Below are 109,063 nucleotides of genomic sequence, written 5' to 3'. Positions count from 1 at the left end.
CTGCTACAAATAATTCATCCTGAAAAAATATAGACGTATATGACAAAGAGTAGATATGTTGTGAGACAATCTCGCGAATTTTTATCTGTGAGATGGTTTCACGAATTTTTATCTGTGAGACGGGTCAATCCTACCGATATTTACAATAAAAATTAATACTTTTAGCATAAATATTTTTTCATGGATGACCCAAATAAGAAATCCATCTCTCAAAATACGATCCGTGAGATCGTCTCACACAAGTTTTTTCTTATGAAAAATCAAACCTTGCTATATATCGGATATATTAGGCGAAAAACTACAACAATAAAAGTCATAAATAACAAATTAAAGTTTGAATTTACTACAACTTAAATCGTCAATCTTCAGAAATTTTTTACAAAAAAAAAAAAAAAAAAAAGATTTCAAACTATATTTGTTATTCATTTCAATAGCTTTAAATGCCTTTTACTAGTTAGAGAAGAAAATGTTGTAAATGGTTTCGAAATTTCATGTCAAACTATGAATTTTGATATCAAATGAACTATGATCTATCGGTAATATATGTGAATATTGTTTTAGTATCTCGTATATGTATAGCTTAATGATGTTATTCAGCTTTCTAATCACAGTAACTATAAAAATTAAATTAAAATAATTGGTTTATATTGTATTGATCAACTCTTGTGCTTATGATTCTCTTGATGCCATGAGATGTATGTTAAAAGAGGGAGACTTGCATCTAACTTAATGTCAAATTCTAGCTAAAGAAGATATAATCAAAGTCCATACGTACAACTTCTAAGGCCTTAATCCAACCGACGTCTAGAAATGAATAATTGAACGTTACTTTTACAAAAAAAAAAAAAAAAATATCGGGTAACTATTGCGCATCCCAACATAACAATGAGTCTGAGCTAGAATTGGAAAATATCACATTAAGATTGTGATTTCACATAACTCAACTTAAAAAATTAGTTCAAAATTGTTAAGATTATTTTGTTCCTCAATATTGTTAAAGTTTTAGTTCGATATAATTTTTATTTTTATTTTTGTAATTTTAGTTTTTCTGGACGTAAATGATATTATACAACACTAGTGTGATTTATATGTGTAGTGATACATCAATATTTTGGATGAATAATGATTAAAATTATCAAAACTCGAAATATACAGGTGTAAGACCGAAATTTGTTTAACATAATGACCAAAATCATAAAACAAAACGCGTAAAAATGTAATCTTTCCTAATTGCTTTATTCGGCAACTATTCTAAATTTTCGAGTTCAAAGCTTTTTAGTTTTGCCATTCTCGATCCATTTTGAAATTCGCCACTCCACCACACCTCTTCGATATATCCGATCAAATTTTATCAAGAAATGCCAATATATGTAACGATGCACTGAGAATTGTCACAAGAAAGACGAGGCCAAACCATTTACAGCCACAGATACCTTTTTGGAACTCCAACACTCCACACACTGGGGTGAACATATGATTTCACACGGGAGGAGATGAAATTAGGCAATTTGATCGGCAAAACTCAACATGTGTAAATAATTAATACCCATTGAGCTTTTCATGAGAAGAGGAGAGCGAACTGTAGCCAAGAACAACTTGCCGATCCGAGGCAATGTGCATTGCCCAGAAACCAACCGGCCGGCAAGTCATCCTTGGCTGCAAATCACTCTCGAGCTCTTCATGCTAAACATCAAGAGATCAAGACCACAACACCAACGTATGAGCTTGTTATATATATATATATATATATATATATATATATATATATATATATCTAGCCAGTTCATGAATACTGCACATTGAACTGAAGCATGGTTTCTTGTGTTTATATAGGGGAAAAGATGATGTAGAAGATTAAGTAAAATGACTGTGTGGCCTTAAATTATTCAGTCAGGTCAACAACTATCCAAAAGATGGCGCAACGAGTGGCCATGCATGATTGCAACAAAATTATTCAGATTCTCCTTCCATATTGAGAACAGTCGATATTTACCAAGTATGGACACACTGGCAAGCTTTAATAATTTTTTGCTGCCGAAATTGGATTTCGAATATTTTTTTTAAAACTCTAACACCCTTAAACGTAAATAAGTGGTGTGTTTTTTGAATTGATTTGAATGTATCATTCTTTAATAAGTACAACTATCAAGAATTGTATTATAATAAGCTATTGTATTTTGAGCAGGACAGATCACGTGCATGAACAGGCTAATAATAGTTTTGCAAATAAAATATTTCCAGTTTCTGTTTATTTGCTAGAATTCTAGAGCAGTGGGAATAGAATATATTATCAACTATTCAATTAGAAAATATATATAAAGATCATGTGGAATGGGATGGTCAAAAAATGAATATAATTAGAGAAAGAATCGAGGCTCTTGAGGACTTGGGGAGCCATTTCCTTCAAACGGCGTGTTCGGCCCCTTCACTCTTGAATTATTTTATATATATATATTTATATTAGTGTATCGTAACATGCATTACATGTAGGAGGATGCATATGTTTAATATTTTTATGTTAAAAATCTTTTGTTATTTTCGATGTTATGGTATTTTTATTTATTTTAGGAGTGATATATATAATCAATAAAAAAATTCAAAGGTTGAGATAAAGAAATATTTTGGTATTTTTTTAAAAAAAAAAATTGGAAAGTGATATGGTTAGTCGAGAGGTTAATACTAAAATTGATTTTTATTATATTTTCTATTCAATAAAAATGCCCTCTATGTTTTAAGATTTCAGATTTTATCTTACCAACTGGTTGTTTTTATAAACTGCTGTCACAATGTTCTTATCATCCATATGTACCCAAAAACTGCATCATTTTGTAATAAAATCTTTGATAAATATATCTTCTTTTTCATGTTTATTACATAACTATTATTTTTACTTAAATAATTAACCACTTTGTAAACATAATTATCATATTAAACTGAATTTTAATAATTTATACATCAGAAAATCATGTCTATTTTGCGATACTGTTAACTCAAAATATTCGACACATAGCTAATGACTTAAAGTGTATCTTGTAATCAAAATTTCAAGTTTGAGATAAAATATCGGATTTGAGACCTAATTATGACAAATTCTTATCTTATTAAAAAAACATACTTGGTATATCTTTAAACAAACATATGTAATATTCCAAATGATTTTTAAATACAAAATTTTAGATACAACAATAATTATTATCATTATTAATACAAAATCATAGAACATTTGCTGATCTTAGTATGAGGGACCTGGTCCATTCTCATGCATTTAAGTCATGGAATTATTACTTTAGACTAATAGTTTCCAGCTTTGACAAATGAAAATCATGGAACATTGCTAATCTTAGATTTGTCTTCCCACATATGGCCTATGGGGTCAATGATGATGACCAAGTAAATCGGGTGAGTTAAATGGGAAATTTCACCAGCCGGGTGAATTCTTCTCGGGAACGTGGGAGACTGGGCTGGTAGTTCCCGGATTGAAGAATCTGTACATTTTTAGAACAAAGAATGTTAGCGTGGAGCCGGAAAATTTTTCGGCTTAGCCACTCCAATGCTCAAGTCAGTTAAATGTCTTTCGCAAAGGAAACATGCAATATAAAAAATGCATATTGAGTACTTGTGTAAAAATATTATTAATATCCTTCTGGATTAAGTAAACCTAGGTACTTATAAGAGAGAAAATAATGATGACCTTATTTTTAGTGCCCGGTTACTACTCATGGCAAAATGTACGTGCATGCCCTGCCTATTGACATTGACACATTTGACAGCTCATACTGTTTTTAGTCTAGTCAATCATTCCTACGTGCACTGAAGATCATGTCAATAATTTAAAGCATGTTATCCCATATACGTGGACCTGGAATTGACACATGTACTGAGATGCTCGGGCAGATGATCGTGGTGTGATAAGAGGACATGACGCCTAATCTCATAAGTCCTATTGCACTACCTGGGCGAACCTAAGAACCCGGGTTCATCTGGGCACGTGCCGGTCTGATCTGCTTCCCAAGTGTTGCAAACCCAAGGATGGATTACCAAAGAGTGCTTCCCTTACCCAAGTTGGTTCTTGCCCTGACTAACTTTTACTCTTGGATATGTCCTCTTGCCCGAGGCCTAGGATGACCCAAGTTCTTCCCTCTTTCCGGTGTATCAGTACCACATAAAACATGGTTGCTGGTTGTGAATTGAAAGAGGAAACTCTTGGATTTACAGCTTATGTTGACAGGAGGTCAAGTATGGCAGAAGATTAAAGATCTTGAAGATCAATTCATGGCTTTGTGTAATGCAGCTAAGCAGGTGCCTTCCATTTTGGAAACCAGCAGAGCCAAGTACTCATCATCTGCAAATGATCTCACAGGTTTGACTACAATAACGGATTGCTAAAGTATATTAAGGTTATGAAACGATGAAGCAGCGTGTTGTGATTGAGTAATGGTGATTGAAGTCCATTCTGTTTTATATCTCAAAACAATGCCCTTTGATGACGTTTGATACCAAGTCCATATGATTTAACTGCTCTTAATCGCTTGCTAATGGATAAGTTTCTGTTGCAGCTTTGAAAATGTTGAATCCGGTTGCTTTATTTAGGTCCACTTCTTCTCGGCCATCACTGCCTAGTTTTTTAGACAATACTTCAACAAAATACGACGAAAGGTATGAAACTAGTAGCGACTTCTGTGAGGAGTCCTGTATGTTTTCTGAGAGTCATCAATCTACACTAAAACGGGTTATATGCCTGGGAAAAGAAACTTTATCAAGAAGTCAGAGTTCGTGCCCAAAACACAAAGAACTACTTCCTCTATTACTAAAAATAGTAGAAATCCGAAAGCAACTAATGTATGTCAATGTGTTGTGCTCCTTTTGAACCAAAACAAGATGGTGCAAGTGTCCGGTGATGGCTTATGAAAAGAAGTGTACGCAGCTCAGGAATCAAGAAATGCAAGGAGAAGACCGTTGTGTTGTAGATAAAAAAAAGAGATGCCATAAAATATTTGCAAACTCAAATGAAAATTCAGTACATTCAGTTGAGGCAGTCTCAAAAAGAATTGAAACTTTGCGGGATGAGGAGCTGGAGCCTCAGATATCGGAATTAGCTCGTGGGTAAATCTATAAACACACTTTTTTTTCTCTGTTTCTTGCAAAATGTAACAACTCTCGTAGTAGTAAGGCCCTTTTAGCTTTTAATGAGGGTATTTTTTGACTAAATATTGACAGGCGAGCAACGATGTGGGAGGTCATGGCAGAGTGCCATCGACTACAAAAACGAACAATAGAAGAAACCAAGATATTACTTGCTAGAACGCCTTCAAAACCTGCAAGAAAAGAGAAATACACAATAATGCCACCTCCCGGAGTGGCATAATCTACACCAATCAGCTGCGCTAACCTTGAGACAGAGCTCAGAAACTGGCGATCCTGCTTTGACATGTGGGTTGTTTCTCAACGATCATATGTTCATGCATTAGCAGGATGGCTCACGTGTTGCATTCGTGCAGATAAAGATTCGGAAAAACAATCATTCTCATCTCAAATGTCCTTAGGGGCTCCACACCAATGTTTAGAACATGCATTCAATGGTCCGAAGTTTTGGATACCATACATGAAGCACCGTGGCTCAATGGACTCAAGAATTTTGGAGGGGCAATTGTAGGGAACTGTTGGATTTTTTATACAGACTCTCGAAAAATTCTGGCTATACAAATTTATTTTCGATCAAATCGAAGCACAGCGGAAACGATTACATAATTTCATAAATTATAATCGAGCATATGAATATAAATTAATGATGAATTTAAACAAATTGTTTACTAGAAAACTAACATCTTGTATCCCTTTTTTCGTGAATCTGAGATGTGTAAAAACCACAGCCTCCCAATACAATTCTTTCTATCGACGGCAGTGGGTGGGCACTCAAAAATGCAAATACTAGAAATCAAAGTTTTTATTTTTATTCTCGACTATATTTTCAACATATGAAAAAGTAAAGAAAAAATTGTCTATTCAAAAGACCATCTATGATCCTATTTATAATTATTCAAACTAATAGTACAAATAATAATCTAATTGAGATTCCAAAAAAAAAACGGCAACTATATCTAGGATAAGGCCAAAAGATTTGATTTGATTAGAATTGTATTATCTTAAATCTTTTAAAAATCATAAGATCTTCTATGATCTTATCAAAATCTTATCAAAATAAATTAAAATCTCATTCTAACTTATTTTTAAATATTAAATAATATCTAAATTTTATTCACGATAAATTAAAGATATTATAAACAACTTTTGAATATTACCATACTAATTCAAATCTATAATTATCTCAATATCTCATAATTAATTATATTTATCTCCAAGCATTTGAAGTTATGGAAACAATTTTTCCATATTCACATATGATTTCTAAATTGCATTTCTAGATCGTCATTAATTTGGAAAGACATATCGGAGACCATGGACCCATAATTAGAAGCTACAATAAATTAGATAAATAATTAAACTCTTTAATTAATTTATCTAATTTATTAATTCTATAATTACTCCACTAAAATTATGAAATTGCACTCTTCTTCATTATGGAATGTCTTACTCTACAAATTGAACAGACCATTGATATAATAATTACATATGGATTAATATTTCATATACAATTCGTAACTGAAGTTGGGAATTTTCCGTTTATCTCTTCAATTAATTCTTTTCCTCATCTACCATTAATTCACTACTGAATGGTTCAATTTATAACTTAATTATAAATTAGTTAGGCCCAACACTCAGTTCCAAAATTAACAAAGAGGGAATCATCTTTCTACTTCTCGCAAGAAAGAATGGATTCCATACCTATGAATTCATATTCACAGCCATTCATTTCAAATATAAATCTAAAATGCAAGTATAAAAATGCACAATCGCAAACTTTAAACAAGCAAATTAAGAATCATATTAAAATGAACAAGAGTTTATAATCAATCCAGGATTGAGATTTGGCCATATATGATCATCTTTATGATTTAATTTGAACTTCATAGTAACAATGGAATTTATTATGAAATAACTATTTAAATCGGTCCAAGTCGTACATAATCATATTATATATAAATGCCCCCATCTAGATGTCCTAACATCGACGATCCGAATAAGACGGTCACATTCATAATGTTCATGGGCCGCATTAGTGATACTTTAATTAAATATCTCTACTTTAATTAATTCATCACGAACTTAATTTAAGTTTATTATTCATAATTTTAATCCTCTTGTATATATAACTCTTTATATACTAAAATTATGTTTACATCCAATAAACTATAGATTTTGTTAAGATATTCATGACAATAACATCTTCATACAAACATGTTCAATAATAAATGTTGCCTTTATTAAAAAAAACATAGCTTATTACAATGTTTTAAGGGCACTATCCTCAATAGGAACAAAATGGATGTGGTGGAGACAGATCATATCGAAGATGAAGAAGTGAAAGCAGAATAAAGAGCTGAATTTTCTTAGAGAGTTCTATATGCTGGAATGTCAGTTTCTGTAACCTCACTGACTGAACTTGCTGTTAGTTCAGATGAAAAATATGCAGATCTGGTCAAGCTGTGAGAATAAAATCCAGCAGCATGTGCAGTCAGGATTTTAGTCTATGGACTATTTCAAAACAGAAAAACCTACTTCATATATTCTATAAAAAAAAAATACATTTCTAAACAAATATTATACACGATTTTTAACTCTAGAGAGGGGTGCTTGCTTCAAAAGAAAATGAAAATAGTGGATTTGCTAAGAGATCAACATTTTATTCTAAATTTTCTTCTCAATACATACAGAAGTAGCTGCTGCTTTTTGATGCAGTATTAGGGACATCCAGTTTGACTTTTGTAGGCCAGTTTTTAAGGAAAATTATTCTTGTATCTTGAAATATTACCATACATGTTTGTTGTATGTAATGAGATATATGCTAAACATCAAGAGAATACCTTAAATCACAATCTTTCTAAATTTATCTCTCCATCTTTTGTTTCACGGTCTAATTTTTAGAATACAACAATATCCATCAAATTTCTAGAATATTGGGGTGAATCTTTCCCCAAAGCTTGCTTAAACAAAATAAACTTGCTTCAAAATAATAAAATGAAACAAACGATGGACCTTTTTGCACCGTAAAGAAGTCCAGTTCCATCAAATAAATTTTTTTGACCTGTGCAATATATATATATAATTTTTTTATTACATGGAACGAGGTTCTTTCGCTTGCTTCTTGTGTATATTTTAAACGGGTCTGACGTGTTGCTTGGTTTCGTTTCTGTCTCCGCATTGCGAACACACCTCGCTTAAATTGCCTCTCGTGCTCGTCAATGGCAGCCGCACTCGGTGCACAACTCTATATTTTCTTGGATGTTTCCATTCACGTCGTCCGAGTAAATTACCCAGAATCAGCCACCTCTGGAGATGGGAAATTTCTCACTCTTTTGGTCGACACCTCACAATTTGTGTTTATCAATCCGTATCTCTGTTTATCAAACAAATACAATCTTAAAATCAAAGATTCTCTCTCTTACCCATCTCTCTCTCGCGGTGAAAGAATCATGGGTTTTGGACTGTAAACATTGATATGTAGAAGTTATTTATTTTGGTAAGATTTTTTTTTATAGTTTCGTGACTTCTGAAGAAAGATTTCATTATCTTTTTTGTTGTTATTTTGATTAATGCTTTTCAGACAGTCGTTAAATTTGCATCTCTGTTGCTGAAAACTCTAAAGATAGATTTTTTTAAAGAAAATTTACCATGTTCATGGCTTCCTGGCTTGTTTTACACACAGTTACCTTGTTTGTGTGTTTGGTTTATTATGCCTGTCCATCATAATTAATTTGCTTAATTTTAGTGATTTCCTTGGTTTTTACATCTGGATGATTTAGTTTTTCTGGCTTTGCCCCATAAAGGATTGGAGATTTGTTTTCATGTAGGTGCCATGAAAACTTTTGCGTTTGAAGATTTAAATACACATATTATAAACTGAGTGGTGGTGTTAAATTTGGCTGAGCTACGATTCATGAGGAACTGGTAAAAATTTTGATTTTGTTAGCTAATTGACTAAAGTTTTGAGCCATGGTCATAAAAAGATCCCTGGAGTATCTTTCTGTTGCCCCGAATAAAAAGGGATTGGTATGAGGGAAATTTCTGATGCGATATTTGGTTCCTCTTTTAAAAATATGATTTGCATTTAAATCTTATTTTTTTCTGAAGAATGAATGCATTAGCCCATGTCGTGTCAGTAAAATTACCAAGGGCTGTTCCAACTTGTAAAAGGTTCTCCTCGTACCAGCTCAATTATCATCTTGAAAACAACAGGGCCTGGAATGATCTGTTTCCTGGTTCTGGGAACAATTACACTCGTGTTGTTTTTCTGATAGATGTGAATTTGTTAAACAATGCATGTATCTTGCATTTTTTCTTTAATGTGAATTGGCTAATAGTTTTAACCAACATTTAAGACACCTTTCTTTTTCTGATTGTGGATTGTTTTCTTAGTCAACTTGCCTATTCTATCAGATTATAACATATGCGACATTTCGACGACATTGTATGATTCCTTCACATGTGCTCTGAGTAAATATCTTTGTTATATCTCGCATTTTATGCTTTTTTAGTCATAAAGCTAAATGATTGAGTAATTTAGTAAGGAAATCCGCTACGAGCTTGCATCTTAGTGCGCAAAGTTTTCAGCAATAAAAAGAAAAGGGGAATCCCGAGAGAACTCAGTGAATTTCCTAGTCTGGCCAATGAGCTAACGATGACTATTGAAGGCCAGGCCAAATGATTGCTTTATTATGGCTTTTAGGAGATTGTGGATTCTTATCAAAGATAATATTTGTGCACTGATAATAAGATTATAAAGAGCACAGCCATCTCAGCCATCTTTAATATCATGGCAATTGAAAGCCCCATAAGGTTATTGGAAAAGAATGACAAATGGCCACCAAGACGATCTATCAGTCATGGATCATCAACATGTGCTAAGCTGGTCATCGAAGATTTTGGTCTGCCCCTAAACAGTCAAAAGTTTCAAAGCCTTGAGAAGGATGTGATATCATTACCTAGCCGGAGTGGAAGTGCACCTCCAAGCATGGAAGTTTCAATAGAGGAAATTGGTTTGGTTTATCCAAACTCCTTTATTGGTGATTCTGAGATTGTCCCACAGCCATCTTCTTTTCCACATCGTGGTTCTGTTGTCAACTTGGATGAGCAAGTCAATATTTGGAAGATAACTCCTCATACCGAGAGTGCTGATGGCTCTGTGCAAGTGAATGGTAATATCATTCCTTCTCATGAGGAAGTGCCTGAGGATGATAGGTCATCTGAAAGGAGTGCATTTGCGTCTGTTGATAAAGCTGCTATGTTTGGTGGCCATAGTGGCTCATTAGACTCTACGCAGGTAAAATTTTGTTCCTGTGAGGTGGAAGGAATATATGTTATAGGATGAGCTAATTACTGATTAAGAAAAGCCCCGTTATTTTCTACAGAAATCTCTTGCTGCAGATGGATATAGCCACAGCTTTTCTAAGAGAAAAATTAGAATAATAACTTACCACAGTTTCTATATTTCTGCCGCTAATTTTAAGGATATAAGTAGTATTGTTGCTATAATTTTCAATTAATGCTGTACGATAACATGAGATTTGCTGCTGTTAAATTTTCTTTCATGATCATTTTGCATACTTGTCAACGAATACTGGATTGATATTGATGAGAAATATCACAACGCAGGAAGATTTCCTCCCCACATTATCACCTTCACATTCATGGAGCCATAAATTCGTGGAAGAAAAAGTTGTTTCTGAATCTGATTCACGTGTGCCTGTTAATATTTCCGTTAGCACATCATCGGTTTGTACAAATAATCCAACTCCCAGATTGGATGATTTGTCACAGGTTTTACTACCATATGATCCTTGTACTGCTTCTGTTCAAAGCTTATCACTTGATGATGATGTTACAGCACCTACTGCTCTGAATTCAGACCATCGCAAATTTCATAAGAAAGAGCAACTCAATCCCCAGAAAAACACTCTGAAACAGCCAGCATCTCTCCCAGAAGGCAATGTTTCTCCAGTTCAGGGCTCTTACACTAAGGCAGTTTATCCAGGAAAAGGTCAGGCATATGGCAGCTTGAACCAGCTTCAGCATGGTACCTCGAGTGTTTCAAAGGCAGAGGTACAACCAGTACTCCAGACATCTGGATTCACATCTCCATTTTATGCCCCATCAACGTCCTTCACGCTTCCACAAAATTCATGTTATCCCAATCTACCTCCAGTTGGCCTTGTCACTCAACACTACAGCATGGGTGGATATCCATTCAACTCTGCAGTTCTACCATCATATCTGGCTGGATATCCCCCTCAATTTGCTGTTCCACTGGCTTTTGACAGTGCTTCATTTCCCCCTTTTGGAGATTCAATGGGAAGGAGCTTACATGCATATTATATCCCAAATCTGGAGCAGTTTTATGGGCAAGTCGGAGTTTCCATGCAACCTCCTCTTGCTGATCCTTATCAATTGCAGTATTTCCAGCCAACTGTGCAAAATTCTCATGGTGCTTATTTTGAATTTGATCGTCTAGAAGAAAGGGTGCAATTTCCTTCCGCGTCTTTTGTTAGTCCAGTTGTTCTAGCTGGACCTGTGGCAGGGACCAATTTTCTTGCAGAGAGAAATAACACGAGTCTTTCTAACTCTTTTTATGGTAACAATGGCAAAACATATGGACTGAAAAATCAGAGATGTAGCCACATTGATTCATATTCTTTTCTTGAAGAACTGAAATCGGGAAAGGGGCTAAGATTTGAGCTCTCTGATATAGTAGGACATATATGTGAATTTAGGCAAGTTTTTACCGACCTAATATTTCTTTAACACCTGTACTTATTGAGAACTAATGATTATTTGTAATATTTCACTTCAGTATCGATCAGCATGGAAGTCGATTCATTCAGCTAAAGCTTGAAAATTGTAGCGTTGCAGAGAAAGCATCTGTTTTTAATGAAGTTGTTGTTCATGCTTCCGAACTAATGACAGATGTTTTTGGCAACTATGTCATACAGAAGGTAAGTTATTTAATTACTTGCATTTTTTGGTAATTATATCGAAATTCACTGCTTTTCATATTTATTCTCGTGTTGTGATTTTGGTACAGCTTTTTGAATATGGTAGCCAACACCAAAAGAAGGACCTTGCGAATCAGATGGAAAATAAAATTTTGCAATTAAGTTTGCAGATGTATGGGTGTCGAGTAATCCAAAAGGTAACTGCTATCCCACCTGGAGTTTATCAATGTTCTTGATTACTTCTGTATGTTTGAGTGTTCTTCTGTGACACCATCATGCTTTGTCTGTTGATATTCTTTTGTTTGTATCACCGTTTACTTGCATCGTTTTCATTTACTTATTTCGTTGCTGTATATGTTATGGTATGCATTATAATCGCACACACTTATATTTTGACCAGACAGAACAAAGCCATATCATGCCTTCATGAAGAAACAGTTTTAAATGAGAGGGTGGGAATTCAAAAAAATGGCTTCGATTTTTCCTTTAACTTGGTCATCTCAAAGTTTGATTTACAAAGGCACTTACATATCAATCACTCACTCTTTCATGCATGGATATAGCATTTCTTGTGCATTTGTGTACATAATTTCACTGGTCAAGTAAAAGTTCTTAATGCAATGTGACATTTGCTTTGCAACAAGAAGCCTTATCCTATTAGGTTATACTTCTGTTCCTGTCGGAAAAATGCTTGATCAGGCAGACGATCTTTTGCTATAAGCATGTATTAGTTTCTAAATGTATTTGCTATGTCTTTTGGGCAGAAGCCCTGCTATTTGAAGTGAATTTTCCTCAATGTTATACTCTTTCTTCTAACAGTTTTTAATGCGCTCTTGGTAACAAGTAAAACTATTTCTGCTCTTTTGGTCGAATTCTTCTTTAGGCATTTGAAGTTATTGAACTAGAACAAAAGGTGCAGCTGTCTAGAGAGCTGGAAGGACATGTTTTGAAATGTGTTAATGATCAGAATGGGAATCACGTTATACAAAAGTGCATTGAATGTATTCCTGCAGATAATATTGAATTCATAATTTCTTCTTTCCGTGGTCAAGTTGCCAATCTTTCAATGCATCCTTATGGTTGCCGGGTCATTCAGGTAATTTTGCATATGCAACAGGATTGATGTGCTCTTGCTAACATTTTGTTTCACTGTGCTTCTGTTACTTGACTATAATTGAAACGCTTGCTTTTATTTGTTTGCTTAAAGAGGGTTCTGGAGATTTGTGACGATGGGTTGCAGACTCAGTTCATAGTTAACGAGATTTTGGACTCTGTTCATTCTCTTGCTCAGGACCAGTACGGTAACTATGTCACACAGGTTGGTTACTTTTTAAGTCAATTGTGAAGCATTATTTCTTCATCTCCCCCTGTTTTAATCATATCCCTTCTTTGCTTGTCCATTATTGGTTTTATCATTGGTTATTGATTTTGTTAAGATCTAAATGTTAGATGAGCGATCCCGAGGGGAGGATGGGTGAATAATCCATTCGAGTATTGCTCAAAGTCATTCAAGTATTGCTCAAAGTCAATTTGCGGCAGAGTTGCAATGATTTTATGTTCTCAGTTAATTCTATTGAGTACGAAAGAAGTGATGAATAATGTCAAATTAATAGTACTGGGAGCAAATAAAACAATTTTGACAGAGATTCAAAGATAACTTTTTTTACTCCTTTCGTTGAAATTCTTAAGAAATAATTCACTGAATAGCATTACAACGGCATAGTACAAAAGTTTTTGTCAGTGGAGCATTGAAAAGCTTTACAACGTCAGTTATAGCACTGAATAGGTTCTCTTCTCTCATGAGTTGTAACTGTTCTCTCGTAAATAAATTTCTAGTGATGAACACTTTATAGTTTCACATTGTTGAATACTTGAATGTTTGATTGATTCATTCATTCAGTTGATTTGACTCGGTATTCTTTAATATTATAAATGGTCCTTATTTTGTGTCCTTCAAAGACAACAGCCAGTTTTATGACCTCAACAAACATATCTAACTCATTCCTAGGCTAGATATGGAGTTTGCAATTTCTAACTTTTGCCAGTGAACTTCATCTTAACAATTGACAGCACGTACTGAAGTGGGGGACCCCTTGTGAAAAGGCTGAAATCATCAAAAAGTTATCTGGGTCTATAGTACAACTGAGCCAGCATAAATTTGCATCAAATGTTGTCGAAAAATGTTTGGAGTTTGCTGATGTTACGGAAAGGGACATGCTGATAAGGGATATTATTGGCAACAGTGAGAAGAACGATAATGTATTGGTATGTTGGTTAAGCTCTTCAATTTGGTTGTTAGATAAACTCGTGATATCTGACATTTTGAGGTGAAGTGCTTTTACATTCTTGATTACTGAATTACTAGTTTCGTGGGTCAATGCCATCATCATCATTTTTATATGTTTGCTTCCGTCATTTGTTTCCCTTCTAAAAAGAATTGATGATGCTTCAAATTTTGATAGTATTTCTCTTATTTTTTGAAATTATATTTGTAACTTTTATTCTTGTGCTATTTTTTGTTTGTATACCGTAGTTAATGATTAAAGACCAATATGCAAATTACGTCGTCCAGAAGATTCTACTAAAATGTACGCGTGAGCAGAGGGAGATACTACTCGGCTTGATAAGGAATCATCATGCAGCTTTAAAGGAATATACTTATGGGAAACACGTAGTATCTCGACTTGAGCAGCTAAATGGAGAAGGTTTTGGTTTTTTTTTTTTTAATGGCATTTCCTGCAAATTAACTTGGATGTTGTTCAGGCTTTTCAAAAAATCAACTTTTAGAATCTTGCTCTGGGAAAGTTTTTCACTAGCGGAGAATTAGAACTTTTCTTTGTTGAGCTGACTTTTAGGTTAGTTGGTCACTTGCCTGTGCTGGTCAGTCGCAGCTAATAGATTCATAAAACATGGTGTTTCTTTTTCTAGATGGTGATATCATTTTCAGCTGGCCTCAGACAAGTGCATCAGTTTAAATTGCAACTGATATGCACGCCAAAGACACATATTGTGTTACCATGTCCGCGCAAAAAGACTCCTAAGTTTGTTTTGTATGCCAAGCATTAACATGGGAGTGTCGAATTTTGATAGGCGTTATGTTTGATGTTAAATTCCTTCTTTGATTTTTGTTTTTCCCATCCTTTTCATCGTTGTCAGAAAGCCAATCGTGATACAAATGAATGTAGCTACTTCGCTGCTGTGACCTTCCAATGGCATCAACTTCATATCAAGTGACAACCGGCCTCCAATTGTTGTCCCAGCATACTTCCAAAGCTTCTGACTTGTGTATATTTCTTGCATGTAAAGTTCGGAAAATGTACATAAAAATAGGTTGTGCTGTACCACTGAAATGTTCATGTATTGTGTGTAAGATGTATGCGATATTTATTTTGCCACATCTGTCTTTTCAAATGGATTTATTGTTATTAGCAAAAGTAGCCAAAATCACATTTTACTCACAAATAGTGTTAATAATTTTGGCACATTTTTGTCCCTCTACATCCCATCCATCCAAAATAGCACTTGTTGTATGAATCAACTCTTGATCCAGCAGAAGCATCACCTGAAATCTTTAATTTGGATAAACTAACGCTCGTTTTGGCGTTTTCTCCGTTCCAATTTGAACGTGTGATTAATTGAATTCCATAATGAGTGCGTAGAATTGAACATGACCACCTACTCCGAATAGCTGTAAACTTTGAAGGCCATTCACAATTTGGGAAGTGATAACTCTAATTCCAATCAACAAAAATAGCAGGAAAATGCATAAAACAATAAGAGTTAAGCCAACAGAAACGAACGAGATGTATATTAAACATCCGACTTGCAATTCTTAATTCAAAACCCATAATTCCAAAAACAAAACTCTACTGTAAACTACCTAAAAACCTTTGTTTCGAAATAAATATGCACACAAATCAAACGTTCCAACGCGATAAAGAATACATAAACTCCCTCCCTTCCTTGATGCGTGAAATTCATCCAACAATCAATACAGCAGAACTTTACGAGTGATCGATCGATCAAAATTAAATGTGATCCAAAACGAATAGCGTAATTTGATCAAAAAAAGTAGGAAACCTGGAAAACCGTTGAGGAAGGAGTTACGTAGGGAGAATGATGACCGGACACCGCCGGAGAAGCCAACTGCGAGGGCGGGCGCCGTGAACAAGCTTACGTTGGAGAGTGAAAGTGCAATCGGCAAAATCTCGCCGTTGAGCTACTTAGCCGACCACTCGGAGCCGGATTCTCTACACACTCCCATTTCTCTTCCCCAAAGGTGATCGGCGACTGTACTTCGCTGTGCTCTGATTCTAAAGTAATTTTAGGGGATTTGTGAGGGGGGATGATGATTAGACATTTATATCCACAGATTATTGTTGTAATTACGAAATTACTAGCTTAGATTGGGCCACTCTAAAACAAATACGAATTGGATTTTCGTATCACAATCCAAATGCTTCGGATCCGAATTTGGATTCCATTTCAATGGAGCTGGGTTTTCCATTGAACTTGTATGTTCATACTGCGAATTGTTGTGGGCTATCCCAAGTTGAACATCCCTCGAAAGCAACAAATCAGAAGCAATCGCAAGTTGAATAGCACTTGGTTTTCAAAAAAGGAAGGAACATAAAGAAAGGTGTTATAATGCATGGTGAGTCAAAACATACGTTCCGAAGTCAGACCACAGCTCCATACCTTCTCTTGGCAAATTTTCATATTTTATACCTCAACAAAAAAGTGAACAACCAATCACAAGCCTCTTTTTGGATTGGATGCCAAAAAGTCATATTTTTGCATCACATTTTTTTTATTATTAAATTAAATTGAGGCGGAAGAAGATCATATAGATTGTGATACAACGGAAAACATGTGTTTCTAAAATTCCAATGTAGATCCCAAGTAAAATCATGAAAAATTCCATTTCTCACCATCTAAATGTGATAGATAGTGGCAGAGAACGCCAAGACACATGCTTGAGAAATACCACGATAAGCATAAAATAAAACCATACTTCAGTCAAAAACAACAATTCCAGACACCCCATTTTGTAAGAGTCAACATTCCGTGCCAACCAAGAAGATGAGAAAACTTGTAATTCAAGGTGCGATGGTTGGACTTTAGAAAAGAATATCTTCTCCACTGTCACTCATTTCAACTCCCCCAACATCCGTATTTGCACTATTTCAAATCTGTGTGCTTTTTTGATCGGGTATCTCTATATATATATATGACCTTTCCATCAGGACTTGTCTCATCAAAGGTCGAGAGTACTTGCATGAAGATACAGAGTGTGGAATGTAGCCAGGGATGATTTGCCGGCACAGAAACTTGTGCTTCTAATTGGTTTCGGCTAATTATCCTTGGTTACACTGGACTCTCTTTTTCTCATGTAAGACTAAAGGCCCAGTCCTATCTCGTTTGAATCTTTCATCATTGCCAAATCTTGGTCTCAAACCAGTCGGTTTGAGTAATACGAAGAACTCTCTTCTCCACAAGTAATCTTCGTTCCTGTATCAGTTGAAATAACACTGATACAACACTCAATAAAATAAAATCACATTTAAGTTCCACTGCAAAATCTCAATGTACATTTCTTCGCATTGATCAGCAACTAAGCTGGGCTGTTTGACCATCGGGGACAGAAAGGTAAGTGATTTTGTGCAGGAACAGGCTAAAGGATTAGAGGCCATGATTCTCCACAGCTTCAATAAAATAAAAAACCAGTAAACACGGTCCAAATTCTGAGCAACGTACCTGTAATGAAGGGAAAAGCTTAATATAGAATCAGACGCTCCTAACAAACCGATACGTGAATATATAGAAATAAATCCCTATAGTATTACCACCTTACTATCGTCCTGCCTCAGAAAATTGTGCGCCCCGATGTCTGGTAACATAATGTCGGGTGACTAGATGACATTACCCATACTTGTGTTGCATGCTGAACCTCTAAATCCGTATGCACAATTTTGGATGATCTAAGAAAAACTATTTTGCTGTGTTCTAATAATATATCAGGCTTTGGACAAGCCATTATGGTTATTTGTTTTGTACTTTTAATGTGTCATGAAACGTTCATATAATATATACTAGTGAGTTGCGATGAGCCGTAATAAAATAAATAAGATGGTAAAAGATATAGAAGATTGCTTCTGTGAAGGTAGGAGAAATGGACACCAATATGAACAAGTTCAATACAGCTCAAAAACGAGAAACTGATCAAAGCTGCTCTAGTGTCGAAGCCTTTTTGGATAACACGCCACGGCCAACAATCATCCGTTCGGCTACCCGACTGGAGCACGATATGCAACTTAAAACAAACAGCTCCAACATCGAAAGGTTAACTACACCACAGTAGAGCCCAGTTACCGGTACCCAACAATTGGAGTCGACGGGTTGTGGGGCAGCTGGGGAATCATGCAGTGCTGCTGCTGCCATTGGTGCAAGTGATTTGCTGAACCAAGTACATAAACATTCTCATGATCCACGCCTACATCATCTTCGACATCCATTGTTGCTTCCTCGGTTGCTTCAGCTTCCATCATATCAGTTTGCTGACCGACTTTTGCTTCGTGAATGGAAGGGAGTGGCGACGGAATCCACTGTATAACAGCTAAGCACCCGCTATTTGACTGTAAGTTTCCATCCTCGGACTCAGCTTTTTCGTTAGCTATTCTCCAAGGGCTTGATTCGGTTGACTGCCTAACTTGATCTACAAGATATACAAAGTAGGTTACAAGCTCCGCTATGTAGTCGCAGACAAACACTACTGCTATAACCACCAGTCACCCAAACATTACGGAAAATGAAAAAACAAATCAAACCGCAAGATTTCAAAACTCTAATTAATACAAAGAATCCCGTGTGTTTGTTTATACTTACTTTTGATCCCAGAAATAATGTGAGGATCAACCGCAACCGAGAAAATGGATGGAAACTGCTGCAGCGGAGAGTCCACGGGCTTAAATAGGACAATAGCTCTCTCTTCATTCTCGACCGGCAATTCTTCAATTTTCAAAACTCCTAAATTGCTATAATAGCTCTGTTTCTCAGGCACGGATTCCTCGAACCGCATCGGAATCTCACAATCCTCCATAATCGGAGGCAATTCAGCATCCTAAGAGAACGTTGACAAAAACACCCCAAAATTAAACGAATTTCAACTGCAGCCGTAAATATTGGTCAAATACTTCGATAATAACAGACATAAGAGTTAAGATGGTGAAACAAGAGCGAAAGAAACTGGATCAATCAAATGATAAACGAAAACACTTGAAGAGTCATAAAGAGCCTAAAATTTACCAGCCTGCGGATTTTTCTGGCCGGAGAACAGAGAGAAAAATCAGAAAAATAATCGGTCACGTCTTCTAGGTCCTTCCTCTTCATCTTCAACGGAAAATATCCCTCCATCCTTGGTTCCCGCAATTTATTCAAAACCCTAATCAGTTACTAAATAGCGGAGACAGAAATCAACAGCAATTGAGATTGATCGTCGATAGATGGATCGGAGGGAAGGGATGTGGCTAATATAGAAAGAGACTGATACACACTTGCGTGACTCTCTTCCAGAGACATCCAGAACCCAGGAGAAAATGGACTCGTAAGCCCGAAAGTTAATATTATAGAATTTTAAGTAGTTTATAAAATTACCAAATAAAAGTGTTAATTTTGTTATATATTATAAGAGAAAAAAGATGAATATATATAATCTATAAAGTAGTTTATAAAATTACCAAATAAAAGTGTTAATTTTGTTATAAATTATAAGAGAAAAAAGATGAATATATATATATATATATATATATAGTATATTCTATTAAGTGTGAGGGCCTTAGAATAACTACTTTTGAAACACCAAAATATTTAATTTCATAATTACCCTTCTTACCCTACTAAAAATCTTTTCAAGTCACTCCATATTTTAAATAGAAAAAAATCAAAACAAAACTTTCCTTTTAAATCGAACAACTTTTCTTCTAAATCGAAAATAATTTCGTGTTAATATTTAGTATTATTTGGTCAAATTAAAAATAATAATAGCACATGCAATGCATGTGGTGTTAGTCCCACGTGCGGAATTTGAGATAATAAAATATGAAAATAAAGAATAAACTGGACACCGAGATTTACGTGAAAAACCCCTAAAAATTATTAGGGTAAAAACCACGGGCAAGATGAAAAGAATTCCACTATAATATTTTGTGGTGTACAACTCACTCACTGTGTTTCCAAAGAGAACACACACTCTCTTAATACAGGATAACAAAACACCTCACAAATATTATAGAACTAAGCACTCAAATGCTTATAAAATGAGAAAAAACTCGAAGAACGGATGATTTCCAAACGAAGGGGGCTCTATTTATAGAACCTCCCTGTCAGTGTGAACACGCGTTATTCAATCTGAAATTTCCTTCGTCAACTATGCGTACCAACCATCACGTTTTTTTTTTCTTTTCTTTGGTTGGTCCCTTCATTTATTACATGTCTGCCACATGCATTTGCCAACATTTCTCCCACTTGGAGATTTGATTGAGAATCAAACACATCTCCACACATTCTTTCAATCTTGTCATTCCCTGCTGCTTACGTCTCTGCTAGGCCACTTGAAGATCTACACCACTCAAACTTATCAGTGTTCACTGGCTTGGTCAGAAAATCAGCTATGTTATCCTTCGTATGGATCTTCTGCATATCCACGCTTCCTTCTTCTACTACTTCCCGCACAAAGTGAAATTGTAATCCAATGTGTTTAGTCCAGAAATGAAAAGCTGGATTCCATGCAATGTACAAGGCACTCTGACTGTCACAAAACAAAGAAACATTTTCTTGTTCGTGCCTTATCTCCTCCAATAACCTTTTAATCCACATTGCCTCCTTGCAAGCTTGAGTAGCTGCCATGTATTCTGCCTCTGTTGTAGATAACGCCACAACTGTCTGCAGTTTTGAAACCCAGCTTACTGCTCCCCCTGCAAGCGTAAACACATAACCAGTAGTAGATTTTCTTTTATCAGGATCACCTGCATAATCTGAATCGACATAGCCCCTGAGTGTAAAATCTGATCCTCCATAACATAATGTAGCATTCGAGGTACCCTTAATGTATCTAAGGATCCTCTTAACAGTGCTCCAATGCTCTCTTCCAGGATTCGCCATATACCGACTAACTGCTCCCACTGCTTGATCAATGTCCGGTCTTGTACAGATCATGGCGAACATCAAACTTCCCACTGCTGATGCATACGGTACTCGAGATATCTCCATCCTCTCTGCTTCACTGCTAGGACACATCTCGGAGGATAACTTGAAGTTAACAGGAAGATGGGTCGAGATTGGCTTACTATCTTGCATGTTGAAGCGGTGCAAGATTTTCTTCAAATAATTTTTCTGGGAAAGCCAAATCTTTCTGTTACTTCTATCTCGGTGAACTTGCATCTCTAGAATCTTGTTTGCTGGTCCCAAGTCCTTCATATCAAATTCCCTGGCCAACTGTGCCTTCAATCCTTGGACCTAATCTTTGTTGGGGCCTGCTACCAACATGTCATCCACATACAACAGCAAAATGATATAATCATCACCGGACCTCTTGAAATATGTACAAGGGTCTGCACTCAGTCTGTTGTATCCAAGGCTAATGATATAGGAATCAAATCTCTTGTACCAACACCTCGGCGCCTGTTTGAGACCGTACAGAGATTTGTTCAACCTGCAAACCAAGTTCTCTTTGCCTATTTCCGCAAAACCTTCTGGCTGGAGCATATAGATTTCTTCTTCAAGATCTCCATGAAGAAATGCCGTTTTCACATCTAGCTGTTCTAGATGTAGGTCAAACATCGCACACAATGCCAACACCACTCTGACTGTTGTAAGTCGAACCACAGGAGAAAATATCTCATTGAAGTCAATGCCTTCTTTCTGAGCATACCATTTTACCACCAATCTAGCACGATACCGCTCCACTTGGTTATTGCCATCTCGCTTGATCTTATAGACCCATCTGTTACCAATGGCTTTCCTCCCTCGTGGTAGTGTAACAAGATCCCAAGTTTTATTCTTGTCTAATGCCTCCAATTCTTCTTGCATTGCTATCATCCACAAAGATATATCCGAGCTTTGAGTAGCCTCGTGGAAACTCGATGACTCACCATCCTCTGATAATAGACAATATGCAATGTTGCTTTCAGTGACATAATCTGAAAGCCAATCTGGTGGTCTTCTGTCTCGAGTTGACTGCCTCACATTGGAAACCTCAGACTCAACATGTTCTTGTTTTTCGTGCTCTTGTACTGCTTCACAAGAAACTTGACCTTCGTCTGTCTTATTTTCCACCTGAAAAATAGTAGTTTCTGAATTCGGTGTGCCTTTGTCTCCCTTTACTTTATCTTCCTCGAAGATAACATCCCTGCTGATGACAAGCTTGTGAACAGTAGGATCCTACAAGCGAAACCCCTTTACTCCATCAGCATATCCTAAGAAGATACATTTTCTGGATTTCGAATCCAACTTTGATCTTTCTTGCTCATTGTACAGAACGTACACCAGACTTCCAAATGTATGCAAATGAGAATAATCTGTCGGCTTCCCGGTCCACATCTCCATCGGAGTCTTCAGATCAATCGCCACTGAAGGAGAACGATTGATAATATAACAAGCGGTTTTGACTGCTTCCGCCCAAAATGACTTTTCTAGACCCGCAGTCCTCAACATAGCTCTTGTTCTGTCCAACAAGGTCCTGTTCATCCGCTCTGCCACTCCATTCTGTTGAGGTGTGTAAGCCGCCGTGAACTGTCTCTTGATGCCCTCATGTTGACAATATGCATCAAATTCGTCACTGGTATATTCTCCTCCATTGTCAGTCCTCAGACACTTGATTTTCTTTTCAGAATCAAGTTCAACCCGCGCTTTGAAATCTTTGAAAACTTGAAAAACATCTGATTTCTTCTTGATTGGATACACCCAACATCTCCTAGAGAAATCATCAATGAACGAGACAAATTATCTCGCTCCTCCTAAGGATACAACTGGTGCTTGCCAAACATCCGAATAAATCAGCTCTAATATGCTTTTGCTCCTGGCAGTAGAAGTGTCAAACTTTAATCTGTGTTGTTTACTGGTAACACAGTGCTCACAAAAGGGTAGTGACACTTTTGTAAGTCCCGGCAGCAGCTTCCGTTCTAAGAGAATTTTCAACCCTCGTTCTGACATATGCCCGAGCTTTCTATGCCATAACACTGTTAATTCTTCTCCTGAACCAATTGATGCAACAGCTAGTTCTGCCTTTTTGTGTGTTTCTCCCAAAAGTACATACAGATTTGCAGCAATCTTTTCCACCTTCATAACCACAAGCGCTCCCTTCACAATTTTCATGATCTCGTTCTCGATCCGAGTTTTGCACCCGATGTCATCCAATTGCCCCAAGGACAAAAGATTTTTTGTCAGTCCCTTCACATGTCGTACCTCCTGTATGATGCGAATGGTGCCATCAAACATTTTAATTTTGATAGTACCGACCCCAGTGATTTCCAAGGCATGATCATTTCCAATTAGTACAGATCCTCCTGAGACTGGTTCATAATGATCAAACCATTCTCTCCGAGACGTCATGTGCCACGTCGCTCCTGAATCCATTATCCATGTGCCACAAAATTTGTGTCTGCCTTCTGCAACTGTTGCTGCTTCGCTGAATAATATTTCACCACTGCCTGAAGTACTGGCCACATTTTCTTGAGAGCTTTTATCGATACTCGTACACTCTTTCTTGAAATGCCCTTTACCGTCACATTTAAAGCAGTAAATATTTTTCTTCTTACTTATTGACTTTGATCTACCTCGCCTTTGGCTCCCACTGGAGTCACGGTCCATAAATCTTCCTCTTATCATCGGCAAAGCCTCTGCCTGCTTCGAAGTTACCAACCTCTCTTCCTTATTCTTGCGCCGACTTTCTTCTCCGAGAACCGCAGTTAAGACATCGTCGAATATTAGAAAGCCCATAAGAATATTGTTGGTAATGTTGATGATAAGTTGATCATATGAATCTGGTAGACTTTGAAGTAGAAGCTCCGCACGTTCATTTTTCCCTATTTTATGTCCCATGGAAGTGAGTTGGGCAAATAGAGTATTTAGTGTATTGATATGGTCGGTCATCGATGAGGATTCCGCCATCCGAAGAGTATAAAGCCTTCTCTTTAGGAAAATCATATTGTGTTGGGACTTAACCTCGTACATCTTTGTCAGAGTATCCCAAATAACTTTTGCTGTTTTTATCTCAGAGATACTTGACAAAACTTCGTCAGCTATAGCCAAGTGTAAATTGGCAACAGCATTATCATTCATCTCATTCCACTTTCCATCATCTGTAATCTCCATCGGTCTATCTCTAATAGCCGCCAAGCAATTTTCCTTTCTTAAAACTGCTTGTATCTTTATTTTCCACAGCATAAAATTGCTTCCATTGAACTTTGCTATCTCGTACCTTCCCGCTATTATGTCTACAACAATTTTAGGAGACCGGACAAAATAATCCCGCCTTAAATAAAAAATCTCAAAAAATCTTTTCTGATGTGGAAGATCAGTCTAGGCTGCAACCACAGAGTATACTCAGAATTTTAAGAAATTTTAAACCAAGGCTCTAATACCACTTGTTGGTCCCACGTGCGGAATTTGAGATAATAAAATATGAAAATAAAGAATAAACTGGACACCGAGATTTACGTGGAAAACCCCTAAAAATTATTAGGGTAAAAACCACGGGCAAGATGAAAAGAATTCCACTATAATATTTTGTGGTGTACAACTCACTCACTGTGTTTCCAAAGAGAACACACACTCTCTTAATACAGGAGAACAAAATACCACACAAATATTATAGAACTAAGCACTCAAATGTTTATAAGATGAGAGAAAACTCGAAGAACGAATGATTTCCAAACGAAAGGGGGGCTCTATTTATTGAACCTCCTGTCAATGTGAACACGCGTTAAAAACGCGTTATTCAATCTGAAATTTCCTTCGTCAACTATGCGTACCAACCACCACGTTTTTTTTTCTTTTCTTTGGTTGGTCTCTTCATTTATTACATGTCTGTCACATGCATTTGCCAACATGTGCATCTTTTACTAGTATATATATAAAATAGAGATGGATGTTTGGTAAAATAGAGAATGAGACGATTCATATATTATTTTCATATTATTTTGATAATAAATCTAACTAAACAAGAGTAATTATATATATCAAAAAATTATTTTGTAACATTCTTCTTTAAATAATTATCCGCACAACAATTGATTCGTCAAATATTTATTTAACAAGATGGATGTTTGGTAAATTCATCGAGACTCAAACGTTGCTTCTTTAAAATTTTGTGAAAAAAATCTAAGCAAAAAAAATGAACACACGAATAAATACTTCTTTGAATGTAGATGCACCTCATTAAATTTTATTAGAAAAAATTCAATGGGACAAAATTTTTATGAAAGAAAAAGAGTACAATATCTTTAGATACTTGTTAATATGCCTCGTTAAAAATCTTTGCATGAAAAATCACGTGGGAATAATCATAGACGAGAAAAAAAGATACAAATTTAACCGGTCCCCTTGTTACAAGCATCATTTGAAATTATTAACTCTCTGTATTTCGATATTGTACAAGGTTTTGCCAAAATTTGATGAATGTGATAACTTTGTTAAAAAAAAATAGGTCATATTATCTTCAGTTGTTGTGTAATGCCTGAAGTAAATATGACAATTTGTTGATTTAGTAACGAGATATTACTAAACAATTAAGGATTTTTAAAGAATAAAATATGACATATTTTGGACATATGAAGTCCAAATGATTTGAAATTTGGATATAACGTAGAAAACTGAAAGATATAGAAGTTCCATGTTTTGAGTTTTAAAAAATTTGATCGTTTGACTGGTTCAAAAAGATATATCGGTGTTAAAATGTTAAATATATTATATTATATTAAATTAATATAATATTTTTTTTAAAAAGAGTTAAGCCGGTTGAATTCATTTTATTATGAATTGAATTAATGTATATAGACAGGTTTATAGCAGAGGAACCACATAGATAGAAACATGGTTTTGATATATTTTTTCATCTTATGACTTATCGGTTTATCCAATCGTGCTAAAAATGTGTTATAAATCATAAGACGAAAGAGAGATGAATAAACAAAATTCATAAGAGAAATAGAGAACGATTCAATAGTCAAATGCAATTTTAATTGAATTCAATTACCTTATTTATATATATAAAAAATAGAAGAATACAAATCTTTACATATATATTATCTTGTCATATTTATAGGAAAAAAAGTAGAAGAATACAAATCTTTATATGTATTATCTGTCATATTTATCTTGATAATAAATATAACTAAATAAGAAAAATATCTATAACAAGAAATTAGTTTTTAACAAATTTCAATCTTATTTAAAGTTATGTTTATGTCCTAATTATATTACTTTGTTGATGAATTTTTTATTTTTCCAAAATAACATCTCTTTCTAAATCTTTTAATTTTATATTTATCTACATTTCTTAATTCAATATTATGTTCTGTTTTATTTTAAACTTTTTAGATAACTATATTAATTAATTAATACTGATAAAAATGAAAATACATTTTATTTTTAAAAAAATTATAATGTTTAAATAATTATTTTAATTTGTATGATCACACAATACATGCAAAAAAAAAAAAAAAAAACGCTTTTATTAATCTGTTTCAAGGACCCGATATGAGAGGAACCATGTGTACATTAAATATTGATATCTATATATAGTGAAACTAATCTACATCTAACATTCCTCCCTTAGCTTTTAATATGTCTCGGTGGTAAAATGATAGACAAGCGAGACTCAAAATCTCGTGCTAAATAGCGTAAAGGTTCGAGTCGACTCCTAGAATTCTTTATAATAATTCATCGCAGAAAACCCCACTTTTATAAGCTTTCAATTTTTCTCGAGTATAAATCATTGGGATTACATATGTGCCAGAGGAATGACTTTCTGCAGTGTATTTCAAATAAATTTGAGGAGATCATCTCTTAAAAAAATGGTCGACCTCGTAAATTTTCCTAAATATCCCATCAAACCCGAGGCACATATACTAATCGATTTGATCTGTCAATATATGAATAGGTCTCTTGTAAGACGGTATCACGAATTTTTATATGTGAGACATGTCAACCCTACCGATATTCACAATAAAAAGTAATGCTTTTAACATAAAAATAATAGATTTTCATGGATGACCCAAATAAAAGATCAATCTCACGTATGTTTTTACCTCAATATATTACAAACGTCGATTTGTATACATATGTATTCGAAGGATGACATCAAATCAAAAAGGGGATAATATCTATTAAGACTCCAACATTTCTGTTTTTTCTATATCTATTAAAATTATAAATAATTGAATTAAAAAATTCAAAATAACATCACTGCCAATATACTTTAAAAATAATAATTATACAGTACATAAATCAACACATAATATTAATTTAGTTATTATTAATGTTGAAAATGAAGACGGAACAAATTGGCGGGAGGAAAGAACTCCCATTTCCTGCTTCAGTTTTTTATTTGAAGAAAAATGTTCTCTTATGTATGTGCTCTACAACCGCCTATTCTAGATGCTATTTAAGCTAAGAAGAGAAAAGTGCTAATCAAAGAAAACACGATTTTAATAATTTATAAAGGACAACTTTAAGAATTAAAGTTAGTATCTTCTCGTATTCCAAAATTATTTCGTTTTATTTAATATAATTATCATAAAAATCTATTTTAATATAATCTACAACCAATATATCTCAAAAAAATTTCTTTTATTTTTATCTATATTTTTGAATTTAAATAATTATCTCACTGATATGTGTTGAATTTTTTTGTTATTTAATGTTTTTATAATAATTTTTATATATTAGAAGATAAGAATGGTAACATCATTTAAAAATTAAAAAGTTTGGATAAATACTAAAGAAAATATTTTAATAAATTTTTTTTTTTGAAAAGTGGATATTACAGTGATAAAAGAATACGTAAATTTACCAAAATATATATTAATAATAATTTTTATTAAATTAAAATCGAATAAATTTTAAAGAGGTTTTGGTATTTTAAAAAATGACAATGATACAAAAATTAGTCAATTTAGTATATCAAACTTAGTACATAGAAGATTGTATAGATAATTTAGATATAAAATTATTATAAAAAATCAAAGTTTTATAATTAATAATTTTAATATGCAGAAAAAGCACTAGTTTTATTTATTCTTCCTGAAAATGACAGCGATATCGATATTATTAAAGTAGTTTAATACTTGTGCTTAATAGCTAGTGGAAATCATAAAGGAATTCTGCAAAGAGTACTTTAATCGTACGTATGATTTTGTTCAGCCATTTAAAAATGATTAGATCTCTCGTATCTAGATCTCACGAATCTTTATTTGTAAGACGAATCAATCCTACTTATATTCACAATAAAAAGTAATACTTTTAACATAAAAAATAATATATTTTCATGGATGACCCAAATAAGATATTCGTCTCACAAAATACGATCCGTGAGACCGTCTCATACAAATTTTTGCCTTTAAAAATTAACTCAGCAGTTTATTTTTTAGGGTCCCAAATTAATTATAATAACCAGTGATCTTATGCCCATGTTGTTAGCTAATATAATAATATTTTTTATGTTCAATATTTTTAGCTTTTTTATTTTCTATTGTTCCAATTTATTATAATATATTTATCTAAAAATATTTATTTAATCTCAATAATAAATTAAAAAAAAAAAAAAGCAAAAGGCAAACGCTATAAATAATTTGTGTTCTCTAATCGTGGCACTAGATCGAGCAATTCAAAGCATCGTTATTCCTCAAATAAAAAATATTTTTTTTTAAATATATTAACGATATATTATTTTCTATGTTTTTTTAGAAATTAAATTAATATGCATATATATATTGCTTATGTTATGTCACCGAAATTTTTTTAAAACATAGAAATCCACGTAAATTAAATTAGTGGGACAGCTTCTCTTTTTTAATATTGACATTTATTGAAGATGGCGGACAAAGATTCAATTTACAAAATTTGTGAATTGACCCATCGACCAAAAGCACGATAAATTCAAACTATGTATATTCCTCTAGAAAATAAAAATATATAAAGGTTAGTGAGATAGTCGAGTAGATCAATGTTAACGTCGTCGTAGATTCAACGATATCTTATTTATGAAAAAATATTAAATTTTATATCATGCTTATTAACCGCGTTGGGAAGAACCATGTTACGTAATAATGGAATATTGAAATTCAAATATGAATCGTCAACTGAGAAAAAAAAATATTATAATAATAACCCAAGCAAAAAAAACATGGGTAAATTGCAGAGAATCAAATTAAAACCCTAAAAACTAAAAGCAAACTAACTCTAAAAATATGTTATTTATCATATATATTCAAACCCCAGTCTTCTGCAGCAATGGAGTGAAGCCGTGGCAGGAACCCGACGCAGAAGATTTTCTTTACAACGCGGCCGGTCTAAAGATTCTCCAGAACACATTCGCAAGAACTCGTTCAACTCAAAACCGCAGAACTTCTCTTCATCCTCCTCGAGATAACACAAGATTTCTTCGAAGAAACTCGGTTCGCAGGGCAGAAGCAAACCGCCGGTCGTCTGGAATCCGAACTCCTCTTCCGCCTCGTGGAGGAGGTCCCCGAAAACGGGCATGTTAAGGAACCGGGTGGGTATTACGAATCTGCGGCGATCCTGGCCGACGTAGACAGCGACGGAACCGGAGGGAGTCCGGCGTTTGGAAGCGTCGGAGTCGTCGGAATCTGGGGAGATATAGCGCGACGCGAGGCGCGTGAGGCTCTTGGCTTTCCAGCTGCGGACGACTTGCCTCAGCCGCACGATTCGGGCGATCATGTTGACTTTCTTGATGGCGGATGCCATTGTTGCAGTAACTCTCTAGAGAGGGATTCAGAGGTTGTTTAAGAGCAGAAAGCACAAAGAATTCATTGAAATACGAAGGGTTACAGCGGTAGTACAATTATAGTCTGTTTCAGATTATATATATATATATACTTGAAACAGACTGACCTTCCACGCTTCAAACGTCTTCGATTTGTTTTTTTAGAATTTCAATTCAAGTATAAGCATTTGCAACACACACACACACACATATATATATATATATATATATATATAATTTAGTTATCTTTTTGTGTCTGCAAATGCATCTGGTATTTGATTTTATATTCTTTGCAAGTGCAAAATTTGCTGTACATCTTTTTCACATTGATTAATTTTTGGATCCAGATGTAACAATGATGATGTATACCATATAATTTCCTTTTCGATATGTTTCTTTTCTCCCCTCAACGTTGAGAAGATTTTCTCATTAAAATGACAATCAACAAAACGTGTTGTAAACACGCCGCCTGTCTGAGGCTCAAGATATCGAATGATTGATGAGCTATCATAACCAATATAAATTCTGATCTTTCTTTGAGGTCTCATTTTTGTTCGTTGAGGTGGTGCAATATGCACATATACCATACGTCCAAAAATTCTCAGATGAGAAATGTCTGGTTCTTTACCGAATGCAAGCTGCAATGTGGAGTATTTATGATATGCACTTGGTCTGATGCGAATTAACGCAGTAGCAAGTAAAACTGCATGTCCCTATATAGAAACAGAGAGTAGTAGCAAGTAAAACTGCATGTCCCTGTATAGAAATAGAGAGTTTTGTTTTCACAATCATTTGTCTATCAACCAATTGTAGACGTTTAATCAATGATTCAGCGAATCCATTTTGTGTATGTACATGAGCAACATGATGCTCAACAATGATCTCATTGACATAAAATAATCATTGAAAGTTTGGGAAGTAAATTCATCAACATTATTAAGTCTAATTTTCTTGATTGTATGATCTGGAAATTGATTCTGCAATTTTATTATTTGAGCAATTAATCTTGCAAATGCCACATTTCGAGTTGATAATAAATATATATGTGACCATCCGCTGGAGGCATCGATCAATACCATAAAATATCTAAATGATCCACATGGTGGATGAATTGGTTCACAAATAGCATCCTGAATACGTTCAAGAAACATGGGTAATTCAGTTTAGATTTTAGCTGGTAATGGTCTTATAATAAATTTTCCAATAGAACATGTTTTGCATTGAAACTTATTATTTTGAAAGATCTTTAGGTCTTTCAGCGAATAACCATGTGTATTTTCTATAATTTTTCGCATCATTTTTGAACCAGAATTTCCTAATCAATCATGCCAATTAATCAGTATTGAAGAATTATCAATTACCGTGTTTGATTCAATTAGACTTATATTTGTATAATGCAATCTAGTAGGAAGCATTGATAGTTTTTCAACTACATATTTCTTTCCTGATTTATATGTGGTAAGACACATATATTTCTTATTTCCTTCATTTATATTCTGAGTATCATACCTATGGGAATATGTCATTAAAACTCAACAAATTTATTTTCGATTGTGGTGAATACAAAACATCATTTATAAAAAATTTGTACCATTATGTAACAAAAAATGTGTTTTACCACAACATTTAATCAACTCTACAGGACCCAATATTGTATTCACATTTTTTTGTTGGTTTTAGTTCCAAGAAATATCTTTTATCTCGGAGAATAGTGTACGTTGTACTACTATCAGATATGCAAACTTCCACATGATTAGTTCATTGTTTAGCTTTGATCATAGCAGTTTCCATATTTGAACCTCAAAAAAATATGCAATGAAAAAATTTACTGACAATACATATGTAATTTATTGAAAAATATAACACATATAATAATTATACAAAAAAACTTTATCATATGAGTACATGAAAAATAAATTATTTTACATTTATATTTCACAAATATATTGTTCATTTTCAGAGAAATTATTTAGAAAATCTGCAGCATCAATATTTTTCATTTATATTCCACCAGCATATTGGTCATTTTCAGATAAATCATTCAGAAAAGTTACAGCATCAAAATGAGTTGAATCACACAAATGGTCACTGTGTTATGTGAAGTTGGTCTCTTTTTCTTTCTTCTTTATCGATTCTTTATAAAGCTTGCAAAGGTGCTCGGGGGCTCGACAAATACGAGACCAATGTCCTGGAATGCCGCATATAAAACAAGAACTTTCAAATCGTTTTGAGTGATTTTCATTAACACTCATGTTCTCATGATCTCTTTTCAGCGGATGGTTCATGACGCCCTTTTGAGATGAGTTATAGAAGTAACTATCTCGATTATTTTCAAAACCACGGCCGCGACCACGACCACTTCCACGTCCACGACCTCGACCAAAACCTCGTCTTTGACTTTGATTTTGGTTTTCAGGTTTAAATTCATTTTTACTTACAGCATTAACTTCTGGAAATGCTGTCAATCCAGTGGGTCGTGACTAATGATTTTTCATTAGCAGTTCGTTGTTCTTTTCCGCCACAAGAAGAGAAGCGATAAATTCAGAATATCTCGCAAATCCACGCACTCTATATTGTTGATGTAGAGTTATATTTGATGCGTGAAACGTGGAAAATATTTTTTTAACCATTTCTGATTCTGTAACCTCATGTCTTCAAAATTTTAATTGCAAGATTATTCGATAAATCGCTGAATTGTAATCACTGACTTTCTTAAAAATCTTGAAATCTTAACATATTTCATTCATCACGGGCGGTCAGAAGTATAACTTTTTTTATATGTTCAAATCTTTCTTTTAATCCTTTCCACAGAGCCATGCGATCTTTTCGATGAGATATTCACATTTTAAACCTTCATCAAGATGTCAATGTAAAAATATTATAGCTTTAGCTTTTTTCTTGTGATGAAGAGATATAATTTTCTATAATGGTCTCGCTTAGACCCAATGACTCAAGATATATTTCTAATGTCGGGCGCAACAAATTCGAACTTTGCCAAATTTGACATGGTGGTACTAGAAAAATAACAATGCATTTTATTAGTTCAGTTCTATTAATATGACAATAAAAAGTACCAGATAAATTATAAATACAAGAATTCTTAAACGCGAGGCGGATATTCTCCGATAAATACAAGACTATTGATTATAATAACCAAAATAATTATACAAAATATCCTTGAAAGAGCCATCATCTTCTTTTTCGAAAATTTTGATGAAGAAAATTTATTGTGTTTTGGAGCTTGGAAAAATATGGAAAACCGAACTTTCTAATATCGTGTTGATAACGTGTTAAAAGTAAAAATTTACGGTAAAAAGTAAAAATCTCAAACTCATAAAATATATCTAACTACCGACTTTATAAAATTTTCTCTCTACTCAATTATAATTTTCTTCACAAATTGAGACATATTTATAGAATTTTTTTGAAAATAATCTAAAATAAATACATCATTACATATATCATCACATAATAATGTTTAATATTTACAACTGTTATCTTCAACATTCAAATATTCAACTTTTATTTTTAATAATAATTATAATTATAATTATAATATAGAGATAGGTCAAGGAATATAAATATAAATATAAATAATTATAAATAAAATATAAATTATTAATTAAAGAAAGAAAAGACATTTAACCTAGCCCTGCTAGCCCAAAAACCTTCTCCTCGAAGGCGCATAGAGTCCCACCAACTCCGGAGCAGGAAGCAAATAGAAGTTCTCTCTCGGTAAATTAAGATCAAGCCAATTATGATATTGTGGGATCAATTGCTTGCAATTTACTGTAAATCTTTGCGAAATTCTGCATCTCAAGTGTGGATTTTCTAATAAACATCGCCAATGACTAAAGCGATTTGTTCTTGTTTTGGGTTACTGAAATTGATATCTGCTGTCGTTAATTTATGAAAAATATATATGCATCACAGTTGTCAAAGGCTGGCGGCTGGCTCGAGTAGGAGTGTCCTGGGCTCAAATTTGCCCCTGAAACCTATGGGCTGCAATTTGGTTCCCTGAACAGCGACAACTTATTAACTGATGATTATTACGGTGCTGACTTTTGTGTTGATCACTCATCGAGAGGCTTTGTATCGGCGGTTCTGAAGAAAACTGGATATCTAGGTAATGTTGCACCTATGTTTTTAATCTTGTTGAAAGATTTGGTGCTTGGCATGAAATTTTTGAACTTTTTCTCCCCTACCGGAGTTTTTTCAGCACCATGATGTGGTAGGTCGTAGCTGCTGCGTTGATTGTTTAAACAAATTGTTATATCTAGTGTTTTTTGAATGAAAATAAAAGATGTTCCGTATATCCATTGGTATTTCTTGTTGGCGTAAGAATGGATGATTCCTATTGGCATCTTAATCGCCTTAATCATAAGAGATTCGATAACTTACTGAAGTCTCACGGTGGAGATACAAATGGAGTTTAATTAACCCAATGCTTCTCTATACAGTGGTAATCATGCTGACACTTTCTTATTTGAGTAGCTTTTTAATTTGCACTTCATAGTATTTTTACAATTTCATGTTGAATGTGTTATGAGTAAGTTCTTTGTTTTTCATTTCACTAGGTTGCTAATATTCTTTTTAGGTGTTGATTTTGTTCTTGATTACGGAACTTCCGATCTTCAGAGTAACATTAAGTGCCTTAATATAGATTGCAATTGTGGATTTGGGTGGAGAGAAATCTCTCAGTATAAATTTCATTATACTAGGATTAAGGCAATCTGAAATTAAAGGTAAAAAATGATCAAATTTCTTTGTGCTAGTGCGTTTTGTTGGCCTAGAACTTTATCTCCAGCTATTTTTTGATGTACTTGTTGTTATTAATATTTGCAGTCATCAATCTACCATCTAAAGATTTTCAGTACAAAGCTTCTGTTATTGCTGGTGTGAGAGCTGATTTGTGGCCTGCCGTTCTTCAGAAAAAAGTTGTTCCTGCAACCGATTATCCTTTTCTAGCGTGTGAAGCTGGACAAGCTTTGGACCGTTTAAAGAACAATGATAGTACTAGGAAGATTATTTTGCGTATGGACTTCGAGAAGTCCAGTGGCCATCTTAAAATGCAATAAATATATTCACACCTTGGATGATATCGATAATGCAGGAATCGGTACTCTTTTCTTTTTTAAAACAATGTACTCTTGCTTGTAAATTATTAAAAAAATACTCTTGCTTGTAAATTATTAAAAAAAATTATTGGGTTGTAATTAATTACAGCTGCTTTGATTACGAGTGAGTGAACTAAATTTTATCGCAACTAGTAGTCGGAGCGCACGTACGCTGTGTGCATTTTTTTACAATTATAGCATATAGTTTTATTGTTAAAATTTTAATATTTTCTATTAGTTATCTTTCATTACGTACGCGTGCATTTTAGTAATTGTCATTGCAGTAGCAAAGGTACTTTATGATATGTTATTGTCGTGAAACCAATGGATTCACCGAGATAACAAGATCACATGCAGAGATGATATGCAAAATATAAGAAGAAATACACAAATTTATAACAACCAGTTTAAACAAGTTACAATCGGATTACAGATTCTCAAATAAATTACAGATTCAAAGTCAGGATTCAGAATAACATCATCTTCCAAAAACAGTTTCATCAAGTTCTTGTAAAACTCACTCACGACCACACCCCCGGCTGGTTTCCCGGCACAGGCACACAATCTCAATTCCCACATTCTCTAAACTTCCTCACGATTGCCTCATAATCTGACTCCCATGGCACTGTCGATGCCCGATCAAATATATATATAGCAAGGCAATTGTTCAGTTTCCCTTTCTTGGCCATGTGCAGGGGCGACTCTGGGATGGTCAATCTGGTGTCACCGTCACATTCCAGATTATCCAGATGCTTGTATATAGTGTTGGAGGATTTAATCTTCAAAGTTTTTTAAATTTAATAGTGGCCTATCAGTCGATCACTTAAAATTTTTCAATCTATCATATTTTTTTATCCTTAATCATTTGCCTTTCTTCATGTTAACATAACCTTTGAATCGAAGAAAACCTAAATCAACCGACGAGAAATTCATACTTGTGACTATGAGAGGTAAATCCTTTTTTTATTTTGATTCTAATTTTTTTTCAAATTTGCGAAGACAATATGGAATTTCTCTGGGTTTTCTGATCTCGTTCATACCAGTAGGCTGCTCTCGTGTATAGCGCTCTCTCTCTCTCTAGCTCATGTCGTGTTGCATTCTATTTACTCCTACCTAAATGACGTTGTTTAGTGATGTTATTTATTGTTAAATAATATTATGGAATATGGCCATGTGTTTGTTGGCGTCTTGTAACACCATTGAATCATTTGATATCAATTTTTTTACATAATTTAATAAAATTGTTTAGTTCTTTAATAATTAATATGTTTGGACAAATGTTTGACATCTCTTGCTAAAGATTTTCTCTTCGGAAAACTATGAAATACTTATTTATTGCGGGGGAATCTTGTTTTGTATTTTTTGATAGCAAAAAGAAATATGAGGATGAATTTGTCTCTGTACCAGGAAAATTTACATAGAAATGATTTCTTGTTAGCACTTATTACAAAGTTTATTGCGTTAAAGAACTTATTATTTGATATTCTAACTTTATTTCTTTGAATAATGCATAATGCACCAGTTGTCATCATCCTTTGGTAGGTCTTGAAAGAATCTTGAAAATTCTTTTGACTCATAAGGGTTGTTATGATATTAATGGGGATGATCTATTTTTGGAATTGATATTCTTGAGATGCTCATTACCAAGAGAAGCAAAATCGACCATTGATATAGTGAATTACTTAAAGAAAATTGATGAGTGTTTCCCAAATGCTCATATTGCTTATAATATCTTGTTGATTGTCCCGATCACAGTAGCAAGTGCAGAGCGAAGTTTCTCAAAGTTAAAGCTCATCAAAATTTTTCTTTGATCAACCATGTCAAAAGAAAGATTAAATGGATTGGCTATGTTATCGATTCAGAAATAAATTATTGAACAACTTGATTATACAGACTTGATTAGTATTTTTAACTGTTAGGCGGGTTGTTTTTTAGTGATCATTTTGGATATGTCTGATATTTTTATTCATTTAGTTTTTTATATTATATTTAACGTATTGATTTAATTTGAAAAATTGATATGAAACTAAAAAAAATATGAACAAACATTATGATTCATATGTCTCTTTTTAAAAGTTAGATTCAGGCCCAGATATTGTTAAGATCGGCCCTAGGTGCAACCTCTAAAGAATGGAACCGTATCATGAAAACCATGATTAGGAGTCATAAATCAGATGTGATACGATGAGACTAATCTGGGAGTAGTGTTTATGTACCCTCAGTTTGTTCTTGCTCAGGTGAAGATGGATAATTCGGTCAGTTGGTTCTCATATATTGTGTATGGTAGCCCAAATGCTATACTGGGAAGAAAACTCTGGAATAACATGACAATGGGATGGGTCGGGGACGGATTTGCATTCCCAATCACTGTCTTCGATTTTTATACTCGCCTCTATCCTCGCATTTTCGGGTTCGGGGATTGGTTCGAACATGCAGGAATCAAATCCCCATCCCCCCTTGTTCAAAAATATTAATAAGGCGAGTTCGAAGATTTTCTGAACCCAAACTTATTATTATTTATTATTATTATTATCAGTATTAATAATTATAATATTATTAATATTTTACAGTCAACAAAATATTATTAATTTTTTCAAAAAGTAATATTACTATATTATTAATATTAATAACAATAACAATAATATTATTTGTAGGACGAGTTCAGACGTGGGATCCTCGAACTATTTCGGGGATTATAAAAAATTCTCGAATCCAAATTCGAAAAAATCAAAGATCTCCGTCATCGTTTAAGATTTTCTCAACGTGAAAAATTTGAAATCCATATTCTAGAATGACCTTGATGCAGAGTCTTGGTAGTGGGGGACCCTAGATTTCGTTAGGATACTACAACTCCGTGCTCACGGATGAAGAAACTAACTCCACCGATGGGAAATCTAACCACTGTACTGTAGGGTTTTCGGAATTGATGTTCCATCGAGGCCTGTGCGGGCAGAATGAATTTTTATGGATCATTACAATAGTGGGAATGAAGCCCAACCCATTTGTATTAAATGGGCCTGGCTTCACATGGTTTGTACATGAATTACATGACCCAAATATTTTAAACCCGGCATCTCACGAAGGACCATTTCTTTGTATCGCTTTGATAACTGAAAATTGACAATTTTCAAACAAATGGAGAATTAGGGTTTGATTTTGATTTTTTCACGATTGAAATTATATTAATAATTGCAGTGAGCATTCCGTTGCCCTGGTAAGCAACCTCCTTTACTTCCATTTTTATACGTTAATATTTTATTAAGCATATGGTAATGTGAATGGAATTCTTCTGATTTTGAAGACCAAAATTTTACCGTTGTTGGTACTGAATTTGCTTTATTCGCTCGAAGCTGAATTTTCGGTTGCTGAAAAGTGATACCCTGAAGCTGTCGCGCTATTCTCGTGGAATTTTTCGTCTTGCAATATTCAGTATTATGCTTGTTTGCTATTTTTTCCGGTTATTAATTCCGGTCACATAGTTGTAAATTGGCTTTGTGCATGTTTTGTATTTAATTATGTGTCCTATTTGTAATCTCTGCACCATTTCAGCGCTGCGTTGTGTTTTTCACTTTTGTGCCTTAGGCTGACCCCATCTTCTTGTATTATTTATCATCCCTTATTTAGGATTATGCGCAGCCGAATATTTTGTTTAACTTAACTGCAGAGTGAACTGGGAACGTCCTCATGTTTTGATATTGTGTAATATTTGCTATATTTGACTCTGCAGATGAAGGTTGTGGATTATGATAGCTGCGATGGTCCACATGTTTTACGAGTAAAAGAGGCTCCAATGCCCACTGTTGGAGATGATGAGGTAATGATAAAAGTAGCCGCGACTGGACTAAATATGTACGATGCTTTGTGCCATCGGGATTCTCTACGCGCGGCCAAGTCATATCTTGGGTTTGAGTGTTCTGGGGTAGTTGTTGCTGTTGGCTCCGAAGTATCTAACTTTAAAGAGGGCGTCGAGGTGTGTATCAGTTGTTGCTGACTGAGCAGTTCAAGGTTTTTTTTCTCCACATTTAAACAATTGGGTTTGTTATGACAACGCATTTTGTGTTTTCCATTTATACCAGGTTTGTGCGATTCTTAGAAAAGGGGGCGGGTATGCAGAGTTTGTATCGGTTCACATAGATTTTGTTTTGCCAATTCCTCGCGGAGTTTCCATTGTTGAAGCAGCAGCGTTGCCACTAGCGTCATGCTTCTCTCTCTATGCTCTTTCGATATTGTCCGAAGCCACCCCGAGCAAAATAATCTTGGTATGGCCATGTTTTGAAGCTAAATCTAATAGTTTATAAAAGTGAAACTTTAAAAATCAACTGCAGATACACGAGGCTGCAAGTGGATTTGACATATTTGCTCTCCAATATGCTAAGTACGTTGGTTGCAAAGTATTTGCTGCAGCAGGTAGTATTGATTATTGTTTTCATTTTGTGTTAATTTATCCTGTGCAACTGCAGTTGCATTTTAACTGTTCACGTGCATATGTATTTGATTCTTAATGTGCATGCAAATTGATAAATTTGATGTATTCGTACTATTCCTATGGTTACGGAAAATAATATGCCAGCATCATAATAACTGTCTTAACTTATTAATGCCTGTTTGCCCAAAAAAAACATATTAATGCTTGTTTATAAAGTAATATCACAAGATGGCTTTTTTCTCAAGGCCATACTAGGTAAGTATGATAACCAAGTAGTGATCACAGCTTTTTTGTTGAGCTTACCTTTTGACATTTGGAACATTAATTGACTTCTCAGGAAGTTAGAGAATAATAAATTCTCTCTAGACCACTTGTGATGACCTACTACATGTGCTCATGTAATGAGTCACAATGGGACTGATATTATGTTGTGATGTATTGGATTGACTTTATTCGACACATTTCATATTCCAAATGTATTTGGCTCAGCATGTAGTCAATGGCCTTGGAAATATTTAAAGACCTCAAAATTTACAACCATAAAGGCTTCTTTGTCAAATTCCTTCAAACAAAGACATGAATTATTGATTGTGTTGAGTAATTCCAAATGGCCATGATCGTTCTTGTCCTAAGTTTGCCGGTTGCTTCTTCATCACCCATCGTGTGGGCACCTTCTTCAAATGTTCAACACCCAAACTTTCAGTACCTGAACCACATAGAAACACATCTCTCCAGTTCTCAATAACTTTATTTTGTAATCCTTTTCCATTTGGATGTTATTATTCATAGGAAAGTATATATATAATTTAAGTCATCTATAAAAAAAGTATAAAAAAACACGCATGCCAACATATTCTGTAGGGTCTTTATCCTGAGCCACTACTTAACAGACTAATAACCATGCGATAATAAACTAGATAACAATAATTAAACAACGAAAACCAAATAACTTAATCATCTTACAACCCAAACGAAAACTGAATAATAATCTCAGTTTTAAACATTAATACAACCATATTGAATACATAATCCTGCATGAAAAACCAAATAAAACCTCCACCGGATCACCACTGAAAATCCAACTGCTCTAGCCACTGTCCTGGACATTCGAACCATCCAACCTAAGACCTTCCCCGTGGATTGGGGTGCCTAAGATGAAAACAAGGACGTGAGCGACAATTGCCCAATACGATAATGTACGAGTGTACAAACTGATATGATGCATGTGAAATACAATATGCTCGGATATCAAGGATCAAGTCAAGAATCTTATGCTCAGTCTAGAGGCGTCTGAGTGTGTAGTCTCTGATCTGCCTTAGGCTTGTTTTGGCTCCCACACTCATCGTCAAGACGTGGACCTACAATGTCCAGGGTCATCAGAGCCCTCGGGTCCCGTCGGACACTGTAGCTTTCGATGCCCACCGTCCAAAATACATAACAGGGCTGAGTGACCCCAACAAATGAAGTATATATAAAAAGATATCTGGCCCAACGTAATATGTCATGCATAATATGCCAAAATAATAAAAACATGTATCATGCAACAGATAAATATGCAGCATATGATAGTGTATAGTACGCTTGGATATCTCAGTCAGTACATAACGTATCTCAGTAAAACAATCTGACAGAAAGTTACTCTTCCGAACCTAGACAATACCAACATAATGAAATCACTGTCAAGCCAAATTTTGAATTACCAAACATGCTTCAAAGTTCTTCATAATTATCCTTAAATCACTATTTAAGGCTTTAAGATTATACCTGCGTCCATCGTCAGCCCGTTGATGACGTCTCAATCTGTGTGTCCCGGTTCACCGACCCCTCCTCGAGTCGACACTATCTTCGAAGCTTTCCAACACTAAACTGCCCTAGAAAATGGCTAGAAAATCTAAGGTATATGGCTAGAATTCGAGAGAGTAGATGAGGGAAAGCGGTGTAGGAAAACAAATGAAATCAGCTTCCATTTATAGGCTGCAACTGGACTAGTTAGAAGATCAGAATTCAATCTTATCTGCCACGTGTTATAATCTCATTCGTCTAGTTGGTTTTTTCGGGATAATGAAGTAGATTGGGTGGTCCATTTTAAATCTGGTGGATCACAACAGGTTAATCCTGAATTATCAATTCCTTAATAATGCTTAATTAACAACTCTTTAACAATCTCTTAATTAGTAATTCATTCAAAACAATGATTCAAGTCATTGCATATTTCTTCCATTCATTTGATGTGACTAATTATTTTTCGGCCTTCATCCCAAGAAATCCCACTTTGCTTTTGGACATCTACAACAACACTAATATTTTTTCCAAGCCTTGACCCTATTTTTTAATATTTTCTTTTGTCAATTAAGGTGCAATTTGGAATTTAAATAGATCACAAAAAATGCTTGTGGTTTTCAAGTATCTCCATCTCATTTGTTTCTTGAGCCATTTGGTCAATCAGAACCTTTGCCAAATGGTTGTCCATGTCTCCATTCCATGACACGTAATTCCTTGATGATTTACATAGTTTCTTATGACATTCACCTATAGATTGACACGTCATTTATGTTTAATACTAGCACTTTTCGTTGTTTGACTGAATAAGGTACCAATGCAAACAACTAAGTTTCAATTGATATATCCCACAAGATAATAACTGCCAGTAGAAACATAATCCCGTCAAAGTTCAAGGCTAACAATCTCTATGTACATTATCATGTTTTTGGCATAAACAACTCAGCAGTCAGCCTAAAATACGGCCATTGGAAGAAATAGAATTGCAGAAAATAATTTCTTAAATTCCACAGTGATCAATACCCGTGACACACATTTCCAATCGAATGATCGTTACTCAGGTGGGAAAATCTATAAAAATACAAAACACTCTAGATCGGGATTTGCGGCGTTCATTCTCATACTGACAAAAAAAATCCAACAAAAAAAATCCAATGCCCAAAGAAGTACAAATAAAATACCCATAAATCCAAGCTAATTACATTTGGGTATCGAATTGAAGTGCGAAAACTTGAATTTCACTTACCATACTTACTCAAAAAACACCATAAATTTCATATTAAAATCACTACTCAAGCATTTATCTGAGCCCACACACAGAGATACAAAAATACATTTCCAGAAAAAGTTTTAACTGAACCTGTGCAAGATTGATACAAAGAAGAAGAGCCAGAGGTGTTTTCGAAGAAGCAGGTGGGTGTGCGGACCTGAAGAAGAGGCCTGGATCGAAGTTGAATTTTCAGATCTGGGGATTCGGGATAACGTGTTAGATGAGTGGATTTCAAGACCATTTAAAATATGAGGATTGGGATTTGAAATTCAAATCAGCCCAATTTAGTTTTGCATCCTAACAGGGGGAGTGGATTTACACCCTAACAGGGGGAGTGGAGAGGCTCAGAAGGAGATAAACAATGAAGTATTAAATCCATCACATAGAAACGAAAAGTGTATTTCTGAAATTATGATAAGTTTTTTTCTTATTCTACTATCACTAAGTCTACCAATATATACAGAATAATCAGACGCACAATCCCTTAAGTTTAGGTGCTAGTGGAAATACTCAAAAGGTTCGGGCTTAATTCGGGTCTCAAGATAAATTGGGATAAAAGTGTTGTGGTGGGACTGAATATGTTGGAAGAGGAAGTCGATGGATTGGCACTAACAATTGGGCCATTTGGGTGCAAAAAGGAAAATTGCCGATTAAGTATCTAGGGGTTCCTTTGGGAGGAAACCCAACGACTACGGAGTTTTGGGAACCAGTGCTTTCCAAAATGACAAAAAAATTAGCAAGTTGGAAAAAGTCATTCTCTCGAGGGGGGTCGACTCACTTTGATAAAGGCAGTTTTAAGTGCGATGCCATCTTACTTCATGTCTCTATTCAAAGTGCCAATTCGGGTGGCAAAAAAAATGGAAAAATTGATGAGGAATTTCTTTTGGGATGGAGCCGATGGGAAAAATCGTTGTCATGTAGTCGGATGGGAGCAAGTCTGCAAACCAAAGGACAAGGGAGCCTGCCTGCCTGGGCTTGGGGAATATTTGCTTAAGAAATAAGGCACTTTTTGGGAAATGGTGGTGGATGGGGAGGTTCAGTGGAAAGGGGGACACTGTGGAAAAAAGTAATTATCAGCATTTATGGTCTTCAGGATAATGGATGGGACGTGGTGTTTGCGGGGAATTCGACTTTCAGAAGCCCTTGGAAATGTATACCTCGATCTTACCCGGCTTTTCATTAGTTGGTTAGGGGGTGCTCAAAGAGGGTAATATCATTCGTTTTTGGGAGGATGATTGGGTAGGGGGGTTCCGTTAAAAGACCGTTTCCCTTCACTATTTCAGATTTCCACATCAACAAACAAACTTGTCAATAACTTTGTAGATGTCGTCGCTAGCAGCGTCAATTCTTTTGTCCAATGGGATGTGAGAATTAGAAGAGATTTTAATGAGGTTGAAGTACGTGAGTTCACTGTTTTCTTAGGGGTCTTAGAGGCCGTCCAGTTGGAGAAGGGTATCGAGGATGTTAGAATTTGGCTGGGGGACTCCTCAGGATTGTTTACTCTGTTAGATCTTTTTACAATTTTTTTTCCCGTTTTCAAATTTCCCTTCCTTTTTCTACTATCAAAATATTTGGAAAGTACCGATCCCGCCAAAGGTTCAAGTTTTCTCGTGGATTGTGGCTTTGGGGAAACTACCAACTTGTGATTCAGTACAAAGAAGGTGGCCGGCCTATGTCTTATGCCCGCAATGGTGTTGTTTGTGCCGAAAGCAAGGGAGAATCAAGATAATTTATTGGTGCACTATTCCTTCTCAACTAAGATTTTGATAAAAGCGCTAAAAGAGATGGGTTTTCTATGGACATTTCCGAACAAGGAAAAAGACCTGTTTATTATGGAGCCATGTTTGCAAACAGGGAAACGACATAAAAAGTTCTGGTGTATGATAATTCATTGCATATTTTGGTCCATATAGTTGGAATGAAATAGAAGAATTTTTGAAGAGAAGTCGGAGTCCATGGAAGAAGTCTGGGAGAAAATAAAATTCAGAGTCACCAGTTGGTCGACAATATTGCGAGAGTATAAACATCCATGTATCTCAGATTTAGTTAGGGATTGAAAATATTTATGGTCGTGATTATGACGTTGTAGTGTTGATTTCATTTCCCTTGTAACGTGCGGATTGCTTATCCGCTTTATTTTAGACTTTTATTATCATTATAATAAAATTTAGTTTCCTATAAAAAAAAGATGATGATGCATAGGAACGAATGCCACACATCCAAATGCTATGAGCTGTAAATCAGATGATTTGCGAGATATAGGTAAGGTTTCTTTAAAAATTGCCAAAAGTAACTTGAAATATAGAACTCTTGACCGCATTTTGTTAATTAGGTAAGTAGCAGTTAAAATAATGCTCCCTCGTGAATATTTAGGTACTCTAGTGGTAAACTTTAGAAACCTTGTTACAACTAGGAGGTGTCTATTTTTACTTTTTGCCACCCCATTTTGTTGTTTTTTTTATTATACAAGAGTTATGATGAATTATACCCTTTTATTGGGAAAAAACCCCAAATTTTGATTAAAAAATTATGTCCGTCATCACTTCTGAATATGGGTGAGATTTATTCTCGCCTGTATTGTCTGTGGGGAAAGTCACACTTGTATCTAAAGTCATGGCCCTCTATTGGGAGACAGATATTTTAGATATCTGTTTCGGCTACCAATTCCAAGACCCAAAGTGAAAATGAAAGTATAAAGAGGCCAAAGAGAGAGAGATCGATTTTAGTCTGTTACAGCTGCTTCCACACCCTTAGGACTGATCGCTGCATCTGCTCTTCACGTCAGAGCTGTTATTTTCAGAGCTCTAAGGGACATTCATACCTGGGTAATCAAAGCCCGGACTCTGATACATGCAGAGAGGTGCAGAAGAAGACAGAGAATAAATAATTAAATCCATCACATAGAAAGGAAAAGTGTATTTCTGAAATCATGATGAGTTTTTTTCTTATTTTAAATGCACTAGGTCTGCTCATATATACAGAATAATCAGACTTAATTCTAGGCAAAATCCCTTAAGTTTAGGTGCTAGACAATAATTATCATTGATTAGCCTGTGTACTTTAGTAGCGACTATTCATAGAATATCTCTACACAAAAACAATATTTCCTAATATTTTCTCCACAATTAGTGTGTGTAGTCTCACATCAAAACCTCCACCTTTTTCATTGTGTTGTCTCCGTTTTTCTATTTTTATTCTGCTTAGAGCATTCTAGAAACTGCAATGACTGTAATTATTCTTTGATTTCTTCAAATTTAATATTAGATTGTTTTTTCCATGTCATTCCTTTCTTTGATTAAGAGAATAAAAAGGGAAGGATCCCTGCTGGATTTGGTGAAAATAGCATAAGATTGGTGCTCGTTTCACCTGCCATGTTTTCTTAGCAGGGTGATAACGGCGAACAGAATCGATTTGTTTTATGATTCGGCGAAATGAAATAAGCCAATTCGGTGGTCTTAAATGTTGAAATAGTTACAGGGTTGGTCAAACAGGGTTTTAGATGTTGTTATTACAGTGATATGTACTTGAGATATCGGGTGACTTTCAAAAGTAGAGTGTACATTGCTAAGTTTTCAAATTTTTTTGCCGAAGGGAATGTTTGATTAGTTAATTGGATGTGGCGCCATGCAATTCAGGTGAGAAAACATTGAGGCAGCATCATGCCCATACCCCCACCATATTTTGTGAAATATTCGTCAAGTGATATGCGACTAAATGGATGCTTTTTCTAGGAATGGAAGAAAAGCTGTTGCTTTGCAAAATGCTGGGAGCAGATGTCTGCATCAACTACAAGAAACAGGGCTTTCCCGAACGCGTAAAAGCTGAAACCGGAGGAAAAGGTACATGCAGCATTATCGTGCTTTTTTACAATTATTATTATTATTATTTAGGTAAAAATTTAGTTACAAAAACATTTTCACTTTTTATGGGCTGATGATAGAGAGTTAGACCTTACAAAATCATTTGGGTATCACTTCCTTTTCTGACGGACCTTATAAGCTCCTCAGTCCTTCCAACTTGTAGTGAGGTATATGATATATCATTTTAAATATTTACAGAGTGCTCACATTTTATAAGATGTTAGATGTAGCTTCTGAGTGTAGCCGCATAACATTTCTCCTTGATTTAATTGTGTCAAAACCTCTTAGATTTCACTAGCTGCTACTTCGGGAATAACTTTTTGCTTTATTTTCCTCTGCCTATTAATATGTCTCAGTTTGCTTAGAAAATTTATTGTTATATTCTTTCAATTGTAGTTATTATCGACCAAGTGTTAAAATCCATCACAAGCACCATCTTAATTCTCGTTCGAAAGTATTGTTTGATAAATCAATTTCTTCTTCTAGATAAAGGATTATTCCACGTAAGGGTTCACAAAAACTTATATTTTGGGCAGTTCTTTGCCCTTTCAATACTATCTATTTTGAACTTGATCTACTTCACAATGCTGGGACATAGGTTCCTTTAGTCCTGAAACAAAATTCAAGTGTGTATCACATTCCACCATATTGTGTGAGAACCTTGTCATATTTGGGAAACATCATCAACCAATCAAAAAGTGCGAGTCTGTGTTGGATTCTTTTAAAAGAATATATATATTTAATATTTATGTATTGTGACATTCATCAGTCATCGTCGTTTAACTGCATTCAGTTTTTCTTGGAAGTGAACGGCCACTTCTGACAAAGATGTTGGTCATGCCGTCATGTAAAAATTACTGAACACTCGTCATGGAGGTAACAAAATAACAAGAGAATAGTACTACAAAGCATAAGTCTTTTTCCTTCCTCGCGAGTACAGCATGATGAGCCCATTCTATGGCAGAGAATAGCTTATGCTAGCTTCTTTTCTCGGTGAGATGAAATAAAGTGGTGTGTTTAACTGTTTTCAATAGATGGGAGAGATTTCTTGCAGGGGATCAGACCACGAGTTGTGTACTCCAGAGGCTCTTCCATAATTATGTTCCATTTCCTATTGAATATAAGAGTATTGTCAACAAATGTCGACTAAATCATTTTAATTTGTTTTGAGGATGTGCATTACTTGTAGACATTGATAAAACATGATATAAAATACCCACTTGAAACAGTAAATACGGACTATTAGATGTAAGGAGAAAGCTACAACATCCTCAGCTTGTTGAGGAAGAGGAAAAGTTTGAAATCCTGATTCTATTAGGTTCACGTGGATCTAATTATATCAAGTCTTAAAAAAAATTCTGGATTGCATCTTGGACAACAAATTTGAAAGACTTTAGTCATTTAGGGATTTCGGATTTAGTTACAGACTGGAAATTGATTTGCGTGTGATAATTGTGCGACGTTGTCATAGAGTTTGTGCTTATTGAAGTGTTATATGATGTAGTCAGACAGTGTTGGGTTTATTTACCTTCTTGTAATCTTGTTGCGGATTACTTATCCGCGAAAATGGTGTAACATCATATTATAATAAAATTTAGTTTTCTATCAAAAAAAAAAAATTGTAGTTATTGCGTATTGAAAGAACAACAGACATGATAATCTATAGGTGCTTGATTATCTTACATGATTATCTTGCCTTCTTCTGTCATGTTGAGTTAGAAGTGGAAGAGTAAAGATATCGTCATATTATTATGTTTGAACCTACAATGTGATGGATGATCAATAAAATATCGAGGTGTCTCGTTGACCAACGAAAATGATGCAGAGTCTCTTATCTATATAGTATTGTGTAGATCAGAGCATATCTAACTGGTTTGTTATCGAGACATATTTGCTTGGAGTTCAATTTTTAGTCTCGTACTTCTTAGATGTATTTACGGTCACATCGCACTTTACACAATAATATGAGGGTATGAGTAGCAGGTAGGAAAGTGGTTTGTGAGTTTGTGACCAAAAGGGTGTCCCAAAAACATGTACCTATTGAGTGGTGTGATTGGTTGCAACATCGTTGCATATGCATTTCGATTGAGACATTATGCGTCTATATAATGTAATGTACATTTCAATGAATGGGAAAAAGAATTTTGGTAGATTTATTGCGATCGTATTTTACCAACTTCAGTGCTTGATTCGGTAATATATTGTATGTATATCTCAATCTCAGGTCACCGATGCCTTGGTTCTCTATATCTAACTCGGCCGTCTTTGTAGGGGTGGACATTATAGTGGATGTCAATGGGAGTGATTATTTTCGAAGGAACGTGGACTGTCTGGCCATAGACGGGTCTCTTGTCAGTTTAGGAACCAAGAGTGGGCGTTGTGCGGATATTGAAATTTCGGTCCTCGGGGCGAAAGATATTCGTGTTGTGGGTAGTTACTTGTCCTTTTAGATGAATTTTTTACTTAGTTCTTTTCGTTTTCTGTTGATATTGATTATCTTTTTACTTGGCTCCATTTTATTAATGACTTTTAATGGTGTATATAGGGGGGGGGGGGGGGGGGAGTAGATTGGGTTGGCTTCTGTCTAATGTTGCGGTAAGGTTTTGGCCACTAATAGAAGCTGGATTTGTGAAGCCAATAATTGGAGCTATTTTTAGCTTCTCTCAAGCCGCGGAGGCACATAGAGCCTTGGAGGAGTACCGTTTTCCAGGCAAACTATTATTGGTTCCCAGCATCTAACGTTTTTTAGTTCAAACGAAAATACATCGAGTCTTGTCAGCTTTCGTTTGGTTGACGTGTAGGTCCGTGGTTTGTTCTTGGAGCGAAAAAGTATGGTTAAAAAGAAGGGGTAGTTTGTGGATTATGTGATACGTGTATTGCAAGGGACGGCGAATGCTTTTGGGATTTGTGCCCGTTGCATTTATGAGTTATTTCATTTATTCGATGGAACTCATTTATTGTCTGGTCCACGCTGATGATTCATGTTTTGTCACATTAACGTTATCAACATTGATATTATGCAATCGGTATGCATGTGGGCTTTTCTTTGAAAGTTAATACCATCTTTTCCTCAATTGGTTAAAATGAGTACTATTGAGTTGTGATTCATTCTACTTTATTATTGATATGCTATGATATAGTTAATGCGCTGTTCCATTATTATTGGAAGTAAGTTAAAACGGGTTAGGCCGTATGAGTTTTGGGTTAAGAAGGGTTGGCTTTCCATTTATTTTACAAAAATAAAATTCTATTAATTATTAAATAAAATATTTTTCTTTTATTTAATTATTATGTGGTCTGTATGAAACTTGTAGAATGTAAAATGAGTTCGTATGTATTAAGATTTATATATGAATATTGAATATTTTTATTGTAGAATATTTTTCTTTTATTTAATTATTATGTGGTCTTTTATTAATATTTTTCTTTTGTATTCCAAGTTAATTCACTTGGTGATTTTAAATTTTCTCCCCTAATGTTAGAAATTTAGTTTATTTAAAACGAGATTTTGTAAATCGCGTCGTGAAAACATCTTTAGTCGTTGGTTATAAATATTGAATAACCGAAAAAGAATCATATCCAACATACCGCATATCCAAAAATTCTTATTTAAGAAATATTAGGCACTTGGCTAAAACCTAGTTGTAAAAGATATAATTCGTTATTACTAATTGATCATATGTGTATATTTGTTGCTGCATGCAAAATAGCATTTTCCTAGACAAATGTGGGGAGATTTGTCCTCACAATTAATAGTCTTGACTATTAATTGGAGACGCTTAATCAATTACTCTGCTAAACTATTTTGTGTATGAAATGAGAAGTAGAATGTTCAACAATCATCTCAATTGATATACAATGATCATTAAAAATATGAGATATAAATTCATCAGCATCATCAAAATTGATCCTCTTTCAAGCTTTGATCATCAATTACGTGACCGAGTTCTTGGTCCTTGGCAAGTTAGGCGCCTGAATTTATTATTTACTTCTGTAGGCAAATGATGAGCAACAAAGGTCCAAGATCATATATCAAAGTTCATATTAGATTTATGCCCAGGCCCCGAAGTTCTTGAATTGGGTTATGTCATGATGGAAGCCATTTGTTTTGTGTCTCTCTTTTTTTCTACTTTGAAAGGTAATGCGCTGCCACACGCACAAGTGCCATAGACGGTAGAAGCATTAATGATTGAAGCCACCAGAACAAGAGAGAACCTTTACACATGGTTATTTTTAATTAAAACATAAATATGATCAGTAGGGCACTAAAGAAAATACTTGGGAGATAATCAAATGATCATTTTCTGAATTTTAAAATCACAAAAGAAACCTCATTTGAGTTGCTTCTCTGTTATTTCAAAAAAGGTAATGTACACAACACAAATGGTAAGAGATAAAGTACACTGGAGTCGATTACTAGAATCAACCGACACAGTAGTTTCTATTGACTTTCATCCATTGAATCGTTGTAATGACAAGATTTTATATCACTGCCAACTTGACTTGATTCTTCAGATTCTGAAATTCTTGGAACAGAATCCTCAAGTGCTTCAAGAAAGGATGGTACAACGAACTTGTCTGCAAGTGGGTAACACTACAGTTAGCTAAGTCGTTAATATGCAGAACTTTCTACTATAAATGGAACATAACATAATCACTCGGATACCTACATCTCGATAACACTCAACAGGAATAGAGAAAATTGAAACAGTCCATTAAACCAATTATATATAAAAACACACATAACATAATCAGTGTTTAACCAGTGCACTCGGATACCTACATCTCGATGACACTTGACAGGAATAGAGAAAATTGAAACAGTCCATTAAACCAATTATATATATACAATTTTGATATATTGTTCACATGTCGTGTTCCATCTTCGCACCCACTAATAAAGTGTTACTCATCTATTTAGATGTGATGAAATATGTCCAAATTGTACATCCAATATATGAGTGATACCTCATTAGTGGATACGGAGATAGACACGGTAGTTGGATAACATATCCATCCAAAATATGAGTGACACCTAATTGGTGGGTACGGAGATGGACACATATCAAAACTATATATATATATATATATATATATATATATATATAAAACTTCTCTCCCAAGATACTCAAATACTTACAAGCACCATAACACACGAACAAAGTTCATCATTGATCTCTTGTTAACATCAAGCAATCCACCAGTTCAGGTAAAGATGACATAAAAGTTCACGTCACTTACATTTGCTTGGGCCTATTCCAAATTGACAGAGATCTACTTGTCCAATACGCAGAACCTACAGCAAAAAAAAATTACGTTCCAACAAACACTTAGGTAACGGCATAAAAGCACAAGTGAGAAATAGTATACCAGAGGCTTACATGTGTAAATGAATCAAGTTCTTGACGAAATGGGGGGCTCTGTAGCAAGTCTAACAACTCCTCAGCAGTCCATTGCCCCTGTAAGCATTCAGGAGTCAGTAAATTATGACCAGATAAAGAACTTCATAACTCAGAATCCACAAAATATTTTACCTTGGGTAGGTGTGATGCCAATTGTTGATCTAAAGGTAATTCTTGAATCAACTGATAAATAAGTTCCGGCTTCAAAATGTCACCCAAACCCAAGCCTGAAAAGCAGGAAAATGAAAACACTTCAAGTAAGAGATGCCTAAATTATGACAACCAGTTGGATGCGACAATGGCAAAATATTAGTATAACTGAATGAAGGAGCAGAATGTTCTTCCATGGTTAGTCAACTCACCACTAAAAATGAACAATTTTTCAAAGAACATTCAGTTTAACATGATCCAAAAACTTTAAAACATATAATGACTCTTGGCCAAGTATTTGATAGAAACTGCAGTCCTCACGTACCAAGGAATTTGATCTGAATAATTATTGAGATTCTTCAGCCTCAATCCCCTACTGAATTTAAAAATCCAATGCAATGTGATTTATAACAAACAGTCACGAGCTAAACTGCTGAATACTGTGCATACCAAGCACAATTGGAAGTAGTTTAAGACCACAAGGACTCAAGCCTCAAATGTAGCAAAAGTCTGCAGTACAGACCACAAATAGATTTGCTCTGTCAGACTACCAGTTTCGTGATTATTTCACTCGATATGAAAACTACAAGAATCAGAATATATATCATACTTGCATCTGGATCTCCAGCTTCATCTGCATCAGAAATTTAGTACAATCAGTTATCAATTAACTTCATGTTAAAGAACTTAAGCCTCCTTAATTATCCAATGGAACCTAAAATACCTGTAGATCCAATATTACTTAGTAATCTCTGCAGATCTACCAGCTTTACTGTCCTGCAGAGGTTACGTCACTGAAACCATGCTTGGACCAACCAAATTTCCAGCCCTAGAGAAAGCAAAATAGAGAGTATTGCTATGGATATCTGAAGATTTAAATTATCAGGAAATCTTCTACTACTTTTTTGATTAAACCAAGAGAATATATATACACAGAGACCAAGAGAATATATATACACAGAGATTGACAGGAAGGATAAAAGCTGACTCCTAAAGTTTAGCCCTAATTGATAGACCATAAAATTAGGAACTGCTAACTTACCTAGAATAAAATATACGCATGCTAAATATAGCCTAGATTATAAAGATACTAATCCCTAACTTCTAGTGATATAATCGACACTCCCCCTCAAGTTGGGTAGTACATATCGTACATGCCCAACTTGTTACATATTTCATCAAAGTTAGGACCTAGAACGGCTTTAGTGAGAACATCTGCAAGTTGCTCTCGAGTAGGTGTGTAGAGAATCTGAACATCGGAGTTCTTGAGCTTCTCGGCAATGAAATGTCGCTTCTGCACTGCTTCGGGAGATCACCGGTTGTTTCTTGCTTCTCCAAGTTACAAGATTTCCCCATACAAATGAACAATACCCCGTTGTTGATCTTCGGTCCGTGTGGCTTCCAGCCCAATCCGCGTCGGAATACAATACAACTCTTCTATCTTCGTGTTTCCCAAATAAGATTCCTTTACCCGGGCACTTCTTCAAGTATCGGAGAATTCGATATACGACTTCCATGTGTTTCTGAGTGGGACAGTTCATGAATTGGCTCACATAACTCACTGCGAACCCGATGTCGGGCCGTGTATGAGACAAATAAATAAGCCTCCCTACGAGCCGTTGATACCTCCCTTTATCGGACAAGATCTCTTCATCTTTTTTTCCACTTGGTTTGATAGCTTCCATGGGAGTACTTGCTGGTTTACAGCCAAGCATCCCTGTCTCACTGAGTAAATCCAAGACATGTTTGCGTTGTGACAAAACAATTCCCTTCTTTGACCTTGATACTTCCATACCCAAGAAGTACCGCAGCAACCCAAGGTCTTTCACCTCAAATGACTGAGCCAATGACCGTTTAATATTCACAATCGCCTCTTCATAGTCCCCGGTCAAGATAATGTCATCCACATAGACAATGAGGATGGCAACTCTATGATCGGTAGATCGTTTGACAAAGAGGGTGTGATCGGATTGACATTGCTGAAACCCTTGTTCCTTTACCACAGTAGAGAACCTCCCGAACCATACCCTTGGTGATTGTTTCAGCCCATAAATCGATTTCAGCAACTTACACACCTTATTGCTACTCTCATTGAAAGAAAGCCCGGTTGGAATTTCCATGTAGACTTCTTCCTCCAATTCCCCATTAAGAAATGCATTCTTAATATCAAGTTGTTGCAGCTTCCAATCTAGATTCGCAGCCATGGACAAGAGAATTCGCACGGTGTTAAGTTTAGCTACAGGTGCGAATGTCTCCTGATAGTTGATTCCGTAGGATTGAGTAAATCCACGAGCCACTAGTCGGGCCTTTAACCGTTCAACACTTCCATCCGCCTTGCATTTCACGGTGAATAACCACTTACAACTCACGGTTTTCTTCCCGGGAGGTAAATCTGTGATAGTCCACGTGTCATTCTTTTCCATAGCCCTCAATTCTTCTTGAACCGCCTGAGTCCATCCCGGGTGCTTCAAAGCTTCTTGTATTGATCCCGGAATAGGTACCGTGTCAAGGTTTGTGATGTAAGCCCTGTATTTCTGTGACACACCACCATAGGAAACAAACCTTTGTATTGGATGATTAGTGCAACTCCGGGTACCTTTTCGTAGAGCAATAGGTAACTCTTCGGACTCTTCGAGAGGTGGAAGTTCCGGTGTGTGTGGCTCCGTGCTTGGAATCGGAACCGAGTTTGATGACGGCTCAACAGTAGGATGTGTCGGTGGCTCACTTATTCTTGGAGTGGGTCTCGGCCGACGGGTGTATACTTGTATGTCTGGCTGGGGTTGTGGGGATTGGACCTGGTCATCAACAAGTGTAGGAGGTGGATTCGAGTCATTTTGTGGCATATTTGGTGTAGTAATGAGGAGAGAATCCCAAGACCAAGGCTGTACTTCCCTCGAGTTCTCCCCCTGAAGAACAGTTTTGGTGAAATAAGGAGTCTCTTCAAGAAAAGTAACATCCATAGTGTTAAAGATCTTTCTAGTCCTAGGACAAAAACACTTATACCCTTTCTTATTGGAAGAAGCCGATAAAGACACACTTAGTGGATCGAGGATCGAGTTTGCTACGGTCGTGTGGATAGATGTGAACAAATGCGGAGCATCCGAAGATTTTTGTTGGTAAGTTGGAGGATAGGATGGCTGCATGGGGATAAGCTTTGATTAGGGTTTGATATGGCGTAGCAAACTTCAAGACTCGGGATGGCATCCTATTTATAAGGTAGGCAGCAGTCAACACCGCCTCGCCCCATAAATATTTTGGGACACCAGTTGAAAACATAATGGATCGGGCAACTTCTAATAGGTGACGATTTTTTCGTTCGGCTATACCATTTTGTTGGGGTGTATTTACACATGAACTGATTTGAACTATCCCATGTTTAGAGAAATAGTCTCCTAGAATTAGGTTGAAATATTCCCTGGCATTGTCAGATTTTAGTACCCGGATTTTTGACATAAACTGAGTTTGAACCATGGCTTCGAATGCTAGAAAAATTTTTCCAAGTTCTGATTTTTCTCTCATGAGAAATACCCATGTGAGCCTAGTGTGGTCATCGATAAAAGTGACAAACCATTTGGCACCATTTATATTAGCTATCCTTGATGCTCCCCATATGTCACTATGGATTAAAGTAAAAGGTTGCGATGGATTGTAAGGAATGCTTCGATAAACTGAGCGTGTGTGCTTTGCAAGTTGACAAATTTCACAATGAAAATGTTGTGGTCTTTTATTCATAAACAATTGAGGGAATAACTTTTAAAGATAATAAAAACTTGGATGTCCTAGTCGATAGTGCCAACACATGACTTCAGTATCCTTATTGACTCTAGAAACTAAAACAGATTTTGAAACCTTGGATTTGATTGACTCATGATTAGGCTGACTAAGGGTGACATGGCTTGATGTGGATTCCGTTGGCGAGTCAAGCAAGTAGAGTCCTGAGCACACCCTAGCACTGCCAATCATCTTCCTCGATCCCAATTCCTGAAAAATGCACATATTTTGGAAAAATTCAGCGGAGCAATTATGATCAGATGTTAACTTATTTATTGATAACAAGTTGCAATCTAATTTCGGAACATGCAACACAGATTGTAGGATGAGAGTTGAGGTTAGGCAGATTTTTCCAATCCCGGCAACTCGGGATTTAGAACCGTCAGCAATCCGCACGGTCACTTGGGTTTGGCTCGGTTGGTATTCTTGAAACAGGGACCAGTCTCCCGTCACATGGTCTGATACTCCTGAGTCAATAATCCAATGACGAGATAGAGTATTCCAAGTAGACAAAGCATAATACTTGTTACCTTTATTTGCATGCAAACTGACAGGTTGGCTCGTGGTATCGTGGTGTGTTAGAGTGGTGGCTAATGCCTTCTGTAAGGCCTCGATCTGCTCCTTTGAGAATGAAGTGACTTCCGTGGAAGTGGCTGAATTTGCTCGGCTATTTCGCTCATTGAACGATCTAGAAGGCTTCCCAATCAGCAGGTTTCCCGTGAATCTTCCAACATGTGTCTTTTGTATGGCCTGGCTTGGCACAATGATCGCAGTATGGTCGAGTTTTGCGCTGAGAACGAGTATGCTGTTGGCTGGCAGGATGTGCACCGTATGATGCAAGTGCAGATCCTTCTACACTGACCGAGCTATTCTGAGTGCCCATCATCACCCGCTTTCTACTTTCTTCCCTTCGAACCTCAGCAAATGCTTCTCTCAGGTTCAGGAGTGGCTTTCCACCCATTATTCTGCCTCGGACTTCATCTAAGTCTTTGTTGAGACCTAGTAAGAACTTGAATGTCCTCTTCTGCTCCTGAATTTTGAGGAATCGCTGACCATCCTCGGCACACTTCCATTCATGGCTTTCAAATGCATCGAGCTGCTGCCACTGTCGGACAAGGGCGTTGTAATATAGAGTGACTGTCTGGTCTCCTTGCCGCAAGTCATATAGTACCGATTCTACAGCGAATAGCTCTGAGGTATTATCTGAGCTAGAGTATGTTTCCCTTGCGGCCTGCCACATCTCAAGGGCTGTTTCATATAACAGGAAATTCTCTCCAATTTCCACTGTCATAGAATTGATAAGCCACGCCATAATCATGTGATTCTCGATGTTCCACTTCTTGAAGCCTGGATCCGTCTTCTCTGGGATGGCCGACTCGCTCATCAAGTACTCCTCCTTCCCTCTACCGCAAATAAACATTCTAACCGACTTAGACCACTGAAGATAATTGTGGCCATTTAATTTGTGGCTTGTGATGACAAGGGAATTGTTTTCGGTGGGGCTAGGGTTTAGAGTTTCTGATTTTGAGGTTTCGGTAGCCAGGCCATGTTTCACCATGGTTGAGGATGGCTACACGAGAATGAGGCTACAGGGGAGGAGATTGCGATTTGAGAGAGAAGAGCCGTAGCTCTGATACCATGAAGATTTAAATTATCAGGAAATCTTCTACTACTTTTTTGATTAAACCAAGAGAATATATATACACAGAGATTGACAGGAAGGATAAATGCTGACTCCTAAAGTTTAGCCCTAATTGATAGACCATAAAATTAGGAACTGCTAACTTACCTAGAATAAAATATACGCATGCTAAATATACCCTAGATTATAAAGATACTAATCCCTAACTTCTAGTGATATAATCGACATATCACTAAATTTATTTCATCTTTCATGGATTTCGTTTCAAAAAAACAGAAACCCTGACCAAAAAATTATCAATCTGTCTGTAATCATAGTCTTATCTAATCAAGATCTCATCAATGTTCCACATCAAATAACAAATTTCTTCATGTTTACAGAAGTACCTAGACGAAATATCATCTTCAGCACTTTGCACAGGAATTGAGACATCAGGTTCCTCTTCACCAGGTAACTCTATTAAACAACAAGCACATAGTTAAACTTGACTTGATGGCATGTCCCACACCCAAAAATCCACCATCGAGATCATAATCATAAAGAAAAAATTCCACAGCAATGATATTTCGGTATCCAGGTACCGACAGGGGGAACGTTGTAAAATACCTAGAGGCTGATTCAGGTAGAAATTTACAGAGCTGCACAACTGTGTATCATTATCAGCTTTTGGCTCCTATGACCAATGAAGCATTAAATTGTATTAGATAACTTGAATGTGTCCTAACTACTAACAAGACAGAAAAACCACCTCACAACTGACCTGCATCCAAAAGAAAGACTTCCTGTCATCAGTATGAAACTTGAGGATAAAAATCCTCCCTGAAGATTGATTAACCTGACCAATAGAAATAAAACAAAAGTTGGATGCACGTCACAAAAAAATAAAAAGGATAATTCTTGTAGCCAAAGCTGCAAAAGTCCATAAAATACCACATAGCTGCATCTCTTCGAAAACAACTTCCTCGGGAAAGACGATTTAGTCCTATGTTTATCTTTTGTTAAAGAATAACTCTGGACAACATGCCATAGAAGTTGAAGCGTAGATGAAGATGAGCAAATATTAAAGAAAAAACATCAAATATAGCTTCTTATTGTCCCAATGAACACATGACCTTGGATACATCTTTAACAATATTTAAAGATCTATCGATCCATTGAAAATGCACGAGCCCTTCTCCACCCTGCGCGAGACACATTAAGAATTTCGCGTTGAGAAGAAACGAATTCCATAAATCCATGATTGACGAAACTAACTCCAATATAAATGAAAATGATTATTGATTTTCGGGGAAGCATTGAGAACATACGAAGATGAGAAAAAATTAACACAGAGATAACTCCATAATACTTCGTTCAGACGGCATACGCTTCTGATACGGGTAAGTCCTTTCCGAGTATCAGGAATCACGCGATTTCCATCCATGAGCATTTTCCCAGTGCGGAATTCCAGCAAAACTTCCTGGCAAATGGAACAGAAGAATCTATCATTTTAAAGCATGTCTTGCAAAAAGAAAAAAAAAAAAAAGGAACGCAAAGTAAAGTACACATTACTTAATGCACACTACAGACCAGATTAACAAAATTTTCCACACAGTTTTCACTTCAAATATTATAAAATACTTCGGTTTGAAGAGGTCCTCGAATTCCTATAAAGATCGCCACCATCTTATCTCGTTAGAGATCTTTGCAAATTTACCTCAGGTACACTCTCTTACTCATTGGTTGAAGCAATCAACGTGACACGTGTTCACAAAACACAGATTTCCAGTAAAACCGGTACAAACTTAAAAGCAATTCCAGAATAAATGCGGATTGGGTATTTGGGTAACATGGGAATACCCGTTGATTCTAAAATAAAAGAATATTTTCCTTTCTAGTCATTTGGGTCCAAAAATAATTCATCCCAATCAGTATTAGAACATTTCCATATCATAAATCTATATATCTTTAGAATATTAAATTAAATTAAATAAATCGACAGAATGAACGCGCGTTTAACCGTACCTGACTATGAGGAAAGACTTCAGTTAAGGGAGAATCCATCCTTGTGAACTTATCCTTTTGTCCAAAATAACTGTTCCACCCCGAAAAGAATAAGCTTTAATCATAGGAGTCACTGTTACAAATGGCGGGGTTGAACCAAAAAGGCTCCAAACCCTCATGAAGCCACCCCCAGTTTCCATTTACAACCCATCACCAAACAAAAAAAATTTAATGCTGCGAAAACACGCGATTAAAAACCAATAGGTTTCTAACACAAGTGGATTTTTCTCAGTACGACAAACGAATTTAATCATTCCAGAAACAAAACAAAAGAAACAAAACCTTTTTCACTCAAAATCCCACACAACCATAAGATTTATAAACCCTGGGGCATTCTGATGAGAGCAACACAAGGATTAAACTGAAAGCTACTGGATTAGATAAAATCCAAAAAAATAAAAATAAACACTGGATGATCAAATACAAGATCCCGTGAAATAAAATATGTTGTACGAAAATACGTACTTGTAATTTACTGTAGAAGTAAAAATTTATTCAGTTTGGTCGCTTCAGCTCCGTCAGAGAGAAAAGAGGAGGAGCAACCATTGGGTTTTCGAGCTATCAGCGTCGAAGAGTGGGGATGGGCTTACATAGCTCCAAAGTCCAATTTGTAGGCCCAATTTATTAATAACCTATTTCTTAGTCTTATATATTCATCGTTATTATAATAATTTTTTATATTTATAAATTTTATTAATACAGTTTAACTCAATGAATCCAATTCCGGGCAGAATGAATTTTTATGGATCATTACAATAGTGGGAATAAAGCCCAACTCATTTGTATTAAATGGGCCTGGCTTCACATGGTTTGTACATGAATTACCTGACCCAAATATTTTATACCCGGCCCGGCATCTCACAAAGGACCATCTCTCTGTACCGCTTGATAACTGAAAATTGACAATTTTCAAACTAAGGGAGAATTAGGGTTTGATTTTGATTTATTCACGATTTAAATTATATTAATAATTGCAGTGAGCATTCCGTTGCCCTGGTAAGCAACCTCCTTTACTTCGATTTTTATACGTTAATATTTTATTAAACATATGGTAATGTTAATGGAATTCTTCTGAGTTCGAAGACCAAAATTTTACCTTTGTTGGTACTGAATTTGCTTTATTCGCTCGAAGCTGAATTTTGGGTTGCTGAGAAGTGATACCCTGAAGCTGTCGCGCTATTCTCGTGAAATTTTTCGTCTTGCAATATTCGGTATTATGCTTGTTTGATATTTTTTTTCCGGTTATTAATTTCGGTCACATAGTTGGAAATTGGCTATGTGCATGTTTGTATTTAATTATGTGTCCTGTTTGTAATCTCTGCACCATTTCAGCGTTGCGTTATGTCTTTCAGTCTTAAAGTTATCCTGTTTTATCTTTGTCGCACTCACACTTGCACACACTTGCGTGGATGGATATTTACTCATGTAGGAGAATGAGTGGGAGGAACCTAGTTCACAGGAAAGATGTAGTAGTTTGTTTAGTTGATATTATATTTTGCAGACTGTTTAACATATTCTTAAAACTTTGAAGATCTACAATTTGGATTACTGGGGGGACCCACAGATGGATAAGTCTCCTATGTCGCTGAAACGAAAACAACTGGAAGAGAGTGCACAAGAAAAGGAGGAAACTCCTTTGCTAGAATCTGCTTCGAAGAGGCGTAGCTTAACAAGGACATGTGTGCATGAGGTGGCAGTTCCAAGTGAATATAGCTCGAACAAAGATGAATCAATCCATGGTACCCTTGCTGATCCCATTTTTACTGGAGAAAGGGCAAAATCCTACCAATTTAAGCTTGATCCATTTCAGGAAGTTTCCGTCGCTTGTTTGGAAAGGAATGAGTCGGTCTTGGTTTCAGCTCACACTTCAGCAGGAAAAACTGCGGTGGCTGAGTATGCCATTGCCATGGCCTTTAGGGATAAACAGAGGGTCATATATACTTCCCCATTAAAAGCTTTGAGCAATCAAAAGTACAGGGAGTTGAGTCAGGAGTTTTCAGATGTTGGATTGATGACGGGTGACGTGACGCTTTTGCCCAATGCCAGTTGTTTGGTGATGACTACTGAGATTCTTCGAGGGATGCTGTACAGAGGTTCTGAGGTGTTGAAGGAAGTTGCTTGGGTGATATTTGACGAGATACATTACATGAAGGATCGAGAAAGAGGTGTTGTTTGGGAAGAAAGTATCATATTCTTGCCTACTGCTATAAAAATGGTATTTCTTTCAGCAACGATGTCAAATGCAACTGAATTTGCTGAATGGATATGTAATATACATAAACAGCCATGCCATGTGGTCTATACAGATTTCCGGCCAACACCCCTGCAACATTATGTATTCCCTATGGGTGGTTCTGGTTTGTATCTAGTAGTTGATGAGAATGAGCAGTTTAAAGAGGACAACTTTTTGAAACTTCAAGACACTTTCACGAAGCCAAATTTCAGTAATGGGAACAAAAGTTCTAATGGTAAGGCTGGTGGTAGAATCGCAAAAGGTGGAACTGCCTCTGGTGGTTCTGACATCTACAAAATTGTCAAGGTTAGTGTTCCTGTACTAAATACAATTTTCAGTACAATTTCCATAATCTCGTACCTGTATTCCCATATGTTGAGTAAGAATGGGTATAGAAATATTTCAACTCTGGATTTCCACTACAGTGCTTATTTTTGCTTTCATTTGTTTTGTTAGATATGTCTTCAATATTCATTTCCTATACATGGTATTTCATCATGCCTAAGTCCAAAATTACTGTTTTTGTAGATGATCATGGAACGGAAGTTTCAACCAGTTATAATCTTTAGTTTTAGCAGACGAGAGTGCGAACAGCATGCCATGTCTATGTCCAAACTTGATTTCAATATGCAAGATGAGAAGGATGTTGTGGAACAAGTGTTTAAAAATGCAATCCTATGCTTGAATGAGGAGGATAGAAACTTGCCTGCCATTGAGCTCATGTTGCCCTTGCTTCAGAGGGGCATTGCTGTTCACCATTCTGGTTTACTTCCTATCATCAAAGAGCTTGTGGAACTTCTCTTCCAAGAAGGTCTTGTTAAGGCTCTGTTTGCAACAGAAACGGTACTATTTGTATCTGCAATTACTGCTATAAGATATTAATTAAATATTAAATACATACAAAAGTGTGTCTGAACCTCTGTGGTAAGAGGAATGATTTTGCTTATTACACTCAATAGAATGTGGTTTCATGTATTTCACTATGTATACGAGACTTTTTGTGTTATAATGTCTATTTATATAGGTAGTCATGGGGCAATTGTTTTGCACATCGAATCAATTTTTCTTTAAATGCGTTGACAGTTTGCCATGGGGTTGAACATGCCTGCAAAAACTGTCGTTTTTACGAGTGTTAAAAAATGGGATGGTGATAGTCATCGATATATTGGATCTGGTGAGTATATCCAGGTGAGTAGTTATTTTTTTTTAAAAAAACAGACTTCTGCACTGTATCAGCTTTATATAGGTCTGTTGACTGTTTGTTTTTACGGTAGATGAGTGGTAGAGCTGGACGTCGTGGCAAAGATGAGCGGGGGATATGTATTATAATGATTGATGAAAAGGTAATCTGTCTCCTGTCTTAATTAATTTTGTTGAGTTAAAACTCAAAAATTCAAAGGATGGAAGTGATAATGGGCTTGATCACAATGCGATCGAGAATAAGTTCTCTCCATTGTTGATGGAAATACTGATATGAATATTCACTAGCATTATTAAAATAGATAGCGATATCTAATAATTTCTTGTATGTGATGCTGGGGAAGTTTTGCACAGGGAAGGTCCAAAAGTGACAAACTTGCAATTTTTTAATGACAAAATCGGTTAATGCAACTGCTGCAATTTTTGGGAATTGTTCATATGTTTGAATTGGCTATATGTTATCCTAGTCTTGAAGAATTATGCAAGTGTTAAGTGATCAGTTTTACATGCAACATATGGATAAAGCTGTCCTTTTTACCATGGGAACAATAAGCCAAATGAAATGAAAAAAAGGATCTATGAAAGAGATTGAGTTTCCTGGAAGCGTAAATACATTATGTGGAAAGAATTTATTCTAAAACAAGCTTAATTTGGCTGTAAAATGAAAAGTTTAGTGGTTTTCGGAACGAGAAATTTTGATCTTCCATTTTTCTTCTCGTCTATGTCTATCCAATATTGTCTGATCCTTATCATATTGTCTTGTGTCTTACTAGAAGATGCTGCATTTGGGGTCTGCGAATCTTTGTATTTAACGCTTTATTTTTTATTTCAAAAATCAGATGGAAATGAACACCCTTAAGGACATGGTTTTGGGAAAGCCTGCACCCTTGGTCAGTACTTTCAGGCTAAGCTACTACTCAATTCTGAATTTGATGAGCCGTGCTGAGGGTCAATTCACTGCCGAGCATGTTATCAAAAATTCCTTTCATCAATTTCAGTATGAGAAGGTTTGACCCATAAGCTGTGTTTGATTTTTGTCAATACAGTGTTTTATGATGGCTGACTGTGTTCAACACTTAAACCCGTGCTTCTTCAGACTTTACCTGACATTGAGAAAAGAGTCTCAAAACTTGAAGAAGAAGCTGCTGTGCTAGATGCTTCTGGAGAAGTAAATATTTTTCCTTTGCTCATTCGTGGAATTTCTTATTTTGGTTCAAATTAAACAATAAAATTGTCATTTCTACTTATAGGCTGAAGTTGCTGAATATGACAAACTAAAGCTTGAGATTGCTCGAATTGAAAAGAAAATGATGGCTGAAATAACTCGTCCTGAAAGAGTTCTCTCTTTCCTTCTACCTGGTAGGCTGGTATGTGCGAAGAGGTGTATGCTCATCTACAATAGCAAAGCTCTGAATTAGTTTAGTGCACGCTCTATATATCTATTATTTTCCTACTGCCTCTGAGTGATTTGCTCCATTTTCTGTTTCTTTTATGCCGTATAAGTTTATTTTTCTCGTTCGTTATTGGCCATCTTTCCTTTTTTGTGTTTTGACTACATTAATCTGCAATCTTAAATAGTACCTATCCCATAAATTTGCATCTTTCTATTTTCTTCTGATTTATTCAGTTTGTATGTCCTTAATCATTAGTTGTGAGTCATTACTCTTGCTATGGCCAGGGTTGTGATGTTTGATGGTGAGACTGTGTTTATGAGTTTTTGCTTCACCTTTTTACTTGTACACTTTTTCATTGATTTTGGGATTCTTTCCATTCAGCTCGATTATTATTCTTTCTTACATTATGATGTAAATTCAGGTTAAGATAAGGGAAGGTGGAACAGATTGGGGTTGGGGAGTTGTGATCAATGTGGTTAAAAGACCTCCTGCTGCACCGGGTTCGTTGCCTGCTGAACTTGCTTCTTCACGTGGTAATAGTTATATTGTTGATACCCTCCTCCACTGCTCTCTCAGCTCCAGTGAAGACGGTTCTCGGCCCAAACCATGCCCTCCACGCCCGGGAGAAAAAGGTGAAATGCATGTGGTGAGTTGAGAATCTTTTAGGATGAAATAATTGCGATGGGAAAAATTATATCACATTGCTTTTTTTACTTCTGAATGCAAGTAAAAGAAGATGATATAAATGGCTTTAGGGCATCCATCCTAACCGGTGGGAAGTTGATGCATATTGGTTCTTGTCTCAGGTTCCGGTTCAATTGCCTCTTATATCTGCAGTAAGCAAGCTCAGAATATCTGTTCCTTCTGACTTGCGTCCAGTTGAAGCTCGGGAAAGTATTTTGCTTGCAGTGCAGGAGCTTGAAAAACGATTTTTTGAAGGTCTTCCCAAGCTTAATCCTGTGAAGGTATGTAATCTAAGATCATGTTGATTATTTGTGGACTGAAATTGTATACCTGATGTTGTATAAACTGCCTTTTCTTTAGTTTTCTAGACTGTATTCCAAATCAATCTCTTGGTCTATACACAGGCTCTTCCCGGACTCTGCACAGTATCTTAAGATCTTCAGATTTATAATTTAGATGTTCAAGTTTTTGTTTCCTGTATAAAAATTATTTGTCTTCATTGTCACATGTAAGATAGGAAATCTTAATTAAACCGTAGAAATTCATGTGTTTGTATAGATATTTCTTTTTCATTAAGAACGGGCGTCTTGATATATGGATCATTGTAGTCGATTTTATAGTGTTCGGGTGATATTTTTTCCCAATTTTTCCTGTTCTGCCATAGAACACCCGCGTCATCATTTCGATGTATCTGATGTTTCACTTTTGAATTTCCTGTTTGTAAGTAGTCTGTTAAGTATTTCTAAGGGCCATCATCATGACTCCATGTTTACGAGGGCAATATTTTTTTGGAACTTATGTATTATCTCAGGATATGGGAATTGAAGATCCAGAATTTGTTGAGTTGGCAAACAACATTGAGGAACTTGAACACAAATTGGTTTCTCACCCACTGCACAAGGTTTGTCAAAATTAAGAATTCATTTTGACTGATTTTATTTTGCTTTGGTATCAGTAAGCTGCTTTTCCATGTTGATTGGAACTTTGTTTAGGTATTCACCTGTTCTTTTTTCCTCTCCTTGATAAGCAGTCTCAAAATGAAAATCAGATGAAAAGTTTCCAGAGAAAAGCTGAAGTGAATCATGAAATTCAACAACTTAAATTAAAAATGCGTGATTCCCAGGTACTTGTCTCTTGTTGATTTCACCTATTTAACACGTCTCAGACTTTTTATTGAATGTACAGCAGGCGCATCTTTCCTTTTTTTTGGTATACCTTGGACTTATGGATTGCTACCACTCCTTTTTACCTCTACCTGTCCATTGGATTTAAATCATTTTGTTAATCTGCGGTTCGAAATTTCTAATCAGATTTATTTCTTCCAACTCTGTCGCAGCTTCAAAAATTTCGTGATGAGCTCAAGAACCGCTCACGGGTTCTCAAAAAACTTGGGCATGTTGATGGTGATGGCGTCCTTCAGCTGAAGGGACGGGCAGCCTGCTTGATAGATACTGGGGATGAGCTCCTTGTTACTGAATTGATGTTCAATGGTGAGCCCTTCATGTTTTCTTAAAATTCCTGTCTGCTATATTCTTTTTAGGTCAGTTTTAATTAAAATTTACTCTTGAAATTTGTTCACTTTTATTGATGTTGAGGCACCGTTTGGATTAATCGAGAAAGAACAATTTAGTCAACGGCTTTGCAACGAAATTCTAAATTATTATGCTATCAGGGACCTTTAACGATCTGGATCATCACCAAGTTGCTGCTCTGTCAAGTTGCTTCATCCCGGGGGACAAATCAAATGAACAAATACATCTAAGAGCGGAACTTGCTATACCATTGCAGCAACTTCGAGACAGTGCGAGAACAATAGCAGAGGTTTTTTTAGCTATGATCTGAACACTGTTTTTCCATTATTGCATTGAAAATTGGTACCTACCAGAGGCGAATGTGTATGCAATCATGTTGAATGGCAACTGGGCAACGTCAATATATTGCAGGTGCAACGTGAGTGTAAGCTTGAAGTGAATGTGGAAGAATATGTTGAGGCATCAGTTAGACCATTCTTGATGGATGTGATTTATTGCTGGTCAAAGGTCAGTTACATTTGACTGTTAGCTTGTGTTCTTTTTCATCACATAGCATGTCGAACTGCAACAGATGTACTGTTTAAAACTCCTGTGGACTTGTCATATTGGGTATTGGTACTTTTTCTCTAATCTAGTATCTCCAGACCCTTGTATTTTTGAGCTCGCACAACATTCTCGACCATTAAAAAACAAGTGGCAGCAGCATTTGGCTCATGATATCCGTTTACTTTAGTTGGAATTAGAATCTGATTGATCTTTTTATCTTTGATTTGAAGCACAGCTAGCCCTCCCTGAACCTATCAAAAGCTAATTTTTTATTCTGAATTTATAGGTGCTCTCCCCGAAAATTATTTCGTATTATTGTAATTTAGTTAGCTCTTTGAGATTTTTTCAAAATGAAGAGCAAGTGCTGAAGAGATTCTTCTAATTTTTAATATTGATATGTGGACTGTTGTTTAATTTGTTGAGGGCTAATGTGTAGTGCTCAAATGTAAGACTTATTGTTGACTGTGTTGTTAATGCGCATTCTTTTATCTTCTTTTCCAGGGAGCATCTTTTGCTGAAATCATACATATGACCGATATATTTGAAGGGAGCATCATACGACTATCTAGAAGGCTTGATGAATTTTTAAACCAGGTAATTCCTTTGCTATTCAAAAGTTCAGAAAAGATGATCTAAGTTTGAACTTGATGTGCTTTGCTACATGCTATTTATATTGCTTTTACAATTTACGAAATGAAAAGTTAGTATTGGTGCTCTAGTATTTCTTGCAAAATCATTACATCTTTTATACAAACGCTTTCATATTCACTTTACTTGTGGAAAAACATTTTTGATATAGTTTGTGGAATCTCTGAATTACTATTTCTAATTGCCTGACTCCACAGAACCGGCATGCTTTGCATTGGCAGGGGTTTGGGCCCAGCATCCATGAGATAAATTCAAGGATACTTTCGCTCTGAAAACTGACATGTCTGGATATAACTTTTTTATATTGGTTGTTCAACTTTCATTAGAATAAAGATTTCTCACTAGAAACTGACATGTTTGGGGGCCTGAATTTTTTTCTCTATCTTTATTTATCTGGCTCTGTTACAGCGAAAGGAATTGCATAAGTTGGTATTTGGCAGTTTCCACCTTGTCTTTAAAAATAGTGTCAGAATGTGGTTTTTCTTGTATTCAATTGAATTAGACAAATCGCTTTTTTATCCTACTCTTTCATCCAAACATAAAAACACATTGCGTTATTACATTTTTGTATACCAATTGAATTATGAGATTTAACTTGCTTTTGGTGCTTGTAAGACGTGATAGCCATAATTATCATGTATGTATTCTGGCTTTCTAGTTAAAAGCTGCTGCTCATGCTGTTGGAGAAGCGGATTTAGAGAACAAGTTTGTTGCTGCCAGCGGAAGCCTTCGGCGTGGTATAATGTTTGCAAATTCTTTGTATCTCTGAAGATGTAGACACTGCCATTGTAGTTGTACATTTTGCGAGGTTAGTTCATTTTCTCATCAATGTCTATCTTTTTTTTTTTTTGGCTTTTTCAAGAATTTAGTTTTCAACTAAATATTGTATGAATAATAATCTATTAGGTCGCAAGTGAAAGGAAACTTCATTAAAATACTCTCGCATTTGATCATGGTGAGGATAAATTTTACAAGATATCATGTGAATGTGAAGAATTTCATTTACTTGTTAATAATATTGTTTTATTGTGAAATGTAATGTATACCTGATGTGAAGAGATAAAAGTAGAAAATATTGAGCATTTCCATAAGATAAGAGTCTCAAGTTTTGTGAAGGTATAGGTGAACAGGGAGACCCTTGGAAGGAAATGGAATCGGATCCAATGCTAATTTTTCGTTGGGAATAACTTTTTCCCATTTGTATCTCTTGACTAGGTGGTGCAAGAATACAAGTATGACGAATCGGCCATACTCGCTTCTGGGGCCATTTTCGGGCCTCCACCAAACGGGACATATGTGTATGGAGTGGGTCCGGATCCTTCTAATCTTGATTGATCAAATTTCTCAGGTTCAGGAAAGAATTCAGGATTCTTATGTGTTGAATTTACATTCCAAAATAGCTACCAAATACATCAATGTGGTAAATTAACTATTAAGCTTTAGTTGATTTGAAATGTGGAATATGCCCTGCCCTTTCTTTTTAAATGGATAACAAACAATACGCTTTGATACTAAGATCAGACTATTTTAACATTCCGTATCTTGCGTGTATGAGCTCTTATAACGTATAAATAATTGTTTGGGAGTGAATTAATTAATTACCTTCCATCCCCTGGGAATAGTGAAACCTTTGTACACAAAATCAGCAAGGGCTTCTCGAAAAGTGCCAGAGATTGGCGGCGCGAGTCAGTGCTTCACACACCACATTCGATGAATATTTCATCTTCCTTGTGTCATCCCAAGTCACCAACTCACCTTCAATTTTCGAAATCACAATCACTATTGGTTCTGCGCATAATGAATTAGTTGAGGTGAGTTGTTTGCATATTGGCTGATTAGAAGAGTGCTGAATTGCTCACCGTTATAGACCTTTTGGTAGATTTCAGGCAACTCGGCAAGAAACTTGACAACAGAACTGCATGCCGAGGTGGTAGTGTCGTATCCTCCGATCAGAAGCCCAAAAATCTTGTCAGCGACATCCAATTCAGACATGAATCTCCCATTTTTGTCACGTTTCAGTAACGTGTGACAGAACATCGTGTGTTGGCAATGCAGTTGCTTCGGTTCGGTCAGCGCTATTTTTCTTCGTTTCACATTCGAAAGAAGCTCCTCCTTGATCAAATTCGTGACTTGATCACTTTATGAAACGGGGTTCCGGGCAAATCTATCGGAACCGAAAGAAAAGCAGCATTCACTACTGAGAAAGGCCCACAAGTTTATCCATGCAGCCTGGATCCTCCACGCTTAAAAATAGGTTGCACGCCAACCAAAATGTGTAGTACTTCTTACAAGAGGGTGACCAAAAACTTCTTCCTTCCCTTCCCATTCATCAGCAAAGTGCCTTTGTGCTAACCGATCCATTACGCCTACGTATCGTTGTAAAGCTTCGGTTTTCAAGAAATTTGGAAGCAATTTTCTCAGCTTAATGATTTCCTCCCTCGTTGTGTTGGTTTGAAACGGGGCCTGGAAAAAATTTTCTACAGACTTAGGCCACCATGCCTGGACAAGCTTTTTCTCATTTGTGAACAAAAAATTGTTGCCATTTGCGCCGCCAAAAAAATGCAGCATGGTAGCCAAAAACATGGGTTTGAAACATAACGGGTGAATATTGTCATACGATCTAAGACAAACTTTTCAGGATGCCCTTTCCAGCCAGTTGAGAGAAAGTCGAATGTTTCTCCGTTCACCGGCCACTCGGTTTTCCCCGGAAAAGAGTTTGAAAATGTAAGGAATGCTAAGAAAATGGAGAGTGAAAAGAGGGATGCATAAAATAATTCCATACTCTGCAAATTAAGTTGAGGGTTTCTTTGCTTTAAAAGTTGGGGGTTTTTAAATATTCATGAAGACTTTTATATGAAGTAGCACCATAAAGACCATGTGTATATATAGTCGCAGCTCTAATATAATTTATGATATAACTGAATATTTTATACCAATAAATTTTTGTACGTATACATGCATTAGTACATGTTAAATGAAATTTACTAGACACGGTATGTATATCTTAATCAATTTAATGGTGGAATACCACTGTCATTTGTCCTCTTTAATCTTATTAGTTTTAGGCGGTGTATCAGGATTTCTTAAAATATAAAGATTGGATTAATTTAGGTCGTTAAACGCGACAAAATTCTAATCTACAACTAGATTATAAAATGATGTAAAAAAAATTATAAGCATTATTTTATTCATATCCGGGAAAAAAATATAACCAGCCGTACACAACTTTGGTGGGCCTATTTTACGCACGAAAAATGAATGTTGTCTGAATATCAAAAGTGACGGGATGACTTAGGCCTTTTTGGCATGAATTCACTCGTACTTTTGGAAACCTATACCGGTTCTGTTGGGCTTCTTGACAATATTTTTGTACAGTTAATTTGACATGAGAGTTTGAGATGTCTAAGATTGAAAGATTTTTTCGATATCAATCGGGATCGAACTCGGATCTCTCTCTTATTAGAAGAAATTTATGTTACTGCATCAGATGTAAAATGTTGTATAAGCGAATAGTGTAAATAGTTGGTTGATGGAATGTCCAATGTATTGTATTCACTTTTTTGTTTACAAACTTAAATATCTGTCAATAAAAAAATATCCCATGATACCAGATGAGAAGAGAGCCGCACCAAGACTAAATATCTGTTGCACCCGAGCAAATTAAACCTCCAACAGTTACACGTTCCGTTGACATTCAGTATGATAGTATTTTTGTTGGGACCAGAGGAATACTTTACAATGTAACTGGTAGTTTCTTCATCTAGTTCTTGAATTGGGTTATGTCATATGATGGCAGCCATTTGTTTTGTGTTTCCACGGTTTTTCTATTTTGAAACTTTACCGTCCTGTTTCTTGTTTCTTGGAAACAGAAAAAAGAACTCTCCAAACACATCATAACAAAGTCATATATACCAAGCATACAGATTTCAAGCTCTTCTCTATAATACAGGATTTTTACCGATGAGATACAGAGACAAAATGGCCCAAAAAAAGAACAAAAAATATCCTAATGAGCAATATTTTAAAAAGCTGTTTGCTCGCTCTAGACTTCTTCTACACTTGTCTGAAATCATATAGCAGATTCTAAAATCATATAACAGATTCAAGCCAAACTAAAGGATTTTCTGCCAGACATGTGATCATTTCAGCACCTGTCGATTGGTGAATGGCCTGCTATATTTGTTGCAATTTTGATGATTTTTCAGAATTCGGAAATGGCTCACTTTTTTGGCAAGGAACTTCTGCTTATTTGCCCTTGATAAGCTTCCACTGTGAAAAAAGAAATAGTTACAGAGTATTACCAATATCCAGCTAGTTCACACCGTCATCGGAGCTGCTACAAGCTTGATTGAGGACATTGTTCCCAAAATCTCCATCCAAGTTCATTTGCTGCACTTCTTGAGGTGAAAGAACCTTGATGCAACGCACGCAGTTCACAAATTCTCTGAATGAAAACTTGTAATTAGAAGTCCAAAATTGCATATATTGATAACGCAAAAAGATTGAAGTGGTTAAAACTTACTCCCATGGATCATCTCCAACTAGTAAGACATCACTCTCATGATCCACGTAGACCAGTTTCCAGCCTATTCTCTGTCTGTCCTCGAATTGTCCCTCTATACCAAATCGACGAGCCAGATCTTGTTTAAGATCATCATAACCCGAGTAACGCATAATATCAATTGATCTTCCAACAGCTCCACGCTTGTAAACCTTTCAGGAAATCATTTTCCAACTTACTTACGAACCAGAACAAAAACTCAGGTACAGACATGTATTCAAGAATGTGTTATTTTTTGGTAATACAGATGCGCTACATCGATAACAAAACACCAACCTTCGTATACGTCCGCATCCTTGGTATCTGCGGTGGGACCCAGGCACCTCTATTCATGAAACTACCTTCATTGATTGTGGAATCTATTGAATTGAATGCGATATCAGGAACTCCAAATGACTGGGAAACCATTGATGATGAGAGCTCCGGTTGAGATACTTTAGGATTCTCATAGACAGCAAGCATGCCTCCACCGGAAGACAAACTAGTCCCGAAATCTTTTCCAGATCCCACCATGTCTTTCGTTATCAATGTCTCAGACATCATAGGCATTTCTAACTGACTATCAATGTTAGTACCAATCTGAACATTGTTCCTTGGATCATCCTGAACTTCCCCATCATGCCTTGCATCTCTAAACAACATTGACTGAGTATTGAAACACATGGCACTGTTGTTTTGATGTAGCTGGACATCATTCTGAGAAAGAAATGACGTTGCTGATGATGAACTATCCAAATAATCCACCTGCATACCAGCAGCATTGATGTATGCCTGTGACGCAAATAATCCAGGACTTTGACTTTTAGGCACATTCAATGATGGCTTAACATCAGATTTTTGCTGTAAATCTTTAAGTAAGTTTCCATTAGATGACATAGTCTCAATACCACTTATATTCAAAAGCATGGCAGAAGACTGAGCGATCTCATGCCCCATCGTCGAATGGTGATTTTTGCCATTCATGATGGACTGAGCAGCATTCTGACAGTTGTTTGTGGATGGTGAAGCAGAACAAGATGGAATATCCTCGGTAACTGCAGATTGGCCAGCACCAGCGGCACCAGTCAATATACTGCTGCTACCACCCGAAAGCTGATTGTTCATTGGGTTTAAAGAAATCCCGACATGCCCGGAAACCTCTGATAATATTCCTGATTGCTGTTGCTGAGGTAAAAGCTTTGGTTGCTGAGGTAAGAGCTTTGGTTGCTGAGGTGGTTGGATGCCAAACCTAAGATTGGATTGGATATTACATCCCATCATTTGTTGAGTGGCATGTGACTGAGGTATGTTGGGTGCAGCTTGAGAAACATCTAACATTTGGCTAATGTCGAATAGCTGTTTATGCTGATCTTGCAGCTGTGTAATTTGAGAAGGCTGTTGCATCGCAGATTGCTGTGCTAACAGTGATTGTTGTTGCTGATGAAGCCTTTGTAGAAGTTGCAGCTGTATTTGATTCTCCGATGTATTCAAAGGATGACTTACATGATCCATGGGCTGAGTAGCCACCAGATTTGGCTGCTGAGAGTGACTCATAATCAGCTGTTGCTGCATCTGAGTTGGGTTTTGAGAAAGATTTCTTTGAAGCTGGTGATTAAGAAGAGATTGCTGCTGCTGAAGCACATTTGGCACTTGGAAAGGACTCGGTGACTGCAAAATTTGAGGCTGAACTTGGTTTTTAGGTAAAGATTGACTGATCATATTTTGTCTCTGGGACTGTGAAACGTCTGTCAACTGCAATTGGGGCTGAATGATCGAACCTAAAGGGTTCAATGTGGCGGACGGGGTTGGCAGCTTGTGAAGCTGGTCTAGCTGTTGTACGGATTGGGTTGGTCTCAAGGTACTAAACTGTATGTTATTTTGCTGAGAAATTTGATTCGTGGGAACGCCTGTTAGGCATGATATATCCGTACCAGCAAGGTTTTGTACGACAGAACTGGATACAGGGTTTATATAATTTGGTTGAATGGAGTTAGATAGTGAAGAATTCTGCTGCATGTTCATCCACTGAACTAAGCTCAGGCCAGGGAGAGATTGGGGATCTTTCATACCAAATTCATCACCAAGCCACGGCATCGTCCGTCTGAACATGTTATCTAGATCTGAAGAATCATCATCTGCACAGTGAAAACATTCTTGCATCACGGAGAAGTTGAAATCTATTCGATTTGACATGAAAGAAGCAAAACCCCACAAGTTGAAACTTGATGTGAAAAGTAACAGAAAAAAAAATGTGAACACACGTGTTTAATCACACTAGATTAACTCAGTGATAGAGTAGTTAGTTTCTCAAGCCTTGTCCCCAGATTTGAATAGCATCAGATGCTTAAATGCGGAAAGATGTATTAAACAGTTAATTACCAAAATCATTTATATTCTCATTTTACCTGGCATTCCTAGTTGCCTTGGGCGCTTTGAACGGAAGAAAGGTGGGGTAGGACACATAAAAAATGGAGCAGTTACAGGTTCAATCTCCCAAATAGACACACGATTGCGCCTTTCCCCAGCAGTTGACTCATCCCAGCCAACCTGCTCATGAAAAGTAAACTGATAATCCAATGTGCATCCACATAAAAACATAGGAAAATTTTAAAGATATAACCAAATACTTAATTTGGAGAGGAAGAGTGTTCTAGGAGTTGACCTGTAAGTTACGCCATTGAGAGTTTTTCCACCTGACCGAATCGAGGTCACTAATACCCGTAATTGTACCCATATATCTGCAAAATATTAAAAGTTTTGAGAATCATGTGAATTCACTAGCACCAAATTACGAAGATGGCATTCTTAAATAATCAAATGTCATATGCAAATGTAACCAAGAAAATGTTTTGCCACTACCTTCTTGTTCCTGATTCTTCAGTTTCAAACGTCATTCGGAAGCGCATACCAAGAGATATTTGGTTGCTGCAAACTGATTTGTAGTACTTGGCCAAGGGGATGACAAATTCTGATGGGCTAGCTCTACCAAAATTTGGAGATAAAGTAAGCAACATCAACTACAGCATCATATTTTTCACAAAGCAGGGCCAGTTTCAAGATACAAAATAGTATGAATAAGGGTCCGTAAATGACCTTGGATTGTAAAAAACAGTGAAAGGGCTGTTGTTTGCAGCAGCATGAGCAGCTGCTGCTAGAATCCCGATATGCATACTATCACTTGACAACATGGATGATGATAAGTTTGTCGGTTGCCTGTTAGCTCGTCTGGTGCCCAGAAGAAGCTGCTGCTTTTCATCCCTGTTAGTAACCATGCTTATCATTCCACAAGATAGTTGATTCAACAATTTAATGTTTTAGAATTTAACAAAAAGTAAAGAAATAATGGTTATGAAAGTTGCATCGTTACCTAATAAATAAGACCGAGTCACCAGCAAATAGCCTCTTTCCACTAATGAAAAGGCTCCATCCAGTCGTAAGTAAATGTCGCTTTGGTTGTCCTGTGTTGCAAAGTCAAATAGAGACAATCACTAATCTCTTCTTCCCATCTCTCCCAAGAAGCAACTATATAATTTTACTTGAGCCTCCAAAACCTATATTCCTAAAATGAATCTCAATACTTAACTTTAAAAATGATATGAAAGGTGACTACCGAAATACCCATCTTGAGAAATTGCTCCAAAAATCATCCCACAAACACGATCCCGCTACAGAAATTTTAGTTTTGTTGAAATGAATTTTCGCCCATAAATTATTGTAAAAACTTTACTTTATTTTTTAAACAACTTAATAAGGAGTTAATGATATAATTTTATAAACTGGATCATATTTTGCAGGGCGTGTTAGATTACTATTTTTAAACAAATGAAAAAAACAAAGACAAACGGAATGAGGGGCCTAAAGCCACGTGACAGTTTCCAAAAAAGGGCCTGATATAGGAATTCTAGGGAGAGATCGGCTCAATAGAACTAGGTGGCAAGTTTTTAATGTTTCAAAAAAACTAAACAAAGATTTTTTATTATTTTCCCATTTTCCGTTTAGGAGCCTCTGCACCCTTCCCCTTCACTTGATCCAGCCTTTTTCCAAATAAACTTACCCCGGAAAATATGGCGAAATGTCCAAACATTATCATGCAAGTCCCGAGCCACAATTTCTTGTGCTGGTGGTTGCATTGTGAAGTCCTAGAACGAGACAAGTACTATATCAAGTGTGTTATAATTCAAGAATAAATCTAAAAAAACAAGGATTTATTGTACTTACAAGAAGAGGAAATATCTTTTCTGCAGCACGACGAGGCACAGAAAATCCTCCATGAGTACTCGTATCACTTGCCGTCAATGTTTTACAAAAAAAATCTGTTTGGGGTTTATTTGCTTTCATAGATAGATCTGATCTCAATAAAGCTTCTCTATCAAACTGCAAGATATAATGTCCAAAAAGTTGGTTATTAGAACATAAAATTGAGGCACCAATTGCAGAAAGCAATAAATCTAAGTTACATTTTATTCAACTGAGGCTGAAGAATACCGAAGATACTGGTTGAAGTGTCATTTGAGCATAAACTTCATCCGTTTCTGGATCAGCCTAACATATTTCAAACAATGATTATAATTATCATATCTTACACTATTGTGACCTAAAGAATAAATAGAAGCTATGAGAAGAGAAGAGCATACATGCAAAGTGACACTGTGAAGGAGGCATAGTAGTTTCGACAGAAGATTCGGGTAGTTCGGGATTTGTGCATCCACATCTTTTTTCATGGATTCGGCAACCTGAAAGCGATCATTACTTAGTATCAGCATAAAATTTTTTTTTTAAAAAAAAAACAATTTCAATGAGTGATATTATGGAACCAAACTATGATACGACTATAGATCTTCGGAGAATACCATTTCAAATTTCTCTTCCAAAAAAGATAAATATCGGACCTTTATTCCATAAAAATATTAGGATCCAATATCTTTAACTCAATATTGTACATAATTACATGTCCAATTAAGTAACCGTTTCCCCATAGGCAAAAGTTTTCAGCCGTGTCATTTCCTAAAATTCTATATATGTGGCTTGTGCCTGTATTATATTGTAGTAATGTTCAGTATCCAACAGTTGATCAAAGAGAATGAGCAAATTTTGAAGAGTAAAAATATCCAGTACAACTTATAAACTTCATGCCCAATACAACAAATATTTAATGCACAATGAAAAATGTAAATATTTGAGATATTAATGATGTTTTTTAATTCTTTGGGGGCAATAATGCTCCACCAAAAAAGAGAGAGGGAAGAAAAATCCCCTCCCACCAACAACCCACCAAGCACATCTGCGCATGTTAGCAAGGTCCACTCTGTATTGTCCCTTCTCATAATCTATTTACTGACTACTAACCTTTTTAACCTCAATCTACACCCAATTCATATCCCAACATCTTGTTCTACAATTTATTGTTATAAACTACAGCTCACAATAGCGAGGATTGATCCAAAGTACACCTAAAAGTATAATTAAATAGAAGAAAAGACGTACACAGAACTACAACACAAATATAAAATATAAATAGATAATAATAAAGATTAAAGAGTGAAGCCAAGAATCATGGCATCCTTGCATGTGAACAAATTATATGAGTCAGCAACTGATAAAGAAGGTGGGATGGGGATGGCACCAATACATCAGTTAAAGTTTTCCAAGAAAAAATTATACTAACCTGTTCACTGTGACCTTGAGGAAAGTAGACAACGTGGGTCCCAGCTGCGGGCAAGTTCACCAGAGGGCCAGCGCAAGCTTGCCATAGCTCTGGATTTATGCTCTTCTTCTCGCCTGCTTCCACCAGGGCCACAATTTTCATTCTTCTTTTGAAGAAAAAACAAAAAATAAATCTTGAACTAAATGTGTTTGATAAGACTCGAATTGGACCCAACTATAAAGCTAGATTAACTTCCTCAAAGTCGAATGGATAAAGCTTAGGCCTTGTTTAATTTGTTCGTTTTAATTTAGATGACGTTTACAATTTACAATGGTCGCCTCTATATGTACAGCTTCTTTTCATCAGAGAAAATGCATAGGAAAATGAACTGGAGATGTGTTTGAAATAGAAAGAAACAGCCGCAAAAGACTGACCATCAACGGAGGAGTTGGCGTTAACCGGCTGACTCCCGGCGGCCGCTGGCATCTTCATGTTTCGTTCTCTTACTCTCCTGCCTCCAGAAATTACACCCCTTTTTCCCAGCTCAAATAAATGAACGGATTGTCTCACTGGCGTCTCATCTAGCCAGAGAATAATCTCGCAATGAATAACTATATTATCTCCAACCAAATGGAAAAGTGTAGGAAAAAATATATTCCAACTCCTGGAGCTGGATCAAAAAGGAAAAAACCTTTCTTTGTTTACTTCAGTTCATACTCCGGAACAAAAAGACTCTCCCGGAAAAGAAAAAAAGTGAAAACGGAAAAAAATGGTCGTCTTTCCGTGAAAAAGGTAAAAATAGGACAACGACGGCCCGCAGCGGCGAAAAATGCCGGCGGAAAGGGGAGAAACAGCAGAGAGAGGAGGAGGAAAAATTAAATGGAAGGGGAGACAAGAGGAGCTTTGGAAAAGGAGAGATGTTGAGGATAGCAGAGACCAAATGCTGCAACTTCACTTTTTAAATGCCCCCTTTTCCACACACACGCGATCCCTCTCTCTCTCTCTCTCTGTATCTATTCCGTATATATGTGTATATATATTGCTTTCTTCTCAGAATCCCAAGTGCAGGTTCTAGTTTTCACCTCTTTTTTTACTAATCTCTCATTCCAATGCTCCGCTTTTTCTTGGCCTCTCTCTCTGTCTCTTTCCACTCAAAAGTAGTCACCTTTCCTCCTTTTTTTAAGGTGGGTTATTCGTAAAGCTTAATAAAATAGTGACAAAGTTTCATGCACTTGTTGTAAGGACGAGTCTCTCTTTCTTACTTCGTCCCTCCCTCTCTCTCTCTCTGTTCTGGGGAAGGAGGGATTCTGACCGTTGACCAGAAAAAAAATAATATTAGTGCTCTAATATCGTAATTATTTTTTTGGGATATATTAGTTGTTTTTTCATGCTAACTACAAAATTATTTAATGCTAACTACAAACTTATTTAATTAATCACCCATATATATATATATATATATAAACAAACTTATGCAATATATCTGACTTGTATACTATCTTTATGGATGTGGTGGTCCTATTTTTATTTCAATTAATATGGATGGTTTCTTTCTAACTCACATAAATGGGCATGTGTGTTTTTGCACCATATACTACAGGACCTAGTGTCACGCCCCGAAACTCGAAATTTGACATCGACGTCGTTTAACAATCAAACAATTGAAACAACCAGTCTCGTAGCATAGTATAAACCGAAATACCAGTTTATTAATCATAATCTCAAAAACCAAAGTCTTTACAACTGAAATAACTAATGAAATAAATGCGGAAACGTTTTTACATAAAACTTGAGTACCAAAATTCAGAAACCTCTTTACTAGCAACTCTCGAGATTAAAACAATTCATCTGCCCCAAAATTGTTCCGATTCTTCTTCTTCAATCTGCTCTTCAGATTTATCTGGGAAGGTTGTAAGGGGTGAGTATTTTGGGAAATACTCAGCAAGTGGGGGTCGTTCGAGTACAACAAAACAACATGCAATTTCGAAATATACATACCATGCAAACATAATTCTTATCACGTGCGCATCATTAACCCGACACTGAGATTCATCCACTTTCAATGGTTTACTGATATCAGTCCCTAATTTTTACTACTCTAAGGGGACGAGGCCGTATAGCGGTTATCTCCCCTACCGCGTAAGGGTACGTATGGTTGGGATTCCCACCCATATCAAGTTGAATTCTCACAGTGTCAAAACATTTATTCATGCAAAATATCGTAACCAGAAGGGTGTAGAAGAAGAATTGTACTCGCCCGAATTTTTATAAAACCGAAAATATATGCATCGAAATTCAATAATTTAAAACAAGCCCACTTACCTTAAATTCTTGATGAAAAACGTAAAAAGGCTAGGGTTCTTCGAAATTCCTACTTCACTGGTTGGACGGCGGCAGGGTTTCGCTGCGCTCGAAAATTCCTGAGGAGACTAGAGCACAAATTTTCGAAAATTTGGTGTGATATGTGGTGTGATTTTCGAGTCTACAGGGCCCTCCTATTTATAGAGGTTGGCTGCTATCGTGATCGAGTGATATCGCGTTTGAATCTGAATCAAATCTTTATCGAGAATCGTGATCTATCCGTGATATAAATTCGAACTCTAAATCTTTTATCTCTCAATTTTCGAAATTCTCAAATATATACACTGTAAATTTCGAATTCTAGGGATTTTATTATCCTTTGCCTGATTTTTATCCCGGTATCTCCATATCAACTCAAATCTTAGGCATTTATCTGCGAAATTTCAAATAATAATATACACGATATTATTATTCACTCAATCTTGGTAAAATCTTACAAATCTCACATCCTCAAATGAGATAAATCCTGGTATTCAAAATATACTATCGTGATAAAACTTAAAATTCTTGGATTTTACACCTAGTGTTTGTCGCTTTACTAAAAACTATAGCTAGTGGTAATGGTGCAACTCAAATCTTTTAAACCGCACAACAGCTCAAACACCACGTTTCGATCGCTATTCAAGCAGGGACAATTATTGTCCCCAACAATCTTCATACCAATAATTGCACTTCTTGCAATCAATGAGAATCGAACTCGTGACCTTGGCTCTGATACCAATTGTAGGACCGAACGTTTGCCGCTTTACCAAAAGCTATAGCTAGTGGTAATGGTGCAACTCAAATTTTTTAAACCGCACAGCAGCTCAAGCACCACGGTTCGATCGCTTTTCAAGCAGAAACAATTGTTGCTCCCAACACATACTTCATTTAATTATTATTTATTAAATATATTTTCTATTTTTAATAAATTTCAAAATAAAAGATTATATTATGAAATAAGTCTCAATTTTTTATTTTTTATTTTTTTGGAAAACATGTCAATTGGATGCTATCTACGAAGTTAAAAAGTAATAGTAATGTTGATAATTATTTTCTCAACAAAACATAATAGTATTACCATCAGAATGCTCTATTGCATTAATAAGTGTAAAGGAAATGTATGATGCGAACTTTTGTTTTATTCGACATCTTTCGAGCTACATGATGTAATGTGCATGATACCCTTAACATTTTTGTCGCATAAAATAAATCAGTAGTTTTTTTTACTAAACTCTTCAAAATCTATGCATTTATTTTTTAAAAAAAATTTGTATCTATAGTTTATAATTATTTAGTATCAGATTATTATATTGAAATTTAATGTAATCATTTTAATCAAATTTATATTATGTAGGCACGCCATGTGATCACTGTATGTTATTCAAAGAGCGATTTCAAGAAATAAGCAAAACAAAAAACAAATTATGAGGAAACTCACGATGTTTAAACATGCTTGGAAACATAATTACTTATAAATCATGAGTGATGGTGGACAAAAAATATATTCTGAATAATTAAAGAGTATGTCTCTTGTGAGACGATCTCACGAATCTTTATCTGTGAAACAGGTCAATCTTATCGATATTCACAATAAAAAAGTAATACTCTTAGCATAAAAAGTAATATTTTTTCATGTATGACTCAAATAAGATATTCATCTTACAAAATACGACCCGTGAAAACGTCTCACACAAGTTTTTGTCATAATTAAATGCATTGACCACTCCAAGCAAAAGAAAAATATTCTTGATTTACATTAAAAATAATATTCTCTCCTTCTCAATAATATAATCTACGTTTTTTTTTTTTATCTTTCTTGAATATATTTGTCCAGTTTCCAAATTTATAAACTCTTCTTAATACGTGGTTAAAAAAAAAAAAGCAAAGTTGACGGATTGAAAATCTTTTAATGCCTTTGACTCTCAAAATATTCGTGTAAGCGTACTAAAATTTCGAAAACAAACATTGAAATCTAACTTTGAAATCAATCGACCCATAATTGTAGTAGGTTAGAATCGGGATGAAGCCTAGGTAGCGAAAAAACTTTATCAACCCCAATCCGACCCGAACCCGAACCTATGCAACCCACCCGAAAACTTTTTTAAAAAAATATATATGATTTTTTTTAATATACAAGTATGCAAACATTATTATTTTATTATTTAACAAAAATAATTAAATAAAAAAATTCAAAACACATCATAAATATTTTAGTTTAAATACATTACAAACAACAATTAATGAGATCATTGATAATAAAAAAAAGTGTCCAAGCGTTTCAAAATAATTTTCATAAATTGTTTAAAAGATAAATATTTGATCAAGCTTAAAATCATAAATTTGAAAGTCAACTTGTATAAATTTAAAATATATGACTAATACAAAAAATAAACAATTGTTTAATAAAAGCAATATTATAAAATAACTATTATATGATGAAAATTTAGATATCGATATTCAACAAAAAAATTCGAACATGCAATATAAAAAATTTAGTTAATATTTCTTAATTATTTAAAATATTTTTTTAAAAAGAACACTACCAAAAAAAAAATGAGATTAAATGGTTTATTATGTTGCTAATTTGATTAGCGACGATTTTAGCGACATACCTTCAAACCATTCGAAAAGTCACCGTCGTCTGCCTATTGCGACAATTTTTTTCAAAACTCATCGCTAATTAGCTACGGTTGTATCATATAAACCATCGCTAATTAACGACGGTTTATAGCTAATTAGCGATGATTTTGCTCAAAAATAGTCGCTAATTCTATAATTTTTTTTAAAATAAATTATTTTTATAATTTAAGTAAAAAAAGTATCTAGTTTCATAATTATTTGTACACATTTATAAATAATCTCCCCTACTCATCTAAATTAATATTTTCAAATTTGTAAATAATTAAACAATTCGATAAAATAAGCGAACAACAATATTAAATTATGTTATAAAATACAAAAAAACAAATCGTTCATAATTGTCAATAAATACATACATAAATATAATAAAGAATTAAGGAGACTGAGTCTCATCATCATATGCATCGTTGCTATCGCCATCACCGTCGTCGTGACCAAAGTCCTGTGATGGTGGAATGTACTCAGGCGAGTATATCAGGACCTTTCTCGAACGTTGATTATGTGATGATCGAGTTGCGTATGGATCATCAAAATGTGATGACCATGCTAAAGCGCCTCCTTTGCTAGATGATCCTCGACCATACAGAACTCGTCGGGATGTATGTGACTGCGGATGCTACTGTGGCTGCGGTAATCCAACAATGAGTTGACGGACCTGATCATCCAGAATCGTCATCCTATCCTTCAACGAGGCATTCTCATGCTGGGTCGCCTCAAGAGTGGTGCGCCTCTTTGGTCTTGGCCGAATGGCCAAGATGGTTTTGATTCAATTATGAAGTGATGCATCATTTTATGAAGGCTTTTCATCTACTATAAATAGAACCCCTCTCATTTGCATTCATTGCACCAATTTCTCTTCTTCTCATTTCTCTCTAAGTTTAGTTATATATGCGAATTTTTAAGCATTAGCGTTTAAAGTTCAAATTTTCAAAATATAAAATCTTGATTTTGAATTTTCTAAGCTTATACGCTTAAATTCGAATTTTGGAATTAAATTCGAGAATTGTCTTCTAATTTTTAGTGTTTTAAGCATTTATGCTTAAATCCAAGTTTTGCAAGACTTAAACTCTTGGAATTGGATTTTTAAGTTTAACGCTTAGAATTTGAAATTAGAAAGTTTGCATACCATCTTGATAGCGTTCTAAACATTTCAAGTTCATGTGACTTTAAAATTTGTAGTGCTACTATTTTAAAGTCGTAGTCGTTGTATCTCGGGAAACGAATTGCCAACAACCGTGAGCATCGGGGCAGAGCAATATCGTTTTAAGAAAAAAGAGTCAAATTCTTGCCTCGACTATTTTCTCATAGTCATTTGGTTCACCATTTCTATCCGTTAGTTTCTCAAGTCAAAAGAATATCGTACCAACAATTAATACACAACATTTCAACTCTACAAGCAGCAAATTGTACATATTCTTCCACAAAACATACAATTTCATTAAGATATATGTAAATAAGTTGATCTTTCCATTTATAAAAAAAATTAAATACGAATGGTGATTTTTTTTCTTAAATATTTGTTTGCATAAATTATTGATATATATATGAGATGCAAGCATGCATGCAAGATGACCCACAGTAATTAAATCTTACGCAGCAATGTCACGGAATATTTCACCCTACATGTGTGGACAGTGGCCCATGTGTAGATCCAGGGTCCAGATTTAACCACAAGTACATGGAATCCACTATTTTTTTTAAATCATAAATGTGGCTAAATCTGGACCATCTAAATCATGTGGGGCACTGCCCCACAAGTAGGATCGAACGATCCCAATGTCACATGCCAACGTTGAATTCAAAGCCAAATAAATTATTTTTCTAAACTGCAAATCCATTGGGAATGAAATATTTAACTCAATGAATAAGGCTGTGTAAGAATGTATGGGATATATTATGTCTATAGAAAACTTAAAATTAGAAGATAAAAATCAAACTTTTTAAAAAAATAATATCATGGATATTGGAACCAAGTTGGATGTTATTATATACATGGGTTGTTTTGTCGTACAACATTTTTTAATAGGAAAACTTCATTTTTAGTTTTATATTTTTGCAATTTTGGTCATTCGTTAAATTTCAATATAGACATGTATATATTTTTTGTTTTTTTAGCAATTTTATTTATTTTTTATTTGGACTGTTGATGTTAAACTGTACATGTTAATGTTATGTTCACATCACATCAGTACAAAATCATTGTCATGACATCGAGAAAATGACGAAAATTGCAACAAAAAAATTATAATATAACAAAGCTAAAATATTACAGAATAGATTACCACCATGTGCATCTGAATAAAAAATAAATAAATATTAAACAATTTTATTTTTAAAAATTAATGTACTTATATATATATATATATATATATATATATATATATATATATGTATGTATGTATAAAATAGCTGGATTCTGTCACTGATTTATACATGTTCGTATTGACTTCGATCGAGAGCTAAATAAAATAGCTGCACTCCCAGATTCAATCTAAGAGATTATTCGATCAAATAAAATATTTTCTAATAAACATATATTTGTTGACAATTCACAGATTAATTTATTTTCGTGATTAGCTGATGTTGAATTATTAATATATAGTATTACTACACGAGCCAGCTAAGAGAACTACTCGACTCATACTCAGAGTTTCAAAAGTCCAATATTTACTCAATCGAGCTCAAACACCTTATACAATTTTTTTTCCTGAGTCAAACCCGAGTTGATCACTAATATAAACCCGGCTCGATTATACCAAACAATAAGTCACGGCTGAGGTTAATGAATTGCTTTAATCCAATATTTCCAACCAATTGCCTGTTGATTCGAGCCATTCATTCTACGAAGAATTATTATGAGGTCCTGCAGGATCCTTCGACGCCTTACTAGAAAACCCTAAGGAAATCATATGGTTTTGTTTGGCTATAAATGAAATTAGTATAATTTTGATTTTATTTCTAATACATTGTTTTTAATATTTAAAAATACAGTGACTTATATTCTGTTTGGAAAATAATTTTTAATTTTCTTTTCATACTTTTCCTCAAGAAAATTCACTTAATCTAATAACATTTTTTAATTGAAAAGAGTGCGAAGAGCTCGGAAGAGGAATTAGTGCGTCTTATCTTGTAGATTTTGCTATAACTATTGCGGAAGAAAATATTTTTTCAAGACAGAGACATATGTACAAGCGGAAAATTTTAAGAAAATGATCTTTATTTGGTCGTGAATTCGAAATGTAGCCTTATCAATTTTTAAAATATGTCTTTATTTGGTCGTGAATTTGAAATATAGCCTTATCAATTTTTAAAATATGTCTGATATTTGTTTTTTCCAGCATGTTTGAAGCGTAGTTACGTAAGATTGAATGCTTGTCGTTTTACCAAAAGTTATAGCAAGTGGTAACGGTGCATCTCAATTTTTTTAAATTGTATAACAACTCAAGCACCACGTTTCGATTAGCTCTCCAGCATGTACAATCATTGCACCCAAAAAGTTAGAAAAAATCAAAAAATGCCACAATTAAAAAAATGATTTGACAAATATCATTTTTCAAATAATCCTCTATCTTTTATTACAATCTATTAATATATTTTAGTTAAATAACTGTTATTTTATGTAAATCCAAATGTTTTAGCCAACATAACAATCTTCGGATGGCCCATCGAGATATGAAAACTAAAGCAGAAATTAAATTTAAAGTCACTTTTGATGAGCAAAATCTTTTGAAATAATGGAGAAATCAAGTGTTTGTGAAAGATATATATGACTGAATATATCCTCAGTGATGCACTAAAATGAAGATGGAAAATGCCCTAATTCTCGTCCTATTGGACACATAAGATTCATACATCTTATAATATAAAATACTTTTTTTTTGGGTGGATCGAAATATACAGATATTGGTAATATTTTAAGTTAAACATTAGTTTTTCGTGTAGGAACGGTCTCACGAATCTTTATATGTGAGACGTGTCAACCCTACCGATATTCACAATAAAAAACTAATACTCTTAACATAAAAAACAATACGTTTTCATGGATGACCCAAATAAAAGATATGTCTCACAAAATATGACCTGCGAGACCGTATCACACAAGTTTTTGCCTAGTTTTTCTAACCGAAAATTGAGATTAACTGTTTGTGGATTATAATCAAATTTTGAAGCAGATAATAATTTAGGTCTTTGTTTTAAATTACAATAAGAATAAAATAAAAAATAAATATTGATAGTTAAAATGTCCCACAATTAGTTTATTTATTTTAAAGAAATCCTATATGTTTATAGTCGGCAGGATTATGGATGGGATAATTTATCTCATACAGGTCACATGTTTAAGTACAGATTTGTGTAATGATTATTTTTCACCCATCAATCGAATTATGAATGAAAATGACAATATTTTCCCTAATATCTACTTTATTCATATAAGTTAATTATTAAAAGGATAAAACTGTAATTCACTGTTTAATTCCAAATTTTATCAGTCAAATAGTTATTATTTATCCATTATCATTTCATATTCTACTCATATATTTTAATAATCACAACATTTTAAAGTAAAGAAAGAATTTATTTTGACATAAAACAATATTTTCATGAGTCGGATCGGGTAGAAGATTTGTTTCACAATTCATGAGACAATTTCATAAGAGTTTTTATAAATTAGTTTTAATATTTTCTTATATTTATCAAAAAAAAATTGTATAAAAGACATTGTCCGCTTAAATCAATATTTTAAAAAATCATTGAGGATATATTAGATATTTTAGAGTAAAGAAATAAATACGAAGTGTATTTTTTTAAAAATAGAGTGTAAATAACACTTTCTCAAATATTTGCATTAATAGTATCATTTCTTTTAATTTCGATTACGATTTTGGGTTTTGTGTTACTTATATATATTTAGTTTTCATACTCTCTAAAATTAAATAAACTAATTTTTTATATCTATACTATCTTATTAAGTTTGAAACACTTAGAGTAACTAACTTTCGTGTCATGGTCTGTTTTAATAATTATATATATTAATAAAATGTTAAAATTTTAATGCAAGTTATATGTAGTTCAGTGGATTGAGTCATTGTTTCTTAGGGGTTTAGGTCATAGGTTTAATTCCCACCGAGGTTATTTTTTTATTCTTTTATTTTTTAATTTATATATCAAAATTACAGTGTAGTCTCTCGCTATTTCTTATAATTATATTTGATCTTCATTTAAATATAAATCAAATGAATTATAAAATAAAATATTATTCGATGTACTAGTATAATATTAAGCTTTTCAAATTTTTAGTGAAGAATCTCATCGTGTATTATCTATATATTATTTATCCACACATCGATATTACTATATTTAATAAAAATTTACTATAAATATTTTAAAATATTCAAAAAAATAATTTAAATATTTAATCAAAATTTTAATCTAATAATTTTTTTTAAAAAAATTTTGATAAACAAATAACATATGATTTTTTATATATCTGATTATTATTAACTATTACAATCAATCAACGTATCGAATACAATGATAAATAATACAATTTGACGGCAGAATTATTATACATATATAGATAAGATATCAAATGATATAAATTTTTTATATAATAATTAAATATATTCATTATATCAATAATTATAAATAATTATTCAAACACTCATAGTTATTAATTTTAATATTTTCTATATGGCATGAACCATATATTAGTATAGAATAATACATACTTCAAGGAAGTTCCCCATGTGCATATATATATCAACATAAAAGTGGGGTTTCCATTGAAGACTTCAAATGTGATTCCCACAATTGCCACATAGTTCCTACCTAACATGCCCAAAATCCAAGAGAACCAAAGCCACACAAATATAAAATTAAATGAAGAAAGGGTCGATTTTGGATTGGCATTGTCAAATTGGCTTAGGATGAGCCAAAATCCATTAAATGTAAAAACATTTGCCAACTCGATGAGTCTTTTTCTTGATGGTATCCCCACAAGCCAGCTAAATAGAGAACTCAACCCAATAATTCTGAGACAAACCCCTCCTCTAGTAGCTAGGGTACCCTTCAATTACTTGTGTTCTTTCTCTACTTCGTTGAAAAGGACAACACTGCTCAATAATATTATTAGGTGTCTAAATTTTCAAATTAGGTGCCTTTAATGTTTGTGATGCATTAATTAAGCAAAAACTTGTGTGATACAGTTTCACCGGTCGTATTTTGTGAAACAAATCTCTTATTTGGGTCATCCATGAAAAAATATTATTTTTTTTATGCTAAGAGTATTAATTTTTATTGTGAATATCGATAAGATTGACCTGTCTCACAGATAAAAATTCGTGAGACCGTCTCACAAGAGACCTACCATGTTAACAAACCCCATCTCCTTTTCTTGGTTTTGAGTGATCAAATTTTCTTTCTCGTTGGTTTTTGTTATGGAGATGATAAATCAGTATATATGAATTCTCAACAGAGTGCAGAAACATTTTTGTTGTATTATGAACTACAAATTTTTTTATCTGATAAAAATTGAACACAAATACAACTATAATATTAAATATTTAAAAGCAAATCTCCGTTTAAAAAATAGATTTACGAATATTTTTGTTTGAGAGGTAACATTTTCAACTATTTAAAAATATGAAATCTTTTTCTTGGTTTAAACTTCTCAACTATTTAGTTTGCTAACGTAAGTTATAAATAATTTTGGAGCTTAGTCATCGTTAAAATTAGAATCAGGTTTATCATTGGACCTATTTCTGGCAGCCCAGTCGAAGTTCAGGCTTAACACAAAATTTAAATATGTCTAATAAATTTCTTACGTTATTCTCACATTTGATTTGAGAAGATATTTTATTTTGAATATATTGAGAAAAAAATATTTTTATAAAATTAAGGTTACAAATGTCTCAAATTGATATATTAAACTAATAAAGAATGATTTATATATTCAAAAGTGTTATACCACCATATAGACAAGTCTTTTGAGATGGTGTGTTATTATTGAAAATCGGTGTAGTAGAAATGACGACCTAAAAAATGGCTATCATCGGGAAAAAAGTGAGTAAAAGCCATCTAGAATGGGCCATCGCAGACCTCTGCTTCTTAAGATGTCGACAATGTTACAATTGTCCTACATTGTGATATTTTAAACTAATAGAGAGTGTATTATAAAATCAAAAGATTACACCATCCAACAGGCAAGATTTTTTGGGATGATACCCTTATTAGGTTTATAATCTAACATTGATGCTCTCGTTTAGAGTTGCGTAACGGAAAAGACGACCTAGAAAAGAGCTACCATCAGAAAAAGATAAGTGAAAGCCGTCTAGAATGGATCACCGTGGTCGTCGACTTCTCAATGCGTCTACAATGTTAAAATGTCCAACATTAAAATGTCCAACATTGATATATTAACGAGTAAAGAACAACTTAAGAATGTTATGCCATCAATAGAAGAGCTTTTTAAGATGAAACACCTATTGTGTTTATAACCTAACATGCACAAATTTTTTAATGGGGGACTTGTTTTTAATAAAACTTTTCAATTTTTTAGAAGCATGAATAAAAAATAAATGAGGTCAACATATCGCATTAATTAAAAAAAATATGTTTTAGTTTTATATGCAAAGTCATATATAGGAGATGATAATTCGTATTAAAATAAATATTGTACAATTGCAAATTCAATTAAAATTCATAATTTTCGATAATTTATAACTTATTTGATATCAATATCACGAGTTGGGACGAGATGTCATATTCAAAATTCATGTTATGATATTTTCACAATAATCCTCTTTTTTTTTTAAATATATTTTAAAATCAACCTGAATCATGATTGAGTAAAAAACAATGTAAAGCGACGGTTTAGTTTGATTTTAAATGTTCTTCGGGTTTTTTCATAGAATTTTTTTTGAAATTGGGCATGTTTGGCAAGGAAAGGAAAAATAGAAAATATGGATAAAGACATGATGAAAGTTGAAAAAACTGTATGAATAAAAAATAACAATTAGAGCGCAGGGAAACTAGACTTCTCCCTGAATGACACACTAGAGCGTAGGTACTAAGGTACATATCTACATATGATACAATAAAATATTGTATTGAATTATATTAAAAACATTTTTGATACATTAGAACTAATTTGACGACAGATTCAACCAATATCAAGTAACACTTGCAAAGAAATTCAAGCCAACAAGAGAATCAACACAGTGGTTCGGACTAAAACGAGTCCTACATCCACTCGATCGGATATCGTTCCACTAAAACCAAGATTGACCGTGAATCTCAGTACTCACACTCACGCCTCCCACTTCCAGATACAAGATTAGAAAGAACTTTATGAATCCACGCAACACACACTCTCCAAATGTACAGAAACACAATGATCACTCTACTTCACAAGATATATATGCCTGAGAATGTTTATCTGAATCCCATTCTTGGCTCTTGTTCGTTCAGTATTTAGCAGATGGGCCCTTGATTTTATAGTTTTGGCCCTTGATCGTATCAGTATTTAGAACGGTAAGTTTCGACATCCAAATGGTAATAATTCATAACTATATTTACGACTCTGACGTGGTGGGACGATAACCGCTATATTTACGACTCTGACGTGGTGGGACGGTAAGATTGCATGTATAGAACCACAAGGCACAAACCGTAAAAAATACAAATGCTAAACTATTACAAATGTAAAATAAATAAATGATCTGTTTAAATCTAGAAAGTATGATCTGAGAAAAGGGAAAGTGCATTTTAGTCCTACTGTTTAAAACGATTTTAGTCCCTTAAAAAATGTTTTTTATTATATAAATAAAAAAATAGTAAATCTCTTGTGAGACGATCTCATTGATCTTTATTCGTGAGACGGATCAACCCTGATCATATTTACAAAAAAAATAATATTTTTGACATAAAAAAGTAATATTTTTAATATCTGACCCAAATAGAAAATGTGTCTCACAAGATTGAATAATAAAACTACCTAACAAGAGTTTTTATGAATAAGAATTGGAACACAAAATCATTATTATTTTACTTTACATTTTGTTATTATTTATTGTAATCATTATATTTATTCATGATGAATATATATATATATATATATATATATAAAATATATATTAACAAAGAAATTTCATTATAAACAAAATATATTTAAATAAAAATTGGAAAAGTATAAATCATATTATTTTAATTTATAAAAGAGATTCTAGAAGTTTTTGTTTATAAATATAATTATAAAATACAGCAAAATAAAGTTATTAATTTGTGGGCTTAAATTTTGACACCCATACTTATCATATGTTTTTTATCGCTTAAATATTTTAGCAAGATAGTTCGATCGATATTTTATAAAAGTGTCAAATATTTAGGAATCAATAATATTTCATCGATAAAATATAAGAACTTAAAGTATATTCTTTCCCAGCTAGAACCAATTAAGTAAAAGTGTCAAACTATTTTGTAAAGTAATAGTAATTAATTATAATATTAATATAAATAAAAGTATAAATAAAATAAATATAACATAATTATAAATGATTAATTATTAATTAAAGAAAGTTTTTTTTAAAAAAAATAAAATTAGCTATAAAAAAGGTAAGAATATGGAATTTGCAAAAGTAATGTTAAAACTCTATTGGCATGGATTAACAATGCAGTAAATCTATATATATATATATATATTAGCAGAGTTTTTACCAAAAATAGTAATTTTCCGCCAAAATGTCATTTATAAAAAAAGAAAGATTTATCATGACTATGGACATATGTGTACTGCAATAAATGATCACTTCAATTATTGTTTGATTGATTATATTAATTCATTTAATTCAATTTTGAATTTAATTAATTTTTATATTAATTCAAATGTAATTTATGCATTATATGTCTTTTATTATTTTTTATTCAAAATGAAACTAAACTCTATTAAAAACATAAACTACATTATAACTTCTGCATGTATTATATCAATCAATTTAATTTGTGATATGATTTGAAAAAAGTATTTTTCATTAGTTTTATTAAATTTGATTTAAAAATATTTATTTATCACATGTTAAAAAATAATAATATATATAGTTTCTAAGAAATTAAAGAATTAAATATGTATTTAGGTTGGTGGTCGACATTAATATTTTAAACACGATAAGAACCATGTCATTGCCTTAGGGTAACACAATTAATCGACATAATTTAAGAATTTTTTTCAAAATTAGAGAAAAAATAGTTTCTTATTTTATTTTTTTATAATTATATTATTTTTTTACAATTTAAATATCTTTTATTTTTTATAATAATTAATTTTTAATAATATCATCCCGTGCAACGCACGGGTTAAATACTAGTTAATTTTATAATGCAATGTCCGCCAAAAAAGGCTGCGAACGTTGCAATTTCTGCATACTACAGTGTGCACCATTCTTATTTTAAATTTGCATAGCTTTAATCAAAACCATTCGCCAGATTTTAAGAGCAAGCTTTATAATTTTGGCCGAGTATTTATTCGAGGCTTGTAATTGATATCCCCAGATTTATTCATGTCATGCTTCGGGAGACCGAGCCGGACCAAGAGGACCGGATAGTGGAAGGCCAGCGGGACATTGTTCTACCGAAACCAAAGAATCCTAGCTCTCTGATGAACCCCGGGCAATGAAAACTCGGAAGATGGGTGTACTTGGGGGAGAGGGAGGGGGCGATATTTCAGGATGTGCCCACTCACCCTAATTCTTCGATACAAGTGTCGTACTCAAGTTTATGGTATGTGGTACCATGTCTTGGTAATCATTTGCATAGTTTTCAGTGCGGACATGAGTGATATGACTAGGCTCAGGGGCCACTTGCTATGTCAGAAATAACAGTGTCAGAGAGTATGACATGGGCGACCATCCTTTCATGAGTAGTAGTCGGTCACTGATAGCAATTTCATCATTGATTTTCTTCTTATAAATACCAGGTTTGATTAATATTTATGATTCATTCATCATATATCTTGCTTTCAATACTTTCCTAGATTCTCCCAAAAAACACTTAATTGACTTGAGCGTTGGAGTGGCGACGTTGGAGAATATTCCGGCACCCATTAACGCTCTTTGCTTTTAAGTGCGCAAATCCACAGAGCCAGGGAATCCCCTGTTCAAGCTCCAGAATATCCAGTTGTCTAAAAACCAACCCAGACCCGATGTAATTGCCCACCAAACTCACACCCAATTCACTTCGTCATCATCATTGGCACCGTCTGTGGGAAACTCGATATAAGACGTCGATCATGGTCTCCACAATAAAATCAACGCGAAGGGATAATTCCAGGAGGGACTCAGAGGTCCCTTAGGGAAATCAACCCCAACCAACCTTCGTGATCAACCAACAGCAGCTTACACAGTTAATAACAATAGTCGTTCAGAAGGCTATGAGGGAAAAATCGCCCACTTGCGACACGCGGGCACATCACAAAGAGGGGGCAGAGACAAGTCTTCCCCTCCAGGTAGGAACGAGGAAGAGGAGTGCTCACCAGAGTGTTCCAAGGCCCCCACTATGGTCGAAGAGCTGGAAGATCTAAGAAGAAGGTGAAAAAGCTGGAAGGACAGATTGGGTCCTCCCATGTTCCCCAAGTCCAGCCAAGAGGGTGTCTTTTCTCCACCCGCATCATCAGTGAGCCCCTGCCCACCCACTTCAAATCGGTGAGCATCAAGGAATACGACAGAAACTCTGATCACGAAGAGCATTTGGCTCGCTTCAAGAATATGGTCATGTTGCATTGCTATGACGACAGAATTAAATGCAAAACTTTCTTAACCACGTTGGTGGATTCAGCCCAACGGTGGTTTGATAGGTCAGAGCCCGAAGTATCCAATCTTTTGAGGGCTTCAAAAGTATCTTCTTGCATTATTTCAGCATTAGTTTACCTCACAATGATGCATTGGTCATTTATGCCAAAATTTCTAATTATGATATCAGAAGAGTGTCCGTAGATTCAGGTAGTTATGTCAATGTTATATTTCAGGAGGCTCTGGATCAATTGGATTTGAAAGACTATAATTTGGAGCATGTGGAGACAACCATTTTTGGATTTTCTGGTCATACTGTCCATCCCCGAGGAGAGATCATGGTCCCGTTGACAATGGGATCTGGGGAGCTGAGAAAGTCAGTAACGACCAATTTCATTATGATCAATGCACCATCTTCTTATAATGTTATATTAAGGAGGCCGGCTATGAATGCATTCAAAGTTGTGGCCTCTACTTACCATCAGAAGATAAAGTTCTCGATAAAAAAAAAAGATCGGGGAGGTGCGGGGATATCAGCCCTCTTCACGAAGGTGTTATGCGGAGACAATTCAGATTGAGAAGAATAAGTCAAGGAGGGATGATAGAGATATAAGACAGGGATGAGAAGTTAGTGCGGTAGAGGAAGTGCATGCCATAATGGAAGAAGAGCAGGAGGAAATCACCTTGATTCCCGGACACCTCAGGAGAACACCAAAATTGCTCGGGACCTTGATCTTTCCACCCAGGCACAATTTTTGGAATGCTTATAAAAAAAATGTAGATGTATTTGCCTGATCCCCAGCAGAATTGGTTGGAGTCAAGCACAAACTGAATACCCTGCCAAATTCTCGGCCACTGGTACAAAAAAATAGGCATTTCAGGCCAAAGAAGGATATGATGATAGCTGAGTATGTGAAGGAGATATTGAGGGCTGACCAAATCCGGGAAGTTCAATTCCCAATTTGGTTATCTAATGTGGTGTTGGTATATAAATCTTTGGGTAATTGGAGGATGTGCGTTGACTTTCGGGATCTTAAAAAAGCATGCCCCAAATATTGCTACCTCTACCACGAATTGATAAACTGGTGGACTCCACCTCCGGATATGAACTGCTGAGCTTTATGGATACCTACCAAGGATATCATCAAATTCCCTGGCCAAAGAAGATCAGGAAAGGTCAGTTTTAACCTCTTGTGGCACTTTTTGTTATATTGTTGTGCCATTTGGCCTAAAGAATGCAGGTGCCACATACCAACGCTTGATGGATAAAATATTTCAAGATCAACCAGGGACGAATGTTAAAGTCTATGTGGATGATATTATGATCAAATCAAGAGAAAGAGCATATTTTATTTTTGATATAAAAAAAATTTCTCAACTTTGAGGAGGTATGAAGTCAAATTGAATGCATTCAAGTGTACCTTTGGGGTGAAGATAGAAATTTACTGGGATTTATGGTCGCCGGGAGGGGGGTTGAAGTCAACCCCAAGAATTTCAAAGCGGTTACTAAGATGACATCTCCTAAATCAGTCAAGGAGGTGCAAAAGTTGACATGTAAGATTGATGCCCTGTCTCGGTTCATTTCTCGATCAGCACACAGAATATATCCATTTTTCCAAATCCTAAAAAATCCCAAAAGTTTGGATGGGATAATAAGGCCGAGCAAGCTTTCCAGGAGTTGAAGAGTCATCTAGTCGGGTTGCCGATCTCGGTCAAGCTCGGGCTGGGTGAAAAGTTGTTGATCTATCTGTCTGCCACTGATCGAGCTATCAGCTCTGTCCTTATTCAAGAAAGAGCAGATCAGAGTCTTGTCTACTATGTAAGCCATGCATTGAGAGGGCCCGAAATGAGCTACACTGAGCTGGAAAAAATAGTCCTGGCCCTGGTGATAACAACAAGAAAATTGAGGCCTTACTTTCTATCTCATCCTATTGTGGTCCTTATCAACAGCTCATTGGAAAAGATCATGACCAATCCGGATATATCAGGAAGACTAGTCAAGTGGACAATCTAACTCGGAGAATATGACATTACTTACCAGTCGAGAACTGCTATCAAAGCCCAGGCTTTATCTGATTTTCTCACCGAGATGACACAGCTTGGGCAAGAGAAGGTGTGGAGAGTATTTGTTGATGGCGCGGCAAGTAAAGAAGGTAGCGGGGTAGGAGTTGTTCTTATTTCTTCAACGTGGGAAAATGTAAAAGTCACAGTTAGGCTGGATTCATGGGCCTCAAATAATGAAGCTGAATATGAGTCTGTAGTGATCGGGATGAAGACTGTTCGGGAAACTGGAGCTACCCGGATCATTGTCTACTAAGCTTCTCAATTGGTCATCCAGCAGATTCGAGGCTCTTCTGAAGTACGGGAAGGAAGAATGAAATAATACTTAAAGGTTATCCAAGAACTATATGAGAATTTTACTGATTGGAGTACAGAGCAGATCCCAAGAGAATAAAACATTGAGGCTGATGTGCAGGCCAAGATGGCCTCTTCTTTGACAGAAGAATGAGACATGGATGTTATTCAAAACGACCAGTTAGTATCATCCATATATAATAGTCCGACTATTTCCCAAGAAGATTCCTGGAAAAATCTTTGCTCGAGAACATTTTAACGTGCAAATTGCCTGAGGATTCCCATCAAGCTCAGAAATTTAAAAAGCTGGGAGCCTGTTTCAGTGTTATCGATGGGGAGTTGTATCGACGATCATTTCAGGATCCTTTGTTGAAATGCCTGGCTGCGGAAGAAACTAAGTATATGTTGAGAGAAATCCATGAGAGATGCTGTGGAGACCACCTCGGTTCCATAGCACTCACTCGAAAAGCACTGTTGGCCAGATTCTGGTGGCCTACTATGAGCACCGAAGCCCGAGAGATGGTCCAATCTTGGGAAAGGTGTCAAAGACGGTAATTTTTCCACAGCCCGGCTTCATATCTGAAGCCTTTTCGAGCATCCTGTCATTTTGATCAATTGAGCATGGATATCGTGGGATCTTTCCTAGTAGCCCGAACACAAAAAAAATTTTCGCTGGTAGAGGTGGACTATTTTTCCAAGTGGGTCGAGGCCTAACCCTTGGTAAAAATTACCGAGGATGATGTGCTAAAATTTATATGGAAAATATAATTTGCAGATTCGGGCTACCAAGGAAGTTGATATCCGAAAACGGCCGACAGTTTCAGGGGCGAAAAGTCAGAGCTTAGTGCAACGAAATGAAAATAATTCAGTCTTTTACATCAGAAACATATCCCCAAGCCAACAGGCAAACTGATGTTACTAACTAGGTGATCGTTCAAGCCTTAAAAGCCATGTTGCACGGTATTGGAAATGACTGGGTGGAAGAAGTGCCCAGTATTCTATGGGCTTATCGAACAACTCCCCGGAATGCTACTTGGGAAACCCCTTTCGATCTTGTTTATGGAGCTGAATCCGTGTTGCCAGTAGAGATTGGACAGACTTCAGCCCGAGTTTAGAATTACCCGGAAGAAAATGATATGACCCGGACCAACGAGTTGGATTTGGTGGAAGAAAGAAGAGTGAGACCAGCTATTCGGATGGAAGCATACCAAGGACGAGTCATAAGAGCTTATAACTAGCGAGTTCAACCCCGAGAATTTCAAGTAGGTGATCTAGTCTTAAAGAAGACCAACCCATCCTGGGATGTGGGGAAGTTGGAAGCCATATTGGAAGGACCTTAGAAAGTGACGCGGAAACTTAGCTCAAGAACCTTGTACTTAGAAAGTGGGGAAGTTGGAAGCCATAATGACAGTATGAATATATATATAGAGACTTGTTACCCTGCACCCCTTGGGTGCAGGGTAAAATGGGCGCCTGCACAGCTGGCGCCCATGTGTTTTTTTAATTTTTTAATTTTTTTAATTTTTTTATTTTTTTAAATAATTTAAAAACAAGACCATGCGCTTCAGAATAATTTTTTTTATTTTTTTTTCTTTTTTTTTTGCAAAACAAGACCATGCGCTTCAGAATATCCTGCAAAGATAAGCAAAAATAATATCAATATACCGAAAACCTTAAACTGTCGAAAGAAGTGATTCTATATCCATACTGTAGATAAATTGAGATCAAACAACAGAATGCAAAATTTTTAAGATGTGCAGGGTGTTTCATTGTTCGGTAAAATTTGTAAATCTACCTTTTCTATCGGCATTTTTTATTCATCTTTCATATTTTTGTTTGAACTTCAAACAGTGGCACAATTGTATAAAAAAGGTTTATGTAGGCTGTTCAAGATTTATAGGACAGCCACCAAACTCGGATTTTATATCCAACAGCTTGAGTGTTTGATTTTTCAAACACAAGATTTACCTTCAAAATACTAAATTGGAAATATCTTCGGAATATGAAATTTAGAACTACATCGATTTACCTTCTGATTTCGGAATGTTTGAGTTTGTTCACCGAAAACAGCACGGTCGAGAAGCGTAATCTTTTGATTTAAGATGACCGGAAATAGCCCGCACGAGATCTCCAGAATTACGCTCAATTGAAGCTTCTTACCGTGGGGTTTGTATCTTTCATTTTCTTCTGGTATGTGGAAAGAAATTTGGGCGTGAATAAATTTGGGCGTACAAATTTCTTCTAGCAGGTGGGTTATCTTTCATTTTCTTGTAATTTTGTTTTTAAATTATTTAAAAAAAAGAAAAAAAATAAAAAAAAAACACCTGGGCGCCAGCACAGGGCGCTGTGCTGGCACCCATGTTACCCTGCATCCAAGGGGGGGTGCAGAGTAACATATATATATATATATATATATATATATATATATATATATATATATATATATATATATATTGCGATATGCGGTTGCTATATGTTGTGTTTTTGAGTTTATGATGACTCGTACTTGACTTGGCTTCAGATTGTTTTGATGAGAGTGATTGTTTTCTAAGTAAAGAACACACACACGAATGGCAGAAAAAAATTCAGAAATGAATGCGCTCAAGAATTTTACGTGGTTCGGTTGAAAAACCACCAGAATATTTCAAGTATAAACTTGATAGAAAAAGCTACGTGTTATCTTCCTTAACACGCACACACGAATTGCAGAAAAAAATTCAGAAAAGAATGCGCTCAAAAATTTTACGTGGTTTGGTTGAAAAACCAGCAGAATATTTCCAGTATAAACTTGATATAAAAAGTTACGTATTATATATATATATATATATATATATATATGTATATATATATATATATATATATATATTGCCATATGCAATTGCTGTATGTTGTGTTTTTGAGTTTATGATGACTCGTACTTGACTCAGCTTTCAGATTGTTTTGATGAGAGTAATTGTTTCGGAAGTAAAGAACACTCACACACGAATTGCAGAAAAGAATGCGCTAAAGAATTTTACGTGGTTCGGTTGAAAAACCAGCAGAATATTTCTAGTATAAACTTGATAGAAAAAGTTACATATATATATATATATATATATCACTACAAGAAAATATGTATTCAACAAAACTTAAAAGACAACGGTTTTTTACTTTTTAATAACGTTTTTAGTGAAAACCATTGTTAAAAAACACTTTTTTTTAAGCAAAGACAAAACCAAAATTGTTGTAGATTATCATGTTTTTTGGACAAACTGTATATAAATATTCACGTTTTCGGTCCATTTTCCTCCACAACGCTTCACATCTACTATAAATGTTTCTCTCTTCGACGATTTTAGTTTCGATTTAAGGTAAGTTTTTCGCTTCAAATCTTGGTAAATTTTTAAGTGTTAGTTAAGATCATGAATATTATTAGTTTAGTCAGATTGTAAGTTTTCTTGTTGATTTATTAAATTATAAAATTAATTTTTTTTATTCTACTTAAAAAATTAGCGATGAATTATGTCTAAAACGTCGCTAATTAGCGGCGATGTTTATCTAAACCATCGCTAATTCGCGACAGCTTAGTCAAAAACCGTCGCTAATTAGTCAAATATCGTCGCTAAAACCGTCGCTACAATGACAAACGGTATATCATAAACCGTCGCAATATGATATTGAACGCACTTTCAACAGTACCATCAATTACTGATGCGGAGTAGCATCAGTCATTTTCAACATGCTATCAGTCATGCTACTGGCATATGAGAAGCCTTTGGCATATTTGAAGGATAATTTTGTTTGTCTTTGTGATGTTTTATTTTGTACATGCCCGATACTGTTCGGGTATATCAAGTTTTGTCATTTTCTCGAGTTTAAGCTTCAGATGAGAGATTTAGTAGTTTGGAGAGTATTTTGCTTGGTCATAGAGATCAGCCTAGCCATTGGGCTAGGCGTTGGGGGTATTTATGCTTTGGAGGAGCTAAAAGGGTTTCGTTCACTGTGGGGTGTTATGGCACTATTGATGTTCCTTTGTTGCATGGAGATATTTCTAATGGTAGAAAAGGACATCATGCTCGTTGATTCGGCGTTTAACGTACTATTGGGCATTTAGTTTATCAAGTTTAAGACTAAATGACATATCATTTTTCCGGTGGTCACATATTGTGCCCAGGCTGGGGAATTTTTCTTACTGAAAGAGAAAGATAGAAAGATCAAGCAAGCTGCGGCAGAGAGAGAGAGAGAGGGAGAGAGCAGATATGGACCAAAAACTGGGAGCTGTAGAGGACCTATATGAAGAATCAAAAGGTGGTTCCCGCAACTCACAACTTGAAAAAATCGACTTAGAAGCATTTCAGCAACTTGGAGCTTCCCTTACTTCCGTGAAAAATATTTCCGACAGAGGGATAGGCTCCCCAGTGCACCCACAGACGGAGGCTGAGTAATTTTTGGGGCAATTCCACGTTTGGGGCGAATCTGGCCTCCTACATGTGTCCCATTTTTTTTACTGCAACTTGTGTATTTAGTGTATGTGGGTATAGCTTAGATAGGTCGGACATACATTTTACAAATCTCGATAAACTACTGATTACTTGCAGAGGATTTGGCAACGTTCGAAACAACAAAAGTGGAGATCAGTACCTTGTTTACAGATCCCATGCAGAGGTAATCAGTGTTTTTGTCATCATAATGAATGTGTGCCATTTCAGTGCTTAGTGCTTTTTGCCTAAGTTTAGAGAGAGGCCAATGCCTAAGTAGAGGTTCATCAACCTCGTTCAGACTTGTCCATAAAATATCTTGTAGAAGAGGGTGTGGAACGTATAAATCCTCCTTGTCACGTCCCGTGCTCGTGCCCGCGCCTGCTTGACTGCACAATGAGCCCCTATAGCAACTACTTCGTATCCGTCCTCGCTTTACGAAAATGATTAACCCAAGTTGCTATAAAAGTCCATTGTAGCCCATTATAAACTAATTTTAAAAATTTAATTTTAAGATGTGGGACAAGGGTATCACAATCACCCCTCCTTCAGAACGCGACATCCTCGTCGCGGCCTGATCCCTTGATCCACCACCGCCGAGAATCTAAAGGTGGCTCCTTTAGGTTAAGGAGGTGGCTACCGTCATGAGCACTTTGCCCCGCAAGTTCAAGAGGTGGCTCCCATGCACGTAGCATTTTGCCCCACATAGCACTTATTTCCCGGTGTTCTATGCCGGTGACCGGCTCTGATACTATTCTGTTACATGACGAGCCTGTACCCGCGCCTGCGTGACTGCACAATAGACCTCTATAGCAACAAATTCATATTCGTCCTCACTTTACGATAATGATTAACCTAAGTTGCTATAAAAGTCAATTGCAGCCCTTCTGTCACGCACCGAGCCCGTGTCTGCGCTTGGTGACTTCACAATGAGCCCATATAGCAACTACTTCGTATTCGTCCTCGTTTTACAAAAATGATTAACCCAAGTTGCTATAGAAGTTCATTATAGCCCATTATAAACTCATTTTAAAATTTTAATTTTTAAGTGAGAAAAGGGTACCACAATCACCTCTCCTTCAGAACACGACGTCCTCGTCGCAGCCTGACCACTCGATCCACCAGTGCCGAGAATCTAAAGGTGGCTCTTACAGGTTCAAGAGGTTGCTCCCGTCATGTGGCACTTTGCCCTGCATGTTCAAAAGGTGGCTCCCATGCACGTAGCATTTTGCCCCGCATAACACTTATTTTCCGGTGTTCTATGCCGGTGACCGGCTCTTATACCATTCTGTCACGCCCCGAACCCGCGCCTGCGTGACTGCACAATGGGCCCCTATAGCAACTACTTCGTATTCGTCCTCGTTTTACGAAAATGATTAACCCAAGTTGTCATAGAAGTCCTTTGTAGCCCATTATAAACTCATGTTAAAATTTTAATTTTAAGATGTGGGACAAGGGTATCACAATCACCCCTCCTTCAAAACGCGACGTCCTCGGCGCCGCCTAACCCCTCGATCCACCAGCGTCGAAAATCTAGAGGTGGCTCATATATGTTCAAGAGGTGACTCTCGTCATGTAGCACTTTTTCCCGCAGGTTCAAGAGGTGGCTCCCATGCACGTAGCATTATGCCCCGCATAGCACTTATTTCCCGGTGACCGGCATAGTCTTTTAGCGTGTTTTTGGGGGTCAATGACGACGGTTTTATAACTCGTTGTCTATTAGCGTGTTTTTTTTGGACAAAAGACAACGGTTTTCTAAAATCGTTGTGGATTAGCATGTTTTTTTTTACAACGACAACGGTTTTCATGAACCGTTGTGTTTTAGCATGTTTTTTTGGAAAACAACAACGATTTTAGTGAACCGTTGTTAAAATAGCGACAGATTAAACACAAACCGTCACTAATAGCGAGAGTTTGTGAACCGTCGCTAATATAAATTGCGATGGTTTACCGTTGCAATTTATATTAGCGACGGTTTAACAAAAACTATCGACTTATCGGCGGTTTTTAAAATTTGCGACGGTTTAGTAAATAACCGTAATAACCGTCGCAAATTTTTCTATGCATACTCGCATTTTCGGCCCATTTTCTCCACACCTTCCCCATCGACCATACATTTTCATCTCTTGTACGATTTTAGTTTCGATTTATGTAAGTTTTTCGCATCAAGTCTTGTTAAATTTCTAAGTGTTAGTTATAATTATGAATTTTATTAGCTTAGAAAGATAGTAAGTTTTTTTTTTGGTTAGATTTATTAAATTATAAAAATAATTTTTTTTATTTTACTTAAAAAATTAGCGACAAATTATGTCTAAATCGTCGCTAAATAGCGACGGTGTTTTTCTAAACCGGTAGTTAAAAAACCGACGCTAAATAGCGACGGTTTATTCCAAACCGTCGCGAATTTTAGCGACGGTATAAATTAAAGCATCGCTAATTAGCGACGGTTTATAAATTAGCGAGGGTAAAATCGTACCGTCGCTAATTTCAAAAACCGTCACTAATTTGAGCTACTAAAAAGGTTAAAAACCGTTGCCGTAGAACACACTTTCAACAACACTGCCAATTACAACAGTTGTAACAGTGCCTACGACTACGACAACGGATTTTGTCGTTTAGCGTTTTTCTTGTAGTGATTACAAGCAAGCTATAAGGGATAAAACCAAAGAGCCAGAACAACATGAAAATGACCGGAAAGTTTTGTAACGTATTTTGAGTGACAATCAGAGGGAATGGAGAATGGGGGATGGGGCTAGTTAGTGCCAAAGAATGTATGAATAACGATAGTAGTATGAACATATTTTCAAGCCGAATCTTAGTGAACGGAACTCTTCTCTCCATTCTTCCTCTCTTAACATTTTTTCTTATTTTTTGCCTTCTTTGTTTGAGATTATGATCTGTTCTTAATCTTCTTCTGTTCTTTCTGATCTTCCTTGAATTCTTTAGGAATTAGGAGGTTAGCTACCTCAAATTAGCTATTGTATCAGAAAGCCGAAAATATTAGTACCTTTGCACATTGATTTCTGGTTGAATCCCAGTTAATCTGTTGGTAACTTGAGCGAAGAGCTCTTTCCTCAGTGAGAGAATAATGTCATCAATTTTCCCAACAAATCTCTTCCCATATAAATATGACATTGGCAAGTAAACCAACCTAGAGTGACACCACATTCTTCCTGCATCAATGATGATTCTCAATTCGATTCAATGACATAACATAACATACGCAAATACACAACATAAATTCAACCTGGATGTATAGGAAGTACGTAAGGCAAAAGCCATAGCTCTGGGGGTAGAGGATTATGGCCATCCCACTCATAGACGCCAAGAATCGAGAGAATTTTCGCACGAGGGGATGAAGATGGCACCACCATGATCAAGAATCCATGTCCTGGCTTTGTCCATTGCTCCATCTCCGCCGTCTATGCCTTCTCCTAAGAGTCTCAATGCAACATACGAGAGGACAGTGCTAAACATGGTGTTGTGTCCTTCTATGTGCAGGCCCCACCCTCCATCAACATTCTGGAGTTATAAATTGGCAACAAATGATGAAGATTTCTTGATATATATTAAACTAGAACCAAGTATTATTACCTGATGATTATAAATATAGCGGAGTTCCTTTGGCAAGATTGTGTTTAACGCTTCCATAATGAACAGGACTATAACCTGTGATGTGAGATTAAGTCCTTTTCAAAAACTTCTTTATTCGATCCACCTTCAATGAAGTGGAAAGATCATTCTTACCATGCAAGGAAGAAGAAACAAAGGGCCGCCATAATCACTAGGCATGTGCCCATCCTCAGCTTGAAGTGTAGAGTAAAATCTTATAGCCTTCTTCAACGTGTTCACCATTACTTCCTCAGTTATCTATACTTCTACTTTCACTTGGGGTAACTCTATCTTGCATGGATTATTCTTAGCAAACTTCAATCAAAATCATCAAAAAGATTAATACCCGATCGAGACATTTTCAAATTTTACATGGAACCAAGTTTGTCATTACAAGCCAAATAACGAAGTATAACTTGCACCTAAATTCGCATGAGAAGATCGGAACAGTGTTTGGTCTTGTAGCGATTTTCATATAACTCCTTACGCTCATTTTCAACACGAGCTCGTTCTTCATCGGTTCCATTATTTGGATTGTATTCCCACAACTGTATGTCGGTGTGATTATTCGTGCTCGTTAGACCATCTCCTTGAGAAAGTTTAAGTTGCCACATATTCTTTTCAACTCTTTAAGAATCAAATTCGATCATATATATAGTGATGTAGTGACTTATTACAATAATGAACAAAAACGTAATCCATCCATGATATAAAAAACACATATGTGGATTCCAGGAAAAAGAGAAAAGAAAAGAAACCCACCCCATATGTGACACCCTACCCAGTTACAATGAAAGTCATCGACAAAATGATTCATATTGATACTGAAAGTGGAAACACTTGTTTAATAATTGCTTCTCTAATTAATATGTATATGCAGTGGGGGAGCCAATAAATATTGAGTTAGAATTTTAAACTCTAGAATCTTTTAATATTATAAATTGATCTACTCGAGCTAATATCATATTATTTCAAAAGTATACAAAATTTACATATACATTTAAAAAAAAAAAAAATTGGACCATCCTAACTAAAAGCCGGGTATACATGCATGTGGCTCCGCCACTGGGTATATGGTGATAATCCCCCGTTAGCAACCACGTATGCAGCAAAAATTTGATCAGAGGAAATGTTGTAACATTGAATGTGATTGAAGATGAGAGATGTCTTTATGCAGATAAATTTTTAGGGCAGCTCTGCACAAGGACAAGTATTGACAGTCATTTTCTTCTTCTTTTTTCAAAAAAAAAAATATTCTAATATGTCGGCAATTTAAAAAATTGTTTTCTTATCCAGATATTTTACAACTTATTTGAGCTAAAAAAATTTCGTTTTATTAAAAATTATAGCTAATTATGATTGTGTAACTAAAATTTTTTAAACTATACCACTCTCCAACAATCATTTCTTAATAGTTGTTCTCCTTTCAATTCATAAGAATCGAATACATGACAATGATATTGTATGATAAAACGCTTACAGTTATACCTGAAGTTGATATGCATATGTGGCTTTAATTCTATCACTCAAAATGAATTGGTTAGGTTATGTCTTCCAACAAAGTATCTTAGTTTATTCTTTTTAAGAAGCGTGCTAGAGTTACCCTGGCCTTTACATGAATTCATAAGTTTTAAACTTCAAATTTATTTACAAGGGTTGTTTGTAAAATATTTGCAATTTAAAGTTATTTTCTAATTGTTGAGTTTACCAATAATTTACCAGAGCTGCGTCAATTTCAGCCCGATTTGAAATGGAAAATGACTCTATCAACCAACCGCATAAAAACTATTTTGCACATCCCGCAATTAAGTTTCACTACAAGCAAAGCCCAACAAATTGGAACGACCATCTTCCAAGTTGCGGTAAATATTGCCATGTAATTTTTACCACTGCAAACCACGTCCCCATCAGTGAAACCCATCTGCTAATGTCAAAATAGAGCATGTTCCGCCAGTTGGGGATAGTGAACTCTGTTGCTTCATTTCATATCTGGCGCAACATTATTTTTTTTTTCTTTTCAAATTTTTATGGAGTTTTTTTTTTTTTTGGGGTAAAAATTCTATTTTTTAAATTGTGGATTCTATTTTTTAATAATAGCGCGTATTAAATAATTTTACAATGAGATTAAAGAATATAAAATTATTTTAATAAATAATTCAAATATATATATTTTCTATTTATAATTTGAAATAAGTTAAATATATTTATTATTTAATGTTGATAAAAATATTGTATGAATTAGTTATAAGTATGTAATTTGTATAAAACAAAATTTAATTAACAGATAATTGATAATGATACAATTTTTTTTTGAATTAATTATTTTATTAGATTAAATTATGTTCTAATTAGTTGTTTCTAAGAGTAATTTTTTTTAATTATAATTTAGGGGGTAAGATTTTCTTATATTTAATTATAATCTATGAATAGATACTTTTATAGAACAAAATAATTGTTGCAAATAAAATAATATGGAATGTTTTAAGATTATTCTTTTTAGAGTTATGAGTTGAAGAACAACTTTATTTTTAGTGCAAAATCGTGCAATAAGTCGGATTGATGTTGAGTAAGTGATATCATCATGAACTTCAATCTGTTCCACCGAAAATGGTGGCAACCTCATTATAATTGGTTGCCTGGAATGAAGTTTGCAAGTCCTCCTTCATTTACAATGTTAACATATGGCATGTTGGCCATAAATATATCCAACAATTAGCTCTTTATTTACATTGAAGCACAAATGTGGATAGAAAAATAACCATTCACATGCAGTTGTGATTCTTGGTTTCGAGTTATAATTTATTCCTTAAAATTATCTTTTTTTTTATTAATGAGATTGTGTGAAATAATTAATTAAGGGTTTTGTCTTTCTAGATATTCGATAATTATGTTATGATTCTCGTAATATGATATATTTTTTGAAAGTGTTTATTTCTAATAAAACTATTGTTTCCATATTTTGTAGATTTCTTTTTGGGATAAACTTTTGGATAAAAGAAGTGTATATAAATAGGAGAACGTAGTGGCTGAAAAAGACTTTTGAACGACGAGAGAAAGATAAATATTATCGGAGAGCAGGATTAAGTCTCAAAGCGTCTTCGTCTGAATATCGTCGTTGCTACAATGTGTTGCCATGATTGTTTGAGACTTCTTAAGACAATACTTGTGAAAATGTTGATTGAAACATGCGTTTTTGTTGCTCTAGTTTTCGACATACTGTTTGTGTTATTTGAATACGTTTTTAATCTAGTATTGGTTTTGTAAACTCAAGTTGTGTTTCTAGTGATTATTTTGTCATGAGTCATCACACAAGTATTTATACTTGTGCATAATTATCTCTAAGTTATTTTTGTTTAAGTTATTTATTTGTGTGACATATTATTCTATTGCATGTTGTCACTATGTGTTATAACATTTGAGACATTTATATCTGAGACACACAACTATGTGTTGTTTGATGATGTTTTCTGGTGCAGGGGCAACACCTAAGTTGGTGCTTCAACTGATGAACGTTAAAGGCTTGATAGATAGTTTTGGCCCCATTCCTCATGTTCAGGGAATCCCTTAACCGAAACCGCGAAGATTAAATCTCCATCATCGTCTTCGTTCTCATTTCAAAAATATTAATGAGACGGTTTCGGAGATACTCCGAATCATATCTTATTATTATCTATTATTATTAGTGATAATATTAATATTAATATCAATATTACTAATATCATTATTAAAATTTTATTTTAGGGACGTGTTCAAGGATGAATTTACGTCCTGAATTATTTGGGGGATATTAATAAATCCCGGAACCCACACCCGAAAAAATCGGTTATCCTCGTTCCCGTTTCGGGTTTTCGTCCCCTCGGAGCCTGAATCCCTGAGGAAGTTTTCAT

At 35.2% G+C, this 109,063-nt stretch overlaps 7 protein-coding genes, 1 long non-coding RNA gene and 4 pseudogenes across 17 annotated transcripts; 6 read left to right on the top strand and 6 right to left on the bottom strand.

Moving 5' to 3' along the window:
• Positions 1–3,902: 3,902 nt before the first annotated feature.
• LOC142547958 (protein ALTERED PHOSPHATE STARVATION RESPONSE 1-like) lies at positions 3,903–6,076 on the top strand (annotated as a pseudogene).
• A 2,166-nt stretch (positions 6,077–8,242) lies between these two features.
• LOC142548461 (pumilio homolog 6, chloroplastic-like) lies at positions 8,243–15,500 on the top strand. 3 transcript variants are annotated; one of them, XM_075656797.1, is made up of 10 exons: positions 8,243–8,638; positions 9,730–10,438; positions 10,771–11,885; positions 11,966–12,107; positions 12,197–12,304; positions 12,991–13,203; positions 13,315–13,425; positions 14,178–14,372; positions 14,641–14,812; positions 15,293–15,500. In XM_075656797.1, exons 2-10 carry the CDS (start codon positions 9,932–9,934, stop codon positions 15,307–15,309), a joined length of 2,580 nt encoding a protein of 859 aa, XP_075512912.1. In that variant the 5' UTR covers positions 8,243–8,638; positions 9,730–9,931; the 3' UTR covers positions 15,310–15,500. The 3 variants fall into 3 exon arrangements, with proteins under 3 accessions (XP_075512912.1, XP_075512911.1, XP_075512913.1); XM_075656796.1 differs by having other exon boundaries at positions 9,683–10,438; XM_075656798.1 differs by lacking the exon at positions 8,243–8,638 and having other exon boundaries at positions 8,873–10,438; positions 15,264–15,499.
• Positions 15,501–18,271: 2,771 nt separating this feature from the next.
• LOC142548462 (uncharacterized) lies at positions 18,272–19,719 on the bottom strand. Its single transcript, XM_075656800.1, has 3 exons — positions 19,413–19,719; positions 18,993–19,227; positions 18,272–18,822 (listed from the first exon to the last, which is right to left on the bottom strand). Exons 1-3 carry the CDS (start codon positions 19,518–19,520, stop codon positions 18,476–18,478), a joined length of 690 nt encoding a protein of 229 aa, XP_075512915.1. The 5' UTR covers positions 19,521–19,719; the 3' UTR covers positions 18,272–18,475.
• A 9,863-nt stretch (positions 19,720–29,582) lies between these two features.
• LOC142548339 (protein SMALL AUXIN UP-REGULATED RNA 51-like) lies at positions 29,583–30,089 on the bottom strand. The gene has a single exon (XM_075656643.1). The coding sequence runs from the start codon at positions 30,087–30,089 to the stop codon at positions 29,583–29,585; it is 507 nt and encodes a 168-aa protein (XP_075512758.1).
• Positions 30,090–33,736: 3,647 nt separating this feature from the next.
• LOC142547957 (uncharacterized) lies at positions 33,737–35,328 on the top strand. The gene is made up of 4 exons (XR_012820824.1): positions 33,737–33,843; positions 34,042–34,234; positions 34,706–34,853; positions 34,954–35,328. It is a non-coding gene; the product is annotated as an uncharacterized LOC142547957 (long non-coding RNA).
• Positions 35,329–38,289: 2,961 nt separating this feature from the next.
• On the top strand, positions 38,290–49,598 carry LOC142548459 (uncharacterized). Of its 4 annotated transcripts, none has more exons than XM_075656792.1 (7): positions 38,290–38,439; positions 38,576–38,654; positions 38,953–39,195; positions 39,302–39,484; positions 39,551–39,632; positions 46,432–46,539; positions 48,832–49,598. In XM_075656792.1, exons 3-7 carry the CDS (start codon positions 38,953–38,955, stop codon positions 49,008–49,010), a joined length of 795 nt encoding a protein of 264 aa, XP_075512907.1. In that variant the 5' UTR covers positions 38,290–38,439; positions 38,576–38,654; the 3' UTR covers positions 49,011–49,598. The 4 variants fall into 4 exon arrangements, with proteins under 4 accessions (XP_075512907.1, XP_075512910.1, XP_075512909.1 ...); XM_075656795.1 differs by having other exon boundaries at positions 48,785–48,922; XM_075656793.1 differs by having other exon boundaries at positions 38,305–38,439; positions 38,527–38,654.
• Positions 49,599–50,894: 1,296 nt separating this feature from the next.
• Positions 50,895–59,844, bottom strand: LOC142548455 (26S proteasome regulatory subunit RPN13-like; annotated as a pseudogene).
• A 1,153-nt stretch (positions 59,845–60,997) lies between these two features.
• Positions 60,998–69,345, top strand: LOC142548457 (DExH-box ATP-dependent RNA helicase DExH10). 2 transcript variants are annotated; one of them, XM_075656791.1, is made up of 17 exons: positions 60,998–62,107; positions 62,330–62,644; positions 62,885–62,989; positions 63,076–63,144; positions 63,841–64,008; positions 64,098–64,169; positions 64,252–64,368; positions 64,817–65,041; positions 65,202–65,360; positions 65,891–65,980; positions 66,110–66,202; positions 66,416–66,569; positions 66,752–66,900; positions 67,023–67,118; positions 67,659–67,751; positions 68,464–68,613; positions 69,021–69,345. In XM_075656791.1, exons 1-16 carry the CDS (start codon positions 61,133–61,135, stop codon positions 68,572–68,574), a joined length of 2,991 nt encoding a protein of 996 aa, XP_075512906.1. In that variant the 5' UTR covers positions 60,998–61,132; the 3' UTR covers positions 68,575–68,613; positions 69,021–69,345. The 2 variants fall into 2 exon arrangements, with proteins under 2 accessions (XP_075512906.1, XP_075512905.1); XM_075656790.1 differs by having other exon boundaries at positions 66,107–66,202.
• A 38-nt stretch (positions 69,346–69,383) lies between these two features.
• Positions 69,384–70,585, bottom strand: LOC142548458 (beta-amyrin 28-monooxygenase-like; annotated as a pseudogene).
• Positions 70,586–71,695: 1,110 nt separating this feature from the next.
• Positions 71,696–79,167, bottom strand: LOC142548456 (auxin response factor 19-like). Of its 4 annotated transcripts, none has more exons than XM_075656785.1 (14): positions 78,424–79,167; positions 78,011–78,126; positions 76,980–77,078; positions 76,831–76,887; positions 76,564–76,719; positions 76,400–76,484; positions 75,713–75,803; positions 75,439–75,603; positions 75,205–75,327; positions 75,008–75,083; positions 74,751–74,892; positions 72,643–74,480; positions 72,328–72,518; positions 71,696–72,249 (listed from the first exon to the last, which is right to left on the bottom strand). In XM_075656785.1, the coding sequence occupies exons 1-14, from the start codon at positions 78,479–78,481 to the stop codon at positions 72,117–72,119; spliced, it is 3,330 nt and encodes a 1,109-aa protein (XP_075512900.1). In that variant the 5' UTR covers positions 78,482–79,167; the 3' UTR covers positions 71,696–72,116. The 4 variants fall into 4 exon arrangements, with proteins under 4 accessions (XP_075512900.1, XP_075512903.1, XP_075512901.1 ...); XM_075656788.1 differs by having other exon boundaries at positions 78,011–78,155; positions 78,424–79,166; XM_075656786.1 differs by having other exon boundaries at positions 78,011–78,123; positions 78,424–79,162.
• Positions 79,168–94,763: 15,596 nt separating this feature from the next.
• On the top strand, positions 94,764–97,069 carry LOC142548338 (uncharacterized). Its single transcript, XM_075656642.1, has 4 exons — positions 94,764–94,805; positions 94,989–95,128; positions 96,346–96,637; positions 96,794–97,069. Exons 1-4 carry the CDS (start codon positions 94,764–94,766, stop codon positions 97,067–97,069), a joined length of 750 nt encoding a protein of 249 aa, XP_075512757.1.
• Positions 97,070–101,667: 4,598 nt separating this feature from the next.
• Positions 101,668–105,815, bottom strand: LOC142548337 (cycloartenol Synthase-like; annotated as a pseudogene).
• Between the last annotated feature and the right edge of the window lie 3,248 nt (positions 105,816–109,063).

This window comes from Primulina tabacum, chromosome 6, assembly GCF_025594145.1.
Source record: "Primulina tabacum isolate GXHZ01 chromosome 6, ASM2559414v2, whole genome shotgun sequence".
Classification (NCBI taxonomy): Eukaryota; Viridiplantae; Streptophyta; class Magnoliopsida; order Lamiales; family Gesneriaceae; genus Primulina; species Primulina tabacum.
The sequence above is the reverse complement of the archived record's forward strand: the minus strand, read 5'-3'. Positions and strand labels throughout refer to the sequence as shown.

Coding starts and splice junctions, on each gene's coding strand:
- LOC142548339 (XM_075656643.1), bottom strand. CDS start 30,089: ATGGCATCCGCCATCAAGAAAGTCAACATGATCGCCCGAATCGTGCGG.
- LOC142548462 (XM_075656800.1), bottom strand. CDS start 19,520: ATGGAGGGATATTTTCCGTTGAAGATGAAGAGGAAGGACCTAGAAGAC. Junction 19,228..19,412: donor CCAGAAAAATCCGCAGGCTG/GTAAATTTTAGG, acceptor ACGTTCTCTTAG/GATGCTGAATTGCCTCCGAT. Junction 18,823..18,992: donor CATTATTTCTGGGATCAAAA/GTAAGTATAAAC, acceptor TATATCTTGTAG/ATCAAGTTAGGCAGTCAACC.
- LOC142548457 (XM_075656790.1), top strand. CDS start 61,133: ATGGATAAGTCTCCTATGTCGCTGAAACGAAAACAACTGGAAGAGAGT. Junction 64,009..64,097: donor ATCAATTTCAGTATGAGAAG/GTTTGACCCATA, acceptor GTGCTTCTTCAG/ACTTTACCTGACATTGAGAA. Junction 64,170..64,251: donor TGCTAGATGCTTCTGGAGAA/GTAAATATTTTT, acceptor TTCTACTTATAG/GCTGAAGTTGCTGAATATGA.
- LOC142548461 (XM_075656797.1), top strand. CDS start 9,932: ATGGCAATTGAAAGCCCCATAAGGTTATTGGAAAAGAATGACAAATGG. Junction 11,886..11,965: donor GGACATATATGTGAATTTAG/GCAAGTTTTTAC, acceptor ATTTCACTTCAG/TATCGATCAGCATGGAAGTC. Junction 14,373..14,640: donor AGAAGAACGATAATGTATTG/GTATGTTGGTTA, acceptor TGTATACCGTAG/TTAATGATTAAAGACCAATA.
- LOC142548456 (XM_075656785.1), bottom strand. CDS start 78,481: ATGAAGATGCCAGCGGCCGCCGGGAGTCAGCCGGTTAACGCCAACTCC. Junction 75,604..75,712: donor GACTCGGTCTTATTTATTAG/GTAACGATGCAA, acceptor GGTTACTAACAG/GGATGAAAAGCAGCAGCTTC. Junction 72,519..72,642: donor GGATGCGGACGTATACGAAG/GTTGGTGTTTTG, acceptor ATTTCCTGAAAG/GTTTACAAGCGTGGAGCTGT.
- LOC142548459 (XM_075656792.1), top strand. CDS start 38,953: ATGAAGGTTGTGGATTATGATAGCTGCGATGGTCCACATGTTTTACGA. Junction 39,485..39,550: donor CCCCGAGCAAAATAATCTTG/GTATGGCCATGT, acceptor AATCAACTGCAG/ATACACGAGGCTGCAAGTGG. Junction 46,540..48,831: donor AGCTGAAACCGGAGGAAAAG/GTACATGCAGCA, acceptor CCGTCTTTGTAG/GGGTGGACATTATAGTGGAT.
- LOC142548338 (XM_075656642.1), top strand. CDS start 94,764: ATGCAAAACTTTCTTAACCACGTTGGTGGATTCAGCCCAACG. Junction 94,806..94,988: donor TTGGTGGATTCAGCCCAACG/GTGGTTTGATAG, acceptor GTTATATTTCAG/GAGGCTCTGGATCAATTGGA. Junction 96,638..96,793: donor AAAAAATAGTCCTGGCCCTG/GTGATAACAACA, acceptor ATTACTTACCAG/TCGAGAACTGCTATCAAAGC.